General features: G+C 35.9%; 13 protein-coding genes across 17 annotated transcripts; 7 read left to right on the forward strand and 6 right to left on the reverse strand.

Annotated features, from left to right (window-relative positions):
- Positions 1-509: 509 nt before the first annotated feature.
- LOC130635967 (porphobilinogen deaminase-like) lies at positions 510-4820 on the forward strand. Its single transcript, XM_057445518.1, has 12 exons — positions 510-707; positions 1329-1401; positions 1582-1631; positions 1866-1921; positions 2014-2091; positions 2310-2387; positions 2549-2624; positions 3074-3187; positions 3291-3329; positions 3436-3555; positions 3866-3919; positions 4118-4820. The coding sequence occupies exons 1-12, from the start codon at positions 591-593 to the stop codon at positions 4421-4423; spliced, it is 1161 nt and encodes a 386-aa protein (XP_057301501.1). The 5' UTR covers positions 510-590; the 3' UTR covers positions 4424-4820.
- A 1171-nt stretch (positions 4821-5991) lies between these two features.
- Positions 5992-9620, reverse strand: LOC130635968 (uncharacterized). Its single transcript, XM_057445519.1, has 2 exons — positions 9522-9620; positions 5992-7409 (listed from the first exon to the last, which is right to left on the reverse strand). Exon 2 carries the CDS (start codon positions 7403-7405, stop codon positions 6215-6217), a length of 1191 nt encoding a protein of 396 aa, XP_057301502.1. The 5' UTR covers positions 7406-7409; positions 9522-9620; the 3' UTR covers positions 5992-6214.
- Positions 9621-12925: 3305 nt separating this feature from the next.
- Positions 12926-16235, reverse strand: LOC130635969 (uncharacterized). The gene is made up of 4 exons (XM_057445520.1): positions 15771-16235; positions 15197-15257; positions 15009-15115; positions 12926-13563 (listed from the first exon to the last, which is right to left on the reverse strand). The coding sequence occupies exons 1-4, from the start codon at positions 16152-16154 to the stop codon at positions 13306-13308; spliced, it is 810 nt and encodes a 269-aa protein (XP_057301503.1). The 5' UTR covers positions 16155-16235; the 3' UTR covers positions 12926-13305.
- A 4108-nt stretch (positions 16236-20343) lies between these two features.
- Positions 20344-22498, reverse strand: LOC130635440 (uncharacterized). The gene is made up of 2 exons (XM_057444771.1): positions 22445-22498; positions 20344-21075 (listed from the first exon to the last, which is right to left on the reverse strand). Exon 2 carries the CDS (start codon positions 21039-21041, stop codon positions 20517-20519), a length of 525 nt encoding a protein of 174 aa, XP_057300754.1. The 5' UTR covers positions 21042-21075; positions 22445-22498; the 3' UTR covers positions 20344-20516.
- A 6545-nt stretch (positions 22499-29043) lies between these two features.
- On the reverse strand, positions 29044-34543 carry LOC130635971 (uncharacterized). Of its 2 annotated transcripts, none has more exons than XM_057445523.1 (2): positions 34434-34543; positions 29044-30371 (listed from the first exon to the last, which is right to left on the reverse strand). In XM_057445523.1, the coding sequence occupies exon 2, from the start codon at positions 30366-30368 to the stop codon at positions 29856-29858; it is 513 nt and encodes a 170-aa protein (XP_057301506.1). In that variant the 5' UTR covers positions 30369-30371; positions 34434-34543; the 3' UTR covers positions 29044-29855. The 2 variants fall into 2 exon arrangements, with proteins under 2 accessions (XP_057301506.1, XP_057301505.1); XM_057445522.1 differs by lacking the exon at positions 34434-34543 and adding an exon at positions 33419-34369.
- Positions 34544-55919: 21376 nt separating this feature from the next.
- On the forward strand, positions 55920-62897 carry LOC130636879 (uncharacterized). Its single transcript, XM_057446728.1, has 7 exons — positions 55920-56121; positions 58750-60682; positions 60832-60934; positions 61250-61475; positions 61849-61937; positions 62019-62258; positions 62471-62897. The coding sequence occupies exons 1-7, from the start codon at positions 55920-55922 to the stop codon at positions 62546-62548; spliced, it is 2871 nt and encodes a 956-aa protein (XP_057302711.1). The 3' UTR covers positions 62549-62897.
- Positions 62898-64802: 1905 nt separating this feature from the next.
- On the forward strand, positions 64803-66106 carry LOC130635441 (tachykinin-like peptides receptor 99D). The gene has a single exon (XM_057444772.1). The coding sequence runs from the start codon at positions 64839-64841 to the stop codon at positions 65967-65969; it is 1131 nt and encodes a 376-aa protein (XP_057300755.1). The 5' UTR covers positions 64803-64838; the 3' UTR covers positions 65970-66106.
- Positions 66107-68058: 1952 nt separating this feature from the next.
- Positions 68059-71236, reverse strand: LOC130635972 (reticulocyte-binding protein 2-like). Its single transcript, XM_057445524.1, has 2 exons — positions 69824-71236; positions 68059-69461 (listed from the first exon to the last, which is right to left on the reverse strand). The coding sequence occupies exons 1-2, from the start codon at positions 71061-71063 to the stop codon at positions 68200-68202; spliced, it is 2502 nt and encodes an 833-aa protein (XP_057301507.1). The 5' UTR covers positions 71064-71236; the 3' UTR covers positions 68059-68199.
- A 14990-nt stretch (positions 71237-86226) lies between these two features.
- Positions 86227-88385, forward strand: LOC130635974 (uncharacterized). 2 transcript variants are annotated; one of them, XM_057445527.1, is made up of 3 exons: positions 86227-87669; positions 87745-87865; positions 87964-88385. In XM_057445527.1, the coding sequence occupies exons 1-3, from the start codon at positions 87355-87357 to the stop codon at positions 88383-88385; spliced, it is 858 nt and encodes a 285-aa protein (XP_057301510.1). In that variant the 5' UTR covers positions 86227-87354. The 2 variants fall into 2 exon arrangements, with proteins under 2 accessions (XP_057301510.1, XP_057301509.1); XM_057445526.1 differs by having other exon boundaries at positions 86227-87865.
- A 334-nt stretch (positions 88386-88719) lies between these two features.
- On the reverse strand, positions 88720-89256 carry LOC130636881 (putative ATP-dependent DNA helicase Q1). The gene has a single exon (XM_057446729.1). The coding sequence runs from the start codon at positions 89254-89256 to the stop codon at positions 88720-88722; it is 537 nt and encodes a 178-aa protein (XP_057302712.1).
- Positions 89257-90072: 816 nt separating this feature from the next.
- On the forward strand, positions 90073-101039 carry LOC130635973 (protein ECT2-like). Its single transcript, XM_057445525.1, has 22 exons — positions 90073-90394; positions 92651-92715; positions 92898-93281; positions 93369-93442; positions 93590-93617; positions 93762-93864; positions 94535-94650; positions 94724-94786; positions 94865-95188; positions 95300-95422; positions 95676-95744; positions 95819-95929; positions 96374-96470; positions 96765-96846; positions 97325-97403; positions 97841-97960; positions 98284-98446; positions 98964-99112; positions 99196-99296; positions 99494-99616; positions 99947-100052; positions 100285-101039. The coding sequence occupies exons 1-22, from the start codon at positions 90259-90261 to the stop codon at positions 100285-100287; spliced, it is 2619 nt and encodes an 872-aa protein (XP_057301508.1). The 5' UTR covers positions 90073-90258; the 3' UTR covers positions 100288-101039.
- An 11176-nt stretch (positions 101040-112215) lies between these two features.
- Positions 112216-119040, forward strand: LOC130635976 (putative serine protease K12H4.7). Of its 2 annotated transcripts, none has more exons than XM_057445531.1 (11): positions 112216-112372; positions 112451-112598; positions 112677-114392; positions 114850-115037; positions 115909-116086; positions 116222-116333; positions 116606-116807; positions 117120-117213; positions 117445-117562; positions 117802-117889; positions 118332-119040. In XM_057445531.1, the coding sequence occupies exons 3-11, from the start codon at positions 113986-113988 to the stop codon at positions 118445-118447; spliced, it is 1503 nt and encodes a 500-aa protein (XP_057301514.1). In that variant the 5' UTR covers positions 112216-112372; positions 112451-112598; positions 112677-113985; the 3' UTR covers positions 118448-119040. The 2 variants fall into 2 exon arrangements, with proteins under 2 accessions (XP_057301514.1, XP_057301515.1); XM_057445532.1 differs by having other exon boundaries at positions 112236-112332.
- An 854-nt stretch (positions 119041-119894) lies between these two features.
- On the forward strand, positions 119895-124890 carry LOC130635975 (uncharacterized). 2 transcript variants are annotated; one of them, XM_057445528.1, is made up of 12 exons: positions 119899-120175; positions 120490-120779; positions 121262-121320; positions 121406-121535; positions 121715-121759; positions 122155-122249; positions 122414-122568; positions 122846-123114; positions 123295-123558; positions 123687-123841; positions 124136-124415; positions 124580-124890. In XM_057445528.1, exons 1-12 carry the CDS (start codon positions 120053-120055, stop codon positions 124749-124751), a joined length of 2037 nt encoding a protein of 678 aa, XP_057301511.1. In that variant the 5' UTR covers positions 119899-120052; the 3' UTR covers positions 124752-124890. The 2 variants fall into 2 exon arrangements, with proteins under 2 accessions (XP_057301513.1, XP_057301511.1); XM_057445530.1 differs by lacking the exon at positions 124580-124890 and having other exon boundaries at positions 119895-120175; positions 124120-124295.
- The last annotated feature ends 16883 nt before the right edge of the window (positions 124891-141773 follow it).

Consider the following 141773-nt stretch of genomic DNA (forward strand, 5'->3'; position numbering starts at 1 on the left):
AGCTGTGGGCAAAAAGTACATGTTTTACAGTAGTGAATGGAAATACTACTTGTTGTGGTGGTTTTACATTTCATAAGAGAAGTATTAAACGTCATCATTCATACAGATGTTATTAAGTGTTATTTTTGTGTTGGTTTAATGTATATAGCTTTGGGTGAGATTTTTTAAAATGAAACTTTAATTTTTCGTACATGCATAAGAAAGTTTCAACCCACACAACTTATATTTTTAGTTTCATAAGCAAATAATTACTATGATGTAAAGAAACTATTCTGTGTATTTAATAATTTTGTTTCAAGGAAGTTCATATTTCTGACTGAATGTTTTGTTTATATGTATGTTTTAATTAATTTTAATTATATCGATTTGACTTAAAAACTTTCTATTGTCTGACAAGATTACAAAAAATATAATAATATTTTTGTTTATGTGTTAAGAGGAACAACGTGTGCAGATTTTCTTGATGTGCAAAATGAAAAATCTCTACACTAGTTCCTTCTTCAAGTTTTTGTAACTTTTACTTTTATATAGGCTAGGTCGAAATACAATTTAAATAATTAAAAAAAAACATACAAAAAATATAATATATCATGGAGTCACTGTTAAAACGAAAACATCAACAAGAGGGTAGTGATGTTAGTAAAAAGTTTCGACCAGCCGAAGAACACCCATCCGATGTCATCAGGGTCGGATCTAGGAAGAGCCAGGTATAAAATCAATGTTTTTTTGTTTTATTTTTCTGCCTTGTTGAAGGTATGAGGATGGATGTCTTCACTGACATAAATACAGTTTTGCACAAATTTCATTGTCGGTTGGAGAGAAGAACACCAAAATCGTAATATTCATAAGCTATTCACAGCTATTCGTTTTGTAATGTTATTTTATGCTGTCTACATTATTATCATCTGTCTACAAGTGTGTTTTGGATAACTAAAAATATAATCATTTTCCTTACTATTTTTGTGACTATTCTGTAAGTGTCTAAAAAAAAGTTGATTATTTTTTTTGATTTCCAGCTGTAAAATTAAATTTTAAGCACCAGAAAAACAACAAAACTGTTGATTGTTTTAAAGATATTCATATTACTTTTCATTCCAAAAAATTCTAGTCATCAGCCTTGTGTCTCCTTCCTGTTTCCTTCCTTAAAATTCAAATTTTGTCCAACAGGAACTATAAGTGACATCATTACCAACATTTTGTACAAACATTGAACTTCCACATGGTGTGTTTTTGTGAGTTACAAAGCTGTACTCCTCCGTTGTGTAAAGTTAAAGTATAATTCTAAGTGTTTTCCTTTTCACTTTTTAATTTTCTGTTTTCTTTTCCAGCTTGCAGTAATTCAAACAAAATCAATTATAAAAGCTTTAGAAGATAGAAACCCTGAATTAAGTTTTGAAATGGGTAAGAAATTGGATAATTTTTTTCTTGCATTTTGAGATTGATATGTGAAAATTATTGTGTTTTGAAAATTAATTTGAAAATTATTGTGTGGGATTATTACCACATTTAGTTCTTCCATATGTTTTTTTTCCGTTCTTTTGTTGTCTGTTTTCTAATAAAATGTATATATTTTTTCTTTAGAAACTATGGACACATTAGGAGACAAAATATTGGACATTGCATTACCTAAAGTATGTAGCTTCCTCACTTCTTTTTTTTAAATAAATGTCAAGTGGAATGATTCTCATCTATTTAACAATGACTAAAAACATCAAAAACGTCCACACCTTAAACGCAACCCTCTTGATGTAATATAATTTGTAAAATAATATATTAAATATTTTATTGTTGCATCCTAACATAAGAAAAGAAGAAGTTCGTAATGTTTTTTTGCAAAATTTTCCAAACTGCTCTTATTTTTTTAGTTCGGGGAGAAAAGCCTATTCACAAAAGATCTTGAAATTGCTCTCCAGGAGAAAAGGTATATATATACACCCAGACAACATTGTCAGGCAGAAAATCTACCTGGATTATATCAGTAAAACGATGAGGCATTTTTATTTTGTATTTTAGAGTTGATTTTCTGGTCCATTCACTAAAAGATTTGCCAACAACAATGCCGGAAGGGATGGCTTTAGCAACTATTTACAAGTGAGTCATGAAACTTGATTGTTCGAAGTTTTCATCTATTCTTAAAAGCTAGTCATTAGCCTGTCGTACATATTTCCCACATCGGTATCTTGTGAGTCTTGTTCACGTGTTAGCAGGAAGTAATGGTGTACGATAATAAAAAAAGCTGTTGTACAAGTATTTTAAACAGAAAAAAAAAGATTCATTTACGTAAAAGTTTTTGTTTTTTTAATTTAAAGGAGAGACGATCCGCATGACTGTGTCATATTCCATCCCAAACACAAAGGGAAAAAGCTGGCAGATCTTCCTGAAAAAAGGTGCGTCGAACACACTTTTTTTAAACAACATGGAGGAGTTCATTGATACCGCTACCTCAACACGCTTCACCACATTTATTATTTTCAACGTGCTCGTGTTATGTAATCAACTGTCATTCCGTATAGAATTTTTATTTGTTTATTTATTTATTTATTTTTAGTGTAATTGGTACGAGTTCACTTCGACGGGTTGCACAGCTGAAACGAGCGTACGGCCACTTGGAATTTAAAAGCATTGTATCTTTTCATATCAAAAAATCTTTATGATAAAGGCCAGACCTTACAACCTATCTGTCTAATACGCGAAAGTATTGCATTCAGAAAAAATAAGTAACTTTGTCACGTGTATGCTTATATACTAACGTGTTTTGTCAGGCAAGGATATGCAGGGAGTGTGACGGCAATTATTTACAAACCAATTACAACGAATCGCATTAAAACAAATCGTTCCGCCGTCTTTCCGTTTTTGTGAGGTTTTTTGATTCGTGTGCGTCGCCTTTGCATCACAAGTTTCGGGTTTATTTATAACTATGACGTAATCGGAGACCGGAGTAGACGCAAGATTTTCCGATAGGGATGCTGTGTTTCTGCATAATTAAGAAAAATAAATTAACGATTACCGCAAATGACTTTGCAACATTTTGTTATTTACGTGAGCGTGTGTTTCCTTGACGGATGTTTGTTAGAGAGGAAACTTGAATACGAGGCTTCGTAAATTGGAAAAAGATTCGGAATACGACGCTATTGTTCTTGCAAAAGCTGGTATTGATCGTATGAAATGGGGAGACAAAGTTGACCAGGTAGGCTGTGTGTTAATATTTTTGAATATAAGTGAAGCAAAGTCAATGTGAAGGAATAACAAAGGACAGCTGGTAACAAATCCTACCTTGTTTTTATTCCTAGGTTTTGACCGAAGAAGAATGCTTGTATGCAATCGGACAGGTTCGTTGTTTTTTTTATATTACTTGTTTTGATTACTTTGTTTTACTATTATATTTTCGAATTTTTCTTTTTTGATTGTTTTTGTGAAATATGTATTTTTATACAGGGTGCGATGGCTGTTGAAGTAAGAAGTGATGATAAATACACAAGCAGTTTACTCGGCCAACTTAGTGACATACCATCATTGTTGACCTGTCTCGCCGAACGGACTTTTATGCGAGTACTGGTAAGGACTTTAAAGATACATATTTATTCTTTTACTGCAGGCAGTTAAAGAAATGACCTAATGCTGGCCGAGAACGAAACTTAATTTCCACCACGAGACGTTAAAATTTTGCATGAGATATGGTGGACGTTATCGATAGAAAATGTTTCCTTTTTTTTTTTTTTTTTGCAAACCCTTACCAATAATGAGATCTTTATTGAAAAGAAAATTTTCTTGCGAATGTGTTGTTTGCCGCTAAAACAATTGTTCACGCTTAACTCAGTACTAAATTTAAAAAAAAAATTTATGAGAATTTTAATGTTCTGTTTAGAATGGCGGATGCAGCACTCCTGTTGGATGTTATGCCAAGTTGGGTGATAACGAGGTAGGCGTTAACAACTTTATTTTGGTTTAGTGTTAGCAAAAATCAGATATGCGGTACCGGTTTGGGTTAAGTACTGGTTTATTATCAATTCAAATCCAACGTTCAAAATTCTACAAATTAACGTGTGTGATTTTTTTTTGTCTAAGGCCAGAAATTTATTGGCGTGATATTTGAATATACCTATGTCTCATTTTCTAGCTCTCCCTGCACGGTGTTGTTTTAAACGAAGATGGTAGTATCTGCTTGGAACACACATTAAAGGAAAAAATAAAAACAAATATTCCAACGGTGGAGGGTGTCGAAAATTCATTTGAGATGTCAAAATCAGGCGTTTTTGTCGATAGCAGATACATGGACGAACTTATTAAAGCAGAAAAGTTAGGCGAAGACTTGGCTCTTGCTTTAAAAGAACTAGGCGCTGATGAAGTGCTACGTGACGTTCGAGCAAACTTACCGAAAGTAACAAATATACAAATTCCAACGAGCGGAATTTTAAAACTGTAATTCATCCGAAAAATATTTTTATACTTTCTAAAAGAATTAGAGTGGATGTAGATATAAATTATTCTCATTATACTTTCAGTGGATGCTTTTTCTCGCAAGAACAAGCCTTAACATCCTGTGTGATCTTGTCGACTTTGCTTTTGTATATAATATATATTTTGATTTTATGTTACGTCACAGTTTTTTTTATATGCGCTCCCTGCTGAACTACCATGTTTGTTTTTTGTTTTAGTCCTTATTTAGCTTATTTATGAATTCCTTTTATCAAAAAAAAAATTGTCATCCGAGTTCATTTCATGAATGTCCGGTTCCAATATATATATACGCTTTTTTATAAGGAACACTGATGTTGGCGTTGTTACGACCAAAAGCTCTAATACAAAATAATAATTAAAAACGACTTGATTTTTTATATTTACTAACATATATGCTGTTATGTTCTAGTAACAAAAATTATAGGTAAATTTGAACCCCGAATCACACATTCTGCTAAATATATAAAGTATAAGTGTGACCACCTTGAAATCTGCAGCAAGTCAATCTCGAGTAAAGTAAAGTAAAAATTCGAAAAATCGCCAAGGCGTCAGTCTTAATAATATGACATGTCCTCGTGTTTCACAAACATTCTCTCATGTTCTGGGATTCGACTTTGCAGTAATAAATCTTTATTGTTTATACAGACTTTGAAACATTTTTGCTTCAAAGAAGTATACCTCCTGGGTATAATAAGGGCGTATTTCTTATTATTTTGATTTATTCCGGAGAAAAAAAATCACCTTGAGTTTGCTAAAATTATATGCAAAAATAAGATTGAGAGGGAAATTGCTTAGAAAATCCTAGAGCCGATATTTTCCCTCACATTCTCATTATTTTTTCTAGCAATCATATCAGAAAGTAAAAACAAAATGGTCTGGTGACAAAATTGTGCCTATCCAAACCCCCATCGTACCAGGATCACATAGCGAGGTTACTATTGCGCTATGTCTCTTTGGACGCTAACATATGTTGGTGTGTTATTTAAATTTAGCAAAATTAATTCCGTGCCGTACTGGCGAAACTTTAATGTTACGACAAATTAGCGAGAAATAGAAAGAGATTTTAAACTTAAAAATTGATTGAAAATGAAATACATATTTCTTTCTATGCCACAATCTTGGTCAAAATACATTGAGACACAACCGATAATTTTTAAGTTTAATTCCGCAATATAACAGATTCCACATTCTTTAACTTGTCAAACTTATGCCAGCATGAACACTTTTTACGTCAATTATTTCGTTGTGCCGGTGCACTGGAAGAATATGTGACTAAAAAATTTGAAACGCTGTCTGACTGGCGTAAATGTGTACAAAGCTTTGGTCATTGACGATTTTTTCCGTACATTACACTTTCGGTATAAAGGAAAGAAAACGAAGAAAAGTTCGTTATATCGAGAGTTCGTTATATATAGCGTTGAGTGCAACACATTGCCTGACGTTCTCGAGAAGAACTCTACCAGAATACAATTCAAAATCAAAACAAATTCGAATCAAATCAGTATTTTTGAGTTTTTGTTTACATTACACAGTATGCAACGTCTCTATAAATCCAGCAAATTATCTCTTATGTCGGAAATACACGGTGAAACATATCTTTAGAAACACTTGGGTTTTTTTTTTGAGTTTCTAGAAATTTCGAAGATCATTTAAAAATTATTATCGAATTTTCATAAAAAATAAAAATTCAAGCAAGTTTCATTAATTTATTACTTCATCAATACAACTCAGGGACAAGTTTCGCCTATTATTGTTGCTAAAACAGAATTCCTTCTACAATTTCATGATTATATAGTTTACTATCATCAACATCATTGTTAACAAGCAAATAAACAGCCAATCTTTCTTTATCCGCCATAAACGCTATAAACAATACACTAAAATCACCCATGCCAGTCATCCCTTCAACAGATTCTAAGAACACCGGAGTATGGATGCAATGCTTATATCCATCCAGTTCTAATTGATGGTAGTTATGTGCCCAATTGGTGGCCATGCTATTTACTGGCTTCCTTTCCAATTTGCCTACTTTACTGGTCATAGCTTTAAAAGCCTCTCGCATGGTTTTAGGTGATGTCATATCTTCTTTGGAGAACACAGCTCCCGCATTGTAGTTACCTGCTTCATTTAAAGCTAGTACCTTTCTATCTAGCTTTCCTCTCATGTTGACTGCCATATGGACGCCACCAGCTTCATAGATCTCCTTACCTAAAATAACTGACATAATGATGTCATTGGTAGACACAAAGAAATCGTTTTTATTGTAAATTTCTTTATACTTCTTAATGGCGGCTTGGATAATTTTGATATAATGGACTCTGGGAGGTTTTTCAGGTTTAAGGACGGGTTGTTCCTCCTCTGGTGCTTCTTCTAAGCCATCTTTAGGATGTGTGAAATTGAATTTTTCCCTGACGGTATCCCATATGCTGCTATCTCTTGTATTGCTTAAACTGACCACTTGTGTATCAGCATTTAGCATTTTCCAGACCTGATATTCCGTCCAGCCATCAGCAATCACATGACTCATTGCGAGAACTATTACCAACTTTGTCTTTTTTGAATTTTCCACATAATATAATTTAATCAAATGTTGCGCGCCATTTAAAAGATCCTTGCCCCTTTTCAAGTCAACATAATGTCGGAATTGATTCGAGAACTCTGAAATTGGTTGGCTAAATAGTTTATCATCGATTATAAACTTGATATAATTAGCTACAGAAAACACATGCGGGACGTTTAAAACCACTTCACCCAGTTCAGTTTTCGTAAGATTTCCTGTGAGCCATTTATTTGCTTGTAAAACTTTTATAAGGTTCTCTTCGACGTTTTTCTTGGTATTCTTTGCATGTTCAGCATCGCATGTTTCGTAGAAAGATGCCATGGCGTTGGGATATGAATTTCCAAACCATTCCCACTCGTGAGATTGCAGTTTTATCGTTTCAGACATATTTCTAAATCAAAAATAAATGTTAATATATTTGACAGCAAAGACAAAGCTAAAAACTTTGCTGAAACAAACAAAAAAACAGAAAGCATCAGTTTGAATCTCAAAATAATGTCTTCTCTGAAGTAAATCACAATTTTAGGATGCCACATGTTTTTAGTATAGCTAAACGCTTGAAAGAAGTTGTAGCTATATACATATATTCTAAAATTAAAATACACTTTGTTCATATAGATTCATATGGTTGAATGTACATTGTTGTTGAAGTGTGGTGAATTCTTTTTTTTTTATTCATTATTTGTTCAATTCGTATTTAAATAAGTGTTTGAAAAGACAGTGCCTTAATAATTTCAACAAAATATGTAAATAAAAAGTTATGCATATAACCTTTATTAATTTTTTTCTTGTATAGTGCGGAGATTGTTAAGGGTACTAAGGTTCCCATAAAAATTGAAAAAACTGTTTTTTTGAAAAAAGAACATAAAAAAATAACAATATAATTTCTTCACCCTCACCCTTGAGCTCTTCGAGATAAACCTCGAAAGTCGAGGTTTTATTCTCGAAGAGCTCTGGGGGCGAGAATGCCCCACACCTTATAAACCAACCCTAATTTCGAGCTATACACTCTGAAAAGAGATTGAAATAATTGATATTGCAGAAGCCAGTTTATGTGTGAGTGTTTTTTAATTGAGTAAGAAAAACGAACATTTTCGTGAATGAATTACCCTTTTTCTTTTTAATAAAAACCATGAGTAGAAACCAGATTTTCACAACATATAGCATAGAAGAGTAGACACAACTCTGTCTCGTTCTTTCGTATCTAAACCCAACTATCCGCGCTACAAATTACGGTCAACCGACAGAAATGATCAGAAAAATTAATCGACTGAAAACATGCGCAAATCATGCGCGAATAGTTTGCCAGGGTAGTGTGTTTGTGACGTTGTATGATTGCAAGCTGTCATTTTTATCATTATGAATATTATTTTGTATTGCGAAACTCGATTCTGGATTTTGAACGCAATTCGATTATTCTATTGGACAAGATTTTGTAACTGGATTTTGGATTTTAAACGAAACCGTTTGTACAAACTTGACACATATGAACTTACAGAAAATGAAAATTGTAAAGTTCAGCCAAAATGAATAAAAAATATATAAAAGTTAAATTTCTGCCTAGCTGTAGCTAGGTAGAAATTTACAATGTCATGCATAATAAGTGGAACTTTTAAGTCAATAATCTTGAGAACCAATAAAGAATATCCAAAAAAATAAAAAGATTTCTAGACAACTTTTAAAGCTCTTTCATACAACTTGTTTTCAATTGGGAGGTAAGTTTTACAGATACAACAAAGTGTTATTGTCAGGTGGGTAAATCATTCACCAATTTTCAAGTTTCTCTTAGCTACTAGTTTTGCAACTCAGTGCTTGCTATCCAACCAATTCAGTAAAATACACATAACTAAACTGCTTGAATTTGAAGATTATAAAAACAAACTCGCCGCACATATTTGTGACACAGAAACGCCGAGCTCGCTTAGCTTCTGTTATATATTAGGTTATATATAAAACTGTATATTCGTGCTCCGTTACACGGCACACTAGTTATTTGTGAGCTGGGTGGGAGTTGTTGTAAGTTTTGCGAACAATTAGACTGGAACTAGTGTTACAGAGCACGGTTAATATGTAACAAAAATAAATACAAGGTTTAAAACTTGAAGCGACTTCAATTTACGCTCAGCGATAAAATTCAAAAAAATAACACAGGTGATCATAACATTTTTAATGACGTCATTTATATTTTCTAATGATTTGTTAGCATCTTTAACTGATCATTTATATCAACAAAAACATTGGCGAATTAAACCACAATTACTTGATTTAGCTATGTAGCACAAACTGCGAACTGGTGTTTCGCAGTCTGACAGTTCAAACAGCAAATCAATAACACAGTGTATTACAGCAACCAACCCACAATCTATACAGATATAAGCACTTTATCCCATATTAGCTCCTTTTATTGACGTAAAATCCATCAGTATTATTTATTTTACATTGTTTACGTTCAGACAAAAAAATTAAAAAATGAAAGAATAACACTTTGTTTACCACAACTTACATTTTTTGAACAAGAATGTTCTCCGCAAGAAATTTCTTAAACCTGTTTGTATATTTATCTTGCAAATAAAAACCCCAATGTTAACGAATTAAAAAGTCGATATCACCATAGCAAAATTTGTTATGTTACCATGGTTAATAACGATTCCCTGTTGTGTACAAGCATTGCTAACTCATTCCCAGGACTTTGTCTAAGTGACTTAGAAGGATACAACCTCGTCCTTAGGGTATCTTGTAACTTTTTAACAACGGGACGGCGATTGAGGAGGATAGACTCTGTTGTCCTAGGATGGACTAACCAGGGCTTGTTTTGTTTTTGGGGCAATGAACAAAGAAGCATACTGGACATAATTAGTTTTGTTTTTATTTTTTCATATTTTTTTGGGGGTCCTAATTTAGTACAAAGATAAAACTGCTTTGTTCTCTTTAAGAAATTTGACACAGAGTGCAAAAAATGCATGGTCAATATAATAGTGCATTAAAATCTTTCTATCATCTGAACACCTGAATTTTTAGGTCAAAATAGGTAAATATTTCATATTTTTATGCCTAGTACTGTTTTTGCTTCAAACTTTCTTAAGCTTTCGATCTTAAGAATAATTTCTTTCTAAAGCCGACATTTTTTAGGTGTATCGGTCTATATTTTTTTTTTGGTTTTGCAATATTCTGAATGCTACACAAGGTCCGTTTGTTTATGCTTGTACATGTTAAGACGTACATATTTCGAGAAATATGTTACTTTCTTCAGTCAACGTGAAATAATTATATAAAACTTAAAAGTTTCGCTATATGACGGTGAGCTTTGGCTACCCTGTTGTCTAGCGAAAGAATTTTTTTTCAGATTTTCTGTGTGGTATTAAAGAACAGCTTTCCTATTTCACCATACATGGTATACCGATCCTGATCTATTTACGTAAAGGACAGGAACTTTGCCAGATAGAATGTTTTGCGAGAAAACAAGAAAAAGCGAAACTTAGAGCATAAATTTCGCAAGAGACCATGTTTTTGTAGAAAAAAATCGTGATCTAATCGTGAATATAATGCATACTCCAGAAGCGTCATGTTATAGGTAGAATTTTCATATGGCAAATATTGACAAATTTATGTAATTTCAGCAATTCTTCATGGCTTTTACATTCCAATCCATTCTAAGGTAGCCGCTTTTACAGTACAATCCATTCTAAGGTAGCCGCTTTTACACTACAATCCATTCTAAGGTAGCCTTTACATAGACCCGACTTGAGATTTACCCGAAATGAGATTTTAAACCGCTATAAAATATCGTTATGTTTACATGAAGTTTTTCATATCAGGGCTGATGAGTTGTCACATGCAAAATAGTTTTATTGCGGGCAAATCGTGTTTACATAAATATTTTGAGGCCGAAATGAAATCAACAGCGAAATGACTTTTATTTCGCATGAAATCATATAAACATTTATTAAGACTACACAAGGTCGATATTTCCACTTGTTGGTGTAAGAACAAAAAGATAACAGATAAGTTGGAACGAACTCGTCAAGTGTAACAGATTATCTGACTTGGGAGAGCCAGGATTCCTTAATATCAGGACAATTTTACATTTTTTATCATGTTACACGCTTCGCAAAGCCGCAAAAATAGTTCTACATGAATTTCATTACTTACAGTCAAGCTAAAATTATTGTGGCCGACCCATTGGGGATTTTCGTAAGAGTCTTCCAGTCCAGTGGCTTCAAGAGAGAAAATTTTGAAATTCTATAGTATTAGATGGCTGGTGGATACAGCTGTTCCGATGATAATTATTTGTAACACCGATCAGAGTTTAAGTCATTATAACATTCTTCACCTTGCTTGTCACCACTTCCTTGTGTGCAAGCATACCTGATCTGACTGTGGCGAATAATGATACAAACAAAAGATCTGACCACACGTCAATCAAGAATCGATCATCTCACATTGCAGCCACCTGACAAAGTTCTATAATGGCTTTTACTGGCTAAATACTTATAGAATGAACTAGAGTCATTTCCAAATAGCGCAATAGTGTCAGAGATTTCTGCTCTGAAGAAGAAATTAATTTCTATTGTATTTTTCTAACGCGCGAAATGAAATCTACAATATAACTTATTGTGAGAGGGATGATTGAAAGTTTTGCAAAACTTTATGGCTTTGATGAGGAAATGTTGTTTTGTAAAAAAATTGTTGATAAAGCGTGTCTTGCGTGATTTTTTTGTTATTTTTAATTTTTGTTGGCCATTGACAAGGTTACTTAATAAGTCAAATTAATTAACTGACATTCGCTATTTGCTGTTAGGTAAAAAATAACATTGCCAAAAGTAGAATGAATTCAGCTTCGTCGCTGAACAAAAAAGCTCTAAACCAGCGGTAGTTTCGTTAAACTGTGCATGTGCTATTTAAAAGCTGCTGAGCTTTTGGCACTATAGCGGAAAAATACAACCAAATCGAAACGAGGTTATGTTACTGCGATAAACGGAACTTGATCACAAAACGGAACAAAAGAGATGCAATTTTCGTAATTATTTGGGGAAAGAGTTGCTATCATTTTAGGATTTATTTTACGCTATTTATTTTAGATGCGCACAAAATATTTCTTAATAGGTTCTGGAACATCAAGATACATAAGAAAATTAATTATGCTTTTTAAAGATGATGATTCCAGGTTAATAACTAATAAATTGATAAAATTTTATATAGATTTTTTTAGCAGAATAATTTTGCGAATCATTCAATAAGAACAGAGGATTACCAGTTTTGCTCAAGTATTTCTTTGTTGGTTATGTTGGGCTAATTTTGAAGAATACTTTAGCCAACAATATAAAGTAGTCCATCTTTGTCTATGCCATTTATTATTATTATTATCATCTATATCATCCATATTGCTTTTCTTTATCTTCCTGTCAAAAGTTAAAACCGAGCTTAAAATCATAGGCCGATATCGGAGAAAAAAACTTTTCTAATTTTTTGTCTTACAGCATTTTCGCAAAGGACCACAGAGACGTCACTTTTGTGCTTTAATTTATGAATTTCCTATCGTCTTTCCCATAGTAGCTATCGTCATGTGAACCATAAGAACATACCTGTCAGAGAGGATCTATCTTATAAAACATTTCCATCGCCATCAGATATGTATTGGCTAGACACAGCACGTTTCAGTCATTTTTGTATCTCCAACATAAAAAATATTTTTGAGATTTTTTCCGGAACATTTAGATGCTCATAATAATCATCTTGTGATGAAACTATAATTTGCTTATTATAAATAATAAGGAACTGACACTGATGTTTCATCCTTTAAGACTGAGATACGAATAGAAAAAGTCACCATATTTTGTTGAACTTTAAAAGAAACAATTGTCAACAATATCAATCCAACCAAAACATCCAATCAAACAATTTAGCATGTAAAAATTCATTTGTGTTTTTTATTTAAACCCTTACTAACCTTAAATGTATAAAACATGGAATATTTTAATATTAAAAAAAATTAAGAAAGAATAAAACTTTTTTCTATGGTGTTAGCTATTGTTAATTCGTTTTTTGCAGTGTAGTATTCCCTACTAAAAGTCTGCGATTGGAACTCGATCAATCTTTCAGTTAAAGAGTAATTTCGTCGTGTAGAAAAATTTGTATTAACTATTAGTGCGGCGATGTTTTGAACTTGACACTCTTGAATCACTGGTGAATGAATTATGCTTGCATGGAACGCGTGCACATGTAAAATGCTTACTTCACTCGTACCTAGAGCAAGAGTCCTGGGAACGAAGTTGCACCAGTATTCCATTTTATTGCGCTTTTTTTAATAAATAAGCGCCAAATTGAGCTTTGTCTTTTGACATGTTGAACTTGATGCCAGTGTCATACGATGCTACCGAAAGATCTTCTCCTTTCTTTAATTTTACGACACTCGATACGTACCGCGTACACACGGTTTTACACGCGTCGCGAGGCACGGAGGCGACAACTAAAATCTTCCTTCGATTCTTGCGGATTAAAAAGTGTAAAGTGTTTTTTCTGAATGAAGCGTTATCAGAGAAGAACATCTAAAAATCAACAAGATAGAATCTAAGATGGCGGATACGAACCGTCAGAGTGTAGCAGATACTTTGTTTTTTTTAAATGTTATTTTAATCATTAAAGCTACTTCGTATTGAAAGACGAAACATAATTTAAGGACTTATATATCCTAATCCATTTGTAGCAGTTCTTGCGTCGTAATTGGGGGAAATTCCAACAGATTTATGTCCTTTAGATCGTCTAACCAAGTAGGCTTAAAGAGAGAGGATTCGCTGGGAAATTGTTTTCAAATAGTTTAAAAACATTCTGAGCTATACAAAAAGTATTCTTTGTAAAAATAGAAGATGCTTGAAATAACGGAATGTTTAAGTTCTAATGTAATAAAGACAACTCGCAGCTTTTTTGAGGAGATAGGAAAAAATTCAAGAGAAAAACAAAAACGGTCCTACTACGATATACTTCAAGTTCATTATATCCGACTTAAGCGGCGGCTACTGTGTGACGAAAATCGGTACAAAAAATACGATGGCGCTAAAATCACCCTCTTTTAACAACCTTGTCACTCAGGACTCCTTTTCGCTTTTCTTATACCTCAAATATAAAATAGCGAAAAGGAGTCTTGGGGACGAGTTTGCCTCATTTAATTGGTTTGGAATAACAATACAGAAGTAGCATTTTAGTAAAATCTAATAATCGTCTACTGATGAATAAAGAAGTCAATTTACTATTTATATTATTTGCATTGTTATTCCATCTTCTTAACCATGAATGGTGTTGTTGTATGTAAGTGCTTTTGGCTTATAGATTTTCTCTGAAAAGTGTGACTAATTTCATATTAATTTCCAGTTAATTCTAGCAACTTGAACTAAAACCGAAACGAAACGTCATTACCACAAGGACGGCAGAATTTTAAAGCTCGCCACAAGCAATTTGAAAAGCTGTTTCTATGTAAGAAACACGCACTACGAACTTGTTAATGTTGTTCACAGCGGGCTTAGAGATAAGGTCTTAAATTGTGCTGACATTAGAACCTCTGATTTCGGATCTTTTTTCGTCTTGGAGCAAATTGTTTCAAAAAGCGAACATCGCAGAAAGTGCAGATAGCGCATTTTTGGAGTCGGTTACTCGGCCCATACCCCTGTCCAAGTCTAGCAGCTGCTGAGTACTGGTCAAGTGATACCATTATGTCATTTTAAGAAACAGTTCAATAACAGCATTTGCCAAAATATTTTGTCCGGATTGCAGAGTACTTTTTTTAAACACTATTTTGTTCTCACAAAAAGCAGCTATAGTATGATCTGAGAATTTTGTATCTTGTAATTTTTTAAGCCTCCGAAAATGTCTCCCAAACTGGTCTCCAGGGCTATTTTTTCTCCTCTTTGAAATAAGGAGGATTTTGTATTTAGCTATATTAGAAAGCAGAGAGGTCTCGACACGAAGTTGCGCGAGCCCAGATTTCTTTGATACATACCTGAGCATATATGAAGTAGTAGCCTGTTACTTTTATTTGGATGTATTCATGAAATTTTGAGATATCACCACGACTTAAAGTTGTTTCCCAATTTCTGATTGGGTGGCCTGAAATAATAATTTCATTAAAACCGTCGAAATGGGTAGTATGGGACGAATTAAAAACTTATGAGTTGAATATTTACTGACCTGAGACAGTTTCTTCGAGCTGATTGTTTCCACCAACAAAATTAATGGCAATAAAAGGAGTCTAAAAAAAAAGAAATGTTTATTTTTTGGTAAGTAATATGATACTTAGGAAATAACCGTAGTAGCTAAGAGGATTTAGGCCTAACTCCCACTTTGAAAATTGTGTTATAAGGCCTGGTTACGAGTATCAAACAAATTTATCATCAAAACAACAGGACTTATATTTAATTATTAAAGTCATATTACAAAACCTAAGAGCCATTGTGTCTTTTCGGTCGCTTTTGCTTTTACTAGGAAATCCACAAAAGCCATTTAATTAAAAAACGTATTTTTCGCACGATCGTTTTTTGGCAGCCTCGTTGATAGTTTTTTTAATTTAAAAAGTTTAAGTGCCCTCCTACACACGGACTTTCTATATGAAATAAACTTTCACCGAATTTCATAAAAGTTTACAAAACAGGCTTTGTCACGCACCAAAAAGCAACCTCAACTTCAGTACTCTTTGGTAGCGTTTCTTTATATAAGAATAGAATTGGGGAACAGATTGGTTTAGGTTAAGATTCCAACATATTACCTTTCCAACAGAATTCGCCACTTTTAAAAAATATTTCGGATTCGATTTACTTGGTTTTGAGGTGGGATTGATTGTCTTGTGTTTTTCGTTTTCCACTTCGACCTGCAGTTCGTACACACTTTGCTTCGTAGTGTCCAAATCATTCTTCACATGAAAATACGCAAATGAAGTCATCACCATGACAGCGAGAAAAGATAAGAACAGCAAAAGCAGCACCGACATTGATCTTGAAAGTTTGAATCGACGTGTATTCTTAACATTTGGTGATGAAAAAAATTTTGCATTTCCATCTTCGCAAAGTACTGCAGTTTCTTTACAGGATAACTCGTCTTCTTTCACTCCACTTTCGCTTTTATGTATTTTATAGACAAACATTTCAGACATGTTTAGTTGACTGGAAATTTGAATTTTTAAGCAACAATAAGTCGTTATCTATTTATAACCGCTCAATCGTAGTACTTTCCCCTTTGATTATTTTAATAAATAGAGACTCTCCCCCGTAGTCTTAAGCCGTTTAACATTTAAAGTGCAAGAAAACAACCAAGGGTGAACCATAACAAGAAAAGACTACCATTATATGTCAATAATCTATACAAATACTTCTTGGAAAAGTAACAAAATGACATGTCTCGCTACTTGCGTTACCCTTTTGCGTGACAGACAGACATTCAAAAAACCTAGAGGAGGATAGAAATAGAAAAATATTTATTTCTAGCGTCCTAGGAAAAACCTAACAGGCTGGACTTAGACTTTTAAAAAACCTTTGAGATTGTAGTTTTTTTTAGCGCAGACATTGTAACATGTTTAACTGTATAACTAATTGTCGTAAGAAAAACTTTTTAGAGGATTTTTTGTGCGACCCATTATTAAGCGTTTCCACTGTAGAGAAGTTTAAGGGTAATATAAATTGGATCCTTCAAACAACGTGAAGAGTTTTCGTAATAAGGGGGAGCTGGAATATGAATGCGAATTGTTTTTACTCAAATAAGGCGTTTGAAACGTACAAGCTGACAGTAGAAAATACGGTCCATACAGTGCTAGTATATATCAGAATCAATTGATTATAATGTGTGTGACGGATAATTTGAGAAACGTTCTTGTCGGCAGAAAAAATAAATACTCTTTATCATTCTAAAGGAATTTTTACATATGATATGTGATATCTATCCTCCTACGTGAAACTCTGTCTGGTATCCAATAATAATATTTGATAAACCTTTTCTGTGTTGTTTTATCCAAAGAGAATGGCTTCTTATGATTCAGTTATTTATTCGTGTATCATGATTAATTGAAAGTCATTAACTTCGCTAGGTGGACCTTTAATTTAATTGTTTTCTTACTTCAATGAGTCCTTTGGTAGCGGGATTGTTAACCTGACCAAAGATTGGTTTTAATTATTTCTTTTCAATTACTCATACCTTTTTTTGCCAGGGAACAACTAAAATCTATAGCTGAAAAATACTACAAGTATTCAATGACTGAGAGGGAATTTCATGTCACTGTCCTGTCATGTGCTTGTTACAAAGTAGAAAGTTCATATGCTTTTTTAGCATATGCTATTACGCGTTTTTGATAAGCATAAGCTAATAAGAACACAATAAAGGTTTTTTCATCTTCTTAGAGAAAATTTTATTTAAATGTGTGTCTACTAACATTATGGAGGTCATGAGATAAAAATGGAAAATTTCGCACCCACAAATATATATTTTGTTATCCGAATTTTTTTTTTAGAGGAATTAAGAACGACTTTAGGTTTCATAGAATCAATCTAAGTTCTACATATATACTGCTTGAACCTAAATAAACGCCCAACGCCCAACTCATCAACACACCCTACCACCCTCTATTTAATCTTCTCTGCTCAAGGTATCTCGACCTTCTTATTGTACTGTAATATATGTATTTTATGACGTAGTAAAAAATTTATCAGCTCCTTCCTCCCCGCTAGGTTTAACAACTTAATGAGTGCTGGGGAGGGGCGGGATGGAAGGGCGTTAATTAGCAGAAACATGTATGGTAATTACTACAATACCAATTAGTCCGAGCTTCCAAAGCTAAAACATATGTAGCTAATTATTTTATATAAAAATAAAGATTTCTTCGTAGTATAATTTGTCCTATATTTTTCAAGTTCGTTGTTTGGATCCAAACTTGATCCTGGATCTTTTGTCTCTTTTTGTCTATCTAATGGCGAGACAAATTTGAACCTTTTTCGTCATATCTTTGAAGACAAAAAGCTCTGGGGACGAGATTGTTTGCATCATATGTCTGGTGATAACAACCACTTATTAGTGTCAAATAGATAGAAGCATGGAATTCATAACGACAATTTATTTTTGTTTTTTAAAACGATAAGTTCCGAGAATTCTTTTCTCCTCACAGATAAGACAGAATTAAAATATTTTGGAGATATAAATGTTTACTTCGAAACAACAACGTAGTTTGCATTAATTCAATTATTTTAATTTGTTTGCGATTTACCTTGCCAGTAATACGTATCTGTACAATCTTGGAGAAAGCTGCAGTTTTTTTTGCCATTTTTTATGACTAAGTCAAAATCAGCGTCTCTGCAGCTGCACAGGCAAGCAAGGCGGAGAAGTTTTATAATATGCTAGTCGCATTATATACATTACGGAAATAATGCCGAGCATAAAAAAAAAAAAGGTCCTGAAATCATGGTCATATTAATGTTAGCCATATGGATCTAAACAATTAACCTATGATCCCCAAATCTGCCCACTTTCACCGTAAATAATAGAGTATAGAAATCTTCAACATGATAACTTGTTGCAACCAACTTTCAAAATTGTAGATCTCTAGCAAGCTGCAATAATTTCACTCTCCGTTTTACATAACTTGTAGTTCTGAAGCAGGGTATATAACTGACGTAAATTGTAACATTTTTTCAATTACAAGTACATTGTAAAAGATGAAAGATTGTTCTATTTTTATTTTGTTAATTTACAATTTTTTTGGAAAATTTTTTTAGAACAAATGATTTCCAACACACCTCATTTAACACCTAATTCAGGAAAAAAAATAAAAAGGTTTCTAAGACCTCGGTTTGAAAACCTTCTACTAGAAAGGGCTTGTACTTTAACTACAGTGAAAGCTCTTTGAAGCAAACATTCTTTGTACCGGACATCTCTCTACAATGGACATTTTTCTCAGGAAAAGATCAAATGATTGTCAAACTCTTATAATAAACTTCTATACTGCTGATACTTTATATAGCAGACACCATTCTATAGCGGACGTCGTGTTTAGGTTCTAATTCGGACCTCTCTATAGATGATACACGTATTGATATTTTATATAAAACTATTTTTGTAAGAAGTCTGCCTATATTTCACTTAAAATGGAAATGTTAAAAGTTCAAAATGTCACATTGTCTGCACTAAGATAAAGTCAAATTTTGAAGGGTTTTTTTGCGAAGTCTTGAGTCTTTAGGCTCCTTTTTTCACAACCAGTCTCTTAACACACCCTTCGTTTATTCCAGGCACCAATTTAAGATGTAGTAGAAACTTGAGTTCTGATTGTGCTTAATAGGAGAAGTTTGCTTGTATTTTTTGCAATGATCTTTTATTTACCTACACTGAAACTGGACCACTCTTTAGCTATTAGATGTAATTGGAGTGAAAGGAATATGGTTTTCCGAATTACCAGGTAAACAAATATTGCTGATACCGTGTATAGTATTGCTGTGGTGACTTTGTTAGCAAGGGTGGTTAAAATTGTGGAGACTAGATAATTGCATGATGGGAAATGTAGGGAAAAAAATGTTTTCTCTTTGTAAATTTTGTTATTTGTAAAAGCTTGGATTGGCCTAATTTTTATCAATTTGTGAGTGTTGATAATTTTGTTGCTTTTTTGAGAAATAAGTGGCCGAAGAAAAGTAAATACATACTTTTATTTATCAACATTTTTACTATAAAGCATATACTGGAATAATTCGACGCTAGGAGAAAATACAAACAAAATCATCCTAGCTCGACATATTGATTAAATGCCATTATGTCCGAATCTAAAATTCCCAAACTAAAAAAATTGGTTTATTTGGCACGTACAGAGAGGCTAGTTTGGCTAAAAGTTATTTAACCAAAAATTCTGAAAACTAGCCAAGTCGTTAAAGAGTGAACAAACTTGAAAAGAGCAGGCCTCTCTGCAAAAACAAAAAGTTCAAACCATAACAAGAATTGTCTCGATAGGTTCCCCGAAAGGAATGCGTCAAACTCAAAAAACATTCAGACAGAGCAAGCCAAAAATGTTTTTATTTAACCATAAACGCGGGTTTGCACCTAAGAAATGATTGAAAGGGGACACTTTACTTTAATTGCTGTGATCTGATTGGTTGATTTCGATTCTCTAATTGTCTCATCAACTAATAAATAGCCGAAAATAATTATTATCAATGCCCGCCGACAACAGCTGTCTGTCGAAACGTATTCTAGAATAAACTTGCTTAATCATGACATGCTGATATCTATATTATTCAATACAATGACTCAACAGATATGTGGAAATACTCTTTTTAGAAAGAAGACTTATGTCCCATCCAAGAAAACAACAAACATATTTGGAGAATATTTCTTGCTACTGTCAAACAGAAGAATATTACAAGCAAGTTACAGCTTGATTTTTAGGACATATTTTTCTATGTTATTACATATTTTCCTATAAACTTTTTTCCTCTGTTTGTTCTAAAAAAGAACATCACTCAACCCAGCTTTTAAGTTTTTTTCTTTATTACGTTATCACTTTTTGAAATGATTGATCTGATTGACCTGATTCAATTAGTATTTCCTTCTCTGAAACTGCTTCTGTTTTTTCTCCTGTCAGATTTTCCATTGAAGCTGTTGATAGCTCGCTTATAGCTTCCAAATCATTTGAATAAGTATTGGACATGAGGGAATCCCAACGTTTGTTTTTAAACGATAAACAGCCTGAAGTGTTCCCTGTGGAGGGTTTTATCGGCAATGTGTAACTGCGTTTCCTCCGTTCTGCTGTAAAATTTTGAAAGGTCTTGTAAGAATCTCCAGAAAGAAAGCAGTCGCGCTGAAGTAGAACTGACGAGTTTGTGCTGTGACAGGAAAACGATTTCTTTAAAGGTCTTTTTGGGGTTTGATTCTTATTGACGGTAACGTAGCGATATATGTAATCATCTTGCATCGTTGGGATGGTTGAGATGACCAGAGTGGTGATTAGGTTTTCTTTTAAACCAAATGCATTTGTGTAGGCTGACAAGAAGTCTTCATGCTGGCTGTTATCCATTTTTTTTTTGTCTTTGAATTTTTATTACTTGTGCCTAAACGTAAAATATAGAGGGTTTTAAAAGTGACTAAGAGAGCGTTCAAAATTGAAATAATCGTAATTTTTATTTAGTAAGTTTGTTTTAAAAATTGTAAATCTGTTTTTTAAACTAAAAGACATTATTTTTTTTGGTTGTCCAGAGATTTCAAGTCTAATTCTCGCGTTAGTTGAATAAAGCAAAATTAAGCTTATTTAGCACAACCGCCTTCTTTCAAAATTAAAATCTACATGACTGTAGTTCGATAATAAGATAAATTTAAAAAAAATAAGCCATAAATAAGCCAGATTTTCGTGAGGTCACTCTTTTCATTAGAGCCGAATAATAACAAATACTTCCACAGTAATACACTATTGTGTTTCTGATACATGCAACTTTTTATGTCTGCAACTTCTTTCTGCAACCTTACTCAGCAATCCAAAAATAACAACCCACTTTTCAAAGAAGAAGACGAAGAAACTAATCTTAATTTAGCTTATTGAAAAACATCAGTTGAAAGTAGAGAAGAGGAAACAGCTGTTTTAAAGTAAATGTTTTCTGATTTACAAAAAATGTATGTTTAAAAATCAAAACAAAACAATATACAAAGTTCATAATATTGATAAAACGTGGATCGGCGTTTTCTTTTTCTAAAAAGAACGGATTAACAGAACGGAGTGCAATAAAAATATTCGGTTTTATTTTTTGGAAAGGTCATCGCTTTAGAGGTTTGACCTAGCACCAAATAGGAATAGGTTATGTAACTTAATATTTTTTCGTGAAAAATAGATGACAATAGATGCTACAATATTATTTTCTAATTTGCTGACAAACTCAATAATAAGACTCAACAACTTCGACTATAATAGCTGTGTCATCTCAATTAGTTCGAGAACTAATTAACGTGTTCGTGTTTTAAAAGAGTGTGCCTTTAAAATTTAAAACCCCTTGACTTGCTTTGGCCATACACACGTATATAAATGAATAATCCACCTAAATATCGAAAGATGAGGGTTGGGGTCGCAAAAACCGTAACGTACGTAATTTTAAGATTTTTTAACTTGCTAACAATTCAAGTAATTATCACTCCAATTTTTAATTCCGTTACATTTGTTGTTTCAAAGTCAGACTCCCTATCCCTATCTATGCCACCTAGTGTATGACGTTAAAAGATAAATTTTTTTATAAGAACTTGGAATTTTGGTTGGGGTGTTCTTATTCTATTTCTAATGTTCAGCCTGAAATATGTTTTTCTTATTTTATCCATTTTTTGTTTGAAAATAAATGTTGCGTTGGAAAATTATTTCCCATGTTTTTGTTTGTTTGGATTACATCAGCGATTTCTGACAAAAAATTATAACAAACGACAGAAGAAATATAATCTTACCTTGTTTGGCGAACTCGCACAATTTGAAGTTTGAAAAACATATAACAACATCTAACGTGATCAATGAACGTGATGACGATATTCTAAATTGTCAAAAACTGGCGTGTAGGCGATGGGTATGATTCAAATGAAGCTCAAGTGAAGCGACAACATTTCAAAAGATACGTCGAAAATCCACACCTTCTTATATATAAGTTATACAACACATTATGACGCAAAAAGTTCGAGCGTTTGTAATTAGAACAGAATATTGTGGACAAATGTACTCTGAACTCTCTCCCTTTCTCTCTACACCTTTCGAACAACACAAATTTGAGTTGAGGCTTACTGTTACTTACAGTCCTGTATTTTACAACCTCAACTATTGCCTACTTTTGCTTGTTGACTATCTACCTGTTTATTTGATAAGACCAAATGCTTGCTCCGTCAGTCTGGAGCGTCATTTGAACTTTACACGTTTGTCGTATAGAACCTAAGGATGAAAAAAGTTCGAGAGAGAAAAAGAATATGTTCGAAATACACAGCGTTTAAAATAAGGATAATGTATTGCATATATTCTCAAAGAATTTAAAGATGCTCGTTTTGAATTATATTTCGAACAAAGTTAAAATCTCTACTTTTTGCAGATAATGTAAGCCGAGGGTTTTTATCCTGATATATTGGACTCATCAAAACCTAGTCAGAAAGAAAAGCCGTTGTAGCGGTTTTACATGCTTATAGTATGATCGAATAAGTTGAGTTCACTTGATTGTCAACTGGAAGACATCCTAAAGTCAAATTTGCTCAAATAGTCATCATTTTAAGGCCACTTTGACCGCGTTTCTTTAAGTTTTAGTAAGCCACTGATCTGTTTGTTTATTGGTACATACTCGAATCTTTATTTACACGATCAAATATGTTGAAATCATTTCTATTACAATGCTTTATTTCAACAGGGACTTAAATGAGGGAAAAGCAGCAATTTCCATCGTTTTATCACTCCATTGCTTCATAACAACGAAAATGGAACAACTGGTGTGGGGGGAGGAACTTTTTTAACATTTTACGCGAATAGAATCTACATTTTCCTCAGAGAATTAAAACCCAGTGATTAAAAAGTTATATAAAGCACGTCAATATGTGCCGATTTAACTTTATAAAGTTCCTAACTCCCGTTTCTTATATTAAAAATAATGGTTCCATTTTGCGAAAACCGCCTGTAATTAAATATTCGGTCAACGTGGAGAAAACCTGCACTGGTCTACAGTGTTCCTCCAGGACTGGTTAAAGCTCTTCAAAAAATTCAATGAAATATTTTATGCACTGCTGGCATAAAATATTGATTTGCTCTGTTGAGTCGGTAGATATATGTCGTACTAGTTATTAAATCTACCGGCGGCTACTTGATTACTGCGTCGGGTTTTCTTTTTTTTATTTGCACTAATTTCCGCGCAAACAATCTATTCCGTACGTATTACTTTATATATAGTATAAACGTATTTCAGGCGTCATAATTTTCGCACAAAACGTTTTGCGCCTAAATTAATGCAGTAGAAGACGGCTGTTATCATCTGATGCAAGCTTCTAAGGTTGCTGTGAAAAACTAGCAAGCCTCTGCAAAGAGTTAGAGCTGTTTAAATGAGTTTTAAGACTTTATTTATTAATGTTTTTTTTCGGAAAAATATTTGTGTCAGGGGCTACCATTTAAAAAATAGGAAGCCACTGGTGTGTCTGTGCGTGACCTGTTCTGTGAAAGATAACCTTTATAAGACAGTCGAACAGCTACGAAGTATATTTTAGCGTCGTTGCGCAAAATGAAAAGCAATACAAAAGTTTTGTAATTTCTTTCCTACCATGCATCTCCAACCAGGGGCGGATCTAGGGTAAGGCAGCCTAGGAATTTGCCTGAGCCTAATTTTGCGGTGTAGATAAAAAAATCCATAGTAAGTAGATAGAATTATTTATAAAAAAAACAGAAAAATTTTTGTATATAGGTTTTGGCATGCACCAATTTCGACTTTATGACGATGCGGCGTTTTATCGATTTTTCCATTGATATTTTACTTAAATAACAAGCAAACCCGGGGCGATTTTAGGCAAAATGTCGATTCGCCTAAAACGTCCGTGGGTTTTAAAGTTCCGAATGAATTAAGATCACAGATAGAAAAAAACAGGCCTATAATGTCCGCATGTTTTCACGTTCAAATGAATGAATTTCTGAAATGGAGAAAAAAAGAAAAACACCTTAAAAATCCGTGGGTTTTAAGTTTAAACGCCTAAAACGATCATGGGTGTGGTTACACCGACGACAAGTGGATGTTTCTTTTTCAACATGGTTTACCCTGGTTCAGGTCCAATTGCAGGGAGCACTTCAAATATCTAGAATAAATCAAAGCAATTGTATGCTAGCTAAAGTTAAATGAAGAAGTTTTGAATTTCGCAACCCTTTTAGATATTGAAAATTTTTTTTTTACATTTGCAGTTTGTTAACACAGGCTGTAATTTTCCAAAACAATATTTCAACGTTGCACTACTGTTGACTGTAAAATTGTTGGCCATAAAATTGTCTTGTACGTAACTAATATTTTGTTGTACTGTTAGCTATTAGACTTCTGCATATTTTGAAATAAAGCAACTCCTTAGCTTACCGAATTTGTAACTCGGCGATTACTTGTACTCGTATTAAATGCGTAAAACGTAAAAAAATGTTTGGATTATGACACTTAATCCCAGTGTGGTATGTCATTCAAAGGAACTATGGCAACACTAAACGAACTCATTTTCGCATGTTTCAACGAGGACACAAGTGTTAAACTACGGAGGTTACTTTTATTTATTGGGCTACTTTCGTTAATCTAGGAAATACTTTTAATAACTAAAAACCTTACTTTTGGGAAGACTTTAGCTCCTTTTACGGCAAAAACACAAAACGCCTGCTTTACTGCGTACAACACTACAAACCCTTGATAATACTTTGCCAAAAAATCTGTCAAATTTTGCTTAACCTGAAAAAAATCCTAGATCCGCCCCTAACAACCAACTAAAACATCCCCTATAAGAATGTTTTGTATTTTATAAAAAAATCTTTAATTTGCTAGAGATTTTTGTTATTGTATTCTAATTTGCCGTGACGAGTTTTCAAACCACAGGGAATGTAATTACTCTAAATTTCAAGAATTGTCATTTAGCTATTTTCTGATAGCAAACTCGTCTTAGAATACCTTGCCAAGTAGTGCTTATGACAAATTTAGGTTTTTATTGCGCATTCTTCCACTTTTTCCAACCAACCGCAAATATAAGTGCATAGCAACGCCCATAGCAACCATTTTCGCATTTTTAGACAGCTTTCCTCCCCCTCCGTCGATGTTTAATTCCTTGCAATGGCTATATGATACTTTAGGGCCTCCTAAGACAATATATGACAGCTCTCAATATTAAATGTGGTGTTCCAGAAACATTCAGAAAGCTGTCTTAACGACGCACCCTCCGAAATGAACTCGTCATCAATTAGACTTAAGACTTCAGGTATTTGGTGCTTTTCAGGTCGAAATAGTGCTGGCATACACCTTTTGTCGATCCACAAGTCAAGAATGTCCCTAAAATAATCTTTAAACAAGATTTTTGCCGTTTAAGTTCGGAATCCACGCAAAACAAGAATTCTCAAAATCGAAGCACCCACGCTTTACAATTTCTTCTGTGGATGCAGGCATTAGTACCACCTAGTGTGTAAGTGTCGCCCTGTTTTAGCTTTTCTGTCGTCCAAAAAATACTGCATCAGTTCTTTAAAAGACGAAGCAGCCTTGCGAAAATGTGCTTCGCTGAATCCTTGAGGATGGAGTCCTACAGAATAAATGCATTACCACCCTTTTATGATGGTCACTACCTTCTCTACAAAATACAGGGGGAAGGGAAAGAGGAGAGGGGCAGCGCTGAAATTTTTTTAAATTTTACTATGACGTCATCATTTTTCTAAGACCACGTGTATTCTACACGTATACTTACGAGTATGGGATTGGTTCGCACGTGAATTTTGCTTGCTGAATGGTTCCTAATGTTATTACTCTTTCAATAAAAAAAATTCAAAGGACCCTATTTAGCAACACGATTGCCATGGCGACTCACATTATTGTGTACACTCTAGAGTACATTTGCTATTTTACTAAAAGTCCTTTACCACATTGCTGGGACATGTTCCCCGCGCTATTCTTGTCTAACCATGGCTGCTGTCACATAGTAGTAAGCACCAATTGCGACCTATCTTTGTTTTTCCAATCAAGAAAATTGGCCACTCACAGTAAAAACATATTTCACTGTCATAAATTAGAAAAGGAATCAATATCCGCCGTCTCTAATGACTTAATATCGCGAGCATGTGCAGTCACACGTTGTAGTGAAACCAACCGTCAACATCCACACGATTAACTTGTTCATTTGGAGTAAAGGGAGGCGGGTGGCCAGCTCAAGTGTAGTTCAATGCAAGAAGAAAGCCGTCATGATCAGTTTTTCTGTAGTTTCACCGAAGGGTTAGGTGGAAGCTCATAGTTGACATTGGTCAGCCGCTGACCACATTTCCGGCCATGGCTGGTCATGGTTGGATTCTCGTGCAGTGTACGTGCATCTGTGCAGTGTACGTTTAAAAATTTTTCTACTTGTTTATGCAGAAGCCTGGCATGAATGTACACATAATGTTTTCAACTTAGTGTTATCATCAGCAGTCTTGATGAAACAAAAACCCCAGAAAATTTATTTTTTCTGAGTTCTTTCAACCAGGTTTCTTCCATTAAGGGTCAGTTAGCTCTATCCAGTCTGATGTTAGTATCGGGCAGAAGAGTGGTTAATTTTTGGTAATGTAGGATATAAAGAACATTTTGAAAGCATGCTTCCTCGTAGTGTTTCCATTTATAAAGGAAACATACTGCATGAAGGTTTTCTTGTGCCCTTTAACCGAGTCGTCTTACAGGTCTCGCATTGCAAAATTTTTATTGTATAAGATGTTGAGGCCCCCATATTATCATGGTAAAGTTGTAAGGCTCTTGTCTTCTACTAGTAAAAATGTTTGATATGACAATGTGAATGTCGTTCAAGGTTTGTTTTGAACACATGTAGTTGACAAAGGGGTAGCACAACCTAGTTCCCAGCACAACTTCCCCACAACAATTGGTTAATAAGTACCTTTTCTTTACAGAGAAAGACTTCTAGATTGACATACCCGAAAATTGTTTTCAAATCCACGCCTAATTTGTTTCGTGACGTTTTCCGTTCCAAAGTTTAACTTTGATCTGCGAAACCTGTGGTTTGTCTATTTATAGATCCCGAGCGAGTGAAAAGTTTCATCCGGCTAAATGTTGTTTACTTCAACTTAGAAATTTATTTAACTAAATTTAATGATATTCCTCACAAAACATTTTTTTTTGAAATGTCCAAATTCTTTTCTTACTTTAAATTGATCGACTAGTTTCATATTAAGAAATGAACTTTGATTATTTTAGAGTAGATGGGAAAGATAATAAGATGGTTTACGCGAGACCTAACTTTAGTCGGAGGAAGGTCACTAATTCTGCGCATTAATGACTAAACTTGTCCCAACCATTAATTTTTCCGACTAACCTATGTCCGTGTTTTTTCCTCTAAGGTATGCAGCTAACTGTCCAAAATTGAGTTTTTAATCTCTGTATTAGCATTGGACGAAGAACTGAAGAACTTACATCATGCTATAGGAATAATTTTGTTTGATAAAATTATAATAACCACAATGTCATAGATGGACGGATGTGTCAAACCTTGTCCCCTAGGTGTGTCTTCCTGATATCGGGATGGTGTGAAAGAACAAAACCCTGGCACCATTCGTTTCGTACTGTTAGTTTTTAGAAAGCTCCATTGATGCAACTCACATACACACCATTGTGTCTACGTTATATTATATTTCTACATTTCTGAAAAATATTACGTAGTTCTTGCTACAAAGCCCCTGTTAGGATGGATATGCCCCTAACTGATATTTTAATCTCTACCTGCTTAAAACAGCGAATAATGAGTACTATCGACTTTTACAACTACAGTAGACTCCCGGTTATTCGAACCTGCACTTATTCGAATAATTCGGTTATTCGAAGTGAGATGGCGTACCCCTTGGATCTGCTTACCCAACTCAGGCAAAAACACTCTCGGTTATTCGAACTTCAGTTATTCGAATAATTCGGTTATTTGAAGTGATTTTTATTCCCCTTGGGGCCAATTATAGGCTAAGTCACCCTCAGTTATTCGAATTTTTCTTATTGGGAGATCGTCGAGTGAGAACATTGATTTTCTGCGATTAAAACACTTTTTTTCTTCAAAAAATCAGGTTTCAATATTCATGGCTATTTACACTCTTCAAGCAATTTCTTCAAAAGTTCAATATTCTCCTTCGGTCCAGAGAATTGAAGCAAACCGGGGATCCTCAATCCCTTATCATCTCCAAAGTTAGTTCTTTTCCCTGTCACTTTTACTTTGCAAGTACACAACATCTCTGACTTCAGAAAGTAAAATATCGTTTTGGCAAATTTTCCTGTTTTTCCTTTAGGCAAATGACCAACAATATCTCCTTTTTTGCAGACCGCCACTGCATATTTAGAAATCAGAAAGCAGTTAAACATGATAACACGTACATGTCAAAAACACTACATCGATAGTAAAAAACAATGTAGCATTAAAGATTTTTTTAAGAGTTGAACTCCTTGTATTTACTAGATACATTTTCTTTATAACTTTCATATTTTAAAACCTGTTAACAATTTGTTCAAATTTATTCTTTCTTTAAAAAGTAAAAATTCTTTGTGTTTACACGCTCAACTGAACCACAATGCCTCAATTACTTAAGAAAAGTCCATCCCATTAAGGTTAAGTTGAAAATCTGGCGGGAAAACGAATTTTTCAGTTATTCGAACTCCCGGTTATTCGAAGTAAATTCGAATAACCGGGAGTCTACTGTATATTAAGAATTGTATAATATACTACAAATAAAATTATAATTATATAGGAATTATATACGAATTATATAGGAAACTTAGAATTACAAATTCGCATAATAGAAACCACACAGTTTCAGTCAAACCATCACAACAAATTTATACATGAAATTACAACGCACTGATATTCTGGATCGATAACAAAGCAATGTCCACAACCGTTTACAAAATTAAGTCATATTATCCTATTTTTGATAAAAACTAACAACAAACCACATGAAACACCCCCTTCCCTGTCAATTCAATAATTGAAGTCCTTATTGGAATTTAGGCTGTTTTTTTCTGGCAAAGGTTAATAGGCCAGCCAGCTGAAACGCCACAACAATGCTTAAAAAGAGCGAGCGTGGAATTTGTCTTGCCAATTATGTCAAGACATGTAGCAACAGTACAATGTTTATAAAAATTATGAAAAAAATTATTTTTTGCTACTTTGGACTATGTAAAAGTTCCGTAGAATGTCCTAGCTCAGTTGTTAACGATATCGATGGTGGGTCCGTACCAGAGCGATCTCTTCTTGTAGAAGCACCGAGACCAATCTGGGTCCTGTAAGTATTCTTACTACTTGTCATCATTTCATCACTGAACGCCTCTAAATGAAGATTTGAAGCACTGTACTGTTGATTTGATTTTAGAGCTGAATGTTTTGAAACAATTGGTAACGTTTGACTGCGTGAGCGTGGGTAGTTTGTACATATATACGGAGAGAGGTATTGATCTCTTTCGAAAATTCTTGTTGGATCTATGCTGGACCACGAGTTGGCTTTCTTTAGATGTGGTTTGATTAAATTATTCGAATGATTTAAATATTGACAGACGTATTCGTCATCGGAAAGTTCTTTTTGTACCATTGACGTCGGACTTTCTCCGCGTTTCAATTCGAACGCGTTCGAGAATGAACTAAAGTATTCTTCATAATGTTTGGGCGATTCTTTTTCCATTGTCTAAATATATAATATCATGCAGATGTAAGAGAGCTTTTTCGTTTTTTCTGTGTGTTTGTTTGTTTGTTTTATTTTACTTATTTTTTATCTAGAATAAAGAAACATGTAATGTGAATATCGAATGTTCTTATTATCGAACAGTTGCGAAATTAGACATTCCAACAAAAAAATAGATGGAAATATGTGGTCAGATGGTGATAAAAATTTCATTGGATGGGAACAAATACATAATTGAAATTATCTCTTTATAAGAAATGCATGTTAGTAAAACAGGAAAATAATTGTTTTCTATTAATGCCAGACTTTATTATTTTGTTGGGAGAATTCAGAGCGTGTATGTTGTTAATATGTTCTTAATTTTCGGCAAGCCTGCGATATTCTTATAAACTAGGCTCTTATAAAAAAAATGTATCAATTTTTGACAACAAAAAGGATTTCAATTCGATTCATCAACGGTATCTTTTCGCAATCTCTAAGAATTACTTATGGAGTAATGTAATGAACAAAAGCCACGCTATAGAGTGTCGTGTTGCGTAGTAGAGTGTCGAGGTGCAATGTAAATTGCGTCATTACAAAAAATCGCGAGGTGTAATAAAATGGTGCGTATGTGATAGAGACGCGAGGCGTAATGGAGAGACTTGTAGTGCCTTATATTTTGCAATACAATATTTTTAAAGCATAGTAATGAAGGGAAGCAATTTAGGGAGGAACACATGAACAAGTTAGCGTAGAAAGTGCATTGTTATGAACAACTAATAATTGAATCACGAACGGTCGGTTAAAGTATTGCTTAACCTGACATTACTAAAATATGAGATCAATAAAAAAGAAAAGACTCGAACATTTTGTTCACATAGATATTATACAATGCTTAGGTAACAACTCCTTAGTTCTTCTAACCACGCAAAAAACTAGTCGCATCAGTAGTCATTTCATAAGCTCTCCCACGTGCTTGATTACTGGAGGTGCTCTTCTCCATTTTTGGACATTTCACCACCCTTTATTAGGTTCGTCTTTTATGAAGGTTTATTAATATTATTTTTCTCCACAACTCCCCTCTAATGAGCATAAGAGATTGTGGTAGAAGTTTCCGTAATATATGTTGTACCAATCTTGTTCCCGAGTGTCTTGTTCTTTTTGGCGAAAGGAGAAGACACTCTGGGAACGAAATTTATGTTTTCTTATATCTTTCATAGTAGTGTTTTCTGACAGGCGTCCTCTTATTACGCATCTCTCAATTACGTCTTGCGACCTTCTGCACTGACGCGATCTATATTGCACCTCGACACTCTACCACGCAGCACGACACTCTATAATAGTGTGACTTTTGTCCGTTACATGACCACATAATTGCTTGCCTGGTTTTGTAAACATGGCCACATAATTGCTTGCCTGGTTTTGTAAACATGGCCAATAAAATTGCGTGACTGACACAGTTGCCATTTAACTTTGAGGGTTAAATATTAAAAAAAAATCATTAAAACGTAAATAAAAGTAAAAACTGAAAAAGTAAATATAGTCCCCTACATACAGTGTTTTCGTTCTAAGAAAAGCCAATATTTTCTATCTGGATGATGCTTTTAGCTTCATAGCGATATACACCCTAAACTTGTACGATATATAACAGGCGCTGGGAAGGAGGTTGAACCAATCTTTTAACATAGGATAAATAACCGAAAATATCGTTTTTTTTAACTAAACGTTACATAAAAAAACTTCTGCTTTTCGACGGTCAATCGTTATTCTATTCTTTGACTAAAAAGTCTTTCACTACCAAAAACGAGTTCTTTCGTGTTTCCCTAACAATACCTTAAAATTAGTTTTTACACATAGGCCGTTTAAGAGGCTGGGGTATTTGAGGGGGAAGGATTAATTATGAGATCCCATAGATTTTAGGGAAGTACAGTTGCTACAATAGCTATGCAACCTGACATCGTTACTATAACCAAAATAAAAGAAGTGATATAAAATGGTGACGTCAAAAGTTATTTTTAAATTGTTTTGTCAATATCGAGAACAAGTTTAACAAGAAGCCCTGGGGGCTCTAAGAATTTCCGCGCGCTACCAAAATATTTGATGAAAACCTGCTAATTCGTTGTGTTATTGTGCCAAACATTCGAAGGGGTTTGGTGCATGAACCTCTGAAGACAAAGCCCATCAGTGACATTATATCTTACAACAAACGCAAACAAAACGAAACGTTTCATAATAAACTCACATTTTAAAAGAAATTGCTAACAAAAAATACAGCCTATCATTCATGGTTGAAAGTCTTGCGATTGAAACGTTTATGGTCTTAAACGGCATTAGTTGACAAAAAATCAAAATTTTGATGTGACCATCATTTTCAGCATACTTTTTTTTATTAACTGTGTCAATTTTTGTCGAAAATAAAGCAGTTTTAATTTTTGGATAAATTTTGGCCTGAAATGACATTTAAGGTAAAAAGAAATCAAAATTTTGATGTCACTATCATGTTCAGCATACTTTATTTGTTAACTGTTCCAAATTTTGTTGAAAATAAAGTAGTTCTAATTTTTGGACCAATTTTGGCCTAAAATGACATTTAGGTGACAAAAATCAAAATTATTATGTCACCATTATGTTCAGCATACTTTTCTTGTTAACTGTGCCAAATTTTGTCGAAAACAAATACCAATTTTGGCCTGAAGCGTCAATACTAGACTTCCCAGTAGTTAAGGAGCTTGGGTACAAAGTTTACAACTGTGACGGACCAACGTGAAATCCCAGGGTCGATTTTTTCTCAAAAAATGCTCCGAAAGAAAAAACGACGGTTTTAAAGAATTTCCTACGCCTACGGGCGCGGAAATTCAATTAGATCAGAACAACCTCGCTCCCAGGGATTATAGCGTTTTGAAGGCTACAGTTTTAGGAATTGAGGCTTAGATCACAGAAGTTTTTTGAATCCATAAATATAAGAAACAAAAAATAAATAAAAAATTATTTTTTTTTCAAACAGACTTTTGGATGAAATAAGCTTCTGAAGAATCATTAAAAAATTGTAGTGTAGTACAGCCTTTACGTACCTATCACCTTTTTGCTGGCATCACCTGGCAACATAAAATATCGGCTTACACGGCAAGAAGTCAGTAAACATATTTTGTAAGATAATTTCTTAGTTTTATCAATGAGAATAATCTTCTTTCAACTATCCTTTGGCTGATTATATGTAATTGCTCAAAAAACTTTTTTTAATTTTAAAAAACGTCGGAATATCCAATTCCCTCTTTTCTCTTTAAGCGAATTCTTCTTTTCAATCAAATTTACCAAGAGATTTGAGGATTTAATTGATATACTAAACCAGCTTTTTTCTTCATAAAAATAAATATAAAATGGCTAATTCTTGATGTTTGAGTTTTGCTAGGATCATTGATGACGACAAAAGCAAGAACGACAACAAATATAACATCAATAACATCATCAACAACAACAACAACAACTAACATAATAAAATGGCGTGCGAAATTTGCTGCTAATTTTTTATTTTAATGACACACACGAAAATCAATTTAGGCGGTAAAACATTGACACGCGATTTAACTTCATTCACAATTCTGTTCATAAATTATTAAATTAATTATTAGTCTTCCCCTTCCACAAATCCAATGATGTTTTTTTGCTAATTACATCAAAAAAAATGCAACTAACTTGCAACTAATACCAAGGTCTTTGTGAGAGTATTGGATGGGAGCTGTTGTTTTTAAAAATATTTAAAACAAGATTATAGAAAATTACATGGACGGCTCATTTTATACCCAAGAAGAAGAGCATCTGGAATACAATTATTATCCTTTCATAGCCACTTAGAAAGCTGGTGCCCGTAGGAATACGAGTCTTCTATAGCGAACATTAAGATTTTCAAATTACGTATACATTGCTCCTGGTTATCGGTAAACTATTACAATTTTCTAATCCTTTTCACCCTGCGAATCTAACTGAGCAGATGCGTTTTGTTAATTTTAAACTACAGCCCTGTTCACAGTATGGTAATAACACGCTGTGACGCAAGAAATTAGAAGATGAACCAAAAAATAATTTAACCTTTTCTTTACGTCCCGTTTTTCTTTTTTTCTTCTATCTTCTTTAAATTAATATTGATATAACACGAATAAAGATTTAAGAAAATAACACTTTTTTCGCTTTATGGAATCATTAATTTGCAATTAAATATTTTGATTTTTATTCTCTATTTTATTCTTTTCATAAATTCTTTATTACAATTTAGTATTGTTTTTTTACATTACTAACAATGAAATTGTAGTATTCTTGTCTATAGTCGAAAAGTTAAAAAAATTTTTTGGTTTTGTCGACCTTTATGCAGTAGACTTTCGATATCTCGAATACCCGTTTTCCCGAACTTTCGCTCTCTCTCTTTCCAGTCCCTGCAGTCATTGCAATCTCTTAAGGCAAAATTACGTTCTAAATATCTGGAACAGCGTTATCTCGAACTTTCACTTTGTAAACTATTTTACCCTTCAGCACATTCTATCATTTTATCTCGGACTTTTCCCTTATTTTTTGAACAAAAACATTTGATTTTATAAAAAGTTCGAAAGTAATATTTTAAGCTTCTCTGGTGAGAAGCAAGTTTAGTAACAAATACATACTATTATAGTTCATATTACCCATACATTCTTTCTTTTTTTCTGTTCCTCGTTTATGAATTATGGTAATTTGTTACACAAAAAGTGTAGTTTTGGAAAACAGGAATTGTTTTAGAATCTCAGGTAATTCAAATAAAAAGCGAATAAAACTAAGGAAAATAAACGCAAGAACAAATCTTTTTAGCTTTATACTCTTTTTGTTAACTATCTTTCCCATCCTTCAGAAAAGTAACCCCCTGTTTCTTAACGTGGAAGGGTGGGACGCTTTCTTCAAAGGGGGATAAGGGGTGGGGGGGGGGGGGGGTTACAAAATTATTTTAGTTGCGGGACAGGCACTTTTTTCATGAAGGAAAGGGGAACCTAAATATGTGATAATAAAGTATTCTTCCAAGTCTATATATAAGAAGATTGTAGGTCCGGAATTCATTTTAAAACTTTTTTTTAGAGAATGTGTTTTCTTAAAAAAAAGTTTTATAAAGGAAGTTTGGACCTAAGCTTGTATTTGTAGTAATATTACGCATGTAATAAAATCAATAAATACTTAAAAATAAATTTTCTATATTAGCACCTGAAATGAAACAAAAACGACAAAATTCCGTTGTTATGGCAACCTAGTATGTTTGCTAACTTCGCCATCGTGTAAGGAAGTTTTTATATTAACTTAATGCAATATGTTGCTATGCGTACACTTGCTTGAATTATTGAAGTACCAAATGCGGACTGCCAAACTAGTCACCCTCGTTTCAGGGGATTTTTACCCTTCAACTATGAAATTTATAGTAATATGACAGATAGGCAAAAATTCGCCGAAACAAGGGGGCCAAATTAGTCCAATAAACGCAGTGACGTAAAAAAAAAATGTTAGCTTTAAAAAACCTTGTTACCGGGGTATTTTTTTCCTCAGAATATGCGTGCCCTAAAATCAGTGTAAAATAAAAAGAAAAGAATAACTTACTCTATACCTCTTTGACGTATTTAGCATTACGTGAAATTTAATTACTTTAATGACGCTTCTGGAGATTTAACTAGTATATAAATTTCGTGATCGATAATTTTGTTAAAAAAAAAGATCATCAAGAACAGATGTTAAAAAAGGCAGTCTATTATATTATTCTATATTTTTAAAATAAAAAAAAATAAACATTTAAAAAATCGAGAAATATTTAAGAATTCATATGTTTTACAACGAAGTATTGTTAACATATGATTATGTTGTATTGCCAACGTCACGCTTCTAAATATCTGAAATCGTTCCATGAGCATATTCCTGATTGCTTAAAATCATTCCTGACGGGTTAAAAAAGTACAACTTTTATTTTTTTATCAAAACATTTTTTTTCATGTTTTATTCATATTTAACACCGCCTGCGAACACCTTTCGACGGCTCGTATTTAAAGAACTGTCGCGAATGATTCAATGACGTCGTTCGTGGTAAAACGCCTATGCTGTATGTTTACCAGTTTTTGTCGTCGTGAAGTGTTTACGTAAATAAAATTGATAACTTTTATTGGGTGAGTGCATGACACAGAAAATTCAGTTTGAACGTGAACACAATAATAACCGGTAAAACGTCGGATAAATACAACTTCGTCCTCAGGTCTCTTCTATGCCTATGATTTTGACAAGAAAGCTAGTCCGGAACAAAGGTGGCAGAAAAGTCATATAAAGCAACTTACTTTGATCAAACTAAGCAGATGGAAATTTAGACTGTAACTGCGTTAAAATAAATCGAATTATAAAAATTTCCAGATGAGACTTTAATTAAAAATAATAAAAAAAAAAAAAAAAAATGAATAAAAATAATAAAAATAATAAAAAACGAAACATATAATAAACTAACTTTACGATTTTAGGGTCGTCTACCGAAGGTTAAAGTTTTGGAACATATGTGTTTTTTTCTCAAAATTCTAGATAATTCTCGACCCTGTTTATCCTGTGCCCAAGAATACCCTGGGGTCAAAATTACTACCAGCCATCATAATACATATCACCTTTATACGTTTTCCCCGAGTCTATTGTTTACTTTTGTGGATAATCAACATCTGCCAACAAAAACGTCAATAAAATAAATACTTGAGGAAGATAGATTTTTCTCTGTTTCACATATTGTGTATTTAATATTGACATTCGTATACATGCTAGAAATAAGACTTAACTCTTTGTGCAAAACTTTTATTCATTCAAATTAAATGCTTAACTTCCAAAAGAAAAAAGTAATTTTTCACACAAAGTAAAAGAGAAAATAAAGAAAATACAAAAGTGACAAAACGCACACTCGATAAGTGGAGCTATGGATACCAACAGATCAAAACATCTCAATACACAATGCTAACCCAGATCGATAGTCGCGAATTTTATTTAAAAAAACACTTTGAACAAAAGAGAAGAATTCCCCGTTTGGGAACAGTCCTTATACTGAATTAAGGAGAAAATAAAACTAATTCTTCGCGCTTAAAAATGCTTTTCGTTTAAATTTTGCATCAAAAATTAACAAATTTTACAATTTTGAGTGAACTAAAAACGTTTAGTCCATAAAATATTGGTTGAACTTGTTATCCAGAGCACCTAGCCTTTTTGGATTAATTTGATAGTGGCGATATTGACCGCTCCGTAAAATCAGCACACGGATCGAGAGACCATTTATTTTGAGACGTGTGCCACTGTTTATTTCGTTTTGTGGTTATTATAGTCAAAGATCAAGGTTTGGATCGACCTTGTCCCTTTGGTAGGCATTTAAAAGCATTCCTGAAAGTTATCTTATAACATCCAATGTTAGCTAATCATGATGAGAGGTTATTTTGTTATTTTCTAAACTCCCAAAATGTTTTAATTGACAACCTTTGGTGCTTTAGTCGACCTGGTGAATTTTCTTATCATAATTTTACACGTTTTTTTTATAAGATATTGCGACTTTAGGCTGACTTCTTTTATTCTTAAGCCTTCTTCTCCTTCTTACTGTGCTGTTAATAGTATTAACACAACTCCAGAATTCATTCTCATTTCTATTTTATTTATGGGTTTTTCAACTCGGAAATTATTGTTTATATGAAAAAATGGATATTCTAGGTGCTAACTCTAAACTGTGTTCATTAAAGCATTTATGTTGACTTTTTTGGTCATTTTTCTAACATATTTTTACTTAGTATCTTCCTCTCTTCCTTTCTTGTAGGGCCTGCAATAGGTATTTTTTGACAGTTAAATAGGTGGGAGGAGAAGTGATTACATACAAAAACAAATATCGTTAGCCAACTTCTTTTCCAACATCTTTTTTATATCAGGATGGCGAAGAAGCAAACATGAAAATGAGGTTGTAAAATAAAAACAAGCCCAAGTTCAATAACTGTTTTCAAACTATGAAAACCCGAGCCTAAATTTTGCAAAACAATGCGAATCCTCTTTTTTTTTATTCTCTCTCAAAGCTAACGATGAATCTCGTTCAAGCGCATGTTGTCTCTTTCTATATTTCTTTTTGATTTCCGCCGCGTAAGGCGGAATCTTTAAAATCGCCTTGGAAGATAGAGAGATAGGGACCACCTATAGCCCGGACGCGCGGTGTTCAGAATAAAGTATTTTACCCTGGGCCTGGAAGTTGTTTAATTTCTTAAAAGCCAATAGAAATGCTACTCAGAAAAAAAAATAAAAATAGAAATGCGTTATTTGATTTTTTAGCCAATAGGATCTCAGATTTTCAGAACCTGATTTCGTGGCTTCATGTGATGCTTTGTCTCGAAGTTCTTCAAGTTTCAGGTCCCACAGGCCAAAGTTACTTGCACAAAAAATCGGTTACCGTTCCTCTTGATATGTTTGAAACTCCATATCAATGTTTTGCAAAACAGGACGTTAGATCGATGAGACTTCTCAGGTAAAAAAATGCTGCATGTTTTAAGCTTCTTATTTAAGCTACGCAATTTCCCTAGCATTTCTCTCCAACTATAAAATGGCCTTCCTTATATGTAATTAGGGATCAAACCCATTACCTGACTTAACAGTTTGGGAATCAAAACTGATGATTAATAGCCTAAAAGGTGCAGTAGTTTTCATGAAAGTTTGACCGATTTAAGCTACATTTGCATGTCATGTAGCTAGCTAGCTACAGACTGTATTGCATATAAAGTTTCACATAGAGAACGTAAAATAAGTGTTTTCTTATATTTAACATGACCATCGTTAAAATGCAACATCAGCAGCAGATCAGAATTACAAACTTTGACAGGCAAATCTACAGTGCAATTTTTCTGATAATATTCTTTATGAACTTAATGAAAAGGGCTGTGTACTTTTGTATTAAGATAACAAGTCTTTTATTAATCGCTATTTTGTTTTGTACACAAATATTCAAAAAACATTTTTTTTCAAATTTCAATCCTAAATCGAACATTTTTTCTTATATGTTTTGGCCTATGGACTACATTGTGTTACATTGTGTTACAAGCAAAACAATTTGCTCCATAAAAAACCTGACATACAAGCTTCATTTGTATGTAAGTGTGTCGTAACTTACATAAATGAGGTTATGAATAAAAATTCTCCCTGATGTGCACAAAAACATGTGAATGTAGCTTTAAAAAAGCATCAAGTATACTGTACATATTTACTCTATTATCCAGTTTCCCTGTTTTTCAAGTAATCCTGTCTTTTTTGCCATGGATTGTAAAAAATATTTTCAAAATTAGCATACACTTTCTGTGGAAGAAATTTTTGTGGAACTTTTTTTTGCAGAACTTTGGGCCAAAAAATGTTCCACAGAAATTTTAGAAATCAGTCAAACATCGGTTCTAAAAGATTATTCTGCAAAATTTTCCATTTCATCTAGCCGCAACAATTACAAAATTTTTTATTTCTTCATATTTTCATTTCTTTAGGATCTAAGTTATTGAGTTCTATGTTGCTCATTTGTAAATGCCCTAACTTCTGAATACTATGTTAGACAAAATACTGATTTTGCCTCTGCTAAAATAACTGAACTTTAGGCACCCAAAAATTATTACCGCACATTTCGTGAAATTGTTGTCATCTGCACAAATATATTCTGCAAATTGAAGCATTTTTGTGTACCACTCACCCACAAAAATAAGTTTCAGGAAAATTTATTGTGCAAATAATTTGTACCCTTGGCAAGTTTAGGCTCTTACAACAATTTTGAATGCATATTGAAATTGAAAAAAAAAAGTTATAAAGGTATTGCTTATAGCCTGGAAAAGATTTGAGGTAGGTGTTTATACTTCTTATGCTTCATATTTCCAAACTTTGTTAAAAACTTGCTAAAATTTGCTAAAACCAATACTACACTCATTATTGCGTTATTTGTCGCCCGTATTTAATACTTTTCAGACCAGGTTACTTTAACCCCTTTTTTATATAAGAACAATGTTATAAGAACATGAACCTTAGACTCAAAACCCCAGACTCAAATCATTGTTTTTGCAACTAAAACTACTCAAGAAATGGAATAGACAAAAAGTGATTAAGTCACATAGTTTTGCGCAATTATTCAATCATTTATCCTGTTTTTAAATTGGAAATCTCAGCCTTAGGTCAACCATTGAACGTTTTGTACTGTGCAATGTTTCTCTTGACAAAGCGGAAATCTTCAAGCCTTGAGGCTTCTTGTTTATATATATTATCAAAGTACATAAAAATACAAAAGACGATTTTGGGAAAATCTAGAAACCTGGTTCACCGTAAATACAATCATACACATTTTCGTCTCTTATTTCCAGGAAAACTCCATCCTCCTCTAGCTCGAGGCGGCTCGGGTGTAAACAATCCTCGTTAAAGTTTGATATTGGACTGTTGCTGCTTGGGTTAGCGCGTGAGAAGAAACATCGTTGGAGATGGTTTTCCTGTCTATGTCCCCAGACATCATTGAGATAGAGATAGGGAAATGTTCCTTCTAGCACAGTTGCGCACGCGCACGCACAGACGTCACAACAAATCCTGGTTATCCGGTACATCCAGTAGGGGCAATTACCTGGTGATAATCGACGCATGCGCAGTAAGGTTCGGCAATCGTCGGACTTTGTCGAAATATATATAAAATGGTACTCTGCTACTGGTGCTCAGCAAAACTATGCAACAAACTCAGGTGCCCCATGAGATACAACCCTCCACAGGTAAGTACGACTAAATCTGGCTTTTTCATGTCAAGGAAAACATGGCTACCCATATGAGCAATGGTGGTGAGTACGTGTACGAGCGCTATTTTTGTAGAGATGCCTGCTGCTTGGCTTACGTGGAGGAGCGAAAGGTGTATGATAGTGCGTACGAAATGTCATTGTGGCTGTGAGACGCCTCGTCAGATTTGAAGGTGACTTGACGCAAAAGGAATTTTTTAGGTTGGTTTGAACCAAGGTTATCTTACAACAGGGCTGTAAGATAAAAATACTATTATAATAAATGTGCATTAACTGTCAGCAATCAAAATTTGATATATTTTGAACCGCAGCATTCATGACCTTTATGGCCGGTATTGGTATCTCCCTCCCACTTATGGCCTTAGCATTAGTACAAGAATCGGAGAGGGAGAAGGAGAATGAACGGAAGATTCAAGGTTTAGATGATCGTCTTGAGGACTATAGAATAAATAGAGCACTGCAAGGACTGTAAAGGGGTACTTGATAAGTACGACAGATGTAGCTGTGGGCGTAGGTTTGTGGTAAGTGGCAAAATGTTGTGCTGGTACTGCTACCATGAATATATCACATATAATGGGGATGGCTGCGTATGTACATTGACATACAATTCTCTGAAGTCGTTTAAAGTACAATAAACAAGATGCTACAATTTGAGAATGAGCTTGTCAATTATTTTACTCATTTGCTTCTACCTTTACAGACATCAATGATATCAACGTGGACTATCTAACAGTGTCAGATCCCATTCCTGCCAATGGAGGTAAGGATAATCAGTAAATAGTAGGCTACCATACACGAGTCCTTGTAGTAGCCCTCGGGGTAAAGACGCCAAAAATCTGGTCCCCAAATGGGGTCACCCGTTACAATGCCAATGCAGTACCGGCAATGATTCTCCATTTAGAAGAGTACCACGATTTGGTTGCCAAATATCGCCAAATCTGGTTCAAGATCGAGGAGATGATTTCTGAGCAATTGACGACAGAGCCTGTGAAAAAGGACCGTTATGTGAACAAACCACGGCATGCCAGTAACCTATGATGAGCGATACCAAGCCAGTGCCATCCTGGCTATTTCATCGGTGTATATGCAAGGCAAAAACTACTACCCTCAGGTACATATTACAGAATGTCGATATAAGGACTTTAAAAAAGAATGGTTGCTGAGCGAGGATTAAAAAACATATATTTTATAGGCCATACGAGACCTATAAAATATATAAAATTAAGATTTATACTCAGGTGGAGACTCTAAGTACTGCTTACATACTGCGCAGGTTGTTTAAAATCTCATCCTGCATCTTTTTCCTACCATCCTCACGACCTTTCGCAATTAGCTGGGCACGCTCTTTTTCGTCGATGGCATTCAGAATACGGTTAAAACGTTGCTGCATTTGTTCCTTTAACAACATATACCTCTACTTCTCTCGGGAGATTAGGCTGTACTCATAGTCGCTAACCACAACGTTTTCTATTGCCTTGCTGATCAGGTCGACGATAGAGTTTAATTTACTTTCGGCAAGTAGCCTTATACCCTCATGTTTTTTCGATTTCACGCCAAGCCTTTTTGAAGCGTTTCTAAGGCCTGCTTATCCTATCCCGGCTGCAATCGTGAGCCCCCCCCCATAGCTATAGCAAGGGGAACCCCCATGCTATAGCTATTGGGGGGGGGGGCTCAAAGTCCCGACGTAATGACGCCAAGCAGACCATGGTCACAGAAGCGTACACACGTATTATGCATTTTAAACTTTTTCGCAAGCCTGTTCCGCGCCTTGATTTCACTCCGCAGATATTGCTCTATTTCCTCAATCCTTTTGAATCTAAAGACCTGACCTTCATCCTGTATGTCGGCGCCTTGCGCAGGCGCAATCAGTAAATTCGGGTACAGCGTAGCTATATCGCTCATTTATTCTATCAGCAAATGTATAGTGAGGCCGGTGAACGATACGTTCTTTTCATGGTGATAGACGTCCGTTAACATAAACTCTAAACGGTCCGTACCCTTCAGTGGAAGGTAAACAGGAGTGTCAAAACTCCAGGTTAACATATCCCCCCAGGCGTTTAGCTCCTTGGTCGGAAGCAAGGCCGGAATTTTAGACATTTTACCGTCAAGTAGGCAGTCGTCTTTATGCAACTGCGGACAAACGAGTTTCAATCTATGGTAAACATCGGTCCTGTAGTATGAACTATAATCATCCTTCATGTAGTACTTTTTAATAGTATCGTAGGGTAGGCCCAAGAGCTCCTGCAGCTGTCGATGAATCACCACCATCATCAGTACCCGTCACTGACACGGAGTTTGCAGAGTCCATTTTTGAGGACAAACAGCTTAATCCTCTCCTGTGTCTGACTGTTCACAATGGCCGCCAAATTTCAATCCTAATCTTCCTCTGGTCGGGCCCTATTTTACCGATGACGATTTAATTGTCACTGTAAAGGATCTGCCATACAGTCCTTATACTGATGGATTTCAGAGCTATACGAGTGTCCTGTCCCAATTAGTCCTCAAATATAGTAGGTTATTCTATATGGGTGATGTAGAGTTGTTTCATCGCTTTCTTCTTAGAAGAAAAGGGTGAGTATGTACTCATACAACCACAAGGAAGAGTATAAAGTAACAGGGGAGAATGGCCATTTGGTGTAACCAACTTGGATATCAGGGCCTGTATGTATCGACGGACTTGCACATTGAGGTGGCATTCCCTGAATTTACTAAATTTGCCATAAAAATCCCTACCAATTTGCTAAATGACCCTCTTAGAGTGGGACGGACAGGACAGGCCCTTGACTACTGGCATATCCAGGTGAATTTTGCCACCCATTGCGCAGCCACTGCATTAGGCATATCTGCCAAGCACATGACGTGTTCGGTACCCCTTGTCAATTCGATCTTTAAATTCCATGCCTATTACCACATGCGTTGCAAGAATGAAGGTCCCCATCCCTTATGATGGTGGGTTTGAACAGTATAAAATCCTATTCAACATCCGGATACGCCCAAGTGTGTCGACGGCGCAGATGCAAACGCCTTGTACAAATTCAAGGCCTTCATGTCGTCTTTAACGATGGTGGCCCAAAGTCGATGGTGATTGGGGCAAGTTCATAATACCAACAAGTCAGGTTCTGACATCAGAGGGTCTGACCAAGCTAAGCGAGAGTATCCGGGTTTACGTGGTCCTGTTTCTGGGATCGCAGGCAGAGTCCAAAGCATCCTTAATCGAATCCGGTGCCGACAACTACACAGCAAGGCAGATCTTATTACAAAGATTTGAGGCCATGGTACAGCGTCAAGGAAATGTAGGGCATGAAATTACAGAATTTCAGAAGGTATTTCAATATGCCAGAACTCCAGTAAATTTTTTCCGTCATGCCAAGCGTGTATATGCTTCCCTCCGATATGAACCTTCGCATAGGCAAGATTGTAGGGTACAACAACAACATTCTCATAGAACCTGCCAATGTAAACGTGGGGGTGCAGGTTGATGTAAATAACAAGCCTACTGTCAAGCATACGGAAAGGGCTATCAAGCCACCCAAAAAGCATATCACGCCTCCTAAGCATACTACGCCACCTATACATACGACAAAACATACCATACCACCCACAACTCCCAAGCATACTGCAAAACATAACATACCATCCCCCGATCATACTATACAGGCTATACCATCTATACCTCCCAAGCATGCTACGCCCCCACGCCTCCCCAGCATACTACTACATTGCCTGAACAACCAACACAAAACCAGCACGAGTATACAAAAACAGCATTGATCATAACGGGGGTAGGAATTGCCTTCATATGACTTAAATAGGCCTATTTCCACGTATAGCACGGCAAAGCTAGCGGTTGCCGCAATGGCCATATACAGATGCTTGGCCGCATATCTCACGATAGTTGACGCTACCTTCAGAAAGAAGGAGACAACGGTACCAATGACTCCGGGTAACGCGGCCCTTGCCTTGCCTGCTAGGTATTTCAAGAAGTTTCCGAACCTTTCAAGCTGTTTCTTCACAAAGCCTTTTCCACCACCTCTCGCTGCACCTCCCCCTGTAGCACCTACCGAGGCACTTTTTCCCGTGACGGAGAGTATGATGGTGCTTATTAACAGCCCAATAGCAGACACTATACTCACTATAGTTAAACCCTGCTCCCTGAAGACGATTTTAAGCTTCTCGAGCAAAGGCATGTCATCTCCGGCGATTTTCATCAACCCAGCCTTGATATTCCCCAGATGCTTAAAAATCTCGGAGGAAATTAGTCCGTGTCTACCCAGTGCAACCTATTTTTCTTCAAGTTTTCAATATCCTTCTCAAGTGTGTCAATGTCCTTATCCCTTTACCATCCGGCTTTCTGCTTTTTGATTTCGTTCACTTTATCCTCTTTTGTTTTGATATCACTACCATATGAAATATTTTTACCCTTCAATTTCTTAATATTATTCTGTAAGGTTTCAATTTCGAGCTTTAATCCTCCTATATCAATGTCCTCGACGTCGTCGATGCCAGCAAACGAAGTATCTAAAAAAAACCCACATCATATGCAAAATTTTGATTACCCTCTATTGTTTCCATCTGAATCATCTCACCCTCCTCCTCTTTACACGAAGCCTTCTCTTCACCCCTATTCAATACAAGAACATTAACCTCATTTTTGAGCTTCTGGGCCGTTGCCCTACTACCCCTGTTAGGTGTTAGGTAGTCGGTAAAACTTAGGGCCTTGATACGCGTAGGACCTAAATCCTTTTCTATAGCTGTAATATCCCTTAGGTCACTGGCCTTAGTCGTAAGTACTATCTCTTTATAGACCTGTTCCCCATCCTATTTAAATGCTTGCCAAGCTCATTATAAAGGACGTCTACATCATCCTCTAAATTCTGTTCCCCCAGCCCCAATGTCAGTCGCCTACGTGTACCCAACTGCTGTCCTGGCGTTGAAATACCCGATGTTCCAGTGAGTTGCTGCGTTGACGGAGTATCTTCCTTATCATCCCTCCCACCCCTATCAAGACCATCTTCATTCGTAAATATCGGATTATCAGCCATTTTATTAGAAGATTTCCTATATAATAAAACATGAGTACATTCGGAACGACCCTAGACACCTACGCAGAAACGAAGCAGCTCCTCGGTATCAAGGGCAGAAACAGAGGGTTAAGATTAGCCATATACCCTTAACCATCAATCAAAATCAAGACTTGTACGTTGATATGTCAAACATGCCCCAGAATGATGTCATGTTGTCATGTTGACCAGACGTTGACGGGAACCAACACGAAACGTACCATCGTCAGCAATATAGGCCTGGTGAAGAACCTGTGCATTAAGTTTGATGGGGAAGAAGTACAGAATATTAGCGAATACAACATTCTGGCAGTATACGGGATTTGTGGTTAACCAAGTTTTATAGGGACAACAACCTCATATTAGAACGCATCAATCCCAGCGACGGAGCCATCCGGGCCTTACAGGTAAAAGCTAGCGATCATGTAGGTACCGATGAAGAAAAAGCTATTGCTGCCGCCTACGGGAACACATTTTGTGGGGTTCTCGGCAAGATGTTTGAGTTGACGAGGGATTTGCACTTTTATCCGGCAGGACTCCACGACAGGTTGCAATTCGTCCTGCATTTCTCACTATACGGTGACGTGATCAAGGAGGTACAGCAGCCTCGGGAAGCACAGCAGCCAAGGCAGCCGATGCAATCTACAAAATTACAGATATTAAGCTAGAGTATGACAAGAATACCCATGAAGGTCTCGCGAGCGCTATGATGCCAAGGTTTGCAAGATTGGCTCTGCCCAATGAACGCATACTCCGTAGCAAGGTCGTGACTATGAAGAAATTGGATACCTCATACAACCTCCAAATTGATACCACGCGAAAAGCCTCAAAGGCGTCTTGCTACTCTTCATGGAACCCGGAAAAGTGAAGGCCTATGCTAGCGTTAATGAAGTCTTTTAAAATCCCAAGATCAACAAGATTAGCGTCGCGGTGCAAAACGTATTGATTATCCGCATTTTACCATTACAAGACCTAATGAAATGCACCAATTTGATCTACTCTACATGCCACATGACAAACTATATGGCAATACGCACAAGTACATTCTCACGGGTATTGACGTGGCTTCACGTTACAAAGTAGCTAGACCCCTGCGTACCAAAAAGGTTAGCGAGGTCGCGGAGATGATTAGGTACATTTACAAGGCAGGACCTCTACTTTACCCCAAAACCTTTCAGTGTTACAATGGTTCTGAATTCAAATCGGACATAACGAAGTATCTAGAAAGCAAGGGGGTGAAGATTACGCGGGCTACCAGCAAATACATCACACATTTACAGCTTTTGTAGAGTCCTACAACAAGGTACTTGCGGGAAGGCTATTCAAACATCAGGATGCACAAGAGCTAGTCTCTGGTGAGCCTAGTACCATTTGGGTCAAGCACTTATACACCATCAAATCTCAATGATACCAAGATTGCCATGATTGAGCTGACTCCTAACAAGGGTATTAAGCTTGATGATGTCCCGCTTGCAAAACGTCAGCAATATGCCGAGGAAGAGCCTCTACCCGAGAATGGCTTGTATCTCTATCTCTTAAAGCCAAGAGAAGAACATGGGGACTCGAGAAGACGCGCCAGCGACGCCTTTTGGAGCAAAGGTAACTACAGGTTGGACCGTATTGTAGCGGTTAACCGTGTTTTATACTACTTAAAGGACAGTCCCGAAAGAAGCTTTGTCTCGGAGGAATTCATGCTGATCCCGAAGGATGTTGAAGTACCTCCGGAGGGTGTTAAAGAATGGTGAAGCAGGCGGTGGCACCGTCCCTCTTCAACCCCATAATTTTAACTACTTATAATAGTAGTTAAAACTAGTCTGCCTAGTCATATAATGCCTGAAAACTCAAATCGCATAGCTCATCCCGAGTAAGATCGATAAGCCCAAAATGGTTCACGTAACGTTCCACATGTCCATTCTCCTCAAAACGATTAAAGGCGTGTATACCGTTGGGATTGTCGATGATAACAATCTCTTCGGATTTTGGGTAGTTGTCCCCGAACCATCTCCTTTTGGTAGGAAGAATACGTCTTTGAACACGCGCACAGTAGTAGAGGAGATGATGATACTCGTCATCCTCCCGTGAGGTATGTTTTCTATAAATCATGATGACGTTGTCCTTTCCAGGATCTTGAGCATGCGGTACATACCGTTCCTTAAGTGTTTCTACTTGTTGCTGGAGCTCATCACTCTCATCCCCGAGTGCCATGAGCTGGTTGTCCCTATCCTCAATTTCATCACCGAGTAAGGCCAGGGCCCCATCCCTGTCCTTCAGGGCCTGGCGATGCTCTTTAATTATATATATATATATATGACCTACGCATAATTTCCAAAGCGCCCTCAAGCGTGACAAAAAGACGTCATGTCCATTTTTGCCTTACCAAGGGGGCATCTCGGAGATGTCCCCTTGGATCCTACTATTTCGGACGTGCTAGATATGAACGATGGAGCTTTGGTCATATTTTTAACCTTTTCGATTTCCAGGAAACGTCCCAAATCGGCACGTTTGAACATTTAATCAGGTTGATCCTGATTATTGGATAGGGACTCGATGGCTCCTGTGTTAAACATAACTTGCGACGAGATCTTTCTATTATAGTAACGCTTATCCAGAGGATTTCAACGTGGTCATTCGGGATAATTTTTACTACCCGCAGGAGTAGTGAAAATTAGTGCCCGTCTAAGTCATGGTTCCCTAGGTTAATTTCAGCAAACACATAGCAGTAAATCTTGTTAATGATGTGAAAAATGGAGAGTTTGGGGGCATCGGGGTTTTATCGTGTAAAGGTGCATCCCAAGTCTTGCTTGATATGTTATTGTCTCTTTACCTCATAACCTATATCCCTATCAGCATGTCCAAATTCATCACATTCGATGGCTAAGCTATAGCTCGGGAAATACAGGTCGATCTTATATCCATCAATATGATGCTGCGTCACCATATCTTCAACATCAAAAGCGGTGCGGATAGCGTTAAGGGTGCCGTCCTTCTTGGATAAAAGCTTTATGTTTTGAATTTCTATACCACAACGCCTAGCAATTTTAATAGCATCCAAGCTCTTGCATCGAACCAAGATTTTTCTTAACGGCCTCGGCGGAAATAAATATATCGTGCTCATTTTTCCACCTCCCGGCATACCTGGGTGTGTGTAGTCGCCTGCCTTGCCTTCTATTTCCGCCCTCGATGTTATTATATGACGATCAAGGCCATACTGCCTAAAAATTGGAATACCTAAAAACCTCCCCAAGTCAGCACGCTTGAAACGAGGTTGATTTTGCTTGTCGCATATGATTTCTACATGTGGAGTAAGCACCGTAACAAGTTTTTGGGAAGACATCTTTTTTTTTCATATATTCGGGTAGATTGCTTGTATGGTCAGTCGAGAATCTTCCAATCTCTAGGGTGTTCCAATCTCACATATAGGCATGCGTGCTTTGACTTTTCAGATCAGCCTTGATATCCGACCAGTCGGAGATCATGTTCGTCTCCTCATCGATTAGCCTCATGTCACTTCTCTCATGCCGGTACCACAAAAACAGGGCCTTTTTCTGCCTCCTCGGATTCTTGGGGAATGCAGTATCTTTGTCGCGATTATCAAGGCTTTCATCGGCTACGACGTCGTCAACCACAAACAACGTGTCCCCTCCTACCAACAATGAGGAGAGTTTTGGTATCCATTCAAACAGCTCATTTCCGGGGTCTATCATAAACACGTAGCCGTCCTTCCAAAGTGAGGTCCTTTCCAAATAGGTGGTATTCCACCGTAGGGTAGGGCACAAGATGATGATATTGTGATAGTGTTTTTTATACTCATTTTCCAGTAGGTTCAGGACACGTTGTGTTTTCCCACATCTTGTCGGGACGGTGAAGATTGCTGTGTGGGGATCTTTTACAACCTCCATTTATTTTAATAATTCGACCACTTGTGATCGTGAATTTTGGGGTATATCACGGCACATGCAGAGCAAATCAATACATCGCCATGATTGTTCACCAAAGACCCCTGGCAGGCAGGACATAGCTTGGTATTTCGAGTCTGATATTCCATGGGTAGCAGAGTATATATTAATTTTCCTTGTATACACCGCAACGCCTTGCGATATCTCCTAACGAGCAGTACCTTTTCCGGACTCTTGGAGGGTGCTCCGATGAGTTCGGCGTACCGAGGTATAATGTCATATGTTAACAGGGTATACAAAGTAAGTAATCTTCATCCTGTTTAAGCCCTCTAATTTCCCTATCAATGGCAAGGGGTCTATTTCATGTTCGATAACATGGTCTTGCATTTGGTACGCCGCCTCGCCTTTGCTTGGTTCGACCATTGCCCCTAATTTTAATCTTGCCAGGGGGAAAGCAGTTTTTTTGCACCCCCTACAACGTTTGATTTCCATTTACTATTGCAGTATACGCCTTGTGTAATGCATTGGCAACCTCGGCAAGCGTTGGAGACCTTCCTGTCTCCTGGTACTTGAATGGTATCTTATGGTGAACGTGTAAATATTCGTAGAGCTCCCAGGTATAACCCTCGGAAAACTGGGCTTCAATATGAGCATTACAGATAGCTATAACCTCATGTAGAGGGTACGTACCGGAACGGCGCTTGCGCTCCTTTGAAAGTCTCTTTTTATCAAGGCAAGGGATGCATGTCGTCGGTGGTTGACCCTTGCGCTTCATCTTAAACTGGTTCAAGGGGAGAGATCTTGAGCATTATGAACACTTTTTGGCCTCCTCTATATTTCTATATCTCTTGGATAGATATAGAAACTTTACCATACACTCATTTTGGAGGTATCAAGGATTTCTTATACCAGCCCTGCTTGATCGCGTATTCGTCGAATAGAATCGTTTCCTTGGGACTAAAGTTGCTATCCATATGCTTACTTGTTGCCATTTATTCTATAGCATTTTAAACATTTCGATATTTGGTTGAGTTTTGCCCTGTTTGCCCTGCTGAGGCTCTGGAGTCGCAGGCTTGTCCTCACCTCTGCCAAATTTATACCAGATGCCAATCCCTATGGCAAGCACGGCCAAAGTCCCTATGCAGTACATGACATGCATTGACTTACTAGAACCTGCGACAGGTTCTTGATCATCTGGCGAAGTACTTTTGCCCACCTTCTTCTGTAAGTTGGCCTTGTTCTTTCGATTCCATTCAGCAAGTCTCTTGCCGGCAGCAACACGGCCTTCGTTCTTCTTGGTTATGACTCTTTCTTCTTGTTTTTGCTCTTCCATTTATCTTATAGCACCGCCCGGGGCTCCTTCTCTTCCTCCTTCTCATCTCTTTTATTCATATGTCTCGCCGTGTGAGGCATGATCAGGAGCGGTGCCAGGACTTTTCCAATTGTACAGTAAACGAGGATCCCGAGATCTGTGATAGAGTCTCGGATTATATGGCCCTCTTTGATATCTCAAAGTAATTCATCTACATTGTCGATGTTGACGAAATTCCCAATCAAATTTGCATACAGGCTAATCACGTGAGCAGTCAACGCCTAGGCCGTCTTCTCCCCCTTCTATTGAAGCTCACGTTTTACGTACTCGGTATGGACTTTGTCGATGGCCTCATCTGAAGCCTTTGCCTTTGCGTAGAGCCTCTTTCAAATCCTTGGGTTTATCGATTGGTTTCTCTACTTGTTCATATTCTGCAGAGGCATCATCGAATACTCGTGCAATATCAGACATCTTTATTAGAAGTCGTTTATAACGAAAAAGAATAAAAGCGGTCAGGACATAGGGCAGAAATATAGCAATATACAAACACACTTCCATTTAGTTATTTTGAAGAGCCCCCTGTTTTTTTTGTTGTTGTAGCTTGAAACTTGAGGGGTTTTTGAATCTTGGATTCTATCCTCGACTGACATGAAACATTTTTCACTTCCACTGGTTCAATCCAACCCCCCTGTGACCACAGTCGCCAACACAAAAGGTTCTCTCGCAATCTTTTTCCCAATGCATTCTTTTATTTTATCAGCCTTGATGGTTAATAGCATGGGTCAAACACACCTCCATTTATTCCTGATTAGACACCAGGCGGTAATGGCCACGGGCAAGCGTTGTAATTTGATCAGGTTGCACAAGCCGTTTGTCGTCTGCCCTGTTTAATGCTAACTTGCTCACCTCTTGGTTGTATATTTGGTGGTTCTTGATTTGAATCAGCACCTGGCACTTGTATACATCAACGCCCCTTCCAGACATCGCCGATAGTCGTCAAAAGTGATTAATTTCTTGGTTACGCATCTTTTAACGCCCTTGGCTTTGCCCTCACCACCCTCTTTTGTTAGGCTCTTGTAAGCGTATAGCTTTGCCCTCAGAGTGATAAACTCAGTCATAACCTTCCCGCAGTCCTTACCGCGGTACATTGTTAGTGGGTCCGGTACATCCCATAGGCAAAGGTACTATAGGTACACCAACCAGATGGTACATGCTTACTCATCCTTTTCGTCTTGGTATACCTGACATCTTCTACCGGGACTAGCACACTCACGAAGTCCTCATATATTGCAAAGGGTACCTTGAATTGTTGCTGGCCATCCCTATAGTATAGCCATTTTTCGGCCTCTGTTGGCATTGTAATTTTAACAGCCTCGTGGTCCTTGCAGTAGCCATAGTGCTTGTCCCTCGATTCAACCGTTTTGAAGCCCTGTAGGCAGTTCAAGCAGAAGTGCATTGCATTCCTATTATTCGAGGTCTCCTTGCCCAGGAGCCGCGATAGAGATTTGACGGCTGTATAGTGGGTCTTTTTATCATCGGTGATAAGCAATAGAGTCACCACCTTGGCACGTCCGTTGTGCACCGATCGAAGTAGGATGTTGATCCTCTTTCCCGTTTTATAAAAGATGTTTACCGCAATCTCTTTGTTATTCTCCTCGAACTTGTATATGCTTTTGATGCTTGTTGGGAACTCTATACCATCTCAGTTATAAAAGTCTACTTAGGGTCTCATCTGAGATATTCGATTCGAGTTCCTCCCAATTTCTTCATGATATAATGATGCTATGATACTCCATTTGAAGCACTCCTCATCTTCATTCACCGGATTAATGACGGCCTTCTTTGATTTTATCCATTTAGGTAGCTCTATATATGATGAACCCCAAGTTTACATTGAGATGTAGGATTTGACTGATCGTAAAGCCACTCTGGGGTAGTGCTGGATTCTCCACGTGCGTTTTGATTTGAGCAAACATCCTATCCAGCACGTCGTGTACGTTGCTACCCTGGACGACTGAGGCCATATTACTTTTCAAAACCTTCTCCACTTCAATATAGTCATCGTTTGCCTCCCTTGGGTTTTTTTTCTTCGTCCACATAATCCATGGGAACAAGTGATCCTTTGCTGACCCCATATCTTCTACCTGTCCCTCAACCAAGGTTTTCACGTTGGGTCTCATCATTCCTATATACCCGTCGACGTCTTCTCCAGATTTTGGATGTCTTCTATATAGTCTTCCTCAGCCTCTTTTTCTACCTCGTCATGAAGCGTAGGTCTTGTGTTGGCTGTCCTATTGTAGAGATCCATCCTCCTACGTTTAAAGGCTGTATAGGTTCTTTTGATCCCCTTTTTTACAGGGATTGGAACAGCGTCTACAAGCCAATTATACCATCTCTGTATCTTATCCCTTACAACAGAACGATTTTTCGACAGTTCCTGTTTCTCGAATAGGTCCATCTCAGATGGGGGTAATACCCAGTTATGCCATTCGCTGATTTTACCCCCCTCCCCCCATAGTTGAACGGGCTTTCACTATTTCCTGTCTTTCGAAGACGTCCATATACTCGGGAGTTATAGGTATAGCTGGTTGTTTAGGTAGCCTCCATTTGTACCTGCGTGGTACTTCATCCAATAAAGAAATCAATTCAGCCTTGCGTAGCTTATAATATCCGGTTAAGCCACGGGTTTTCGCAATATCATGTAATTGTTTCACGATGTATGTATTCATTTCTTTATTGTAAGAATTTTACTTTTTTGGAGGAATTCATTATTAGGGACTTACCCCTTGAATTCCATGGCTAAGCACTGCATGGTACCGGATAACCAGGGATTTGTTGTGACGTCTGTCCGTGCGCGTGCGCGTGCGCGACTGTGCTAGAAGGAACATTTCCCTATCTCTGAGATAAATCTGAGGCGAGAATTGCGTATGCACGTGCGAAGTATCGCGATGCAAGGTACAAGGAAGTATAAATACTTTGATATTCAAAAGTTTTTTTCATAAAATGAACACGATACCAGCAGATGTTTTTCTCTTTTTCTGACAAGTTGTTCTCCACTTTAGAGAGATTTCATACCGTGACTCATATGTGACACAATCTCTGTGCTTGCTAGTTCAGCGTGGCTGCAAGTTATAACTAGTCCCTTGCATTTATATCCACAAGTTATAACTGTCGCCGCAACTTATTGATATAACGCGTCTTTCCCGAACTACGTGGCAAGTACAAAGTTTTAACACGTCTTTTGCAAATGACATTGCGGTTACGAACTTTTACGCGTTTTTACGAACTAGTTGGCGGTTGCAATTTTTAATGCATTTTTCGAAAACGACGTGCCGGTTGCAAACATTTAACGTGTCTTTTACGATCTTTCGCGGACGACGTGGAGGTTATAAACTACAAACAACACACGGCTTAACCTCTTTCAGTAAACTCATTATGTTTTTTGTATTAATACGGAATTTCAACTTAATTTTCAATTTAAACCGTAATTTTTACGTGGGGTCGGACAAAAGTGCCCATTTCACGGACTGTCTGCTTTTTGAGGTGTACAGTTTGGAGAGGTTACACTGTGATTGTTTCAGGCTTCACTTTGGACAAATTAACTACAGTCCTGCTCAAAACATATTGGAATAAGATTTTGAAGTTTTGAGGCTTGTCCTACAAGAAGTAGGTAGAGTGCTAAATAATCGCTGCCCCACCCCACCCACTCATTGTTCATTTTTGAATTTGTTTTATTCACCTGACAGTTGCTGACGTTATCATGACCTTTTTCTTTATATTTAGGAGTTTTTGTGGACCATAAAGGCTGGTAATAAAAACTAAAATTAGCAAGCAGATTGTAAAAGCTGTCTGCCTGGCCTACCATCTGCAAAAGTAAGGATTTTATACCTTACCTGTCGCCAAGTTGACCATTTTACGTTTTCGTCTATATTAAAAAAACAACAGCAAAACAGCAACTGGCTTTTTACGCGTTTTGTCTAAAAGAAAAACGAACGCTAGACATCCATTTGATTCTCATAACATCACAATAACTCCGGTTTTAGGACACTCCCTTTCCCTCCGGTCGACTGGCCCTGTTCAACTCCACCCCTGGATAACAGTCACCTAGGATAAATCCCCCTGAATAACTCCCATCTAGAACATTCCCCCTGTTAAATTGCCTCCGGACATTTGCCCCCTGCTAATTCACCCGGTTCATAGCCCTTCGGATAATTTCGATTTATATGATAACTCCTGTGTGCATAATCGCCCCCCTCCCCTGGATAACTCCCGGAATTTACCCAATGAAAAAATTCACTTTTTCCAGAATTGTAAATATTGCCAACGTTACGCCTGGGGTTGCTTTCATAATTTCAATATAAATTTTCTTTCGAGCGCATAAACATTAGAAGCCGTTAGAAGAGGGACAAAAAAACTGGCAAGGAGGTGTTGAAGATGTCCCCTTGATTAAAAACCGTCTTCATGTAGACGCTGTATGTTTTTGTGAAAATAATAAAATTCTGGGATATTTAAGAAAAAATATGCGGTGTGTATTGATTGATTTTGCGGAGGTACGACCTCTCTGGCGACATGATTATAAAGAGAGGTCTGGGTACAAAGTGTTAAAACATTATTTACTTTCTCTGCCTCGATTGTTACGGGGACTGTTACGAAAGGGAATTTACCTGCGTCAGGGAATTTCTTACGAAGAAGAAAAGAAGAGTGCACGCAAAAATTTAAGAGGCAAGTTGTAAAAACTTTATTGATTTCAACATGGCTAAATTTTCTTTCTACTATGTAAGATATTTTATTTTATTTTTATATCATTTGTTAAGTTACACTTGTATATTTGTTCTATATAGCCAAAGTTTATGACAAGCGAGCATTTTAAGAAATACAGAAACAGTTGACCAAATTGTTTAACTATCAGTTATTTCATCGTGGTAAAACAGCAGCTATTGTTTTTATTTGACTACCTTCAATCTGTCTATAGAGTTATTAGCTTTGCTGCTTGCCATCTAAATTTTTATTTAACCAGCTTAGCTAGCTAACTTGTTATGAGGGAAATACCCTTCTGAAATGTCAGTGCTTATTGTACATTTATACATTCCCTTGTTTTTTAAAATAAATTATGACAATTGCAATGCAGACAACAGTGTAGATACAAAGAAATTTGCAAATTTATGACTCTGCAAAAGGTCAAATATACCCTTGTCCCCCATTTTGTCAATCCGTCTCTTAAAATAAGAATTTAGTCAGCCTTTCAAGGATACTTTATTGTCAAGAAGATTTATAGGGTTGAAAAATGGAGAAAAATGCTAAGAACATTAATTTGTGTACATATATTTTGACGAAGAGCATGCTATATTGAATCTAAATGTGTCAAGCACACACCCATTCACTGCAATCATTGAGAGTAGAGGTTAGCATGTTTGTTAAACTTGTTATGGAAAAACATTTACCTACTTTAATTTTTTCTTACTGGTACTGTTTTTTCAATCCCTTAAACCAAAAAATCAGCTTTAGTGAGATTTTTACCTCAAATTTGTAAGATTCGAAACTTCTAACTTGCTAGTTTCTAGGGTGGCGTAAAAAACGTCCCTAAATGGTGTTAAGTCAATATTCAGTGGTGGTAGAATAAGGGTGAGCGTTATTTTATGACTGCTGTTAAATAACATGTAAGTTAAGGAACCTATTCTGTGCATTATTTAATTCGCCAGACTTACAACAAGTACTGTGTTAGATAATGCTTTTTAAGGGGATATTTTGATATAAGTCTAACAAAAAAAGTACAACATGTTTTACACATACTTTTAGTGCCGTACATTGGTAAACTTCTCATAAAGTTACACTACAGCCATGGGAATCGACAGCAGCACTCGGCAATGCCTTCGTATTTTGCACTGCTGACAGCAAAAACAAAATAAGGATTTTGTTTAGCTATAGGTTTGTAAGAAGCAAAGTCATATTTCAGGCTATAAAGTGGTATTTTCAATGTATTTTTTTTGAACAAACTCTTGAAAAAGTAATTATGTGTGCATGATTTCTGTTGATTATCTGAAGAAAAGAATATATAATATATGCACAGTGTGGTCCCAGTTAGCTCTCTGAGACTAGCTGGATCAACCAGATAAACTATATCATAGGACAAATAAGAAACATACATAAAGCAAAAGTTTTGAAATGCATAGTAACTCTAAAGGTGGTGATACACGAGCCGATGAATCGAATTTGATTAGTCAAATTTGATTAATTGTAAAAATCGTATATGATTTTGGCATGCTCAGACTTGTTGAATTCGTTTTTTAAAAAGTCGGACCAGTTCAACTTTTTGATTAATTGAAAGGTTTTTAGCAAATCAAAATGCTTAAAATCTGTACATCAAATGTGCGTTCAAAAAATGTGAGTTTCAATGTAAAAATAAACATTGGTAGAGGAACTTCAAAAACATGTCGTCAAAAAAGGATAAAACAGAAACCAACGAGATTTTTAACAGTGAATGAAGCTTTATTAACAGAAAAGTAACAAATAACACACTCTGCGTCTAACTGTAACAGCAGTGAGTTTAACTCTGTCTTCACTCTCTAAAGACATTTTATCGAAATGAAATTGTTTTATATTAATGTTCAATATAATTTCAATAAATCGATTTTAATTAATTGGATTGTGTATCATCACCTTGCCACCTGTTAAGTTTCGATTTTATTTTAATGCTCAATATAATTCTGACAAATCGAATTTGATTAATCGGATCGTGTATCACAGCGTTAATCGATAAAATATATTTTTGGGTTTTTTTAATATTATTGACAAAGATACAAACACATAAAAACAGTAAGATTAGACCTATTGGGTTTTGAGGTTAGGAGAACTTGAGCAGTTTATGGTCATGGGGGGGGGGATAAATCTGAGGGGGACGTAAAATTTAAGAAGGGGGGGGGTGCTCAATATATTGGGAGTGCATAATAAGAAAATTATTGTTTTTACAATGAAATGAGACCAAAAGAACAAAAAGTTGTTGCCATAAGCCTTATCACAATAAATATACCCTAAACGACACATCATCAAGGTAATGGTGGTGCAAACTATATATATATATATATATATATATATATATATATATATATATATATATATATATATATATATATATATATATATATATATATATATATATATATATATATATATATATATATATATATATATATATATATATATATATAATTACAGTAAAAATCCAGGGTTTCTTGAGAATAGAATTTACAATTACAAGGAGAAAAGCTTTGAAGGCAAATATCCTGTATTTATACACATGAATATATAATATATGTTGTTGAGATTTAGTTACTTCATTTGTCTTTTTTATAGTTATGAAAGAACAATCAAAGCAAAAACTGGGCTCATTGTCTAAAAAGAAAGGAAATAATGTAAAGGGGAAGACAGAAAAAAAGCAGAAACAAAAAGCTAGTAGTGTAAAAACATTGAGAAAACTGCCCTCTGCAAACAACCCTTCTGATAGTGATCAATCGGATAGCAAAGATGAAAGAATGTCATCTATAGGGCAGCTTATTGATGCTGCGAAGTTGATTGATAAGAAACCTTGTAAGAACAAAAGACGGTTACGGTCAAATGAAGATCAATCTTCGGATGCACCATTGGACAAAAAGAAAAAGACTAAGGGTAAGTCTGTGCAAAATGACGGGAAAAAAAATGATGCTGATGTGAACAGTACAATATACGCAGCATTGGCTGCTGACAATTTAACTGATGAAGGTAAAAAAGAGCTTAAAGGCATTATGGACGATTTCGATCCAAAATTACTTCAAGGACTGCTTTCACGGTTAGCAAAATTGGAAAAGTATAGGGGTGGTAATAATGAGAAGGAGAATGCAGAATCAAGTAGTACAGAAGAGCAGAAAGCATCTGTATTGGAAAAGAAAGAACCAGAATCAAAAGATTCTAATACTGCCCAACTCAATCAAAATTTATACGACTATCCACCCATCCTGCCTCACATGTTTTATCAAAATCCACTAATGATGCAGATGTATTACACACAGTACATGTTAAGTCAATTTCCCGGAACTGCTTCATTCTCAAATGGTACCATTGGTGAATACCAACATGGAGCCAGCACGTTTACAGGGCTGCCATCTTCCTCAAAGTCTGTTGAAACCAATTCAGTAAAAAAGCAATACGACAACGAGTTTCATGAAACAGACAAGGGATCTTCCATTGTGACAACTTCATCAACAGATTTGAGAAAATCTACGTCTCGAAACTCTGTAATTGCTGAAGATAAACGAAATGAGATGAGTGAAGAACGTTTTTATTCATCTACACAAACGTCTGTTCCTTATGCAGTACCATGTAGTGTTGTAAAAGATACAATGAATGTTACTGTAGTTGAGTCTGTTTCACAACAGCCAATGCCTGATAAATACGAGAACTTAGACGTTTCTCAGAAATCCGATTGTAGTGCGGAAGAGCAGGATGGTAAAAGAACTTGCAGTAAAAGTTCTGAAGACGTTGATGTTGTCACAGAATACAACAATGACGAGATTGTCAAAAACAGTGACGATAATGACAGCAATATGTCGGCAGAGTTTAATGTGCAAGAAGAAAAAGTGAAAGAAGAAGACCTGCCCGAATCGTTGAGTAAATTTATAAAGCCAACAGGGACATCTCCAAGACCTTCCTTCTTGAGATTTGTTGATGATATAAATGACCCATTAAAGAGTGGCATAAATGATGGTGAACCATCAAACAGTAAACCTTCCATGAGCAAAGCAGAAACATTGCAGAGTAGTGTGATCACAAGTTCTGTGGCTAAAGTGAAAGAAAAACCATCCAATAATGTCGAGGTCATCGCTATTTCAGATGAAGAAGATGAAGATAAATGTGAAAAGTCATACCACACACTATTTTCTGTCAAAGAGCAGGAAAAAGAAAAAGTAAAAACTGCAGAAACAAAAAAGATAAGCATTGCTGAATTTTTAGCTGGCATACCTCCAAATTTACGAACAATGCTGGACAAAGGGACTACAACACTGTCAAGCATACTGGCCACTGCAATTCGTCAACAGCATCGAAGCGGTGATACTTTAGAAATCAATGCTTCCCTGAAAGGGTTGTTGGCTGGTGTTAATGCTAGTCTTACACCGGCATTAGATCCAGGTCCCAGTAGCATTCCGAAGTTAAAAAAAACAGCGAATAGTCCAAAAAATGTAGTTCAATATGAAAGCATTCCATTCCCTGAATCTTCACGAAATTTGTATTTACAAGACGAAGATGGGGACACGTAAGTTTGACATTGGCTCGCTTCCATCTGTCTGTCTGTCTGTCTGTCTTTATCCGTAATTCACGCTACAATATGTATGTTTTATGTGCAGTATTTCTTTCCATGTCTAATATATTTTAGCCAGCCATCTTTTAACTATTGTATTTTAGAATCCTTCATATAGCCATTGCAAAGGAAGATGTGAAGTTATCTCTCAACATTATCAAAAGAATGAAGGGTTTTCGAATGGATATCATGAATACATTAGGACAGGTCTGTGTGTGTTCTTTTGTTAGCTTTCAGATTTTCTAGTTTTCCAAATACTTAATATGTGTTATTTTAAGGTCATAATTCACTTCTTTTTAATGTTCTCATTTTTATAAAATGTCCAAACTGTATTAAAAAACTTACAAAATAAAGGTAGTACCTATTTTTGTCTGATTTTTATTAAAAACTTATTTTGTCCTAGTTTTTTGATAGGAATATGTGCTGAAGTTTTAAATCATTAAAATGTAATGAAAGAGATATTAAACGGTCATCGAGTATAAAAATAATAAAAACTCATTTATTCTGACTTTCACATTTTAGACGCCGCTCCACATGGCTTTGTATGTTCATAAGACGGAGATAATCGATGCCTTATTGCATCATGGCGCTAATGTCAGCATTTTGGATGGTCATGGCAATTCAGTGTTGCATATTGCATGCGAAGAAAATTCCCAGGTCATGCTTGAATGTTTGCTCAAATTTGCAAGTACATCACGTGATGTATATATAAAATTTTTTCATATGTTGAAAGGAAAGAATAACCAAGGTTTGACATTATTTTCTTCTATAATAAAGTTTCAAAGTTATGAAAACAAAAAAAAGTTACAGTTTTTGCCAAGTCCATTTTTGACCTGATTATATAGAGGACACGAGCAACATTTGCTATGTATGCAACGAAATCCTCATCAAATTTGTCCCCGGAGTACGGGCACTAAATGGATTCAGATCTATTTTATTTCCGAATTTGCAGAGCAAATTTTATGCACCATGCAACATTTTTTTTCTTTATTGTAGTAAAAAGTAGATATAGGACACGCGCATAAAATGTCCCTCCTGTCCCCTTAACAGCCAAAAAAGCTTTGTTTCAGACTTGAATAGTTGTTTAGATAATTTATTAGCACCTTCATTTTTCTTGTTAGGCCTAGCAGCGATTCATATCGCTATCCAAAAAGGAAACATGGGTGTTATTGACCGCTTGATAAAGTTTGGTGCAGAACTGAACATTCAGGTAAGGTTGTGGCAAATCATTTTGCACTTTTTGTATGCGCCTGCTCTGATAAGTTTATTTTTATCTATTTTTGTTTCTCAGGAAGAAACTTCAGGCGCTACAGCCCTGGTGATGGCGCTGCAAAGATATGACTGGGTGTTGGCACGACGTTTTATCGAAGAAGGAGCTTCAGTGAACATTCCGACTTATTCAGGGTATTATCCTCTTCATTATGCTGCGCAGGCTGTCAATATGCCCATGGTGAAGTTGTTGATATCCCACGAAGCTGAGATGGGAAGCAAAGCTGTAGAATGTCCGGATGTCAGTGAAATTTCGAGAGAGGTAAATGTAACCAAATGATTAGAATAGTGAGAATTTCTGATGGCGAAATATTATTGGCATTGAAATTGACATAGGTGAAAACAGTTACTCGCCCCGCTTAATTTACATGTAATCCGAATTATTCTTATTAGTCGAGGCTATTTCTTATTGTTTCATCTAAAACTCTGTTGCTATGGAAACCATGAAACCACCTTCACTTAATTTATTTTTAGATAAAACGTCTGCTTGAGAAAGAGATGCGGAAAAGGCGTCGAAAACGGCACCAAGAAACTCAACGCAAATCACCGTAAAGTTTTATATACCACGTCTCACCACTAGCACACACTACTTCTTGCATTTCGTACGCCTAATATCTTTAAACAAAGGATACTTTCATCAAGGCGTAACAAAATATAGCGTTGAAATGTAAATATGCGCACAATATTTTTGAGCTCCACAATCTGCTTAAGGATATGTAAAGAAAACGTGTATGTTTTGAGTAATTACAATTTTAGTGAGATGAGTTTAAGAACGCACCTATGTGTAAACTCTGTATATAATTTAATTTTTGTACCTGTGTGTCATTGTAGCAATTGAATGCATATTCTGTACAAATATATATTTAAAATGCCAGAAATAAATTTATTAAAATAATATTGATTTTTTTGATTTTAATTCTCCGTTTCATTGTTTGTTTTTTCTGTGGATCAATTAAAGGTAAATGAATAACAGAAACTGTTAGGTTCAAAAAATTCAGGATGGATCGACTGATATTTTATAAAATAAGCTGAAATTAACAATTCCCAGTCCTATTTATGTATTGAAGTAAAAAAAACTATGAAGTACAATATTATAAAACTAACAGTTCTTAATTATCGTAAATTATTATTTAAACTAAGTTTTTTTTACGAAGAAAGTGGCAAAATTAAATGTTAATTGATAGCACTTTATCTTAATCTTAAGCTAGCGCTATCAGGTAATTTAATGTTGATATTATAAGGTTGTTTTTAGCTGGTTGATGGTGATGTGAATTGCTTTTGTGGAACACAGCTTAATGGTTGATGTGAAAAAAAGTGTTCAATCCTATTCGGAAAAAAATTGACATGGCTTTTGTGCGACGATTGTTTAAAATGGAATTAAGTCATATCATGGTGAGTGTGACCACAGAGTCATATTTACAAACAAAAACTGAGAACAACTGTGTACATAACGTCTTGAATTACTATTACCAATTTTTTAAAAAACGCAACGCATAAAACCCACCCGACTAATACTTGTAACTTCTTAATTTTTAGAAAAAATAGTTTTTCGTTTCTTTATTTTGGCACAAATTAATTTGACACGTTACTTGTTTTATTTAGCGAATTTTACAAAAACTTGTCGTTTTGCTGAATTTTCTTCCAGGCAATTTTTTCAGAATGAGGTAAGATCTAAATTCAAACCATGTGCGGAATAATTTAAGCATTTGCAGGGTTTAATTCCGAACTACGTATGACTAATGCAAGTTTATAGTAACCTTGACCAAGTGCTTTTCGTCTTGACTTGGTATAGAAAAAGCCCGCACCCCCTTTAAAGAAGCTTTACCCTAAAAAGAATTTTTAAAAATATATAAAAAACAACCGCACCTCCTTTGAAGAAGCTCAATCTTTGAAAGAATTTTTAAAAATATTAACCTTGTCTCTAAGGCATTTTATATCTTTTCTGACAACCAGGACCGATACGTGTCATATCATTGTCCCGATCTCAGAAAAGATACAGGATGCTCTGGGGACGAGGTTGCAGAAAAAGCGCGTTTAATTGCAACGCTCGCATAATTTTTCTTTACCAACAATGGCTGTGGCAACCTCATCACCAGGCTTTCTAGGTTTTTTAAGCTACAAAGAAACCTTTTCACGTACGGTGCAAAACAATCGTAAAAATACTGGTGACGAGGTTTTGTCAGTCCTATAGTACCAACGGAAAGTGAAGTAAAAATGAATTCTGCAAAAATTTCTTCCGTTAAGGTAGGTGTGCATTTGAAGCCAAAAACTACGGTAGGTAGAAAAAAAATTGTCATGAATTACGACACCCTTTTCTGTATAAATATTTTTAGTTCCAAAAAGATAATTTCTGAATATTAAATTAATGCAAGAATTAGTAGATATTATACGAAATTTGAATGCTTTCAAGCAAAGAAATTCAAGTATAGATTACACGATATATTCTTTCTTAACACCTATGTACCTCGCACAGGCCGGCAAGAAACAGAATAGCTAATGAATGGAGAAGCTGGCTTAACACATCAAGACAGGCTCGACATTCTTTGACACCACTTTCGTGAAGCCATAGCGATTTTTCACTTGATATCCTTGCTTTACAAATATTGACAACTTTTCTTAAAATATATCGCAAATCAAGTGTGCAAGGAGCTAAAGAGAACGAACAACCTATGTCTTGGTTGCAAAGATATTTTTTTTATGCTGGTTATATGGAACACAATAATATTTCGGCAATTTTTTAGTGATTTTAGACAAGCAAGCCAAAATGTCGAATGTAACAAGCCAAGCTATTGTTGAGCTATCAACAAAGGATATCGTTCTTGTTTTTCTCTTTTGCGTTTTAATGACATTTGGTGTTTTTGGTAACATGCTCGTCATATATATATTTGGCGTAAGATTTAAGAAACCATTATCCAAACCTGAATTATTGATTTTATTTCTTGGTATGGTGGATCTATTTGTTTCACTGACCAACCCAACCTTGTATGTGTATTTCACGCTCACTGGTTACACGCGGTGGGATTTTGGTTTAGCCGGCTGTAAAATATTACCCGCGGTTGCACCTATATCAACAAGCTTCTCAGCTGCCATTATATTAATAATGACAATTGACCGGGATCGATCTATCATGGCACCATTTAAAGAAGGCTTTAAAAAATCTTCCATTTATATTGCACTAGCCGTTTCGTTCGTGTTGTCATGTATGGCTTATATCAATTACAGCTTGAATTTGAGCATATCTGCTTATGGTTGTGGACCAGAAACCAACCCTGGGTATTACATTTCTAATATTAGCATCCTTTTAGTGAGCGATCTTGTCTTCTTTAGCGTGTTTCTGACAACTTCAGTTCGGATTTTTCTGCGACTTCGAATGAATAAAAAGCAACCTATCAAAATGGGTGATATCAAGTCGGAAGATTTACGGAAGAAGCGTTCGAAACGTGTGATTCGTTTGGTTTTTGCGATGGGACTGTTGTTTGCTGTTTGTACGTACCCCAGAGATATACTTCACTTGGCATTTAATTTCTCCTTCTTGATACCACCGACCATAAAAGTGACAAAAACTGTTCAATTTCTTAATTCCGCTTTTAAAGTTCTTCACACCGCTAATAGCAGCTTCAACATTTTTATCTATTCGTCTATGAACAGAAAATTTCGGAGCGAACTACTGTTGTTTTTCCGTCGCTTTGGCTTCTCGCGCACAAACCTATCAAAGCGCGTTCAACGCATGGTCAGATATAGTGCGGAAGTAATAGGGCGTCAAGTTAAACTCGATGTACCAAATAGTAATAGCAGTGTATCTCTTGTATCATACACAGTCAATAAAAATTCTCCACCTAAAGATCGCTCAACACCATTGGCTGAGACAACGTCATTGTCGGTGTCTAGCATGGAAGTTCCTAGTACGGTTGAGAAAAAGCTATCTATTCGTTCTGATCGATCGCGAAGATTAAAGATATATAACTGCGATTAAAACAGGGAAAATTTTTGAAAATTCAAGAATTCGAAAGAAATTTGTGGTTGTTAACCAGAAGAATGACGTCGTGATTTGTTGATTCATTTTCTGCAAAATTGAGTAAAAGACACTTTAACCCTAAACTTCTAGTTGAACCAAACAAATATAGTCGAACGAAAGAAATATGGTCAAACAAACATAGTATTGACATAGCTGAATTGTGTTGGGAAATGGCTTACTTCTTTAATACAACGTTTGCTTAGGAAGAAGATTCATGAACAAAATCAGAGCACAATCTTACATTGATTAAAAGCAAAGCAAAGTAATATCATATTATTTTAATTTTTATTGTCAAGGTTTTTAAATTCTGTATAGTATATATACTTAAAGCATAGAAGAAGCATTAAGAAAAAGACAAATTGGCCTAAATAAAATACTTGTATAATTATGACATTGTTGTGGAGAAAATTTATAATGCGCAGCTGAGGTCGCAGTCTCTATGTTCTAATATCACACAAGAGAAAAAAAACCTACAGGAATATTGATTATTGAGCATATTTTTGTTCACGTATTTATATCAAGTAAATTTTTTTCTTTTCCAAAGAGACAACTTGCATTGAGCTTGCATCATAATTGTAAATTGTGAATTATGAAGCTCGCTTTGTCAGACAAAAACTTTAATCAGCAATAAATAACTTTAGAGAGAAAATAACCAAAACAAATTGCAGTCTTTACGGAAATAAACTTTACCTTACGGAAATTAATTATCGCAAAATTTTAACTTACAGGAATTAATTATCCAAAAATTTTACCTCCTAGTGTATTTTAAGGGGTCAATTTTTTTTGTGGTATCTTATTTTTGAAATATTTAAATTGCTCTAAATTATTTGTCGGCCCATATTTTTGTCAAATTTATTTTTTGACAGCCTAAATTTTCGTTATCTCTTTAATGGACCGATAGGTAATTAAAATAGAGTTGTAGATTGCGTCCTTCAAACGACACGCTTTTTTTGAAGAAATATTGTATTTAACATAAAACTCAATTTCTTTTAAAAACGAAGCAACTATGGAACCTTAGATTCAAAAGTACGACTCTTACTGTCTCAGCTAGGTCGAAATACCAATATGTCATCTATTGGCCACAAATCGTGATCGCACTCTACTTTGAAGTGCCAAAATGGAGGTTCATATGGAAAAGAATTAAATTCTCCTTTCGGCAGTGCTCAGGTTAACCAACGATGAGGTAGGAGATTGCGAGAAACTTGATTTAAAGTCAAAGACAGTCGGCGAAAAATAATGGAAACTTAGGAGTCTTCGAAACAAATATTGTGGAGTTAAAGCAACAGCGAACCCATATTGGATAAATTAATAAAAAAAGGGAAAACCAGCAACAGTTTTCGGGACTTGCCTTGTTCTAGAAAATGTTATGCAAGTTTCATATACAACGACAAATGTGAGTAAAACTAAAATTTAATTCCGATTGATGCACGATGGATGCAAAGATGGAAGGCTCTAAGCCACATTGAGCCACAGCTAGAATTTTGTACCGCTTTTGAAAAAAACAAATATGTATTTTGTGAAGACTCAACCTTATTCCAGGGCCTGTTGTCTCTTTTTGTATATATAACAATGCGACGAGCAATTTTTGTCAGACCTATCCATAAAAACACCGCCAGTGAAACAAAGTCTTGAGAACGAGATTAGTAAAAACTTTCAATTTATTATAGGTAGAACAAACAAACAATAACTTTTTTCCACATTTGGACTGTTGTGGAAATACAAATTACACCACTTTCCATTTTTAGATAGAAGGAGTCTTCTGGTGTGCGCAATACAAGGGGTTGGTATAAAAGTGGGTGGTGATGAGGCGTCTTTATACTTTCCTTGCTTAAAAATCTTTAAACAGAATAATTACTTATACAGTGGAAAATAGTTTAAGAATTTAAGAGTGTGTTTTGATTTTCTAAGGCAAATAATTTGAAATCAGAGTGTCAAAAATTTCACACATATATAGTCATGAACTAACTGCATAAATATCTTTTCTCTTTGATAAAAAAAAGTGTATGGGAGCGAAGTGTTCAAAAAAACGAAAAACTCAACAACAAAAAAACGAAAAAATATCTAGTTTGTTTACCACAAAGTTGAATTACAGCTACAAGGAACATAACTGCCTTTTCACATATATCCTTGTGAACTAATAATCTAAACAATGCCTTCGAAGTTTTGTTTTTTCTCGTGTCCGTATACTTTACAACAATGCATTCGCGATATCTTTGTTGTTTGCTTGAATCAAATCGCTAAAACGTGTTTCCTTGTGTTCTTCTTGTTGAAAGCTTGCAGCAAAGGACGGGAATATGGTTGCTCTGTTGAGATTCTTTCTCAACTCGAATGGAAAATCACCATCGTGTTTCATTTCAACATCGTAAAGTAAATCTTTATCTTTGTCACAGCTAAGGCTTCGTGATGTAAATGCACTTTCCTGTCCGTCAATGCTGAATATATCGGAATCGATTTCATTTTTTGTGCTTAACTGAGACGTCTCCTCATTTTTGAGCTGTGAATCACCATATAGGGAGAGGCTACCTTCATTTCTGGAACTGTTTCTAGATCTGTTTCCTTCACCTGCCAGCTTGTGTAATACATCTTGATCTTGTTGAAGTTTGGCTAATCTCTGTGTGAATATGTTGATGTTGTTGGATGTGGAGGCTGTTGGTGACTCAGAACTTTGTAAAGATTCCGCACTGTCCTCCCGAAGTAATTTGTTGCTCAAATTAACATTATTGTTTTGTTTCGACAGTCGACTATTTTTTGTCTTATTTCCCATCATTTGTTTATAAAGATCCAAATACAAAACTCTGTCTTTCAAACCTCTGTTTTCTTTTTGCAGGAGGTCAGTTTCTTGTTTGTACTGGTTTATCGAGTTTTTGGCCTCGCTTAACTTTGTAAGCAAATCTGTGCACTGCGTTGAGTAGGAGTGTTTTTCTACTCTTTCTTTCGACAATTCATCGTGAACTTCTCGTAATTCTTTCTCGATGTTTAATCGAGACACAATCATACTGTCAAATTTTTCTTTCTGTTCTTTAATTCTTGTCGTGCATTGCTCAACTGTACGTTGTGAAATTTCATATTTTGTTTGTAAGCGTTGTAAATCTTCCTTCAAACAAGAGTTTGCTTTCGTCAACTCTTCAATCTGTCCTTCATACTTCGTTTTTTCTTTCACGACGATATCAAATCGTGTTAATGTTTCCGCGAGTTCTCCTTCGTTTTTCTCCATCAGTTCCATTAACTCTTTATTTCTATTTTCGTATCTTAAAATTTCGTTTTCTTTTCCCGCTAACTCTTGTTGTAATTTGTTTGCATTTTCTTCGCTACTTCGGGATTCTGCTTTTATCTCTCTCATATTTCGTTCAAGGTTATTTATGTTTTCCTCAGCAGTAACTAACTCTTCATAATAACGGTTTCTTTTATCAGCAGCGTTCTTCAAATCACGTTCAAGTTTATTAGTTCGACCTAAAATAAATGTAAATCTGAGACAATGAGACCAAAAAAGGGAAGTTGTTAGACAAAATTAAAAGACAAATATTGGAGAATAAATTTCATTTAATCTTTATGAAGTTAATCTTCGTTCCCAGGCTCCTTTTTGATATATCGCAGCAGCTATAACATCAAAAAATGTAAGAACGAAGTCGTGTTTCAACTGAAATCTCTTTATACGCAAGTTATGCCAGGTTTCTCGATTAAAAACAAGGACGCCAAAATGATTTTGCGAAAAGTTAAAAAAAATACTAAGCCGATAAGAAAACAGTGAAAGTGGTTTAAAACAGCTAAACTAATTTTTTGAGTCTAAGCAGATAAGAAATATGGTATCTCACCTATGGCGTGCGAAGCCTCCATTTCTGCTTCTCCAATCCTTTGCTTTGCATTTCGTATTTCTGCTGATAACTCACGATTGTGACTCAAGTTTGTATTTTCCGAAATTTCAAGATCTGAAATTTTCTTGTATGCAGCCAATGCTTCTCTTTGCATTTCATCCTTCCGTTTTAAAGCCAGTTTATTGATTTGTTGAAGTTTAGAAATTTTACGAAACGAGGATTTAAGTTCTTGCTGCAACGTTAGGAATTTCTTATAATAATCATCTTCTCTCTGATACGATGTGGAACCTGCTTCGTCTCTCAGAGGGGAAGTGACATCATTTCTTTCTTTAACTTTAAATCTGCTGTTAATTTTATATTTATGTGACATGTTAGAAATTTCATCATCTTCTCCATTTCGAAATTCTTCACTGGGATTATTACGTACGTGGCTGATATGACTTTTAATGTATTTATAGTTTTTCCCGAAAACTTTCGGACCATGATTCCTGCTGCCGCACTTAGTGCCAACATGTGACTTTGATGAGGTTCTTCCTACTGTTAATACAGCTGTAGCATTTTTTAGTAGCGGGACTGCGGAAGTTCTTGTCACAGTTTTAGACTTATTAAAGTATTTTTCGTTATGGTCGATAGCTACTTCTTTTGAAGTTCTCTTCTCTTGTTGATGTGGTCGATTTGACAAGAATGAAGGACTGAATGACTGTTTAGAAGTCTCTTTCTCGTGAGCTCGTTTGGTATCATCAAGTATAAAGGACATGCGGTGTTTCATAGTGTTGTCATTCTGTTTTTCGACATGCTCTTCAGGGTATTGCTTCTCCATTACATCATTCGCATATGTTGGCTGACTTTTGGGGGGCCTTGGTAAAGCTTTTGGATGGTTCATACCTTCGGTTAATGGTTCCGACTTTTCGCATTCACGACCATCATACACAACTGCAAATATATTTTGTGCTTGCGTTTGAGATGCTTCACTTTTCTCTTCACAATCATATGGCTGACTATTTATTGAACCAAATGGATCGATGATGCTTAATTCGCTATCTTCTTCATCGTCCATGACAAATGGGTTATGGCTAGTACTGCGTCTGGAACGAATTGCAGACGCCGAGGCTGGTGCTACGGATGAGTTGTGTGCTTGCATATCTTCATCTTCTCCTGAGAGCGTTTGGAGGTTTTCTGGAGGTACATCCCAAGTGAAATTTATACCATCTAAATCCGCTATTATTTCTTCCTGTGTCATATTCGAAGAAAAATCTTCGTCCAAAATTCTGTTTTAGACTACATAGTTCATATGCTACTTAAGTACGCTGTTTCTATAATGGTTTTTATGCTGGGGATCGTGTTTTAAATCAAAAAACGATTAAGTAAAGGGACGCTGATATGAAATTCATCAAAAGCTTCAAAATTTATTCAGAGCATTTACGAGATTTAAATTATTAAAACATTTCGAAGGGATATCTTTATAACGTTTTACAGCGTGAATCTTGCATTCATTAACACCAACCACTGTTGAATATTTTATGATGTTTTTTGAAAGGTTAATAAATTCGATTAAAAGAAAGACAAAATGAGCAAACAATTTTTACATTGCGTTAGGATTCCCTTTCGAATCTTCAAATTATATTTTCGTTGAATTTTTTAACTCCGGTGCCTTATCTATTTCGTCCTTACATCACGTGAAAAAGTCCGAGCTCTGGTTATGAAAACTATTTATACACGTTTTTGCTCATCCTCGTCTCCAGGGGTTTGTTGCCTAATTCAAAGTCGGCTAACAGTAGTTTCTTCGCCAATGCCTCGAGATGTCAAAAAAGGCAAGAATCCCTATAGAGATAGAGAAATGTATGTTCTGGCACAGTCGCGTGGACACGTCACATCCACCCCCAGCAAAGTCAACGACAATCCCCTAATAGTCACCACACCATCCGATACCATCCCATATTAATCTGCATAGGACCTAATATTTTGATGACGTCATCAAAAGTAGATAAAAAGACCCCCCTAATATTTCTAACACAATTTCCTAAAAATCAACGCGCATACAGGGAATTTCCACAAAGGAAATAACTGTGTTAGTTTTTCAGCAGAATGAAATCCTTCGACAAACAAAAAAAATGTATATAATAAAGAGAATGGAATCAAAAACAGTCAAACAATTACGTGATATTGCAAAAGGTCGTGGATTTATAAGCTACGTAAAGCTGAATTAATTGAATTGTTGGAGAATGTACCACAGAGGCCACAAAAATGGATCAAGATTGTTGAACAAAACCCCTGGGTGCTCCAATATGTGCCGGATCGGTTCAAAACACAAGACAAGTGTAATGAGGCTTTTGAAAAATATCCCGACATCCTCTACATACCGGATCGGTTCAAGACGCAGGACATGTGTAACAAGGCCGTTGAAAAGTATCCCCTTTTGCTCTCCCATGTGCCGGGTCAATTCAAAATGCAGGACATGTGCAGCAGGATCGTTGAGGAGGATTCCCGTATGCTTTACCATGTGTCGAACATTTACAGGACGCAGGACATGTGCAGCATGGCCGTTGAAGGGTATCCCGAAATGCTCTACCATGTGCCGGATTGGTTCAAGACGTAAGGTATGTGCAATAAGGAGGATCTTCTTCCAATAGCCTGGCATCCAGATAGAGTCATCGATTGGTGCTTTTCGGAGGATGAAAAGGCAGGTCTCAAAAAGTTGTGGGGGTTAGCCTGAAACGTTATCGCAATTGTTGCAAGATAATACTACTAATAAAGATGTGTATTAACTGTCAATATAGTTTGAAAAGTATGATTTTCATGAACTTCCTTACCGCCATTGGTCTCTCCCTACAACTTGTAACTTTGGTATGCGTACAGGAGGAGAAGGAGGGGTCTAATGAACGGAGGATTAAGGATATTGAGGATCGTCTTGACATCCTAATAAATGAATGAGCATTGTGACGACTCTTTGGCAGTACTCGATGCATATGACAAATGTACCTGTGGACGTAGGTTCGTGGTAAGTGGTAAAATGTTATGCTGGCATTGCTACCATGGGGGTGGCTGTGCATGTACGATGACATGTATTTCTCTGCAGTCATTCAAAATATACAATAAACAGAATGCTGAAATTTGAGAACGAGCTTGTTAAACCTAATATATTCTACCATTTTGCTGCTACGTTTACAGATATCAACGATATCAATGTAGAATACCTGACTGTATCAGAAGACATGCCGCTAAGGGAGGTAAGGACAAACGATATGTGATAGGTTATTATACACAGGACCTCGTGGTAGCTCTTAGGGTGAAAACACCGAAAATCTGGTCCTCGAATGGGGTGAGTAAGTATAATGCAAATGCATCACCGGCAATGAGTCTGGATTTTGAGGAGTATCCGGATTGGATTGCAAAATATCGTCAAATATGGTCAAAAGTCGAAGAGTTAATCTTTGAAAAATTAACGACAGAGCCTGTAAAAAAGGATCGTTATATTAATGCCAAACTCCAATATTACAAGGACACAATTACCACCAAATTCTATGGTATGCCTGTACCCTACTATGAGCCCTGCCAAGCCAGCGCTATTCTGGCCTTTTCATCGGTATATGTACAGGGCAAGAACCAGTACCCACAGACACACATCACAAAATGTCGGTATAAACACTTTAAAAAGAAGTGGTTGCTAAACAAGGATTAAGAAACCATATATTTTATAGGCTCAAAGGGCCTATAAAATATAATACAAAATTAAGGCCTATAGTTGGGTGGGGAATCTAAGTACCGCTTACATACTGTACAGGTCGAACGTTTCTTAAAATCATCTTGCATCTCTTTTCTCCCCTCATCCCTGCCCCTGGTAACCAACTGGGCACGCTCTTGCTCGTTGATGCTGCTAACAATCCTATTGAATCGCTGCCGCATTTGTTCTTTTAGTAGCATACACCTCTCCTTTTCCATACTGATCAGACTGCATTAATAGTCGCTTATCACACCATTCTCCATTGCCTTGCTGATCAGGTCAACGATACTGTTCAATTTAGCCTCCGACAGCAGTCTTATAACTTCATGCTTCTTACTCTTAACCCCAGGCCTTTTTGAGGCATTTCTAAGACCGGCCGCAATAGTGAGTCCCCCCATGGTAATGGCCAAGGGGACCCCTAGGCCTGAGGCTATAGCCCCAATGCCAAGTCCCGACGTAATCACGCTCACACCAAGCAGACCATGGTCACAGAATCTCACCCAGGTCCCATGCATCTTAGACTTCTTCGCAAGCCAGTCCCGCTCCTTTATTTCATTTCGTAGATACTTTTCAATATCATCGATTTTTTTGAGCCTGTATACTTGACTCTCATCCTGATCAGGGGGTTGCGCGGGTTCACTCGGTGGCAAACTTGGAAAGTTTACTGACATCCATCTTTATTCTATCAGCAAATGCATTGTGATGTCAAAAAACGTGACGTTGTTCTCATGATGGTAGACGTCCGTCAGCATAAACTCAAGACGGTCAGTAGACCCCTTTAGGGGAAGGTATACGGAACTGTCAAAGGTCCAGGTCAGCATGTCTCCCCATGCATTCAATTTCTTGGTGGGAAGCAAGGCCAGAACCTTCGATTTTTTGCGTAGGGTAGGCCTAGGAGCTCTAGCAATGATCGATGAATCACCACCGTATAGCCATCACTGACACGGAGTATATGCATTTTTCAATACAAACAGTTTGATCTTATCTTCTGCCTGGTTGTTGACAATAGCCGCGATGTCCTCGATCCTATACAGGCCATTCATAATCTCAATTCGAGTCACCCTCTGGTCAGGTCCTACTTTCCGTATAGTGATATCGCTGTTGCTATATAAGTTCAACCATCCAATACGGATGTCTTGTCCTAGGTAGACTTCAAGTATGTAGGTTTATCTATGTCGGTGATGTACAGTTGTTGCATCTCTTTTTGTTTTAAAGAAATGAACATCTACCAATACAACCACTTTGCAAAGCATAAAAGTAACAGGGGTGAATGGCCACTTGGCTTTACAAATTTGGAGCACCAGGATCTCTACGTAAGTACAGACTCCCATATTTCTGTGGTATTCCCGGAGTTTACCAAATACGCCATCAAGGTCCCAACGACCTACCTCAATGACACTGCTAATGTGAATTGGAAAGGGCAAGCCTTGAACTACTGAAATATCCAGGTTACTTTCGCCACCCATTGCGCAACGACGGCATTACGCATATGTGTCAAACACATGACGGGTTTGGTACCCCTCTTCAATAGCATTTTTAAATTCCATGTCTATTATCACATGCGTCGTATTCTGGCAAGAATGAAGGTACCCATGCCTTACGATGATAGCTTCTCACAGTATAAAAACCCTTATAGCAGCTCTGGATATGCACAGGTATGCCGCGTATACGGTGCAGACCCTAACGCTCTATACAAATTTAAGGCTGTTATGTCGTTGTTAACAGATGGTAGGTGGTGACCGCAGGTTGATGGGGACTGGGCTAAGTTTATTATGCCCACAAGCCAAGGCCTAACGTCAGAGGGTCTGACCAAGCTGAGTGAGAACATCAGGGTTTATGTAGTTCTTTTGTTAGGGTCTCAGGCATGTGCCAAGTCATCCCTGATAGGCTCTAATGCCGACAATTATACGGCAAGGCAATTTCTAGTACAAAAAATTTGAGGCTATGGTCCAAAGGCAAGAAAATGTAAGCCATGACATCACAGAATGTCAAAAGGTACTCCAATGATGCTCCACTTGTACATGCTACCCAGTGCCGACTCCGTGCCCAACCCCAATCGCCTACGCGCACCTCCCTACTGCTGTGGCGTTGAATCCCGGATGTTCCGGGTAATTGCGTCTATTGTTGGGTATCCTCCTTGTCACCCTTATCATCGTGCTTACCAATATCCTCCTCCGGTGTGAATACTGGATTATCCATCTTTATTTACAATATTTTTCCTCCTATAATAAATATCAATGCATTTTGAACCATTTTAGATCCGTATAGGGATACCAAGCAACTACTAGGGTTCAAATCTCACATACTCCATCAATCATCAACCAGAATGAAGACCTCTATATTGACATACCCAACATGCCTCAGAATGATGTTATATTTCCCGGCAGCCTCAAGCTCCTATTTGACCTGGCTCTGACGGGGATCCATACAACAAGTACCATCGTATCGAACATAGGGAAAAGTCTGGTGAAAAGCCTACATATTACCTTAAATGGCAAGGAGGTACAAAACATTAGCGACTACAACATTCTGGCCGTCTATCAGGATCTCTGGCTACCCAAGTTTGATAGGGACAACAATCTCATCCTGCAAGGCATCTCCCGACAATATTTTGCTTGGTAGTGGAAGACCTCTGCAACGCTTGAGTGATGGCATCACCTTGCAAATTACAAAGAAAGTTGATGGAACCGATGAGTTTAGGTGTTATGTATACCTCCTTATGGATGCGCAAATGAATATTTTGGATGGTAAGCTCGATCGTGTTGAATATTAAATAAATGGCCACAATAGCTGTTATAGTGGCTGTGGCGGCTATAAACGCCCTTGCATTTTCGAGATCAAATTATTTATTCAGCAAGTTCTTGGGGCATGGGGAGGCGGAGAGAAAAAGGCACGATTGTGCGATAGAACGACTAAATGAAGCTCAAGCACAATGTGTACGGAACCGGCAAGCCAAACTCGACTGGTTTAATACCCAGCGGGAGAAACAAATAAAAGCGGGCAAGAGCCTTCGTGAATTAAACAACGACATGTACAAATTTTATATTTCCTCAGATAAAAAAGCACCACAATTGAAGGACTTCTACTCCCCTTCAAAAACCCAACAAAGTGGGGTACTCACGTTCATTGTTGGGTCATTGTCCCTGCTGGGGTTCGTGGCCTACAAGTATATGTAACAACGTGCGTTTTTTAACATGTATAAATAAAGGAACATGTCAAAAGCATCACATATCGTTACAGAGGAGGAAGCAGAAAAGCTAAATATTATCTACTACACTCCGGAACATCTGTGGGTCGGACGGAAAGCTGTTAGATTACTCGCAAATGAGAGTGGTCTCTCCAAAAAGAAGGTAATGCATTGGCTATCCAGACAACTCTTATTTTTCCGACATATCAGGGGTCCTAAACATATTGACTACCCCACTTCAGCATTACTACACCAGTAGTAATGCATCAATTTGACCTGCTCTATATGCCACATGACAAACTATATGGCAATACGTACAACTACATTCTGAGAAGCTTTAATGTAGCTTCGCGTTACAAAGTAGCAAGACCCCTGCGAACAAAGAAAGCCAGCAAAGTCACTGACATGATCAAAGATATCTACAAGGCGGGACCTTTACACTATATACCCCAGAACCTTTCAGTGCTATAATGGTAGCGAGTTTAAGTCAAATGTAACGAAACTACCGGAAGGCAATCAAACTCGATGAGGTACCACTCGCAAAAAGCGAGGAATATCCCGAAGAGAAGTCTCTACCCGAGGATGGGTTGTACTTGTATCTGCTGCAGCCCAGGGAAGAGCATGGAGATGCAAAACGACGCGCAACTGATGCTTTCTGGAGCAGGAAAACCTATAGGTTGGACCATATTGCAGCAGGTAGTCGTCTTCTATACCATTTGAAGGATGGCCCCCGAAAGAAGCTTCGTCTCGGAGGAGATGCTGATACCGGAGGATGTTGAAGTGTGTCCAGAACATGTTAAAGAGTGGTAGAGAGTATCTTAAATGGGAAGGGGTTGCTTGGTTGGCATTATCCTTATCCTCAAGGGCTTGACGCTGCTTCTTGATTTCATCCTGTAATTTTTTCACCCCCTTCCCAGCTAGCCATTTCGTCAAGGCTACTGACTTAGGCTTTCTCGATCTGATGGTAATTTTGAGGGCTCCCTCCAATGTGACAAAAATATCATGTCGTTTTTTAACACCTTCCGAGGTATTTGAACAACTGTATTCGCTACATACAGTTGTTATACCCTCTATTTCTCCTCTCGATATTGTCATATGGCCATTAAGACCATACTGCCTGGCATTTTGAATACAGAGAAACCTCTCGAGGTCTGCCCTTTTGAAGAGGGGTTGAATTTGTTTATCGAACAAGGTTTCAATGGTTCCTGCGGGTATTGCGTTAAATAAGGCGAGTTGTGAAGACATTTTCTATATACCAATGCTTGGTCGGAGGATTTTATAACGGTCAATTCCTTTTTCCCTGAGGGGTGCGGCTGCCGCACCCCCCGTGATATCACGACAAGATATGGTTTTCACGTCTCTGTATGTTGCTTTTATATCATCAATCCCTACAAATCTACCCTTTGGAAGAGGGGTTGATCTTGCTTGTCAAACAGGGTTTCAATGGCTTCTGCGGGAGTGAGTATATGCAAGAAATAAAATGACTAGTTTTTTGTTAGTTGGTGCCGTGGACAATGGAAAGTCTACCTGTGCCGGCGCAATATTGGCATCCACGGGACATATTCCCAGGCGACACGTGGAGGTGCTTAAAGCAAAATATAAAGGGCAAAATCTAGAATCGTTGTACCTGGAATTTTTGGTGGATTTGTACGAAGAGGAACGGATTAGGGGTAAGACTATTGATCACGTCAAGATCGAGTTCTTCCATAAGGGACGACATATCATTTGCGAGAAAGCTACCTCCGGCGCTCCAAAACTCAAACATGGCAGTGCTGGTATACTTCTGCGACTGCAGGTCCGACATTAGCGATAAGCTGTTAATGATCTATGGTTGCGGCGTCCGCCATATGGTGGTGGGTATCAATAAGATGGATAAGGCCGAATGGGTGACAAAGGCCTATGTCGACTGTGCGAAGCGGGTGCGGGCCGTCATTAGAAAATACGCACCCGCCCTTGATGTGGCCTACGTACCCATAAGTGCCTACGGGAAGGTAGGTATAGTTGATACCAAAGGCCTACTCGATTGGTACAAAGGGGCGTGCCTGCTGGAACATGTGGCAGCAATGGGCGCAAAGTGCACTACAACTCACCCCGAGATCCATGGCGTGGTCAGTCTCAATGTCAGGCTTTGTGTGTTTGACACATACGGCATTGTATGCGTGGGTACGTGCGTGATTGTCTATTCAGGGGAAAGGAACATGAGGACGTGGTGGTGCGCAAAGACTTTTGCCAAAATGGGGGACTCTATCAGATTTCGGATACTGTTCGATTGTGGCGCTGACATTGACCATGGGCAATCGTTGCTGCTTCGAAAGGGTGACGCCGGGATCATGATGGGCTCAGGCGCCGCCTTTATGTCATAAATATTCTTTAAACGCGCATATATACATACCCCCTCCACCGGGGCTATGTATATAAACAAATTTAGGTGCTCCAATCAATAGACAACATGCAATGCGCATTCGAGAACCTTAAAACTCCTAGGGTGCTCAAGCCTTACGAAAAGATATGTATACCTAGATTTTTTCAATTCAGCCCTTATATCCGACCAGTCTGTTATTAGGTTCGTCTCTTCGTCAATTAGTCTCATATCTGACCTTTCATGTGGATACCATAAAAACAGGGCTTTCTTCTGTCTCCGAAGGTTCTTCGGAAGAGCACTGTAACTTTGGGTTAAGAGCCATAAACTATGCTTGCGATGCCTTCCCGAAATAGCCAGCTAAAGCAAGGGCTGCCTTTTTTATCGAGGCTCTCGTCAGATATCATGTCATCCACCACAAACAACGTGTTCTCTGTTCTCTCCCGCCAGCAATTTGGACAGTTTTTGGATCCATTAGAAAAGTTGGTCCCCGGGTTCTATCAGAAATACATAGGGGTCTTTCCAAAGGGAGGACCTTTTTAAGTTAGGTAGTGTTCCACTGCAAGGTAGGGCATAATTATTATATTGTTGAAGTGCCCCTTATATTCAATTTCCAATAGGTCTAGGACGCGTTGCGTCTTGCCACAGCTTGTGGGTCCTGTGAAAATTGCTGTATGTGGGTCCATTACGACGTCTAGTAGGACCATTTCTTATTATGAATTTTTTGGTACACGGCACCACAGCTCGAACATATTAATAAACCCCTGTGGTTATTCTCCAAGGACCCTCGACATGCAGGGCAGAGCTTAATCCCTCGAGCCTTGCCTTCTCCGGACTGTCCTCGATGGGTTCGACGTATCGAGGTATAATATTGTATGTAAGTAGGTCATAGAGAATCAGATAGTTTTCCTCCTGTTGAACGCTTTGAATTTCCATATCAATGGCAATGGGGTCTATTTCAACGTCTTCAATGACACTGTTTTTATGGGTCGCCCGCCTTTTTTAGCTTTATCAAGGCAGTCCATGCAACTTTTCGTTCGACTATTACCCCTAATTTTAAACTTGTGTATGGGTATTAGATTTTTGCATACGTGACAACTTATTATGTTCATTTTATTGTTTGTGGTGACTATTCAGAGACACATCGGTTACCATTGGCTATACTTTCGCTTGCCCACATAGGTTGGGTATTGGTGTAGTGCAATCTTTTTGCCACCTCAGCAAGCGAAGGGGCATTGCCGTTTTCGCTATATTTAATCGGGATTTTGTGATCTATATGCCACTCCCATAATTGTCCCAGGTCATACAACTGGGCTTCAATATGGATCCGCAGGGTAGCGATATCGCAACCTAGATACTCCTGGGTACTAAGCTCCTTGTTTTCCTTCAGGACGTAGCGGGTTTGGCTGCGTACATCAGCCATATGTCCGGCATGGTTGCAATGGGGCATATTGATCTATGTTTTTTCATGGTGGCAAATGCTTCCACCGCCACATTCTTTACATTGGGATCTCTGCCTTTCATGTGGGCAAATTCTTCCACCTCCACACCCCTTACAGGTGGATCTCGGCCTTTGATGGGAACAAATTTGACTTCCCTTACACTCCTTACAGGTGGATCACACCCTTTGATGAGGACATATTTCACTTCCCCCACATTCCTTGCACTTTGATCTCTGCCTTTCATGACGGCATATTTGACTTCCGCCACATTCTTTACGTTGGGATCTGTGCCTTCCATGGGGGCAAATGCTTCCACCTCCACACTCTTTGCAGTGAGACCTTAGCCTTTGATAGTCACATATGCATCCACCGCCACATTCCTTACATTGGGATCTTACCCTTTGATGGGGGCATATTTCAACTCCCCACATTCTTTGCAATTGGATCTCTGCCTTTCATGAGGATATTTTGTACGTTCACGGGACGCTTTGCTAGCATTAAAGCATTTGATACCCCATTTTGTTAGTTGACCGTTACGCTTGATCTTAAAAATGCCCATGGATAAAAATTTTTTACATCTCGGACACTTACATTTTCCTTTCATGTTGACTCGTTTTTGCCCCTAGGGACAAACACGAATTATTACTGGAAACTTATTTAGGCTTCGGCACGATGGTTGAGGGCAGCGACGCTTTTTTCACCGCTATCTCGCAATTCGCTCGGCCTGCTGCACAATAGGCTACCATCTTAATAACGTCATTTGTGTCCATTTTTGTCCATGGCCTTGTTATGCCCAGGAACTTTTTACCTGCCATAGCATAGGCAAAGGTGAAAGCAAGGTCCACGACTGTCTCATAGAGCATGTCTTAAATCTCCTTTTCCTTTGGTTATACATTGCTTGCGCTCATTTATTATTACTTGCTTGTTTCCCCTGTTGGGGCTCCGGGCCTTACCCCTACTAAACATGTACCAGAAACCAACTCCTATGGCAAGCACGGCAAAGTTCCGACCACATAGATGTAGGCATTATCCATTGACTTGCTAGAACCTGCAGCAGGTTCTTTATTATCCTGCGAAAATTCCTTGCCCACGTTATTTTTTAAGTCGGCCTTGTTCTTCCTTTTCCATTCGGCAAGTTTTTTGCCGGCCACTACACGACCCTCATTCTTCGGTGGTTTTGTTATGGACCCCTGTTGTTTTTGTTCCTCTTCACTCATTTATCTTATAGCACCGTATCCGCCTCCTTCACCACGTTCTCTTTATTGCTCACATGTCTTGCTTACCACAAGCAGCGGGGCTAAACACTTTCCAATGCTACAGTATACGAGGATCCCAAGGTCTGTCATGCTATCCCTTATAATGAGATCTTTTTCGATATCTCTCCTTAACTCCTCAACACTGTCAATATCAACAAAATTCCCTATCATGCTGGCATATAGGCTTATAACATGGGTTGACAGTGCTTTTGCTGTCTTCTCCTCTTTTTCTTGTAATTCACGTTGAAAGTACCTTGTATGTACCTTATCGATAGCCTCCTTCGGAGCCTTGTCAACATAGCTCGTACATGACCATTTTTGACATATCCAGGATGACCTGGCCTATATATACCGGTTTGTTCATCTTGACCTCGGTCTTGCCCATCTCAACCCCGAGGAGGTGCTTGCTGAACCTGTTTACACCCTTGAAATTTAGCCTCATGACAAGCTTCGTATACTTGTCCTCATTGGTGACCAGTTGGATGTTGCGGTGATTTCTGATAATCTCCATGGTCTTACCGAATACTGAGAGGTTCATGAGTTTGTAGAAATCCTTCTCAAAGTCATTGTTGGCAGCCGTTCTTAACCTCGTGTTGTGATCAATATAACCCTTCAACCATGCCTTTTGGTTAAAGTGGATGACCCTGCGTACCTTCTTCAATTCAAGCCCATGTTTTATTGCCTCATTTAATGCCCTGGTATGCACCACATATCTACGCTTGTGTTCCAAATTTGGTACCAATTTCTGTACCTTGTGGACTATCTTGCGCTCGGGTAGGAACGGCAGCTCGTTATGCTTATCGTGTAGCTCCTTGGGGTAGTCGATATCAACCTCTAATATGTACCCATGCTTATTGTCCTCAACGAGCTTCCGCCTTTCGGTGAATGCCTCAACATTCCGCAACCATTTGAACCCGTCTGTGGGTAAGTCTTGACGCATGGCATAGCCATATAGGTTGTTCGCATCGAGGTACTGGAGGTAGGAGGATTCAACCCCTGGTTCGTACTGGTCTCCCATTTACTTATTATTGGCTTTGGCATACCGGTGTACGGCTTGCGTAATACCTCTTCTTATACCCTTCTCGAACATGACGAGCATGTCGGGGTCTGTAAGAAGCTCTAGCCTTATACTTGTAATTGTCAGGACTGCCTTCAATGCCAAGCCTGTTGCGGAGTAGAAATGGGCGGGATCAAGCTTGTAACTGTCCAGGCAGACGCCCCGAAATGTCTCGAAGACGTCGGCCAATAGCAGGACGTCTATGGTCAGGTAGATATCATGGTAGTCCTCCATGGTGACGTTATCATCCTTCGGGGTAATGACATCTCATACCTTTTTTACATGGGTGTAGTCCCTGTCGCTTATACCCTTCATATTGAGCTTGCTGTAAAAGGCCTCCTTTGGTGGTAGTTCCAGCTCCTCGAATCGCCACCATCCATCCATGTACTCGTAGGGGTACGCGCCCTTTCTCAGGATCATCTTTATCGATAAATTTGGTCATGGATGGTACGTTTGCCTTTACCTGGTCCTTATGAAGCTGCTTTGTAGTACACGTTGATTCACAATTTTAACACCAAAACTTTGCCATGTATTCAGCGTCTATGCTCTGAAATTCTAGGCAGGTATCTGCACATTGCTTACATTTGTACATGCGGCATTTGTTCCAATGAGGTTGCTTGCCAATTTTCAAGTCCCGAGGTCAAGAATCGACAAACCTGATTTCGATTGTCTTCTACTTCTCGCGGACACCAGAAGATCCCATACCTCCAAGGGGTACCTTGATTTTCACGTTGAAGCTGATATATTTCTCCGTGTTTTCAGCAATACAGCCAATGTTCTGGGTGTCGTACTTCTCGTCAGATAAGCAGGTGAGCATCATACCCCGATAAGTTGTGGAAAATGCCGGGGATGTGGTTGGGTATCTTGTATTTGAAGTTGCATATTGCGTGCGCTGCGTCTCTATACAGACCTGTATAATGGCAGTGGTCCTTGACCTTACGGTTATTCTCATAGTTATCAAAGGGTTTTAGGCAGATGTAGCATTTTGATGCCTCGTCATGTTCCCTTTTTAAGACCTCTGTTAGTTTGGTCATGGGTTGCTGAGGGTAGGTATCATACAGTCTTTTCACCTCATCCTCAAGGTGGTTGATAAAGCGGGTGACACAGTCCTTGCCGCGGTAAACCGTTAGGGGATCCGCTACATCCCCATTGGCAAATGTGCTATAGGTACACCATCCAGATGGTACGTGCTTGCTAAGCTTTTTAGTCTTGGTCTCTCTGGCATCCTCTTGCATTGGTATTAATAAGCTTTCAAAATCGGCTTATACTGCAAAGGGTACCTTAAATTGCATCTGACTATCTCCGTAGAATAACCATTTTTCAGACACCGTTGGCATCGTAATCTTGACCGCAGAGTGATTCTTACAGTAGCCATGGTGCTTATTTCTCCATTCAATTGTCGGAAAAGCCCGTAGATGGTTTAGGCAGAAGTGCATTTTTGCAGTATTTTTTGAGGTCGCAATACCCAGGAGCCTCGATAAACTTTTGATGGCCGTATAGTGGTTATTCTTGCCATCAGTGATGTACAGTAGATTCACCTGCTTGCCACGCACGTTGTACGCCGATAGACGTAAGATATTGATCCTCTTTCCATCTATATAGAGGACGTTTACCGCAATCTCCTTATTGTTATCCTCGAATTTGCCTATGCTCTTAATACTTGTAGGGAACTCTATACCATCCCAATTATAAGGGCCTATGTATGGTTTCATCTGGGAAATTCTGCTTGGGTTCTTTACTATCTCCTCATGATGGAGTGATGCTATAATGGCCCATTTGAATCACTCCTCATCCTCATTTTTCGGATTTATAATGGCCTTCTTGGGGGCTATCCATTTAAGTGCCTGTATAAATGATAAGCCCCTTGTTAGCCTCAATTTGTGGAAGTCTACCTTGAGGTGTAGGATTTGGGATATTGTAAAGGCGCTCCGGGGTAGTGCAAGATTCTCCACACCTGTTTTGATTTGGGTGAACATTCTGTCATCTACATCGTTACCCCGGAATGCCGAGGCCATATTACTATGAAAGACCTTCTCTGCCTCAATGTCGTTAGCCCCTCTATATTTGACGGCTTCTTCCACATAATCCATAGCGACATGTGTACCTTAGCCGACCCCATTTTTTCTGTGCGACCTCGCACATTGGGTCGCACCATCCCGATATATCCGTCAACGTCGGCACCTCATATACCGGGAATTCGGAAACTCCGGAAGGTCCTGTGAAGAGCATGTTTATGCTCCTGGGCGTGAAATCTTGCCCTAGCTGTTCATGTAGATAGTGCTCGTTAGCCTCCTGTTCGACTTCATTATGCAGTGTAGGTCTTGTATTTGCTACCCTGCGATAGATATCCATCACCCTACGTTTGAATTTTGCATAATTACTCATGACCCCTTCTTTTATAGGCTTTGAGACAGCATCAACCAGCCAGTTGTACCATTCCTGCATCTTGGATTTCACGATGGATCGATTTTTCGACATCTCCTGAATCTCAAAAATATACATGGCCTCCGGCGTTGGTAGTAGGGTTACAGGTCTTACAGACTTTCGTTGTCCAACCCTTCTTGATGGCCTCTGTGGTGCGTCCTCTAATAAGCTAATTAATTCAGCTTTACATAGCCTATAATACCCTGTTAATCCACGACCTTTTGCAATATCACATAATTGTTTAACCGTTTGTGATTCCCTTCTCTTTATTTTGTAGAATTTTTGCATTGTCGGAAGATTTCATTCTGCTCAAAAACTAACACAGTTATTTCCCAGGGAATTTCCCTGTATGCGCGTTGATTTTTAGGAAATTGTGGTAGAAATTTTAGGGGGGTCTTTTTCTCTACTTTTGATGACGTCATCAGAATATTAGGTTTTATGTAGACTAATATGGGTTGGTATCAGATGGTGTGGTGACCATTAGGGGATTGTCGTTGACTTTGCTGGGGGTTGCCGTGACGTGCGCACGCGACAGTGCTAGAACATACATTTCTCTATCTCTTCTATCCTCCATTTTTTCACTGATTAAGAACTTTAAAGTTTGTTACAAAGACACAATGGTCAAGATGAAGGCTGGTATTTTTTTCCAACCTCGTATTCATGGCTCGCGCACGAGGGTAGTCTAGTAAACTAAACTCATCATTTTTCCCTTTTTGATATTTTTGATAGAGAAGAGAAAAAAGAGAGTTTAGAATAACCTACCTTGACAGTTAACATTCAAACTGACAACTGATTTCAAAATCAAAAATATTAGCCACTTAAATTTCACAGTATTGTTCTTAAATATTCGCATAATTATTTTGGAAGTCACTTTAAAACATGGCGGATTAAAAACAAACATTGATTAGCTTAAGGTAGCTAGCTAGCTATAGCTGCGACTAAAAGACAAAAAATTCTAGCTTTAGTCAAATAAAATCGCTAGAAATGGCTTAAATACTAAAAAAGAATAATGGAGTTACCGCATAATAATTTTTAATATGTTTGAACATTTAAAAGTATCCCACCAAACTCACATTTATTGAAAAATATCAGTCAACGCACATGCAGCTGCCTGCTTGATCAATCGCCATTTAAAACACCTTTTAAGCGATGACATTTAGATAGAACGTTGTTTACAGTTGCTTGGTTGTCTTTTCTAAACAAGAAGGAATAGTATCTTATTCGTGTTAAGCATGGAAAAAGCATCCACATCTCGAAATCTTGATAGATTATTTTTCCTCACAGCACTCTCCTTCTGTGATTAAAAGTTTGAAAAAAATATACAACTGTATACTGTAATAAGGTTTTAACCACCGCGAGTGAGTGGACTAATGTCTTTAAAGTTCAAGCGGGAAATTTAAGAAAACACATGGAGCGCACATGTACAAAAAACAACACTACGATATAAAAAAACCCTTGTGTCTGGAGTTGAAAGAAGTATGACTTCATGTCGTCTTTGTTTGAAAGAATATAAAAACTGTAAGGAAAGTAGACATCTCTTGTGGCCTATGGAGTTGCAGAGGCTGCACAAAATTGGCTTCCAACTCCTTAATCGTGATATTGATAGTGTTAATAATGACGACAGGAAAAAAAAGAGTGTGTAAATGGATCGGTGTGTGACAAGTGCTATAGAGGAATAGGAGTACTGGAGAAAGCAGAAGAACTCAGATTGAGGTGGAAAAACTGTAGATTTAAACGAAAATGTAAAATTGCTGACGATCAGGTAATTCATGAGCGATTTTTTTGTGTTATTTTTTTCTTTGTATCGTTGATACTATATACACTAGTTTTTTTCATAGAATGCTTCAGAACTAGATTCCTTAAATATCGTAGTTGAAAACGAGTGCAAACAGGAAATGGCAAGAGTTGAGCGTGACAATTTAATGACAGACGTCTCTGTCGATGCTTTAGTCAATTTTAACGACGCGAAATTCTTAGAGAGGATGGAAGAACTTTGCCCAATCCTGTCGGCTGCCATAAGAGGTGTAGTAGCTGGAGGGAAAGGGTAAGATCGATGACTCTCCAAGAGATACGGAGAGCAACAAAATGTTACGAATATGTTCTATACGCTTAATATTTTACAGGGTATATATTGGACAACAAGTGGCGTGTTTCGGAATCCTGTTCAAAGCAAGAGATCATAAAAGCAGAGCCTGTATAGTCTCGCATCGCAATGACCAGCTGTTCATTGCCGCTGGTGCTAAGAAGCGGGCGTTTAAATGGTTCAATGCCCTTGGTGTAACCAATAGTTATCAAACTGCATTGAACAAAAACAAGAAATTAGCCTGTAATTATGACCAAGACGTTAAAGGTTGGAAAAATATGATAGAATCCAATGATCCGGAGAGTGTTGGGTACCAGGTAATACTTTTTTCTCTAGTAATTCAGAAACGTTGCATTTCAAATATAAGCTGCATATATATTGTATGTTGGCAGATTATTGGCGATAATCTAGACTACGAAGTTAACGTCAGACACCAAGGAATCAACAATCCCAATAGGAGTCATCACTGGTTTCATTACATAGCTGTTAAAGATCGCGTGCACCCCTCTCAAGGTCATTTTCAAATTATTTAATTTTATGTCAAATGCAATAAATGGAATTGGCTTAAATTTTATAATTATGTTTGGGTATATCATGATTGATTGATTTAGATCCTAAAAGTTTTGAAGATTACAGGCGTGCAAGTGTTCTACCAGATAACCACACGCTCGTGATGTTGGCAGATAATTTCAAGCACTTGGTAACAAGAACTATCGTATCCTTCATACCAGCGTTTGAATCTTTCAAGAAACATACGCAGAAACATATAGCACATCCATTCGTCGATGAAATGTCGAAAAAATCAGAGGTTGTTAGTCTTGGACTGTTGTTGGAGTCGGAAAACACGGCATCTGGAATTACCAAGATCTTACGTCATATACAGAAAGAATATGTGCCACAAACGATAAACGAAAACGGAAAATTGGAGGTCAGTAAATTCATAACAAAATTATATGTTTGCCTCGCCGCAAGTTCCGATAACAAGCTGGGTCAAATCAACATCCACAGTGGCACTGAGGGCAAGAATAGGTAAATCTTGACAACAGATAGACCGCATTTCACTGATTCTACCAAATGCTTCTCTGAATGGCTTGTCCTCATTGCTCATTGGTGAGGCACCCCTAAGATAAGGATATATAAACATTATAAAGCTATAAAATAAAACTTGGTTCAAAAAATGGAAAACGTTTTCATCTTTTACAGAGAGTGGCAGAAAATGAGCCTGCATCTGCATGTACAGTAAAGTTCATGCTGTTTTGCATTAAACTACACTCTCTTTTCTCTCCCTAAAAACTAAAGATGCATAGAGGAATATCATGGGGTCAGATTTAGTTATATCTAGCATCATATTATGATGGAGGATGTTATTATACAAAACATACATTCTGAAAATGCTTTCTTTGCAGCTTTGGGGCACCAATAATAAAAACACCATACCATGACACTTTGTGTACTTCATCCACAACAAGGCAAACAGCATTGTCCAGTACAAATTTAGATGAGAGAAACTGTCTCCACCTGGCATTATTAAGCCAAGATTCAGGTGTGCCAATCAAAATATTGAAATTGCCAGATATAATATCCCCATAATCATCGCAATCTAGTTTGGAAGCCTTTAATCCTAACGCACTTAACGAATTTGCAGATGAAACTTGATCTTGGATTAAAGAAATAAGAGGAGAAACGACTAAAACAAGTGGTGAAGGTGCTATATTTAACTCCAAACACACACTTGGTAAAAGTTGGTAGATTAAACTTTTACCATAACACGTTGGAAAAATACACAAGGTATCGACTCCATTTAAAATATTTACCACAGCTTCTAATTGTTTGGGTTTAATTGAAAAAGAAAGTGGAACTAAAATGTTTGAGATGACTTTTGAAACATCCGAAACAGTCGCCATGTTCAATGAAATAAATTAAATCCATAATTTTAATCATCAGCCTCACTATAATATAATTAAAAGGGTGTAGCTTTCTTTATTAGTTTAGTTGATACGGCCACGGATCAACAAAATTGTTGCGCAACTGCCCTGCAAAAATTAGCCAATCAGAAAGTAGCAGTTGCATTCCTACGGTAGGTTAGTCCTGTCTCTCTTTTCAGCGATAGCGCGCTAAAAAAAGCAGGGTTAAAAAAGCAGGACAGCGCGAGAGCAGAAAAGAGAGACAGGTATCCTGTCTAGGACGAGGGTTGACGTCGTCCACTTCGTTTCGTACTGAAAACGAGTTTGTGTTGCAAGATTTCAGCTATTGTTAACTATGGATTTTAAGTTTCTTTCAAAATGGATTTACTGTTCTAGTTTCGTATATCATTAAATAAAATGAAAAAAAAACTTTTAGTGTATGAAGCAGTAATAAATATACAGAATTGTAAGTTTTGCAATTATGCCGGGCGATCGCGTGCAGGGAGAAAATGACGGGACCCAGCTTCAGCCAGCCACCGTTTACAGCTGCGATAAATAACAAAGAACAATAACAAAGTAGATATTTCGTCGTCACACAGCCATACTTCATATATATATTTTTATAATATGAAAATATTAACATTTATAATTAGCTTTATCTTTTGATGCAGCATTTTAAAATATATATTGAAATAAACTAAATTGTGTATAATTTTCTTTACTTTATATAGCAAGAAAATATTGTGCAAATCTCTGGTGGAAAAGCATACTATGCTTTTGAAGGTCTTAGCGCCGAAGTTTAAAATGATGGTGGACGTGGGTTAAAACAACACAGCTTTTACATTCGTGTTTTTATTGTCCTAGGAGTTTAGTTATTTCTATTCTGTGTGACCTAAAGCTTGTGTTGTCAGGGGATATTAACATAGCTATATGTTATTGATTTGTAGTTACCTAAAACTATGAACAACAGCTATTAACAAACCAGATATTTTGTGAGACGTCATGGCTAGCATGTATGGTTCAAGCATGTCACTGGATAATAGTAATTTAAAAAGCAGCATGAACTACTCAACATTAAGTTTAATAAATGCAACTAATCCAAGTGGAAGTGCTAAACAGAGTGATTTTAATACAAAAGGTAGCTAGCTTACAGCTATTTTTTATTTTTATTTATTTTGCTTGCTTTGACTTGCTAAAAACAGTATAAGACTTTGCGAGTGAGTCGCGCAACATCGCTTAATTTTGATTACCTGATTTATTTATGTTACTGCAGCCCTGGTTTACCTTACTACACTTTAAATAAGGTAAATAAATAAGGTGGATTACACAATCAAGTTAGCATATATATTACTACAACCCTGGTTTACCCTACTACACTAGAGTCACCAAATAATTGCCGAAGTAACTTCACCAAATAATTGCTGAAGTAACTTCACAATTTTTCAAAATCACTTCGACAGTCCTTTGGCAGAAAAAATCCCGAAAACAATGGGCAAAAGCACTGAAAACCTTTGGCAATTGCCTCGGCAGACTTCGGCACTTTTAAAATGAAAAAAATATAAATATGATGCCAAGCCTTGGCAAGTATTAAACATCAACAAATTCAACTGAGTTAATCCTGATGTTTTTGTTTTTCTAGGGAACGATAATACAACCTTACTTGGTCCATTTTGAACCGCAGGCCGAACTGAATAAAACTATGGGGCCAATATTAAGTTTGTCAACACAGTGCAGTGCATTGGTTGAAGGGATCGTGTTGTCTACCTTCACATCGTTTCAGGGTTTTACAACATTTTCCCTTATAAGAGAATTCGATAGAAACATTGACATTTCCTGGCCACTCTTTTCATTCAGAAATCCATTCCTTACATCGACCTTATGCACGTTTTTCTCGAGTTAACAAAGTTCTTATAGGTTTTAAAAGATTTGTTATGCATAACTGTGAAGTGTGCTAGCTGAAATTTCTTCAACAGCTGATCTCTTTGATGTAAGTTGAGCTCTTTAACATGCTTCAATATTGATTTTGCTGCGCTTGTTGCTGCAATCTTTTCAGCGTCTGTTATTTGCTGGCTTTGACTTTTTTGTTCTGCACGATCTTTACGCGCTCTGGCAGCTGTCAAGTAATAATTCACCTTAGTAAGTTGTGTGATCTTGGGCGTTATTCTTTTTGATTAGTCGAACCTTCAATCCACTTAGATACCAGGCTTCTCGTACCACCATTTAACTTTTGCAATACAGCTCTTCCATTTTCATTCTCGCTATAATATTCTTTACAAATTTTGCAATGGATTGTAAGAACATCGTCGTTTTCATTTGTCACAGCTTCTAGTTCTGGAATGTATCAACGATCAACCTTTGCTTTTTTCACCATGAATTATTTTGTTTGTGTTGTCAATTGGAAAGAAAAAAATATTTAAATTGTTTTACTTTTCATTTTTGTAATGTTCGAAACTGATCATTTGATCACATGAAAGTGACACATAAATAAGGCCTGGTTTCTATTAAGTATGGCATTACACACAAACACAGCATTGAGTAGTGGTATGCTATTTTGAGTTAAAAAGTTCAAGTTGTGTGTATGCTTTTCATATTTTCAAATAATTGCAAAATACTTAAAAATATCATTCAATTATAAGCTGGGGGCATCGAGACTATATGTTTTTTATTTTCGAAGTGGAAAGTGGAAAGTTATTTGTGTCATTGTGGCGATATCTGTTTTGTGAAATCTAGGAGTATGGATAATATAAATATTCATAAAAATGGAAGGCACCCCTTAATTTGTTTAACTAATAAAGTTATTATACAGTGAAGTCATTTTAAGACATTTAAAGACATTACAAATATCAGGATTCATTTGACAGTACAGGCCTTTTCCGGACTGGGTAAGTCCCCTAAACAGCAACCGCCCAATCCATACTCAAATTAATACACACGTAAACCCCCCTACCCAGACCTGGAAATTGGAACAATTATCCATTGTGTTTCTGGATCATCCTACAATATTCTGTCCTAGAAAAAAATGTTATGGTAGAATTTCCTAAAATTTAGATTTTAATTTTCTGGAATTTAGATTTTTAGACAAATTTGTAAAGAGTAATAATTTTATATTTTGTTTAATTTTCTCTTTATACATTTTAAAGTTTAAACTTCTTTTAAAAATACACATAATTGAATGCTCCAGGGAGTATACTGTAAAAAAAGCAATCAATAAATAACCACCTGGTGTTTCATAATGTTTAATGTGTTTACACCTGTCATTCTGTTCAGGAATGCTACTTTATACAAAAACAATACATTGTCAATTACACAACATTTATATTCATGTGGAAAAGTTACCCTCACTTTACATTTTTGTAAATTTTGTTTTGTAATTATTTTTATTTCTGACTTTTAGATTTTGTTTTTTGTCTAACACGAAAGGTGATGATTAACAACAAAGAGTTGATGTCTGCCATACAGGTTTGTTTTTGGTTGCTTTTTCATAATGTTCCACATCTTTGTTGTCAAAGCTATATATAGTTACATTTCTATTCTCTGCTTTCACAGGGTAAATAAAACAGCACATTTCAATTTGTTGTGTTGGGCAAATTCCCATGGATTTTTCCACAGGCTATTTTGATTACTATTTTTATTATTTGCAGTATTTAAATCCTGAGTATACTATTGCTGAGACAGAAGATGACTTATCCCTTTTGGCCGAAGAAAGAAGGAAGTATTATTTCATATGTGAGACATTTCGTGGTGAGCTGTTTAAACTGCTTAGAAAAAAACAATGTCGGATTTGCGCACCACCATTTTTAGTTTACATACATAATCGAAAAAGGTCTATACCACAAACTTCAAGACCTTTATTTAATGGCTCCATGTTTGGGGTGGCAGTCTGCTTTACAGGGTTCGCTACTAAAAGAGATGCTGTTAGTCAATTGGCAGACCTGGTACATTTTATGGGTGGAAGTGTTCGTAAGGATTTCAGTGGGAAGATCACGCATGTGGTTGCTAATCTGGCACAAGGACAAAAATACAAAGTAAGCGTGACAGTTATAACTTTTATTATTACTCAGTGAATTTTGGTATATCTTTATTTTTTCCTGGTTTATTTCTTTTGTATACAGGCTGCTGTAAATCTTGGGAAATATATAATGACCGAAGAATGGGTACTAAATTCATGGGAAAATAGAAATGATGTGTGAGTAGTTTTTCCATGCATTGATGTTTAGTTTTCTTTTAACTACATAAAATTAAGGTATATCATTTGACTAATTTAAATTCGCCAGTTTAAGTTATTTCACATAATGTTACAAAATTATGGTTATGTACTTTTGCCTTTATTTAGAACTTTCAAAGCCACAAAGACAGAATTTGTAAGACAATTGTTCTTTTTAAATATTTGTGCTCCTAAATATATAGGTCTATTTTATTGACTTAATGTTGTTAGGTATATTTGCCAGTGATATGTATTTTCTAAAGTTGTGTGTTATAAGTAAAAGCAAATTTATTTTGGTCAGGTTGAGCAACATCACATGAAACCTTTCCATGGACTGAAACTAAGTTTCTTAGGATTTTCTGAAGAAGAAACTCAGCATATTGAGGAAATGACGTCACAAAATGGTATGTTGTCAATTTTTTAACATTGAAATAACTTTAGTATATATAATGTCATTAGTTTTAGTTTACCAAATGTTACGGGAAGCATTTTAAATTTCAAGAAGTCAAAAGTTGCTTGTTTCATATTTGACCTGTGCAAGTTAAGTCATGACTATTGCTAACTGGTTAGCATATTGAATAGCATATTGAATAACCTATGCAGTAAATACTGGGAGCTACTGTGATGTTGTATTTTAACCCAGCACTGTATCAATCTGCTCTAACCTAATGAAAAAGGAGAAAGTCTCATTCGTTGTTAATTTTTTTTCACTTCAAGAAAATAAAATTTTCTCTTCTTACATTCCGGGAACAGTAGAACTGAGTTTAACTTTTTCTTTGTGTTTAGTGCAGAAAAGACAGGTAGAAAATTAGTTAACCAATTAGATTATTTTATTTCTTGGGAATCGCGCAAAGAGTGTTTACTTTTCGTATGGAAGTGTGTACAATGATATGAAGTGGAAATTGCTAGCAGAAATTTCTTTGTTCTGTTCTTTTCTTGTCTGTTTCTTTTCGCAGAAAACCTTCTTGAATGGAAAAGCAGCCTTTTAATTAATTCTATCAATATTAGCAATTCCAACATGCCAGTTAGTGTTATAACAACACTGCAATAAACACAGTGCCATTTGTTTATCAGGTGGTGAATTTTATCCTGTTGGAACTGAGGACTGCACCCATTTAGTAGTTGAAGATACATACTGTGGTGAATTGCCGCAAGATGCCCTTAAATCTATCAATGTTGTGAAACAAGAGGTAAAAAGATGAGTTTACGTAACAATTGCAGAGTTGACAGTTTTAATTGATTTATTACTTTGACTTGGTTTAGTGGTTTTGGGCCAGTATTCAGCTAGATGCATGTGCAGAAGAATCTATGTATTTCTACATTACGGTAAGTTTATATTACGTCTAGTCAAATACCCTTGTTCTTACTGCAATGTAAAGATTTTTTATCTCTTTTCTATTGCAGGAGGAAGGAACACCTTTGGGTGTAGGGTCGCATCGCTTAAAGAAAAAAAGAAAGCTCCTCAATGCATCTGACCTCAGTGATTTGCTCTCACCTGGATCACCATTTTCTAACAACAAACGTCGAAGCAGAGATGGACGTTTATCTACGATATCCTCAGCCACTTTTGATTCCTCACTTGGCTCACCATTCTCAATATCTACGGCAGACAGTCCTGATGTAAGAGAACAGTTGTTAAAAAAACGTTTAACTGCAAGACACCAAACATGTTTGGAACTTCAACAGACGGAAAGAAACTATGTGGAAATATTGAGAACTGTGATCAAGGTATAATGGAATTTGCCATTTCATGTATAATGCAATATAACAATTGACCACATCAAGCAATTTGTCTTTTGTGAGTTAGTTACTCACAGGTTAAGTAATTTTTTATTTTAGGTTTTCAAAGAACCTTTAGAACAATCCGCCCATCAACGTGGTGGAGCTCTTTTAGCTGCAGAGGAGATTAAAACAATATTTGGACCTATTCCTGACCTGTTAGAAGTGCATGAAAAGCTATTAGTAAGCTTTTGTTTAATACCAATACTCAACGACCTGTACGTTTTTTTACAATATACTAATATTTTCCGATATGTGTTTCTTTTCCTTGTTACATAGTAGCAAACTTGTAACATTTTTTTTGATTAACATGTCAATGAACAAAGGAAATAAATATTGTTAAAGTGTTTATACCGTGTTGACACATTGTAAATAGAAACTTTAGGTTTTTAGCACTTTGTTTGTGTTTATTTGCATTTTTTTGTTTTTGTTTTAGAATGCCATTGATGGGATGTTGAATGTTTGGAATGAAGACCAATTGATTGGAAAAGCTATTGTAGATTGTGTAAGAACAATATTTCCTTCTTTAAGACTTGGTTAAATTCTTTTTCGTATCTCTTCTAATTTAAACGGTTATAGGCTGATGGTATGATTAAAGCATATCCAGGATTTGTCAATTACTTTGAAATAATTAAAGAGACCATAGTGAAGCGTGACAAAGAAAGACCTCGCTTTCACGCTTTTCTCAAGGTAATTATTTTTTTGTCATTTTTGTTTCATGTTGTTTGGCTGTTGGCTTTTTCTAAAGACGTATGTAGAGTGTTGTAAAGATAAGATACATATGTGTTAAGCACCTGAATGGTAACAAAGGAAATTTCCCCCTTAAATTTACCTGTATCTATTATACTTCAGGGAACTTGAAATACAATATATATTATCGTAGACCTTCTTAAGGTCTTGTTTGGATCTTTTATTCTATATGCATCTATAATAATTACAAAAAATATAATATATTTCTCTCTGCAAATCTGCCGTATTACGGCCCTTTTCTCTGCTTTTAAATCTAAAATAACTGATGAAAATTTAAAAGTGTAAAATGTTTCTAACAATATTACGTCACAGCATATTTGTAAATAATCTACTCTATCTTATTTTTAAACGACTATCTACCTTTTCTTATTTTTTCTTTTTTAGATCTGTCTCACTAAACCAGACTGCGGGCGTCAAAGTTTAACGGAACTGTTAATACGTCCAGTACAAAGATTACCTTCATTAAGTCTCCTGTTAAACGGTAATTTTAAATTATCAGTAACCAGATAACGTGAACCGGGAAGCAGTATCAACACACTCTTATCCAAACATATTGTTGTTGTTTTCATTCCTTTTAGCTTATCAGGTTGTTAAGGGTTTAAAATAATTCCCATCTTGTTTAAAGAAGAAGAGTGAAAAAATGTATTATGAACGCATTTTACGCTCTTTCATGTCTATTTTACTGTTTTAAGCTTAAAAATTAGCAAACTCTAAAGAAGCAAATTATAAGAAACGTCATCAAACATGAAAATTCTATCTGGTCTTTGTTATTCAGATATTTTGAAAAAGACGCCCGAAAGTAATCCTGATCATGTTCACTTGAAAGAAGCAGTTGCGGCCATTAAAAATGTGCTGACGTAAGTATTGTGTAACCAGACAAAAAAACGCGTTATTTTTCCAAATTTGTGTGGTAATTATCACTAATTGGAAAATTTTATATTTTGCTAAAACAATATAACTTGTGCTGGAAAACGGACGTTAAACCGAGAATGATGATGATGATGATGAATGTACAAAGGAAATAAATATGTTGTGTTTAAGGATAGAGTTTGTAGGAACAAAACATAGTTCTGACTAAAGGGATAAAAAACTTAATAAACTTTATTTAATAATTATCATCATCTTCCATTTATACCCTTTTCGCGTTGCGTTTGATAAACAAAATATATCAATGACGTTGATTTGTGATCGATACAATTTCTTTCTTGTTGAAACACATCACCTGCTTCTAAAGTTTTGAAAAACGCAGTTAATACTGAACAATCGTTTCTGTATTCGACATGATAAATTTTCTAGTGGCAAACATGGATGAAATGATGCTGTTGTTATTCTTAGTTATATCAATGAAGATAAGCGCAAGACTGAACATCAAGTCCAAATGTTTGAAATTATCCGAGATGTTGATAATTGTCCTGTAAGTTAATTTAACCTTTGTGTGCATAATTACTCCTTGTACATTACACCTTGAAGACTGAAAGAACTATTTTTATGGAAAAACCAGGATAGCTTGTTAGTTTTTTTTGTTTTTAGGCTTACTTTTGTCGTTTTTTAATCTTAGCTTAGTTTTGATCTCATACCTATTGATACTTTTTAATATAAGTGTGTCCAAATTGTTTTTTTTTTGAGTAAGTCGTAGAGTTTTCAGAATAGAGGAAAATGTGTGGTAATAACGTGGGTACAATAATTGTAAGTGGTCTTCTCAATGTCCTCGGAATCTCTTGCGACCGAGAAAAATTCATCAGTCGCACACTTTAATTTTTGTGTACCTTAACTTCTTACGAATTAGGCTTATTTATGTACTTTTTTTATGGTACTATAAACAAGTATATTGCTGACATATTTTGTGTTTAGCCATACATCCTATCATCCCACAGAAGTTTAGTCTCAAAAGCTGACGTGTTTGAAGTGTCGGAGGGACTTGTGACAAAATGCGATCACATCACAATGTTTTTGTTTAACGACAGTATTGAGGTATAATAACTTTTTTTGTTTTGAGATTTTAAAAACACTGCGCCGCAAGTTAAGAAATTTCGCAAAGTTGAGTCTTGAGGGAAGATATGGGAGGAAATTTTTTAAGTAATTCTGCTAGTATTCTAACCCGTGTGTTTACTATAAAACAAACTTTGCTATGAAAAAGTATTTTAAAGTTATTGCATGTGCTTGTGTTGCAGTAGTTGTACTGTTATTTTTTTCTTAACGTCGGTCAAGGCTATAGCGTAAACTGCTGTGGATAGTCTCTTATTACTCTGCGTGCTAATTCCTGTGAAAGCATGGCATTTTTTTGTTTATTTTAGATTGCAAAAAGACGAAATCGCGGGGGAACGAATTCTGTTACATCGAAGAGTCCTGCTATCCAAAACATTCAACGTGGTACCCAGCAAAAAGCGTACAAACATCTGGAATTTTTACAACTAGCCCACCTGAAGTCTGTCGTGGATATCAAAGATGAAAGCGAAGGTATGATAGTAGTGGTGATCTGCGTGTGGTGTCGAACGCGAAAGTTTTCAAATTTAACAAATGAAAAACGCTTTGTAAAAACGTGTTTCTCGCAAGTACAACGAAAGAAGAATTTCAGCGTTCTTGTTTTTTCAAGAGTTTTGGCGATAATTTTTTGCATGTGTATTGCGCCGGCCAGTATTGGCGTAATTTGTTAGCGTTGCAACTGTCAAACCTAATTTCAAACACTTTTTACGTCAAGTAGCAAAAATTAATGCCACGGCGCATCTCCAGTACGCAAAATATTCGCTAGGCTGAGTAATAAAAATTCTAGTGCTTATACTGCTCCGCTAAAGTAGAAACAAAGTCTACTTTCTATCAGCCGAAATTTCCGTTAGCCAATCAAAATACTCGAAATATCCCGCCCAATGGAGGTGAGCTATTCATAAATTAGTTTTTGCGTGTAAGCGTTGTAGCTTATATAGTCAAAGGATGTAATGTCTTATAAACTGAAAAAAATATTATTACTGTCTTATAGAATACAAAGACATGTTTGGTTTGATTTATCTCTTCGAAAACAAGGACAAGCTTAGTATATATAAATTAAACGGTGGTAGTGAGGCCAAGGAAGACTGGATGACTAAGATTGTCAAGTGTTTGAGCGACACGAAATGCACAGCTGATATGGTGAACACTTCATTTCTGGTAGTTTCTTTTGAATAAACGATCTTTTTTATATGTTTAATTTGCTTTTTTTTCTTTTATATTAGGAGAATTTCTTGGTGACGGTTGATGCAACTGAGTTGTCGCTGGATAAGAGTGATCTTCAAGAGACAAAAGATCGCACAGGTTCCCTGTCGAAAGTGTTTAAGTATGTTAATAAATGTTGCTAAAATCCTGAGAACCTTGAATAAAATTGTGAGAACACCTTTTGAATATAGTTCAAATGAAGTTTTCCTTGCTTTTTTGTGCATATATTCAATTGGAGGTTGAGCTGTTTACTTTTACAATGCGCAATCTAAATTTGGATAGCAGCCATGAAATATATTTTTTGATGTGTGTTTTCAGAAAAGCTAAAGGTGGACTGAGTAAGAAGGTGTGTCGTGCTTTTTCTTTGAACAAAACACCTAAACAACAACATCAACAAAACAACAAAGTCGCCAATCCCTGTCTACGTAGAGCATTATCAAGGTAAGACTCGTTTTTAAGTTTATTTCATTTCATTGTTACCGTAGAGAGACTTTCGGTATCGGCGAAAACTAAACACGTTTGCTGAAGTTGATTGCCAACGGGAACAAATTTAATGCTTTGTGAGGTGCTGTTCGAAATAGAAAACTAAAGTTCAAAGCAGCTTTGCTGCTAAAGATGTTACGAGGATACTGCAGATATTGTATTGTCCTGCGTTTCACCCAACAGAAAATAGACTCACTTGTCACAAGAAGTCGAGGGATTTCTGTTGTGAAAATTGCCTTTTGTAAGAATGCTCTAATAATAATAATCTTTACCTCGTTTGTATCTTAGTATCACCCCTGGCAACGATGAATACATCATTCCACACACCCCCAATGCGATTAGCCCTTCTCCAAGTGAATATACAATGATGGATTATTCTGTATGCGATGATAAGGTAGGAATCTACTGTCATATTTCGTAGCATTTCTCACTGAAGACTGATTCCTATTCCTAGAAATTAGTCTGATCGTGGTTGTTAATTACCAACGTTCACACAAGAACTGTGGATAATTTTTATATTAGTCAATCAAATCTTGATTGATTTGTTTCCGTTTTAATTTGAGGTCTTCAACTTTTGTCAGGGCGTTTCTTTCCTTGTTTAACCGCATTTTTTGTTTCCTTTTCAGTGATTGATTATGACATCGCAGAATGAGAATGATTTGTTGGTCAACGCATGTTGTATATTAAGTTATTATAAATATAGACGTAAAATATTAGGAGAGAGAAAGACAGAGGTATCCTTTTCAAAGTAGTTACCACCTGTGACGTCACGTTGAGCAAGAAACACATCTTCACCGATCAATGGTCGGTTTGTTATGGATATGTAAGATGTCGAGCATTGCGTGGTTGATTAATTTGTTAGTATGAAAGACTGCTCGACGAGTAAAGTTTATTATGTATACTTCAGTTTTTATATGATTGTAAAAATATTTCGGATAGTAGTTAAGTAGTTATTTTCATGGTAGGTGATGATTGCGAAAAGTTTACTTGTAATAGTATCTTTTTTCATCGCGTTATCTTATATATAAGTAAGTCATTTGTAAGTCGTTTCATATTTTTTCCTACAAGCGATGTTCACTTTTGAAATAACCGGTAGCAATTATGAAACATCGCGAGAAATAGTCGTGTTTCAAAGTCTAAAAAAGGCATTCATTATTTTAAACGTATTCCTTTTAATGTAAAATCTTTAATTTTTTTAGCATTGTTCTATATAATAACATTGTATATTATAACTTGTTACTTTCTTCATATTTATTTCTTATTTTTTTTTTTTTAAAGTTCAGTGTATGAGGCGGAATGATGTTTCTGTCCAGAGCTACTTTTCGATTCCGTGTATTTATCTGTCTATCTTTTGTTATAATCAATAGAATGACCAAAGAAATATTTCGTATCTTTGTCAGCGTCAACTTAAAATGGACTAACAGAAAATTCTCACAGCTGTTAAAATTTCTAGACCTTACCGCTAGAAATACTTCACCTATTAAGGATACGGTAACCCCCTGAGACACATACTCAGTATATTTAAAATATCTCCTCTGCTCGCTATATTAACCCTAGCAAATATATATATATTAATTCTGAAAGCCGAATAAATTTTCTCTAGAATGATGATATAGTATTTTCATAAAAAAAATCCAAAAAGTAGGAAAAAAATTTATACATAATTTCACCCTTTCAGTTCATTTTGTCGAACACTCCCCTCAGTAAAATTTTTGTTCGTTGAAAAAAATATGATTGCGAAGCTCTTATTCAGCTCTAAAAAACTTTGCTTTTTTTACTCAAAACAACACGTGGCCCCAAAAATATACCATATTTTGTGTTACAATAGCTGTTTTATGACAGATTTATATATTTTTAAGCATGATAGATCAATAACTCGATAATTCCTCACTTTCTGCGTTAGAAAATGCAAATTTTGGAACCAAAGATATAATTGTCGCAACAAACTTGTTTTCGTCCAATTTCGACAAGATGGAGGGGAGTGTTCGACAAAAATATATACCGTTACGACTGAAAATTTTATTTCGAGAAAAAGCAAATCAAAGATCTTTCCTTTTACCTGCAAGAATCATGGTTACAACCACTTAAACGTTATGAATAATTAATAACTCATGAATATTTTATTTGAAATTAAAGGTAAAGTGTTTTCGCAGAACTTTGGTTCTAGTTATTGTTAAACAGATAACAGGATAGCATAACATAAAATAGGATAAAAACGAAAGAAATAAAGAAATAAATTAAAAAGATATAGATGATAAATAATAATATATTTGAAAAGATTATGAAAGTGTAAATGTTTCCTATTTTATATGTAGAGATACAATATTTTATTCGTTCTGCATAACTCTCTTTAATTATTATACAGATTAAATATATTTAAGGAATATTAAACTTTGAGCACACTATTAAAAACACTAAAAGATAAAGAAGATTTTTCTTCATTTTATCCCTCTTAACAGTAAATATTTTTAATTCTTATTTTAAAAAAAAGGAAATTATGCCAAAGAAGCAAAATTTAAAATAATTTTTTTTTTAAAAAAAAATGATCCTGAAGGGGGTTACTGTATCCTTAAGAGATCCAGTTCTTTTTTTACACCATCTGATTCATACTATATTTTGTGCTTCTTTTCAGCATGTTCAGTCCTCCAATCCCTGGACAATATCGTTTTGAAGCATTACGCGACAATCGAGCACCTGTTGTGTAGCTTTTCAATCTACAACATTGATTGTGCAACCCAAAATGTATTGTGAATTTGTTGCAATGATGCACGGTTACCGCATTTGACAGGTTTTCATGTTTTTTTATTAACAAGTGAAAAACTGAAAGAGGCTTAGAGTATGCTTACGTTATGCTTATTCCGGAAACAAAGTAAGAACTTGAACGTTGCCTTGTGGGATCAAGCGTGTTTTTGGCCATTTTCGCGAAAGTTAGTACCTGCGAAAAAGACTGGCATGCGGATTCGCGAAAGTTTATCTCACGCGATATAACTTAACTAGCCGATTCGCAAAAGTTGAAGAAAAAACCCAAATTTCACGTTTTTCCACGTATTTTTTTGTCGACAGCACAGTCGTCGGCTTTTGCTGTTTTTCTAATTAAATAATTTTCTAATGAAAAAGAAAAATTGAAGTTTGATGAGAAAAAATCTCTGTTTTATTTGTCGAAATTCCGAAATATTTTGTGAAAAAAATTACACAAAAACCGATAATCAGAAAAGATTATCCCACCGGAAGTTCCCTTTTTAAGTTAGGGCGAAATTTAATCACTCATTGGGGAAAGTAAACCCTTAATATTTCGCGTTTTCTTTCCTCCCTAAACTTTTTTCCTGTGTAAAGCATAACACAAGAAAAAACTCGAATGAGAATAATTCACAAATGCTGGATAATATGCTTAAAAAATCTAAGTCTAAATCTAAAAAAAATCTAAGTCTAAGTATGCTTATAAATAAGCAACATGTAATGCTCACGCCTAAATACACCTCAGTACTGAATTAAATTCTGAGGGTAAAACCTATTTAATTTCATTCTCCTCCTCAGAGCTCTTTGAAGTAAACTTCAATACTTTACAATGGCCAAATCTAGAGTGGGGGCTGGAATTACAGTGCTGCGAGCACCAAATACAATTTTCGTAGCCTCAATTGTGCGAAATATCAAAAAATATACTATTATACTTACCCTGAATAGGGAAATCATCGTCGCAAATATTTTTAGCCCTCGTTTCCCTAAGCAAGGCAAAAACATATTCAGGCGCCCATCTCCAGAGAGAAATTTGTATATTGAGAAATTCGTACGGGAGAGCGGTCACGTTTTGACGTGTTTAAAAAATCATAACTTTTGTTTAATTTTTATTTTGAAATATGGCTGAAGATTATACAGTAGAAGAATTGAATGTTATACAAGCTATAAAAGAAATACATGGGAAAAAGAAAAGAGCAAGCAAGGATGTTATAAATACAACGATAACAAAGTTTGATGTAGAAGTTGTAAACAAAGTTTTAGATGATTTATGTGACAAAAATGTTATTAAATTAACTGAAAGATCTGGATTACCGAGTTACCGTTTTGTCGTTGATGTAGAAAATGTTTTACACGAAGAAGAATTACAAGAACCAGAAGAAAACTTGGATAGGGAAGAAATTTACGATAATGGTATTTTAGATCACGAGGTAAATGAGTCCAGAAATTTTGATTTGTTAAGTAATTTTGTTAGAGTTACGAACGACTTAAAGGAGTATATTGGATACGAGGTAAATAAATTGAGAGCAAAGGAATCGAGTTTTCTCGTTGATCGTTTGAAAGAGGAAAATAGTTTTCTGAAAGACGAACTCAAAGATCTACGATGTCTTGTTCGAGATATATTTAACAATATTAATAAAAAGCAGTCAAGTGAACCAAAACCGTCAAACACCTCTGATGAATGGAAAAGTATTAGAAAAGGTCCTTCGGGGGTTTTGCATACAAGAAGCGAAATTAATGTAGATAATCGTTTTAAAAGTCTTTACAACGAAGACCCGAATCCTCAAGTCAACGATTATGACAAAGAAAATTGTAGAATTAATAACACTAACAAAAATGAATTTCAAAACAAAAATAGTCGACGTCCGAATCCTGTCATCAATCCTTACCCGGAGCGGGAAGATTTCTTTGGTAACCAAAATCGGAACGATAATCAGAAAAAATTTAAAGATAAAAAGAGTAAAGTCGTCAGAATAATATCCGATAGTATTCCAAAGGGGATAAGATTGAAAGAATTCAACCGTGTACTCAATAATGGCTATGCGCGAATGAAATGTTTTCCGGTTGCCAGCATACAACATTTAAACTATTATTCAACCCCAACACTAGAAGAGGAACAACCAGACATTGTTATCATTCATGGCGGTATCAATAATTTGCTGTCGAAAAATCTAAGTGCAGCATCTAATGTCGAAATAGTGAACGGATTAATTAAAATTGCAGAAAAATGTACAAACTCTGGTGTGAAAAAGGTTTTTATATCCAGCTTGATAACGTGTTCACGAGTTGACGAAAGTCGAATCGATGAAATTAACCGATTGTTAAAGGAAAGATGCGAGGCTTTAGATGTTACTTTTATTGATAATGACAATATAAAAAGCTCTTCTTTATGGAAAGATGGAATCCACCTTACAAACGATGGTAAGACTATGTTAGCGAAAAATTATTTATATTATCTTAATCATTTTTTATACCACAACATGCACTTCCAGTCTTGGGTATAGGTCCTTGCACTCAGACACCACAAGAGGTACAAGTTTTTTCAGATTCAAGTGAAACACAAAATAGCCCTTTGTTATTACAAAATGAAATTGATGATCTTAACCAAACACATAATTCAAATTCCGAACCTGATAACCCGATCGATAGTATCTGTAAACTTAGAGTTGCTAATCCCGATAATCCTCTTTTAGGTTACTTAAATATAAACAGTCTGAGAAATAAAATTGTCGACGTCAGAGAGATCATGTCTAAATTTTCTCCTGACTATTTCGTACTTGCAGAAACTAAACTGGATGAATCTTTTCCAACTGCTCAATTTAATATTGACGGATATGAAATTAGAACCCGAAAGGACAGAAACATACATGGAGGAGGTTTAATTGAGTATGTTGGGAAAGGGGCCATTTGTAAACAGTTACACAATATTGGAATTGTAGAGAATGAAATTATCTGTTCTGAAATTACTATTAGAAATAAAAAATGGATTATAATTAGCATTTATCGGCCACCTTCATATTTGAACTTAACACAATTTTTCTATGAATTGGAAAAAATTCTAAACAATGCTCTTTCTAAATGTGACAATATTATTGTTCTGGGTGATATTAATATAGATTTTTATAATCCAAGTGATAGTGGCTATGGGCAGATGCAGTCACTTTGTGATATTTTCAATCTCAAAAACCTCATTAAAGATAAAACATGCTTTGCAGGAACAGAAGGCTCTTCAATTGATGTCTTATTGACAAACAGATATAGGTCTTTTCAAAATAGTTCAGCGTTTGAAACAGGGTTAAGTGACCATCATCTAATGATAACTACATTTTTAAAAATGCATCTAGCCCGTTTACAGCCAAAGAAAATATTCTATAGAAACTATAAAAATTTCGATGAAAAGACGTTTTTGGCTGATGTAAAAGCTGCTGACTTTTGTTGTGACACTGCCGATCCTGATTTGAACTATGAAAATCTTCAAGTAATTTTTAGAAATATTGTAGATAAACATGCTCCTTTGAAACAGAAAACATTGCGTGGAAACGATGCTCCCTTCATGAATAAAGAATTAAGAAAGGCTATATACTCTAGGTCAAGGTTTAAAAATAAATATAACAATGATAAAACTGAGGAAAACAATGCCAATTATAAAAAACAAAGAAACAAATGCGTAAAATTACGAAATATAGCTGTTAAGGAATATTTTAAAAAAATAACCCAGGCCGGAGCAGTCGAAAATAAAAATTTTTGGAAAGTTATGAAACCTTTTGTAACCAATAAAAATTGCTTAAGTAATGCAAATATTACGATAATCCAAAACGATAATTTGATTACAGATGAAAATGAAGTGGCAACAACATTGAATAGCCACTTCATAAATATTGTTGAAAATAGCAGTGGTATTAAACCTACCTCTATTGATTTTAAATCATTTACAGATAAGAAAAAGTTGATTGAGAAAATTTTAAAAACCTATAAAAATCATCCAAGTATCCTAAAGATAAAAGAAAATATTGAAAATGTGTCTGAAAATTTTCAATTTAAGGAAATAGGTGATGAAGAAATCAAAAAAGTATTTAAAGAAATAAACACTAAAGCGTCTGCAGGCGAAGATAAGATACCGCCAAAACTTAAAATAGTAGCATCCGTGCCAGTTTTTTCCCAACTAAAGCTAAGCGTGCGGTTGTTACACCAATTGACAAGGGAAGCAAGGAAAAGTACAGTCTCAATAATTTTAGACCTATTAGTGTATTAAATTTTTTCTCTAAGTTTTATGAAATAATAATCAAAGAGCAAATAATGTCTTTCATGGAAAAAAAACTTTCTGTGTACTTATCTGCTTACAGGAAAAACTATAGCACCAATCACGTATTGATACGCCTATTAGAGGATTGGGAAAAAAAACTGGATCTGAATTATGTGGTTGGTTCAATATTAATGGACTTATCAAAAGCTTTTGACTGTGTCCCCCACGATCTACTTATAGCCAAACTTCATGCTTACGGTTTTGATGTAAAATCACTTGAGTATATTCTATCGTATCTTACAAACAGAGAACAATCCACACGAGTAAATGCGGAGTATAGTATATTTGAATTAATTTTGTCAGGTGTGCCTCAGGGTTCTGTGTTGGGCCCAATTATTTTTAATATATTTATGAATGATTTATTTTATTTTATTGTAAATAGTGACCTACATAATTACGCAGACGACAATACGATATCAGCTTATTCAAACACTATTAAAAATCTCATTAAGACTTTAGAAAGGGAATCCGAAATTGCCCTTTCTTGGTTAAATAATAACAAAATGATAGCAAATCCAAACAAATTTCATTCGATCCTTCTATCAAGAGCCAAAATTGATAACTCGAAGCTTGATATAAACATTGGCGATAGAGTCATACAATCAGAAAGGTCCGTAAAACTTTTAGGAGTAACAATTGATGATAAATTAAATTTCAACTTGCACATTAGTAATCTTTGTCGAAAAGCCTCAACCCAGCTGAATACATTATTTAGATTTAAAAATGTACTATCTTTGCAAACAAGATCTATTTTAGCACAAAGCTTCGTGTATGCAAATTTTAATTATTGTCCCTTAGTTTGGCATTTCTCTTCTTCGAAATCTCTTTTGAAAATTGAAAAACTCCACAACAGGGCTTTGAGTTTTATTCATGATGACGCAAGACCAGTTGATTGCCCCCCAAATAAACATTATATGGAATTACTAAGGCATAGATATTTATGCGTAGAAATATTTAAGATTCGGAGAAACATCAGTCCTTCTTTCATGAAAGATATTTTCCTTTTTGAGGAAACTGATAGGCCAGTAAGAAGTCAAAACATGAACAACCTAAAAACCATCAGTGTAAAAACAAGCACCTTTGGTCTAAACAGTTTGCGATGTTTAGCCCCAAAAGTTTGGAATAAACTTCCTTTTCATACGAAGAGTTGCGAAGATCTAGTTAAATTTAAGCAAATGATTAAAAAATGGAATGGCTCTCACTGTTCATGCACAGAGTGTCGGCAATTGATTCCATAACTTGCGTAATCAATACGAAAATGGGAGAGGGGGAATGTTTATCTTTTATTTATTATTTATTCATTATTTATTTATTATAGTTTTCATCTAAATTGTAAATATATAAAAATATTTGGTCGGTTTTGATTAGTTTTTTGCAAAATGTTATTTTTTTAAAGAACTATTGTATATAATAACCGACGGTAAATAAATTAAATCAATCAATCAATCAATCGGTCGTCGCAATTACAGTGCCAATCTCTAGACTTTGCGACCAAAAATCCGAGTTAAGGCCACAACATTTGCGACGAATTCGAATAGACATGTATTTTTTTTTACCCTTGCCCATTTTTAACAAGCATCGTTCTTAAAAGGAAACACAATTACCTGGAGACCTGGTTATGTAAGTTTAAAAGTACGTGGTTGTTTGTGATTCCTAAAGGCGGGAGCAAACCAAACATTTTTTCCCCATGTTGGATAAAATGTTGGATGAAAAAATGCATGTTGGATGAAGCAAAATTTTAGGTTTGTGGAACTGCTTTTAAAAACAATCGAATGATAAAGAGTTCGTTCAAAAAACAAAATGGTGGATGGAAGGAATTCAACAGTACTGCTTATGTTGCTGAACGAACTCGTCGATTCAGACGATAAAAAACAAACCCGCGAAAAAACAAGAGAGTGGATAAAGAGGAGGGAGCACAATGGATATTTTAGTAATATTATTAAAGAATTGAAGATTGAAGAAAGATTCGGATTTAGGGAAATGTTTTGGATGGATGTAGGGGATTTTCGATTTCCTCCTTAATGAAATATCCCATTTGATATCACCGGGGCAGATGAGCAACTGTGGTGGCCACAGACCAATTATAACAGACGAAAGACTCGCCCTTACTCTTCGTTTTCGAACTTCAATTTCGAACGTTTAAACGTTTAAAATTCGCAGGATTTTTATATGTTGGATGAAAAGTACCACCAAACCAATCCAACATGAAAATTCACGCAACTCAGATAGTTAAGGGGGATTTTCACGAAGCGAATTGAACGGCGAATTCGACGGCGAATTGTATCTGAGCATGCGCAGTTTTGTTTCTTTTGATTTTGCATCGAACTGCGCATGCTCAGATACAATTCGCCGTCAAATTCGCCGCTCAATTCGCTTCGTAAAAATCCCCCTTTAATTCCATTTAACTTGCCGAAAATGTTGGATGAATTGTTTGACGGCGATTAAACTTCATCCAACATCGACCAACACGAGTTTTTTCTTCTTTTTTGAAAATTTCAAATTTTTTCAAAATTTTGAAGTGACTTTGAAGGACCCGCCTTAAGTTTTTTTGCAGATCTATTTTTTGTTTTCCGTGTGATTCTTTCCTGCATTTCAGGAAGGATCTGTGCTTCCCATATACACACACAATGACCTTTATTGCAAATAAATCACAAGTTTTGAAAAAATCTTGCACAACTTTAGCTCAAGCCATTGTTTCTAACTAACCTTTGTTGTTACATTTCGCTAAAATATTGACTTTTGGCGATATCTGTAGCTGCTGGTAAAGTATTCAGGAACCTTGTATAACTATATCCCTGACCGCTTTCCATCCTAATCGTGGTAAACGTAAATTTTGCATAATGGCAGATATAAAGCATCAACAAAACAAATCTGTTGCCATTTTTTGTTTGTCATGTGATGAAAAGTTGATGCCTTACACCGCCCTGGTGCTAGAATTTATTTGTTGAAAAAGATTATAAGACTATTTTTAAGGACAGTAAACAAATAAAAATACAATCACAACTGAAATAAATATACTAGCTAGAGGTATATATTATGGCGCCGTAGAGATTAGTGGTTATAGCTCTCGTACTCTGTGCGGGAGACCGGGGTTCGATTCCTCTTGACGGCGATTCAACATGGGCGAGTGAATGTTACCATAGCCCCGGGTTAACCCAAGCCATGTGAGGGAAATTGGGAAGATGGCACACTGTGTGGGCCATTGGATGTTGCCGGGAGTTGTCTAGTAGAGCGCGGGCTCTAATTGGGTCTGCGTAGCTCAAAATGAGCATTAAATACTCTAGGACTCTCCATCTACGCCATGGCCCCTCCTGGAAATAATAGACAGGGTATATCCCTCGATATTTGTGAGGCTAGCCATGTAAAATATGCACATCTATCTCTAGGTTCTTGTAACAGCTAGATAGAAGACTGTGAATGAGACCACCTTTATTCTTGCGGTCGGATTCGCGTCATAACACTGGTTGAACCGCAAGAATAGTTCGGAGGGGTGAACTCCTTATCAGACCAGCCGTTTAATCATTCAAAGATAATAGCAAATTAGGCTTAGATAGTCTAATTTAGACTGGCATTTACACACCCACCTAAACATTCTTGTACCATACCTTTCTAAAAATAGTCAAGATCTCACTAGCTAAGCCAACCCATGTCTCACTAGCTAAGCTAACCTATGTTTCACTACTGTACAACATAACACTTCTTACACATGCCTCATCCCTCATGCAACCTACCTTTCACCTCAATTGACAAGACTCTGCTAGTCAATAAAGGAAGTAACTCTAAAATCTTTCCAACCAGAACCTATCCTGCAAGTAAACCCTTCTTCCAACACCCCTTCCCTACTCAACATATCACCTAAGTAACAGAGGTTCTCAAGTATCTCTAACGAGCCACTGTTGTACATCATATTAAAGCTTGAAATACTTCATTGTCTATTATATCACCTTTGCAACATTTTCATCTCTACAATATGATATTTAGGCCATTCATCTATCCTACAGTCAGGGAAAACTGCTACGTGTGTACTGCTAATTAGGGGAAGCTTTAAATTAAGGAGTAGGACAAGACTAATTTAGTGCAACATCACCTATTCAGAATGTATCAATTCTTTGAGAACCCAGCTCTACCTCTTAAGATCAAAACAGAACCACAAAATTGATTGATTTAACTTCAGAAATGAAGCAGGGGGTGGGTAACTCGGTAATTTCAATGACAATAAGTTGCTATAAAGGGGCTACGGAACGGCTATTGGTTTTCAGTGACTTACACCAAAGTTGAGCTGATGGTGGCAAGAAACAAAAATGGCTATTTTTCCGCCATGTATGTAATTTACAGACTCGAACATATAGATACAGGGTTCGAATTAAAAAAGTAAAGTCGGTTCACAAAAATTTCGGCACTTTGTAACCGCAGTGGCTATTCATACGTGACCGTACTTTAATATATTTTTTTATTCATACGTGACTCTCACCTATTTTAATTTTTTTTTCAATTCGTACGTGGCACTCACGCACTTTATTATTTTTTTATTTTTTTCTATATCTGCGATTTTCTATATCTTTTCTTCGTACATAAAATCTTTTTTTTCTCGGTTCATAAAAAAAAGATTTATTATACTTAACATGAAATTTCAATTTGTTATGAGGAAAGTTTTAGTAGTAGAAACCAGCCTTTTCAACTTCATTACAATTTCAATTGCAAAAAGGCGCGAATAGGACTTCTATGCTGAAGGAAGAAGATGGAGGTCGGACAGAGTTTTTCGAGCTTTCGAGCAGTTAAATAAAGCAATTTGTAGTCATGAAAAAACTAATTTTATTCAACTTCTATGTCAGGAGTTCTCTTTCTATAGAAAGTGCAGCTAAATGTGCAACGAAAAAAACTTTTCTGAGATTGATTATTGGTGTATTAATGGTGGCAAGAAATTTTTATCCACTTCAACTGGAAAACGTCCAAAACAATCGTGAGTATTAAAGAACTGAATCTATATGCGTCGTAATCAAGTTCTATGTATTTTTTAAGATGAGTATCTCGATGACAGTCGATGATTTTCGTTTCATTAATTAAAAAATATATACTTCGTTTACATAACATTTGATCTATGATTTACGCATACTTGAGCATAGATATTGTTAAAAGTTTTATGTAGAATTTAAGGCTGGTTTCTATAATGATCAAAATAAATACATTTACATATTCATCTGTTCTATAGGATCAACGGTAGCAAATACGCCGTCGCACACAATTACGACAACAACAGCTTCTCTGGAAATTAAGAAACAAATTCCAAATGGTAATAGAAGGTACTTATCCATTTAAACAATTATTGTTACCCCTCAGTTATATTATTTGTTTTTTTATTCAGCTCCAACTATTTCAAACACCTTTTGTGAGGTGAAAGGTGTAAAAAAGACTTGTTGAATCGAAGCCATTTGAGGATAATAACGATTCGAATTTTAGCCATAAGTATAGTCTATAATTCTCTGCAATTTTCTAATTTTAGCATATTGTTATATAAAAAATATTTCTTAATTTAGGGTTCTCCCTCATCAAATTGCCACCAAAAATGTGCAAAAAAGGAAGTCTGAAAGGGCTTTATACGGCTATTGGCCCGCCCAACAAAAAAAGAAAAGAAAAGATGGTACCATTCGTTAATTTGCTGACCAATGATAAAATTAAATGTTAGTTGTAGAAACTTAATTTAATAAGCTTTTTTGTATACATTCTTTATTTATCATTTTATATTTCTCTATTTTTAGTAATGTTAGAATGGGTACTAAAAGAAAGGACTACAGCAGACATTTTAGTCATATTATCTGGAAAGAAAACAATTACCCAGGAAATGATGCAGACAGAATTTCATCCAAAACTGTCTGATCAAGACAACATCGACAACAACAATTAAATGTTAGTTGTAGAAACTTAATTTAATAAGCTTTTTTGTATATATTCTTTATTTATCATTTTATATTTCTCTATTTTTAGCAATGTTAGAATGGGTACTAAAAGAAAAGACTACAGCAGACATTTTAGTCATATTATCTGGAAAGAAAACAATTACCCAGGAAATGATGCAGACAGAATTTCATCCAAAACTGTCTGATCAAGACAACATCGATTTATCAATGATTCAACACTTGTGTGGTAAAGCTGCGTGGAAGCATGTTATAAAGAACACCAAAAATAAGAAATGATTTTGCGAAGTTTGCAACAACGATCTTTCCGAGGAAACGTCTATGGGATGTGATGGTTGTCTGTGCTGGTGCCATCTATCTTGTATTGGCAGAACAAAAATGCCAGCAGCTAGGATCTGGTTCTGCAAACCTTGCTCCATACGAAAAAAAGATTGTTAAGAATGCTCTTTTGTAAATATATACATACTGTGAATTTCTCTAATTTTCTTTTAATTCCCTCAGATTCATTTGAAATAAATAAAGTACGTGAGAGTGTCCCGTACGAATGTAAAGAAAATAATAAAGTACACAAATGTCACGTACAAATAGAAAAAAATAATAAAGTATGTGAGAGTCACGTACGAATAGAAAAAATATTAAAGTACGGTCACGTATGAATAGCCACTGCGCTTTGTAACGAAGTAAACCACCATCTAGATGTTGCATGGGAAGACCTTAGATCAATTACCATTTTTCTATTGCCATTCTTCTTTCTTAAGTTTTTAAAACGTGATCTGCAATTATTTTGTTTTGATTTAAGCACATATGCATGGTATTAAGGCTCTTTTGTTTTACGACGACAGTTATATATGAAAAAAAAAATAGCCCAATGCCTAACGTATTAGCCGGTCCAAAGACTTTTGACATACATATAAAGTTTTAGTCCCGCAAGGCAAAGTAAACACAAAACTTTCCTTGAACAAAGATGATTTAACAAGCAATGATACTCAAAAAAAAGAATGTGATTATTGAGATTACTGAAAATCTCCCAGTTTTTAAACTTTGATGTCTTTAGTTTCAGTTAGCAGTCACTAAATGCTACAGGATTAACACAAGGGTGGACAGACCCAGGACAAATGTACTGTAGTTCAGGACATTTCGGTGTGTTATATGTAGAGATTTTATCTTAAGTCTGATTTTGCCCTGAAAGCGGGTTCTGGGTTAACAAAGCATAGATAAATAAGAAAGTTTAAATTATAACTTTAAGCAATCCTATAACGGTGTAACTTAGAAACGTTATTGGCTTAAGTCTATCTCATTTCCATTTTAGGTATTATAACATACTAACCTCCATTACTATCTTGAAATTTCATAAAATTTACATTATATATTATATAGATATGGCTTTGTTAATAATAATCTTGCAATGCTTAGTGGTTGCTTGCTATTCAAGTCCTGTTGACCACCAAGACCATGTTCCATTATTTATAAATGGTAGACCAAAAGGTGGTTTGCTTGGTAAACCAAAAGTACAAAATACTGATGCATACACAGATGCAGAATCTCAATGGTTCACACAAAAACTTAATCATTTTGATGACAGTGATTTAAGGACATGGAATCAAAAGTATTATGTCAATGCTTCTATGTGGAAAACAAATGGGCCTGTATTCATGATGATAGGAGGAGAAGGGCCGCTTAGTGCCAGATGGGTATCAGTTGGTTCAATGGTAGAATATGCAGGAAAATATGGTGCTTTAGTCTTGGCATTAGAACATAGATTTTATGGGGAAAGTCATCCATTGGGGTAAGCTTATATAATATTTTTCTCCGTTTTAAGAAAGTAATGAGTGTACAACCCCAGAAAGAATATTTGGTAAATTGTCCGTTTTTCGGTTTTTCTCGAAATGGACAAACAAAGAGTACTTTGCCAGTACTCTGCAGCAGGTAGGTTGCCAAAGTTCTTCTTTAGCAGGAGTTTAGGCTGGGTTTCAACTATGTCTGCAACCCACCCCACTACTCGGGAAGGTCCAAAACATGGTGTATAATCGGGGAACCCCCTTAATATTTTGTATCTTACTAATTACTATATAACTCTCCTGTGAATATTGAGAAGTTTGCAGTGTGCATTCTGTATTGTTAGTGATTGCAATCTTTGAAATTTCACCGTCTTTCAAATATGTTATGTGTTATGTTTAAGAGAAAGTATTTTCTAGCCTGTATGATTGAGAAAATTTATTTTAAAATTAATAACTTGTTTTTAGTGATATGTCATTGGAAAGTTTAAAATATCTCAGTAGTGAGCAAGCACTGGCAGATTTGGCAACATTCCATGAAGCGATGATACCACTTTTTAGCTTGACTTCAAGTAACAGATGGATAATGTTTGGTGGCTCATATCCTGGAGCGTTATCAGCTTGGTTTAGGTACAAGTATCCCCACCTAGCTTTTGGTAAGTGAACTATTATAATCGAAATTAATGTTTACTAACATTGCATGCTATATGAAGTTGAAATGATGAACAGGTCAGATAATATAATTAAATCAGAACACACATTTTTTTATAAGAAACATATATAAGACACGCAAGGCTGATATTAACTGCTAACTTGCGAGATATTAAGAAAGTTAAAAAATAGATAAATCGACAGAATTCATCATCATCATCATCATCATCATTCTCGGCTTAACGTCCGTTTTCCATGCTAGCATGGGTTGGACGGGGTATATTAATGACCCTCTTCCAATCTGATCTAGACTGTGTTAGATCTAAACTCAACTTCCTCTCTATCAAGTCTGTCCTTATAACCTCTTGCCAAGTCTTTCTCGGTCTGCCTCTGGGCTTTGCCCCAGGAACTATCAAGTCTCTACACTTTCTTACCCAATTATCCTCCTCCATTCTTTCCAAGTGGCCCAGCCAATTGCTGTTGAAAACCATTGTAAAGATATAAAATAGGTCCCTGGTGCTATTTTGCTAAAAACTTACACTGACCCCAAAAATTGTCTTCTTATAATAAAAAATGTGTATGCAAAATTAACCAAAATGTATATATGTTTATGCGTGTTGTAATATGCAAGTGTTGGTTACTTTGAAGTTATTCATGGGAAAAACTTAATTTTTTAATTCGAAGTGTCTAGGTATCAACAGCGAATGTAATTGAATAGTATTTAAAGTGCTACATCATCTCTGCTTTTAAGTATGCAAGTTTAAATCGCGCAAATTTTAAATTGTACAGAAACAAGTACCCCTTTTTTACCTCTTGTGAGTTATGTGCATGCACTATTGTCAGAAACTTTTTTAAATTTGTTAATTTTGTTTGCAGGATCCATTGCAAGTAGTGCACCAATAAATGCTCAACTGGACTTTCCTCAGTATCTCGAAGTTTCCACTGCGTCATTAGGTTCGGAAAAATGTCAGTCTGATGTAGCAAAAGCAACAGCAAAGTTAGAAAATTACACAAAAACTGAAGCAGGACTGAAGTATTTGAGTTTGCAGTTCAAGTAAGTGAGATTTTTTTTGAGTTTTCTTAAGCGTTTTTGCTAGATGTAAAATTTCTGAAAGTGTTTCTGTGTTAACTCCACAACTTAAATATGACGTGGTAATGTTATGTTGTCTAATGTTTTCTTTTAATTCAGAACCTGCAAGCCATTGACTTTAAACTCAAATGATGTACCTCAGTTTGTGCAAGGTACTGCTGGGAATTTTTTTGGTGTCATACAGTATAACAAAGATAACAGAGAGTTTGAGGTATGTTGAGGTATAAGCATATCCTCAATATGCTTATAAGCGTTGTGTTTTTAAAAAAAATGTATATACTGTATAATTGTGAAGAGCAAACACGAGCGAAATTGATAGTCACTGTCTTGCCATCCCCTTTCTCCTAAAGTAAATATTTCCTAAAAATGCTTCTTTTTTAAAATATAATTTCACCCCCCCCCCCCCCCGCCACAAATGTTAAAAGATCATCTCGTGAGACAAACATTAGTCTTGTAAATATATTTCACACATTTACAATTTAGGGTGCTGTCGGCACTAACATTACTGTTGACACTTTGTGTGCGGTCATGAATAATGAAGGTATTGGAGATGAGTTACAGAGATACGCCGCTGTGAATAACATGATGTTAAAAACGTATAGCCAGGCTTGTTTGGATTCAAGCTATGATGATTACGTTTCTGCTATGAAAAAAACAACATGGCAGTCGGCTGCTGCGGAGGGAGGTGAGTTTTTCCGCCTTTACTGTGTGCTTATCACAATTAATTTTCCACACTACATAAAAATAGGAATTGAATTTAAAAAAGTTTCTTAAGGGGCATAATTTTTATTAAATAATGTCAACTTTTAGCTGTGTTTTTAACGTGTCTCGTTAAAAGGTAAAGTTCTTAGTTTGAGCAATAAATGGTAAGCGAAAGGTGAAAACACTGTGTATTTTATATTTTCATCTCATAAATTATACAGAATTTCAGAATTCCACTTTTGAAATACTTCAAGCATTTGGCATAGCACAATGCAGATGTTTTGTTTTTGTATAGGGAGACAGTGGTTGTATCAAACTTGCACTGAGTTTGGTTTCTATCAAACAACTGATTCTAAGGAGCAAGTATTTGGAACCATGTTTCCACTAAGGTACTTGAGCGATTTAGTTTAATAATAATGCCACATGGTCTTTGTTGTTGCCATAAATTGTGAATTTTTCGCTCTTACAACTTTGTGGAAACAAAAGTCAAAAGCGGCATTTAAATAAATATTGGGCTGTTCAATAATTACGTAACGCAAGAAAGGTAATTTGAACGTGACGTAGCTATTGACATGTACAGAAGAATGTCTCAAAATTAAAAGGTGACTTTTCAACCTTAGCTTCTCCATCAAACAATGTATGGATATCTTTGGTACACAGTTTAATGCTTCTAGCATAAACAAAGGTATCGATTGGACAAATACAAATTATGGAGGCTATTCTATGTCCGCTGAAAGGGTAAGTTTTTAGAAGTAACGATTTTCATCTTTTCCAAGTTTTTAAAAAATTCCATTAATTGAAAACGCTTGAGAAAGGTTTAATAAAAAAAAATTAAAACCTTTGTCTTGTGACAAACCCCGCATAAAACATGCAATTAATACGTTTTTGGTGCCGAAATAGTTGAATATCCTAGCCTGATCATTTTCTTAATTATTGACTGAAATTTTAATCTTGCTTTCAATGGCCATATTATTTAGATCGTTTTTCCGAACGGTTCCATTGATCCGTGGCATGCGCTCAGTTTTATTACAGATGGGAAGCTAATCAAAGCTGTTTACATCAACGGTAAGTAGATTTAGAACAAGGAAGAAAATTTTAAGATTCAAATCAAGCAATTTTTTATTTTTGTTTTCTATTTTAACTTACCGCGGTCTAACCTAGTAGGTGTCAAGAAACAAGTTTATTTCACATAAGAAAAATTGGAACAGTTTTGGTTATAAATGTGTTTAGCCATTCAGTTTGGTGTGGTAAACATTTTGCATGAATTTTTATACTTAGTAATTATAATTATGATTGATAACACCAGTTACATGTTTTACAGCTAGTTGGTGATGTCAGAATTTCGTATAATTACCGAAACTTTAGCCCTATATCTTGAAAAACAATAAATATTTCTTAAACAAATAAAGGGATTCATAGGCAACTTTTAAAACTCCTTCGTGTGAAATCGACTTGGATGCTTGTAGGTTTGTTTGGCCTGGTTGTCACAAATGCTTTTACCTTCTAGGAACTGCCCACTGTGCAAATATGTACCCAAGTTCAAAAACTGATTCACCTGAATTGACAGAAGCACGACTTAAAATAAAAGCTATCATTGGCGAATGGTTGGCCTCTCCTCCTTAAATACAACCTAACGTTCATTAGTTATTATGTCATCTACAAGCACTGTGAGAGAGATTCCTTCCGTTTCATTTTTTTTTCATCGTACGAAATTGAACGAAGCAACTATTTAGCAAACAAGCAAACGTGAAAAATGTTTTTGTTTTTTGTTTTTGTTATGATGAAGACACCCGTGGGAAAAAAATCTGTCTGAACAATAATTTTTTTGCCAGATCACGCAACCCACGGGATCACGCAGGGTTAACAGGCCCCTTTACCCTGAATGAGCGTGCTCTCAAGCGCGTTCTTGCGTGACGGTAATTAATAGAGAGTTTCCTCGTAATTTGAAAAAACTTATTAATTCGAAAGAGAACGTCTTGTAGAAACCATGTTATTCTTCTAGTGTTTCTTCATGACATAAGCAATTCAAATCCCGGCTGCCGGTGTAATTACATTTGAAAAAATTAAGACATGCTTTTCCTAGTTTGTTTGTTTGTTTGTTTATTTGTTCACTTTTTTTCTGTAGCTTGTGTTTATGTTATTAAATTTGTAAATACGATTTTTCATAGAAGTTATTTTCTTTATTGTTTTGGCAACAAACATACACTTTACATAAATCTTTTGTTGTTTTTGTTTGACGAGCCAAATCACAATTTTGTGATCGTTGTATATGCAAGAACTTCTTAGAAAGAACTTTTGTCAAGATTTTCTTTCTTTGAAAATCAATGATTCAATACGTGTTTAACATTTCTCGTAACAACAAGTTAAATTCTTTGAACTGACATCAGAGAGAAATAAAACAATCTCGATCACAAATCGCTGAGGTCGAGATAATCTGTGAAGTAAACCTCCTTCCCAGGGCTTTTTTGTTTAGCCAGCGATTAAGTTTACTTAAAAAAGAAAGATTTTATTGCACATTAACCATTTTTCGATACTTAGGAAAAGCTAAAAGGTCCTTGGAGGTTGGCCTGCCTCTGATATCACAGATTGCTACGAATCATTATTCCGACAACAATTTAGTAGCGACGCAACTTAATCCTCTTCCAAAAACAAGTCAAAAATAAAGCGAATGACGTATCTTCAAGTTACTAGAATTTGTGCCAATTTTTTGTTATATTTTTACTACATCTTAGTATCGCACAAATTTCTTTTGTCTGGACATTGTTTTGAATGATTTTATTATCTGTTTCATTGGTTCGAAATGTAAGAAAAAATTCTTGCTTACAAAAACCTTTTTTTCAGACATACTTATCCACTAAGCAACTAAAAAAATCCTGGAATTATGTCACTGCTTCAAGAAAACTTCTCTGTGGTTTGGGTAAAAAAAATTTCTTCACAAGAGGTTGCCAACAGCATTATGACGTCATAACTGTTTGCAACCAACTGACGTAATCTTTGTTATAACAATTCTTGGTAAAAAGTGTTTACTTTCCGCGAACAATTATTTGTGTGTTAACAAAACAGAAAATAGTTCCTATTTCGGTTCAGAAAATTTTTGAAAGTGAGTAATATAAAAGAAGAAGTTACGACGCAAGAAAAAAATAATTTAAAATTGACATCATTCCTATTTGACGTCAGATTTTACGCACATACATATAAAACGTTCTCACTCCGACATATTCATCAGTTATGAAAGAAAGGAAGGAATTTTTACTTCAAAGGATTGGGAATTATGATTTATGTGGAAGAACTTTGGGAAAAGGAGCTTTTGCCCGAGTTGAGCTAGCCAATCATAGGCTAACAAATACAAAGGTCAGAGAATAGATATAACATATATAAAAATTTTACATTTTATTTAAACTTCAACACTTTATAATGATCGTGAAGTAAGATTTTATCTAAAAGAAGGGTCCAGTTCTCCGTAAAATTCTAAGTTCATCCTATTTTCTCTGTTGGAAAAGACACACTTACATTACTCCAAGCCCTTTTATTTATATGTTTTCGTTGTCGCTGTTACCGGCGTTGCTGTCGTAAACTTTGTAGTAATTTTCGTCGTAGTCGTTGTTGTTGTTATTGTTAATGTTGGTGTCGCTTGACGGTTAGTATATTACATATCCTTTGTTTAGGTTGCTTTAAAAATCATCGACCTTGATAAAGTTAAACAATCGTATGTTCGCAAAAATATTTTGAGAGAATCCGCCATCTTAAAACACCTCCGCCATGACAACATCGTACGTTTATATGAAACACTAGTGTACCACCAAACGTATTGCTTTGCAACGGAGTACATAGAAGGTGGAGATTTACAGACATACTTAGAGAAACATAAGTGCTTGACGGAGAAACAAGCAAGGAAATATTTTGTGCAATTATTATCTGCGATCCAATATCTTCACTGGAAGGAAATCATGCATCGGTATGTAAACTAATACCCAGTCTCTTTCCTATATATTTAGACAAAAGGTTCGTTTTCATTTGACTGCATTTTTTGCTATAGCGCAAAAAACACTGACTCTATTTGTTAGCGCATACGCGATTGGAAAAAGTCTCTCACTTTTCACTTTTATCTGGATAAGCAACTTCGTCCCCACTTCTTTTGTAAATATACACATACACGTAATATATAGCTACCATTTTAACCTCCCTTTGGTTTGGCTCAGTCAGTTCAGCTTCAAGCTATAATACTTAACGCTGCTTAAGCCTGTATAACGAGCCAATTTAAAGGGTGTAATTCTTAACAGTATTTTAGAATCTTAAAGATTTTAACTTAGTGTTTTTATACGAATGCTCTTTATAAAAAAGTGTATCACAAAGTGATGAAATACACAGTAAACGCAATTACAGCGGACTGTAAATGAGTTTAAAACTCTCCTCCTCCTATCTCCTATTTCTTTCTAGAGACCTTAAGATGCAAAACATCATGTTAACAGGAAATTCAAAGAAATTGAAGCTTATTGGTAAGTTGCCTTATTTTATTTTTTGCGGCTTTCAGCTTGGCACTTCTATTTTGAAAACTAGTAACATTCTTTTCATCTTTCATAGATTTTGGTTTGAGCAATTTTTTTAACAAAGAACATCTTCTAAAAACACACTGTGGTTCTGCAGAATATGCAGCTCCAGAATTGTTTGAGAAGGGAGCTACGTATGGTGCATCTGTTGAAATATGGAGCATGTATGTTAGCTCACTGTCTTCTTCCTTTTACCTCCTTTAATAGGAAATTTTACCGTCTTTTCTCATATCAATTGCCATTAATTAGTTTTGGTTTAAATGTTTCAAATAAAAAAGATCATTTTGTCTTTCCCTACGACAAATGACGACGACAAAATTTATTACCCAGATTTTAATTTTAGGGGTGTGATACTTTACGCTATGACAGTTGGTCGTTTACCATTTCAGTAAGTCATTCACTTCTTTTTAATTTACCTGAACTGATTTTCTTTCTACTGCCCTGTTTCACATTATTCATTGATTAACAATTGAAATCAACCTTCTTCAAGGGCTCCTTTCTCTCTTGTTTTCCTCTTGTAAGTAATAATACCGTATTTTGTTTCTTCAAAAAGGCGTCGCCCAGCTTTATTCAGTGGTCCCCCGGTAAAATAAATAATTTTGCTGGCGGGCGAACCTGTTGTCACGTGTGACCAGTCTGCTTTTTAATGCTTTTTTAAACAAACAGACAAAAGGCTTCAGAAATATGTTTCAGTGTAAACGAGCAAATGTTTTCCTCATTTTTTATCAAAACAAACCTTTGACGTTTGTAGTCACGACAAATAAAAGAGGCCATTCTTTTTAGAGCTCAACAAAACGACAAGAAAGAAAATTTCGTTGCGCAAATACGAAGAGGTTTAAACATAAATCATGAAGCATCAATTAAAAAACTCACACCAGGTAATGACATTCTCCTTCCTAGTGCTTCAGTTTAGTTTTAAATTGAAATCCCACTAGACTAGATTTGATAACATGCTTGAATGGAAGTAGCACCACAGTAGTCTTCCAGATGTAACAACCCAAAATGTTGATTTATTTTAATTCCTTGTTACATTACATTTTAGAATTAAAGGACCTATTGTCAAAAATGTTAGAACCAGATAAAGATAGGCGCATCGATCTCTCCGGTATATTAGTGCATCCTTGGGTTAGTGAAAAAGGGAAAAACCCGGTACTGCCATCTTCACCGGATATAGTGACGCATGATATGAGACAAAGCGTAAGTGGAAGCACATTTGGAGGAGGGTGAGGGAGGAGATGTATATAGTAAATAATAGAATTTTGCCAAACACAACTTCGAATATAAATGTTAAATTCTCTTTCCCAGTTAAGTAAGCTGTATTGCGGAGATTTCTGTTATAGGTTTTTTTCCGAATAAACCAACATACAAAGGATTGTATTTGGAATAATTCTATTATTCTTTTGCATTAATGTCACAGAACAAAGCAGAACATAGCATATACACATTGAGTTTAAAACAACCCTCACATTTCTAGGTCATTGAAAGAGTTTCTGAAATATATAGTCAGCCATTAGGTGTCACCATCGAACATTTGCGCACCAATACTCACGACTCAATTGATGCGACGTATCAAATCTTATTGGAGAAAACAAAAAGCGCACATCGCGCTTCATCACGAGCATCTTCTGTTTCAAGTAAATTACTGAAGAAGTTTTGCAGTAAACCGTGCTGTGAAAATGAAAAGGTGGAAAAGAAAGTGAAGTGGAATGAAATCTTAGCCGAAGCTAAATACAAATGCCCTAAGTAAGGACACTTTGTTAAAAGAAAACCTCATTCCCAGAACCTGTATCTTTGCTATTTTGATATTGAAATAGGCGTGAAGAAATGCGCTGCCTCCAATATCCAAAAAGCGAAAAAAGTCCTGGGAACGAGATCGCGGTGTTCACAATAGGTAATTTTTGACATACTGTTGATATGCTCTAGAAAAGAAGATATGGAAAATCCTATCTCGTGCTGTTTAAAAATTTCAACCTGTTCGTCTTACGAGAAGCGTTCAAAAACACCACCTTACGCGCGTCTTGAGACTTCAAGCCATGACTTAAAACAAACGCCATTCAGATTGTCACCGCCCATGCGCCACAAAAACCAGGGATGTCCTGCTGAAAAACAACATGCGGGGATAAAAAGAGAACCAAGGTTTATCGAGACAACAATAAAGGATGTCTCGAAAGAGAATTTCCATCCCAGGTAAAATTGCTTTTATTGCAACCATCACTACACTGAAAAGTTTTTTAGTCCTTATATGTCATAATTTTGACCACGTTTCTAGTGTCGATCCAATGTAAAAGAAATACAAATTTCTTTTTTTCTTGCAGTGCTAGAACAGATGGTGAAAAACAGCAGGCACCAGTTGACACCACCCAAATACAAATTTCAGTCAGTGGTGGGTCGTTAAAGACTGGTAGTTTTCAAATTATTGAAAAATCCGAACAATTCCGTGCAGCATTTATACGAAGACACTGCCAACCAGGTTAGTTTTAGATTGGAATAGTACGGACATCGCAAAGGATTAATGTATTCTGTAGCGAAAGTTTATCTTGATTTTTCCTGTCAACTTGCTAAAAAACAACTCTAGGATACTTTGGGGTGCAGAGCAATATGCTTACCTCTCGAAATCACGAATTAGGCTCCGCTCTCCCAGAACTCTAGTGGCAGGTCAAAAGACCCAAAGGAAAGTATTAGCTTTTTATTATTGCGTCATTTTTAAAAATTGTTGTCATTTTTACCAAGATTGTAAACAAACTCTAGACTTTTTTTGTTTCAGGAGACGGAAAGGAAAATAGAAAAAAGGGGTGCATACGTTGCTTAAGCCCCTTTGAAGCCAGACAAATGTTGCATCGCAACGCCTTTCCTTTGAAAAAGACATTAGTGAAGCCGGAACACCAACCCAAAACTGTAGAGCAAAACAACGAACAGAAACGTTTGTGCATACAAAATAAAACTGGCCAATATGAACGTAAAGTGACGGAAACGAAGGGAAAATTATACCATAAAAAAAGTGAAGTCGTTGCAACGATAATATCGAGTCCAGACTCCTTAACAAGGTGGGGCGAGATGTTGCTCTTATGATCTGCAAACATGCTGCGCTCCAGACTGTCATATAATGTATTAACCAGAACGAGTGCTCCTATTCGAAATGCTAACCGCTACTGCGAGAAACTTAAACTTCATATCGCTGTGTCAATGATAATTATTTTTTATTATTTAGTGCGTTATCGTCAAATTCAGATTTGAAATTAAGGAAACTGTCGACTCGTTGTACCATGCAAAACATAGAAGAAGTTTTAATGCATGAAAATTTAATCAAGAAAACGACGCTAGCCAATGAAAAAACATTATCCAAGAAACGTACAAAGCGAAGAGTGTGTTTTAAAAAATAAATATATCATTTTTAAATGGCGTCGTTCCTCATGTATTTATCCATCTCCCTTGTGTCTGCAACAACACCTTACAAAGTTAATAGAGATCGAGTGATGTAATATTGCATTTTTTTAAATAAGAAACTGACGAATCTATGCTTGATTTTTAGCAAGATGCTTCAAACTCTACGCATGTTTTCTTGTAACTGGATACCTGGGGTAAACTAGCCCCTAGGAACTCTAAGTGTTTCTTTACTGTGTAAACGTCTTTCTCTCTTTCAAGTCGCTAAGGGAGTGACAAATTTACGGGTTTCGCGGCGCAAATTTAGCAAATTTAATATATGGAGGGGAGAGTAAAATAGGTCAAAGAAGTAAAAAAATAACGTTGGGTGGGAGTCAAATTAAAAAATTGGTGGTAGACCCCACCACCGTTACTCTTATCGCCGAGACCCATGAATAAGTACCCCCCCCCCCCCCCCTACCATCCCTAAAAACAACATCTAAAATATCCTCACTCTCCCTCTCTAAAATGCGGTAATGTGTTTTTTTGGTCTAAAATTGCGCAATCTTGTGCGAGATAAAAGTACTTAACTCAAAATGGCGGAAGGTTAAATATTCTAATGAATCCAAACATCCGTTTTTTTAAAAAATATTTGATAAAACACTTATTTTTGTACAAATTCTTCATGTCAAAAAAGATTTCTTAGTGTTTTTTGAATGATTAAACTGATAACCTGTAAGGTGGTGATTAATTTTTGAGATTCTTCATTCTCCTACTCAAAGCTCTTTGGGAGAAACGTTTGTCAAGAGTATAACGGCGAATGCTGAAATTTTAAAATTTTGTGTGCCTTTATTATTAATTTTCACGTGAATTATTTTGCGAATGCCTCTTTACACTAAAATAGTTGCAAGCAATATCTTCTCCACTGAAAATTATTAGCGCATGAGATAAAAAAAATAATGCACGGGCTAACTTAAGAAAAAGAAGATCTAAAGACACCAACTGTTTCTGTCGAATGCTTGCATTAGGATGAATTTGAAAGAAAAGATTTATATGTACTTAAATGTTACCATGTTGGAAGAAAAATAGTTGTCCAGTTTTCTTGATATCTTATCTTGATGAAATTACAATAACGTTTGTTTTGATGCAAGAATATCGTAGTTTCTCAATCACATCGCAATAATAACACGCGGTAAGGAAGGAAGCCATTTTGTAGATATTAAAAACAAAGTTCTTTTGACGGTATTTCTTCTCACAAAGACAGTCAAGAAATTGTTATAAAATAGATTACAAGTTGGATTTCAAGTCTTAAACCATAATAAAGAACTTGGCTTTTCCAACTTTTTCAAAAGATTAACTTCAGGAAATGTTAAAAACTACGCACCCTGGCAAAGGGGTGGGGAGAGAGAAGGGTGTAATATTTAAGAAGTGCTTGTGTCTAAATTTGACAATTTGTGACAAAAATTATTTACAACCCTTCGCAAAACTATTAAGACAAACACCCCGAACTCCAATTTCAAAGCCGTAGCTTTGTTTTTGGTGATCAAGGACAGTCGTTAAACTCCTCTTGTGGCTGCAACATCGGCAGATGGAGGAGGGGGGGTTCCTTACGTTAGTTCCCTTAGTCTCCTTTTTTTTAAATCAACAAAGAATTGTAAACCCGTATTCTACAACAGCTTTTCAAACATCGTAAACGAGTTTTCAAAAACTTAAATTTTATTAACAACATCTTTACATTTAATGTAAATATAAATATATTTTCTCAATACATACTTTGTTACTCCTAAAACGATTCTGTTTTTGCCGACATACAGTTTCCAGTATTTTTGGCCAACTTGCCTTTAACTTCACACCAAGGTTGCGAGCCAGTAGTAATAGCGCGCTGTTATAAGAAGCATTTCTTTGGTACTGTTCCCTAATTTCAATCCTTCATAAAGTATTTCGATTCCTTCTGACGTGGAAGGAGATGGTAGACAGATCCTTCCAAATCCAACATTCTCACATAAACATGGACTACAAAAAACATCGTCGGTACACGACTGAAAGAAGGGGCAACATTCTATATAGTTCATTATCGCCAGGATGAAATAACATATAAATAAATAACTCAGCTGGACTCTATAAGTCATGATATTTAGACTTTAAAGTTCGTGAAATTGTATGTGAAGCCTGCGAAACTTCGCATAAATTCTTTATCTGTTTGAATCTTCACAAAATGCTATATATGTACTCGTTAGATTGCTAATGACGATACAGGCTTTGCTTGATATTTCCTGTTTAAAACGTAAACACATGTTACGTTAGATATGCATGTTATTGTACAGTGCAAAGAAAATATATGGAATTCATTTTTTTATGCTCACGTGTTTACACATTTTACGAGCCTTAAGAAAAGTAAAATAAAGGAAAACTTAGGAAAAACAAAAACAATGTTTGATAGTTTTAAAGAACAAGCCATGCTGCGATGGATTTATCACATATTTTATGGATAATTATCAAAGTTTTTGTATTCTGTAAATGATTGCATGATTGGGGTACATAATTAGCTGTTTAGGATGTGTGAAGTATAAATGTATCTAAACACTGTCAGTTAGATTATTCTTACAACCATAAAAGTTTAATACGCTGAATATTACAAGAATCTTCTTTGGAACAAAACAAACCAAGCAAAATACCATTTAAACAAAAATCAACACTCAGATCCATCTTTCGTATATCTGTCCTTATTACTTCCTGCCATGATTTCACTTCACAACAAAATATTTTTAGTGAAGTAACTATTTTTTTTATTTTTTAGTTGTAAACAAAGTTGCCGAGAAATTCTATTCGTCTATAAAGGAGAATAGCTTTACATGCCGAAAATGTATTAATTCAGGAAGCTTTTTTGCATCACTACATGAGATTAGAAAATCCATTTGGTAAATATATAAAAATACAAAAATAAAAAAGTATAGCCGAAAAATGTATTGTGGCATTTTTTGGTCGTTTTTTTCCCCTAAAAGAATCTAAGTTTATTTCAAACAGCTTTAGCAGATTCTGGACTAATTTTATAGAGTTGTTAATGTGTGCAAGAGATTATGAAACAGATTATGGAAGAGATTGATTCATGCACTTACATAAAAATGATGTCAATACGTTATCGACGCAAATATAAAACAGCCGAAGGCTACCTAGTTCGTAGCTTAGGATCACTGCAAAGAAAGCAAAAGTGACTTGCGCCGTCATTATTCATTTTGTCAGCAAAAAATTGTATTAGCCAATCCTAATGCTTAAATTCATTCCACTTGGAAATTCAATCCTAGCGGCATAAAAAAATCAGAAGATTTTTTTTTTTGTCTTTTCTGCAAAGTTTTTGTTTTGTCACTGTGAAAATTACTTTCCTGCGACAATTTTTATTTCATTTTATCAAATTCAGGTGGGTGTATTTCGAAAGAAACTTCCTAGTATCAAAATGACGTTTCTCTCTACCTGAAAAACAACAACAACAACACTCCAAATGCAAAATTTAAAAAATAAAAAAGACATTCATAATTTGTAAGTATAACAACAGGATATAATTGAAAATTCAATTTGCTGACGAGCCATGAAATTATTTCGTCACTTGTAATGTGCTAGTCAAAACAATGTCAACATTAGAAATATCTCTTTCATAATTATATTCCAGAACTTCCCTTGTTTTATTGATATATCTGAGTAATTATTAGCAACGTTTTATCGTGTTTCCTACTATCAAGCTGTCATAATCACGTGCATATCCATGTCTTGTAATGTCACCACCAGCGTGACAAGTATACAAACCTACAATTGTGAATTTGAGCTATAAGACAAATTTTAAATTTGAGCGTGTACAAAGAAGAAACATTAAAATTTATAGGCAAAACTTAATAATATTATTGTATTCTAAATGTATACATTAGGTAAACATCGGCTTTGCCTACCCGATTTGTCTGACATGGCATGGATAGATGTGTCAAACACGTCCTCCGCTGTGAACCAAACCACATACCTTGTGATTACGAAGCTAACCATAACCACTAGGCCACCTGATTTGCGAAGATGGCGATATCTGTAGCAATCCCATTGACTGTTGTGAATGTTGTCAATGACTGTTTAATGGTATAGAATGATAGCCTTCAACAGCATCAAAGACAGTCTTCAGGGTGTCGGCAAGTACATAAGAAGTAGCATCTAATGGAGATGGACAGTTGGTGAGTTTCTTGAGAGCATTGGCTTTTTAGTTTTTAAAAATCCACAACTTAACGTGGAGCCTATTTTTCTTAGCGATTACAATCATTTTAAAGCACCAATCGACTGATGTTCCAATTGGCATTGACTTAATGATTTCTCTGGCTACTTCGTCATCAAGATCTTGTTTCACTCGTTTCTTCCAGTGCCAAGGACTGAAATTGGGATATAGTTGGTAAACGGTTTAACATTAGGCTTTTAAAAATGGCTACAAGGTACTATTTTAAGTTGTTTATATTGTGTTTTGTTTCTGGAAATTGTAAAACGTTTGGTCTGTGAGGGATGGTGGTGTGCCAGAACAGACTCTTTGTAACTTCATCTCATTGGATGAGGGTATGAAGGTGGTAGGATGGACAAATCTATGCCAGCTTTTAAGGTTTAGCTAAATTGCAGAAAAATAATGGTTTTCGGGTTGTAACATCTACTATTAAGAATGTCATTGGAAGTACTAAAACTTACTTTCTCGACAGGACACAACGTAAAAAAGGCGAAGAAAGGAAGACTTTCTAAAATAAAGATAGTTTGAGGTATTTATCATTAAAAAAAAGTTTATTGACTTGTAGACATGAAACTTCTTTTTTGTTCCTCTTATTCTTGACGCACTAAATAAATAATCTGTTGTTGGAATTTGTTTGCAATTGTGTAAATCAACAGCATAAACAGATTTACGCCTCAATTATTTGCAATTACCAACCCACGGACTTAACGACTAGTTTCATATTATATTTATGCAACCTCGATCCTGGCTTGTTGTCTCTTTTTGCATATCGTCAGGGGATTGAGCAGAATCCACCCCCTCCCCAGATTTAAAGGCCTCTAAAATCTCAGTATTTTTAGGATTAACAAAAACAATTCTTTCCTACTGCAATACATAAATCGTGTATTCGGGCGTATATCCATTTTTGTTTGAGGAAGTTCGCTTACAAGTTCAATATAAAAGGGGAGTATTTAACATCTTAAAAAACTATGATATGGGAAACTGAATTAATTGCCACACCCTTCTACATGGATACAGAAAAGAACATTGGGGGAAATAATGAAAGACAAAATAAATATATACAATACAAATCATATAACACAGTACAATATAATACATAAAAAGAGCTGGAAAGAGAATGTTACCTGCTTACCTTGTATGTGTCTGTTTGATATAATAAAGAATTATGATAAGCACAAACATCTCTCTCTAGTTCAGTTTTTTAATCTTAAAATTAATCTTTAAAAGGTATCTGATTTACTACGCACTTTATTTCCCAAAAAAATTTGTTGGAGCGTAATTACCTTTTTGTACAATGTACAAAGAGGAACAACAAATTTATGAGTTATTATTCAATGCATAAAGTAAGAATTACCAAACAATTAATGCTGTTTCCAGACATATTCATTCCAGACTTATTTTTTCTTGCTGTGCAAAAAGAATGCGATTGTTGCAAGACGGAATGATTTGTCATGGAATGGTTGTGAGTTAAGCATGACAAATTGACATTAATGCATCATCCAATCAAACGGCTGAATGTTAATGACTTTTAACTTAGCATCGTTTTTTCGTGCGTTTTTCGCTTTTCAATAGATATAACATACATCAATCGCGAATGAAATTGACATATCTTTTTTAAAAGAAGGCTGTAGTATAGTTGGTAACGTTTCTTGGATCATTTTATTATCTTGTAATTGAATGGAGCAGCTGGTCATTTATTTAATTGCAAATACAGGACGATTTGGTAAAAGATTTTGTAATTTAGTACTATACACGTCACGTTTACTGCAATGTCGGTATGACACATAGCAATCATTCTTCTGCGAGTTTATTAAACCAAAAAATAAGCTTGATTTTCTAAAAAAAAAACGTAAGCTACTATGATGACGGCCATTTTGGAGATAGTTAAGTTGGTACATTCCGGAAAAAGTCTCTCTTGACCAAGTTTTTGTTTGTGTCTACATGTTAAGATAATTATTTTAATACAATACTTAGCTAGCCACCAAACTTGAAAAAACTATTTTCAATAAGATTGCTTTTTATGATTCTCATTTCTTATGCATTTAGTCTTGAATGTAAGAGTCAGAATATTCACTTTTTAGGCAGCCGTTAAACATATAGTTAGCTAAATGGCTGTCTAAAAGTGAATGTACCTCGCTGAAGCAACCAATTGTTGTTAACTTCATTTCCCAGTGCATTTTGCTTTTAGATAAATTTGCTAACCGCTCAGGGGCCGAGACCCTGAAAACGAGGTTGTATTTTTGACAGACAGACAAAGTTTTTTTATAGAGATTTTTAAATATTTAAATGTAGCTAGCTAAGGTGTGCTCGAACTATATTTTTACTCACAATTAATCTTTTGAACACAAAAGCTTATTGGTATAAAAACCTAGAGGCTCTTGTATATTTAATGGGGAGGTGAGCTTGAAGTTGTTTGAAAGTATTCTTTCTAGGGCGCTTTACCGGATGCGTGGCAGACATATATACCGTATTTAGGGTGGGCGTTAATTGGAGAGAGGCGTTAATAACAGCGTGGGTGTTTATTAAAAACAATTAAAAGTTTTAAGTAATAGATTTTATTTTCTTAGGAAAATTATTTAAAAAAATCTTCCTCGTCTTGATCTATTATGTTGAATTCAACATTTGCCTTTTCAATATCGGAGTTCGTTGCAAAATGGTCCACTCATCGAGGATCTGGTAGTTCATTTAACAAAGTCACTTGATCGGACTTGTTGTACCCGCTAAGTAAGTTTGTTAAGGCCAGAATACAATAGGATATAATATCATTAAATATATTCTATAATACAGTTATAATTTTTCTACAATATACTTACAATTTGTTATAATATCGTTATAATTTTATTTAATTTCATAACATTGTTGCCATAACAATATAGCATATAATAGATCTATTGTCACACTAACAAAAGACAATAGAAACCAGATCACCAACAATGTTAATAAGGATACGGTAACCCCCTTCAGGGTCATTTTTTAAAACAAAATTTTTTAATTTTTTAGTTTTGATTCTTTGGCATAATTTCCTGATACTTGTTTTATTCATGGATTATTAATTATTCATAATGTTTAAGTGGGTGTAACCATGATTCTTGCAGGTAAAAGCAAAGGTCTTTGATTTGCTTTTTCTCGAAATACAATTTTCAGTCGTAACGGTATATATTTTTGTCGAACACTCCCCTCCATCTTGTCGAAATTGTACAAAAACAAGTTTGTTGCGATAATTATATCTTTGGCTTCAAAACTTTGCTTTTTTAACGCAGAAGGTGAGGAAATGTCGAGTTATTGATCTATCATGCTTAAAAATAGATAAATCTGTCATAAAACAGCTATTGTAAAATATGCTATATTTTTGGGGCTACGTGTTGTTTTGAGTAAAAAAGCAAAGTTTTTTAGAGCTGAATAAGAGCTTCGCAATGATATTTTTTTCAACGAACAAAAACTTTACTGAGGGGAGTGTTCGACAAAATGAACTGGAAGGGTGAATTTTTGTATATAATTTTTTTCTACTTTATGGATTTTTTTTATGAAAATATTTTATCATCATTCTAGAGATAATTTATTCGGCTTTCAGAATATATATATTTGCTAGGGTTAATATAGCGAGCAGAGGGGATATTTTAAATATACTGAGTATGTGTCTCAGGGGGTTACCATATCCTTAAAATCAAACTCGTTTGATTTTATTTAAATATTATAGCCATGCAGCAAATTATGAGGTTATGACGCTCATGCCAGGTGTTGAAATTATACATATTATAGCTATATTATAAAAAATTATGTATTTTAAACATATTTTAAGAAATTATATTGATATTATAAGGTATATTTCGGTGATATTGTACAAGTGTATCAGGCCCTTTACACATATTGCAAAAGTGGTATTAGGTGAAAAACTGTACAAGCGAAAACAAAAATTTATTACGCTGGAGCTAAAACATCAAAAAGAAATCAACTACAGAATGTTTCCTTGCTTTTCTTGGTTTGAAACTTTTGTAACTGTCTACTTAACACTAGAAATATATATAAATATACTAAATGTTTACACACTTAGTCCAAATAAATAAAGAGGGGCGTTAAATAGAAAGGGAGCGTTTTATACGGTTTTTGATGTTTTAGTGTGGGCGTTTATTGGAGAGGGGCGTTTAATAGAGAGTGGGCGTTAAATAGAGAGAATACGGTACCTGTACCAAGCGATCCGCCCAGATAAGTAAGTAGTATTGAATGTGCATCGCTCAATGTTAATTTTGCACACGCAATTAAATATGTAGACTCACAGACTGTCTCAGTGAGTATATAACAGGGTTTTAGCCCTTGTGTTTTTATTTCAATTAAAGTTCTGGGGAAGTTTCTTTTTGAAAATCACATTTCTCAAAAGGGCTTTACTGGTTGATCCACATCATTAATATACCTGTAATAACTGCTTGATTGAGTATTCATTACAGTTTTACAAGAACTTATTCTGCGAAAAAAAACTCCTGGGTGACTGTTTTAACTGATAAACCTTTTTTCTATTTAACGTTTTTTCTATTTAAACCGAATGCAAAAGTTATATGCCATGCTTCTTGAAACACGACTCTGCTGGCTGTGTAACAAACATACCTGTGTGAAGCTCTCCTTCTAAAGAAGTGACGTGTATCACCTGTGTTTGATCTGAAATTAATCTTTTGAGTACTTTACATCCTGCAAAATATAGTATGGTGGATCACTGTTTTAGCTTTGGCTAATAACATTGTGTTTTTATTTGCCGAAGTTGTAGAAAAGCTTTGGTAAGGACATTGTGCTTTTAAAGGATATATCACTCCAAGCACTGCATATGTGACACAATATTTTTAATCACTCAACATATGAAGAATCAAGAACCACTGATATCTTTTAGCCGCGCAGAACTACGTGATTTTCTTCGCGCAGGACCACGTGATTTTGTCGCGCAGAAGCACGTGATTTTCGTATAGGGCCTTTATCAGGCAGTAATAGGCCATACTGGAGCCTTTAGAAGCTTTATGCTACTGTATGCTAAGAATTACTAAATTGGGATGCACTAAATTTGTACGACAGAGGAGGATTAGTGTTCTCTTTTGCTCGGATGGCAATCAGTCTCTTTACAGATAGATGGCGAATTGTTTGCGTGCAGCTTTTTGTGACCCCTCGCATCGCCAATTCTGCATAGAAATATTCCAGAGTAATTTTACTTCAGATATTTTTTACAAGCTCGTGAGCTTGTATTAAAACGCAAATGTGTCCTACAAGAATGGAAATTTTTGCCTCTTTGAGCACCGACACGGGAGTATCTCATCTTGGTAACTATTTTTACTTTTTTTTTTTCTTTTTACTATCTCGCCTGCGAGGAGAATGTGTTTTCAACTCGTAACTAACTACTTTAATGGGATAAATTTTCGTGGGGATTAAATTTTGCGGTTGTGCTTTTCCGCAAAATTTTGGAATTTCGCGGGAACCTATTTTCGCGGATGAGGGATGTTATAATTTTTTGCGGGAATTAATTTTGCGGACGAGGACATAATAGCAATTTTTGAATTGTCTCATCGACCCTCGTTACACCTGTCATTTCTACACCGACCGAGACAAAATGTAGTTTTGGATTTTAGTTCAAAGCTCTTTCAACACAACTATAAGGTCAGGTAGAACATATCAACTATGGGTAGAATAACGATTGAATTCAAAAAAGCTGATTTTTCATCCGTAACATCGACTACTACTATTTCACTTCGTGGGGGATGTAAGGAACTTTCAATTGTTCATCCGTGAGGCTGGAAGCAAAGGATCGATATCCTTGAAAGGGTCAACTGATTCGAAACCTTTGTCAATTTTCTCTTATCTTTTCATCTTCAGTACTCGGTTGAAAAATTATGCCTACAAAAAAGAAAGCCTCAGGGACTTTGAAAACAAAGAAAAACTAAAATTTAATATTTTCGATCGAGCCATTTTTCAAAATTTTCGCGGGGACAAATTTTCATGGCTGGCCTGATTCCAAATTTTCGAAGGGACATATTTTTGCGTATAGCACCCAAATCCGCGAAATGCACGAAATTTAATCTCCGCGAAAATTTATCCCATTAAAGTAACCAAATGGTCAATTGCAACGTCACAGATTTAAACTTCGTACCTAAACTCTCTAAGTACTTAGAAGTCATCTAAATGAAGTTTCAGGCCAAACTTTCGCTATTTTTAGAAAAAGTTGATATTTTGCGAAAATAACTTTTGCGAATTTCAGGTTAAATTTCTTACCGGGTAGAAATTTTCGCGAAAAGGGGCGAAAATTAAAGACCTTTTACTGCAGATGAACATCTTATAATTGTTGAAGGCAAAGATTAACCAAGAAAAATGTAACAATTTGAACAAGTAGATGTGCATTGAAGGCATACTTACCTCACTGACAGGATTTACTTGCAAGTGTTTTCCATCCTTAGATACTGTTACAGCTATGGTAAAGGGGCATCCTTGTTGCATAGTTCTATGGAAAACATTACAAAATAAATGAGCTGACAATTTAGGAGAATCTTCCCACAAAAAAGCATAAATAAAAAAATACTCACGATGAAGCTTGCAATCCTGACCCACGAAATTTGAACAACCTTCCTCCGTCAACACATGCATACTTTAACTCGTAATATTTCAAATTAGGATTTAATTCTTTTTAACCCTTCCCTGAGCTGCTTTAATGGCTCTACAATCCCTGATCCACAATTCAGTAAAATTTCTCTGCTTATACAAGCTAATTTTTTGTTGTAGTTCCTCGAAAGAACCTTCCGCAATGAGAGCCATTTTGGTGGTCTAGATGAATCACGTGACCTAAAAATTTACCGGTTCTTTAGTTAAAGGGCCGGCTAAAAATTTACCGGTTCTTTAGTTAAAGAGCCGGCTAAACGTTTACCGGTTCTTTAGTGAAAGAGCCGGTACCGGTTCTTTAGCCACGCCGAAAGTTAAAAGCAAACCCAGGTTTTTGCGGAGCAAAGCGTAGTGAGCCTCAGCGAACGGAGTGTAGCGGAGACCATTTCCTCATTATTGCCGCCCCATAAGGGGCGGCTCTTAGTCCGCCAGGCATGAATAAAAAAGATTTTTTTGCTGAGAGAAATCTTGCGTTTCGTGTGCTACTTGATTTCGTGTAAACAAACTACTTAAGTAGTACAGGTTCGAAGTAGCACAAACTTTAAAATAAACGAATAGAACCTAAGAAAAATTAATTCCGAAGCTGCACTTAAAAGCCAGGTTTGTGACATCAAACTGTCATGGCGGCGACCATAGAAAGGTTTGAGTGAGTATCACTGTGTAACTGACACTGATTCGATGATGACAGTGATATGGAAGAATCTTTTAATGATGACAACTTTATACATTCTTGCATTACATAGCTGTGAAAAACACTTTGTTGATAATGTTGATAGCTAGCTATAGATCAATTTCCATGCTGAACTCATCATTGTGAACACTGCTAAAATCATTATAGAAAGTGTTGCGGAGAGGTTGCCAAGGCAAAGGCATTAAGCACGGCAAGGAAAGGGCACGACAAAGGCAGGCAAGGAAATAGGAAGAGGAATTAGCAAGCCAGGGGTAGGCAAGGCATAAGAGGCACAGGCAAGGGCATAGTAGGCAGGCACCAGAAAAGGCATAGGAAGGGTAAGCAAAGGCAGGCAAGGAAACAGGAAGAGGGATCAGTAAGGCAGGGTTAGACAAGGCAAGGGAACGGCAAGGCAGGGGCAGGCATCTTAATAGAAAATCTCCCCCCCCCCCCCCCCCACATCTCAAATATTACGTATATTCAATATATCTTAAATATGTATCATGTTGTCCAGGAGTATAAAAATGATTGAGGTGCAAATATTTCAAATTTAATAGCTCAAACAAAGGTCTTAAATTTATATCGGGTCAATATATATACAGTGAATAATGTTAGCAGAATTATGTGCCAATACAAGTACTTAAACAATCCGTCATAACGCCAAAAAACTATCATTTTTTGATAAATCTGAGATTAAAAGTTTTTTTTTTTAATTTGTTTAAGATATAATATATACATTAGTTTGTCATAAATAGATGCAGGTTTAAACATCCACTTTATGAAAAACTGTTTTTATTCTGTTCTCCCTCTCCCCCTTTTTCTGTTAGATGTATAAAAGTTTCTTAATGTTGGAGATTTTCTCAGCCTGCTCACATTTCTTAAAATTTGACTTGCTCTTCCTAAGGTTTCTTATAGACTAGTTTCTTATAAATAAAAGCATGTATCTAAGCTATGTATCATATTAATTTAGTATCATGGAAAATATTAAGATGTAAATGTCCGATTTTTTAAAAAAATCTCCTCGATTTCAGTTAATAATAAAGTAGAACATCCACCACGCCTAACAAACGACACCCCAAACTAAGTAAACAGAGATTTATAGAGTGCAAAAACATGGTATTTTGTACTCTATAAATGACAGTGGTGACTGTATGAAACTCTCCCCTCTCTACGATAAGATTAACTATTATTTTCAATATAGCTATATATATATTATATACTGATAATTACCTGGTAGTGGTCGGTGCAAGGTAATTGTTTTTCCCAGCCCTTAATAAGGCACCCACAGACGCAACGCTCATCTAAAATCCCGTGAGCACAATATGTCGCTATTTCACCCCTAAACAAGCATGCAGGGTAAAGGCACGGCAGGGAGCAGCAAAGAAACAGTAAGATTCTTGTTACAGATACAATTCTTGAAATAGCTATGTGCTAAATAGCTTAATAAAATATTTATCATATACACACAAAACTAAAAATAGCCTAGAGGCATTTAACAGGGAACACGATTGTATGTACAAGGAAAGCTGGCTTTGGTGAAATCGCGCTTTTGCTACCTGTCGACTTGTCAAAATCAGACGTTACTACGTTGTACTACCGCTATACTACCTTGTTGTGAAAACATATATAAATATAAATCTTCAGTGTTTAAAAACGGAATAAATAATAATACATATTATACATACATGTAAACACAAATTTACGAAGACTAGCAGATCGATTGTTGTTTTTTTTCACTATTTTATTTATTTTATTCACCCCTAAGGTTTATTATATACTTTTTTTTATAAAACACGTCAACACAATAGATATCATAAAATATAATACAATATTACGGTAATATGACCACATTACGGTAATATGACCACAGACGATAAATTTCCGTCTCGATTTTTTTGTTAAAGCAGATTGTAAAAATAGGACAATGAAATAAAAATTTAAATTTTTGGTAGACCAGCCAAATTAAAGAAAAAAAGATAAGTAAGTAATTTTTTAGAAGATTTTTATTCAATTATCTCCTTTTGTGGCTCGACGTTGCCGAAGAATATGGGTGCCTACGCTTCCGGGCATTTATGGCGTCCGTGTGCTACTTGATTTCGTGTAAACAAACTACTTAAGTAGTACAGGTTCGAAGTAGCACAAACTTTAAAATAAACGAATAGAACCTAAGAAAAATTAATTCCGAAGCTGCACTTAAAAGCCATGTTTGTGACATCAAACTGTCATGGCGGCGACCATAGAAAGGTTTGAGTGAGTATCACTGTGTAACTGACACTGATTCGATGATGACAGTGATATGGAAGAATCTTTTAATGATGACAACTTTATACATTCTTGCATTACATAGCTGTGAAAAACACTTTGTTGATAATGTTGATAGCTAGCTATAGATCAATTTCCATGCTGAACTCATCATTGTGAACACTGCTAAAATCAATATAGAAAGTGTTGCGGAGAGGTTGCCAAGGCAAAGGCATTAAGCACGGCAAGGAAAGGGCACGACAAAGGCAGGCAAGGAAATAGGAAGAGGAATTAGCAAGCCAGGGGTAGGCAAGGCATAAGAGGCACAGGCAAGGGCATAGTAGGCAGGTACCAGAAAAGGCATAGGAAGGGTAAGCAAAGGCAGGCAAGGAAACAGGAAGATGGATCAGTAAGGCAGGGTTAGACAAGGCAAGGGAACGGCAAGGCAGGGGCAGGCATCTTAATAGAAAATCTCCCCCCCCCACATCTCAAATATTACGTATATTCAATATATCTTAAATATGTATCATGTTGTCCAGGAGTATAAAAATGATTGAGGTGCAAATATTTCAAATTTAATAGCTCAAACAAAGGTCTTAAATTTATATCGGGTCAATATATATACAGTGAATAATGTTAGCAGAATTATGTGCCAATACAAGTACTTAAACAATCCGTCATAACGCCAAAAAACTATCATTTTTTGATAAATCTGAGATTAAAAGTTTTTTTTTTTAATTTGTTTAAGATATAATATATACATTAGTTTGTCATAAATAGATGCAGGTTTAAACATCCACTTTATGAAAAACTGTTTTTATTCTGTTCTCCCTCTCCCCCTTTTTCTGTTAGATGTATAAAAGTTTCTTAATGTTGGAGATTTTCTCAGCCTGCTCACATTTCTTAAAATTTGACTTGCTCTTCCTAAGGTTTCTTATAGACTAGTTTCTTATAAATAAAAGCATGTGTCTAAGCTATGTATCATATTAATTTAGTATCATGGAAAATATTAAGATGTAAATGTCCGATTTTTTAAAAAAATCTCCTCGATTTCAGTTAATTACAAAGTAGAACATCCACCACGCCTAACAAAAGACACCCCAAACTAAGTAAACAGAGATTTATAGAGTGCAAAAACATGGTATTTTGTACTCTATAAAGGACAGTGGTGACTGTATGCAACTCTCCCCTCTCTACGATAAGATTAACTATTATTTTCAATATAGCTATATATATCATATACTGATGATTACCTGGTAGTGGTCGGTGCAAGGTAATTGTTTTTCCCAGCCCTTAATAAGGCACCCACAGGCGCAACGCTCATCTAAAATCCCGTGAGCACAATATGTCGCTATTTCACCCCTAAACAGGCATGCAGGGTAAAGGCACGGCAGGGAGCAGCAAAGAAACAGTAAGATTCTTGTTACAGTACAATTCTTGAAATAGCTATGTGCTAAATAGCTTAATAAAATATTTATCATATACACACAAAACTAAAAATAGCCTAGAGGCATTTAACGAGGAACACGATTGTATGTACAAGGAAAGCTGGCTTTGGTGAAATCGCGCTTTTGCTACCTGTCGACTTGTCAAAATCAGACGTTACTACGTTGTACTACCGCTATACTACCTTGTTGTGAAAACATATATAAATATAAATCTTCAGTGTTTAAAAACGGAATAAATAATAATACATATTATACATACATGTAAACACAAATTTACGAAGACTAGCAGATCGATTGTTGTTTTTTTTCACTATTTTATTTATTTTATTCACCCCTAAGGTTTATTATATACTTTTTTTTATAAAACACGTCAACACAATAGATATCATAAAATATAATACAATATTACGGTAATATGACCACATTACGGTAATATGACCACAGACGATAAATTTCCGTCTCGATTTTTTTGTTAAAGCAGATTGTAAAAATAGGACAATGAAATAAAAATTTAAATTTTTGGTAGACCAGCCAAATTAAAGAAAAAAAGATAAGTAAGTAATTTTTTAGAAGATTTTTATTCAATTATCTCCTTTTGTGGCTCGACGTTGCCGAAGAATATGGGTGCCTACGCTTCCGGGCATTTATGGCGTCCGTGTGCTACTTGATTTCGTGTAAACAAACTACTTAAGTAGTACAGGTTCGAAGTAGCACAAACTTTAAAATAAACGAATAGAACCTAAGAAAAATTAATTCCGAAGCTGCACTTAAAAGCCATGTTTGTGACATCAAACTGTCATGGCGGCGACCATAGAAAGGTTTGAGTGAGTATCACTGTGTAACTGACACTGATTCGATGATGACAGTGATATGGAAGAATCTTTTAATGATGACAACTTTATACATTCTTGCATTACATAGCTGTGAAAAACACTTTGTTGATAATGTTGATAGCTAGCTATAGATCAATTTCCATGCTGAACTCATCATTGTGAACACTGCTAAAATCAATATAGAAAGTGTTGCGGAGAGGTTGCCAAGGCAAAGGCATTAAGCACGGCAAGGAAAGGGCACGACAAAGGCAGGCAAGGAAATAGGAAGAGGAATTAGCAAGCCAGGGGTAGGCAAGGCATAAGAGGCACAGGCAAGGGCATAGTAGGCAGGTACCAGAAAAGGCATAGGAAGGGTAAGCAAAGGCAGGCAAGGAAACAGGAAGATGGATCAGTAAGGCAGGGTTAGACAAGGCAAGGGAACGGCAAGGCAGGGGCAGGCATCTTAATAGAAAATCTCCCCCCCCCACATCTCAAATATTACGTATATTCAATATATCTTAAATATGTATCATGTTGTCCAGGAGTATAAAAATGATTGAGGTGCAAATATTTCAAATTTAATAGCTCAAACAAAGGTCTTAAATTTATATCGGGTCAATATATATACAGTGAATAATGTTAGCAGAATTATGTGCCAATACAAGTACTTAAACAATCCGTCATAACGCCAAAAAACTATCATTTTTTGATAAATCTGAGATTAAAAGTTTTTTTTTTTAATTTGTTTAAGATATAATATATACATTAGTTTGTCATAAATAGATGCAGGTTTAAACATCCACTTTATGAAAAACTGTTTTTATTCTGTTCTCCCTCTCCCCCTTTTTCTGTTAGATGTATAAAAGTTTCTTAATGTTGGAGATTTTCTCAGCCTGCTCACATTTCTTAAAATTTGACTTGCTCTTCCTAAGGTTTCTTATAGACTAGTTTCTTATAAATAAAAGCATGTGTCTAAGCTATGTATCATATTAATTTAGTATCAT

Source organism: Hydractinia symbiolongicarpus, chromosome 3 (genome assembly GCF_029227915.1).
Source record: "Hydractinia symbiolongicarpus strain clone_291-10 chromosome 3, HSymV2.1, whole genome shotgun sequence".
Taxonomy (NCBI): domain Eukaryota; kingdom Metazoa; phylum Cnidaria; class Hydrozoa; order Anthoathecata; family Hydractiniidae; genus Hydractinia; species Hydractinia symbiolongicarpus.

Coding starts and splice junctions, on each gene's coding strand:
- LOC130635975 (XM_057445528.1), top strand. CDS start 120,053: ATGAAAGAAAGGAAGGAATTTTTACTTCAAAGGATTGGGAATTATGAT. Junction 122,250..122,413: donor AATTAAAAAACTCACACCAG/GTAATGACATTC, acceptor ATTACATTTTAG/AATTAAAGGACCTATTGTCA. Junction 123,559..123,686: donor AAAGAGAATTTCCATCCCAG/GTAAAATTGCTT, acceptor TTTTTCTTGCAG/TGCTAGAACAGATGGTGAAA.
- LOC130635971 (XM_057445523.1), bottom strand. CDS start 30,368: ATGGAAAAAGAATCGCCCAAACATTATGAAGAATACTTTAGTTCATTC.
- LOC130635967 (XM_057445518.1), top strand. CDS start 591: ATGGAGTCACTGTTAAAACGAAAACATCAACAAGAGGGTAGTGATGTT. Junction 1,632..1,865: donor TGGACATTGCATTACCTAAA/GTATGTAGCTTC, acceptor TTATTTTTTTAG/TTCGGGGAGAAAAGCCTATT. Junction 3,188..3,290: donor GGGGAGACAAAGTTGACCAG/GTAGGCTGTGTG, acceptor TTTTATTCCTAG/GTTTTGACCGAAGAAGAATG.
- LOC130635972 (XM_057445524.1), bottom strand. CDS start 71,063: ATGACACAGGAAGAAATAATAGCGGATTTAGATGGTATAAATTTCACT. Junction 69,462..69,823: donor GGAGGCTTCGCACGCCATAG/GTGAGATACCAT, acceptor CATTTATTTTAG/GTCGAACTAATAAACTTGAA.
- LOC130635973 (XM_057445525.1), top strand. CDS start 90,259: ATGGCTAGCATGTATGGTTCAAGCATGTCACTGGATAATAGTAATTTA. Junction 93,443..93,589: donor TGGGAAAATAGAAATGATGT/GTGAGTAGTTTT, acceptor GCCTTTATTTAG/AACTTTCAAAGCCACAAAGA. Junction 97,961..98,283: donor TGTTTAACGACAGTATTGAG/GTATAATAACTT, acceptor TGTTTATTTTAG/ATTGCAAAAAGACGAAATCG.
- LOC130635441 (XM_057444772.1), top strand. CDS start 64,839: ATGACATTTGGTGTTTTTGGTAACATGCTCGTCATATATATATTTGGC.
- LOC130635440 (XM_057444771.1), bottom strand. CDS start 21,041: ATGGATAACAGCCAGCATGAAGACTTCTTGTCAGCCTACACAAATGCA.
- LOC130635969 (XM_057445520.1), bottom strand. CDS start 16,154: ATGTCTGAAATGTTTGTCTATAAAATACATAAAAGCGAAAGTGGAGTG. Junction 15,258..15,770: donor TGGCGAATTCTGTTGGAAAG/GTAATATGTTGG, acceptor CTTTTTTTTTAG/ACTCCTTTTATTGCCATTAA. Junction 13,564..15,008: donor ACTACTTCATATATGCTCAG/GTATGTATCAAA, acceptor GTTGATTTTTAG/ATGTTCTTCTCTGATAACGC.
- LOC130635976 (XM_057445531.1), top strand. CDS start 113,986: ATGGCTTTGTTAATAATAATCTTGCAATGCTTAGTGGTTGCTTGCTAT. Junction 114,393..114,849: donor GGGGAAAGTCATCCATTGGG/GTAAGCTTATAT, acceptor ACTTGTTTTTAG/TGATATGTCATTGGAAAGTT. Junction 116,808..117,119: donor GTCGGCTGCTGCGGAGGGAG/GTGAGTTTTTCC, acceptor GTTTTTGTATAG/GGAGACAGTGGTTGTATCAA.
- LOC130636879 (XM_057446728.1), top strand. CDS start 55,920: ATGCGGTGTGTATTGATTGATTTTGCGGAGGTACGACCTCTCTGGCGA. Junction 60,935..61,249: donor TCATGAATACATTAGGACAG/GTCTGTGTGTGT, acceptor TTCACATTTTAG/ACGCCGCTCCACATGGCTTT. Junction 61,938..62,018: donor GTGCAGAACTGAACATTCAG/GTAAGGTTGTGG, acceptor TTTGTTTCTCAG/GAAGAAACTTCAGGCGCTAC.
- LOC130636881 (XM_057446729.1), bottom strand. CDS start 89,256: ATGGCGACTGTTTCGGATGTTTCAAAAGTCATCTCAAACATTTTAGTT.
- LOC130635974 (XM_057445526.1), top strand. CDS start 87,355: ATGTTACGAATATGTTCTATACGCTTAATATTTTACAGGGTATATATT. Junction 87,866..87,963: donor TCGCGTGCACCCCTCTCAAG/GTCATTTTCAAA, acceptor TGATTGATTTAG/ATCCTAAAAGTTTTGAAGAT.
- LOC130635968 (XM_057445519.1), bottom strand. CDS start 7,405: ATGTCTGAAACGATAAAACTGCAATCTCACGAGTGGGAATGGTTTGGA.